The following is a 121,896-nucleotide window of genomic DNA, read 5'->3' on the forward strand; positions in this document are numbered from 1 at the left end:
TCATTCTCCGACGTGGGATGCTGTAGCTGATGGGAGTGGGCCTGTTGCTTTTTCTCAGCCAACTTGAACACCTCCTCTGTCAGCCAGGGTCTCTGGGGAGGTCTGGACCATGTACCCAAAGCAGCCATTGCAGCTGTATGAGCCACAGTCCTAAACCTCGCCCATTTCCCTTCGACGCCAGGAAGAGTGGGGGATGATGCCAACCCCAGCTACAAGCGATGATGACATTCTCACTTGCAACTTTCATCAGCTAGCTGAGGGGTTTAAATGGGGTCCTGGTTGTGCACCCACCACCGGAGTAGAAGAATGGCAGGAGCATCTTAGAGATAATAAGTCGATGGTCAGTGGGCAGATCAGCTCCATGGTTGGTCCTGGTGTCAAGGACATGGGCCGGCATCCGCTATTCCGTCACTATGTCATCCAGCAGACGATCTTGCTTGGACCCGGCATGCATTCATGATGTGGTTTGGATGCGCCGATGCCGGAACATTGTGTTGGAAATTTCAGGCCCATGGGCTGCACAACAATCTAGCAGCCTCCTGCCGTTGTTATTGAGCTGATCTGGCCCATGCCTTCCAATTACTCCAGACCAGGTGCCAGCATCATGACCAACTCGGGCATTGAAGTCACCCAAAAAGATGACTCTATCCTGAGGGGCCACTTTAGCTAGCACCTGTGACAGGTCATAGAAGGCATCTGACTCATCGGCCTTGCCTGCATCCCTCCACGGATGTTCGTCTTCAATGGGGGTATAAGTAACCACGACCACCACTCCTCACCTCTGGCGAGCCCAAAGTAGCCTGGAAGCTTACAGCTTCCCACACCTCACCGCCACGCTCCCACGCCCCTTTCATTCTATTATTCAGAAGAAGAGCCACACCCTGTTGTTTGGCAGTCTCCTGCCCCAAGTAAAGGACTGTCCATCCCCTCATGGTGGCAGGAGCCAGAGCCGGTCCACTGGACCTCCTGAATACCACAGAGATCTAGGCAGTACCAGTCCAGGACAGAGGAGTGAGCATTCAAACATTCCACGTGGCCACACGTAGTGGTTTTAGTTGTTTCTGGAGGAGCCACGAGGGTAAGGATTCAGTCTCCTGGCTCCATCAAATAGGGGTTGACCAGGAGACGTCATAGACGCCTGTCCCCCTGGGGCCTCCTGCACAAGCTTATTTATTACATTTTGTTGTCGTGTTTTAGTGGTAATTAATTGAGGGTGAGGGGTTACCAGCCCCTTGCACCCGTCCAAAGCCCCCATTTGGCCGCTATGGTAGTTACAAACACCATGAGGGGAATGGCCAATTTACGTTGGCCCTCCTCCCATGGCACTGCCCACCACAGCGTTACCGTCCGGCACCATGAGGAGGTAGGGGGTTGTTTCAACCACACACAGACAGAGACAGACAGACAGACAAACAATGACTTTTATAGGCAAGATATCCTATCGACATATATACAACAAAAACGTATGTAACGTATTTTTATTTTACCAGGTAAAGCCCACTGAGCTATATAGCTCTTTTCAAAAGCGACTTGGCCACAAATGATGGCTCAACGAATTGTTTTTACCATGTGGAAATGAATAGCAGGCATGTTGATTCTAAATGTGGAAGTAAAATCCGGAAGGCTGGGATAAAAATATATGCAAACTTCAAATATACAGAGGCGTCACGGTCAGGACTAAACCCACGACCTCCTCCATACTAAGAGAGGGAGTTAACATCTCGTCAACAGTGGCGCACAAAAACAACTATGGGCATCTACTGAAGGCAGGTAAGGATAGCGGTGGGCTGTCACCTGATTGAATATTAGACAATTGTTTAGGCGTTAAAGGCATCTTTACATTTGAACCATGACTGGACTTTTCTAATGGCAAATAAATATAATTGTTGCGATTAAGTAATATTGAAATCATCATTTGAAGCACAATAATATGTTTGCCTACTGTGTCAGCATGTTTAATCATTGGTAAACAATAGTAAATCCATAAAAGGATAAGAAGTAAACAAATAGCTAAAATTCTACTTAACAAACCTTCATCCGAACAAGAATGAAAGAGAAAAGTTTTATTTTATTAATATACATGGCCAAAACATAGACCACCTTGTTTTTCTTTTAATCGATTTTCATTTTTAAAAGTTATATTAAAGCATGGTGACAACATGGCAGCTATGTTGCCGTGATGTGAAAATCAATCAGAAACCATGCGGACCAACCATTTATTGGTAAAACAAGGCAATGGGCTTGACAAAATAAATGTAAAGATTTTGAAGATCGCGTGTGCAACATGGAAAAATCATTCATCAAACTGGGAGGAAAACTGTAAAGAAGAAAAACAACTTTGAAGATAAATTACTTAGAGGCTAACAGTGTCTGACTTGGAAAATATTGAGCAATGGAGCAGAGAAAAGTTAGAAAGAAACTATAAATCACAACAATCTGAAGCGGCCATTGCAGTGTTGTGGTCAGTTTTATTTAGCGTTCTGGAATACATCCGAGACACAACATTAAACATTATTGCATATTCTACTGCAGCCCACGAAGAACACAAAGCTCCCAGATATATTGCATACGTTCTTTTTTTTTTAACGCTCACCCCGACTACCAAGGGTGAACTTTCTTTCCCTCTATACTGCCACCAGATGAGGCTGAGGACGCAAGTAGTCTCCTTGAGTAGACACCGACTGTGTTTCTTGCTACGCAGATTTTTTAGGTTGTGCGGCAGCGCTCCTCCCATGTCCTTTCAAGTTGTACCCGGTGTTGTGTGGCACGATGTCTGACATTCCGCTCGACGTGCGGAAAGCGTCTCCACGAAGTGAATGGAACGGAGTGTGCTTCTTCGCATACTTCAGAAACCGAGTGTGCCTCCTTGCAACAAAAGGTATTTGTTCGAACATGCAAAACACGCGGTCATGAATGGACTCTAACACAGCAGTTAATTGATGTCAAATCAACAAAATTGCTGATGGTTCCAAAATGTGTATTTCAATGAGTCGCGTGATGAGTTGTCGTCTTTTCGCGTGATAGTGAGCAGCCAATCGCATGGCTGCTGTAACAGTGCAAGTTAATTGCGTCGCAAATGGGAGGGGATGTGGGAAAACATCTTACTTTGCAGCCTGCCACTTACAATCCACAGTCCACTGCAGTTAACAGCACTGCACTATCCATGTAGTGCACTATAGTTAATGTCTTTGCCCTTTATCTCAGAACATTCGTACAATTATCACGCTTCTCATAACGGCAATGAATGATTCACAAGTACAGATGTTCCACATTGTTGACAAACATGCAACATTGGTGATTTAAAAAAAAAAATGCGTATTATTCGTTGCCATGTCTAAACAAACGTGTCCATTGGCTGTGGCGTTTTTGGCTCCGGGAGACCGCAAATGCAAATTCTCTCTTCGCCTTTTCAATCCAGAATTGAGTGTCACATTGCCAAACACCCACGTAGATGTATATAGAACATATAAATGTGAAATGTGCATAGGATTACGCTCCCACAAAAATGTAATGATTATTATTGACAAATGTAACCTCATTGGCACCAGAATGATAGTTTATGGTTAAAGGATGATATACAAACAAACAAATATCTTATAATGCAGAAAGTTAACAAACTTCAAAATTACAACAAGCTGCTTTGGATACCTCACATCAACATTTTAAGTTAATCAAAACATTAAACGCTTCTTCTTCTTCGTTGACCTCTTGGGCTTCCGACTAGAACTTTCCTATAACAATACAGCCACGCCAAACGTGTTTCCTTGGTCATAAGCAATGGGGCAGCGTTCGTCGCCACTGGTGACCATGCACCAGTGGCGTAAATTCCACATTGCCATGGTAAGGGCCAGCCTCTCCTTAGGACGATCACTTAATGTAGCTTCCCTCAAACGGATTGTCGACCGTAGAGTGGCAATAGACCCTGACTGCAATTTGAACTCACAATCTTTTTACTCCGAGATGGCTGCTCCAAACACATCACCGCCCAGCTGGATAATAAATCAACTGCATAACAACAGCAGTGACAGTACAGGTGTGATTGCAATAGTCAGATCACTCGTGCGCAATTGCCTAAAATATAAACTTCATGCCAAAACAATGATGCGGTGCAGCGGCAACCATGCATAAACGTAAGAGGTAAGGCAAAGGTGCAGCCCTGCAATTGCTATTCATCCGACTGCGGGCAGAAGGGCCTCCACTAGATGGAGCTTGAGATAACCTCTAGAGAGGGTATTTGACCTACTCTTCAACCCGAGCCAGACACCCACACTTGACCCCACCATACATGACCTGCTGATGAACAAACTGTGGCAAACCCTGTCAGGTGAACAAAAGCAAGGGGATAGAAGAAACTTGTCCATTAATTCAACTTCCATGTGGGCAGGTCAAACTGGCGACCTCTGGATTTCAAGTCCAATGTGATAACCATCACACCACGCAGCATCCCTCCACAGGTGTAGGCATCTTTACATAGGATGATCATCAAACATCACTTATGGTCAACAATAACGATCCATTTATACCATCTAGATGCCCCTTATCGCACTTACTTGTGACTACCGTCCCTGCCGTAATCCCCAGTGCTGTCATGTGGGTTCCGGCAACGGCCTCCTGAAGAGATTGCACCAACACTTGACCCGCATGTGTCACGCTCCAGCAAGCCTACCGAGTAAGTGGAGCTTTGCATGATTGCCTGTGCCTCAATGTTCCAAACTGGCAGGAGAACTTCCTGCTGCTATGTAACATCGTGTCCTCTGTTCACGAGGCAATATGTTGAGAAGTGTCAATGGAGAAAAGTGCCATATTTTGCACAACAATGTAAACTTAGCAAAGCAATAATGATTCTAGGGTTTCTGAGCGATATGCATCTGATGAAAATGCTTGGAGAGGTGTTTGGATATAAAGTCTGGAAAACATGTTTTTTTACTTTACCTTTAAATATGGCTGGTGTAAAATGATCAGATGACACATTCTTCCCAATTCACAAAGACCATTCGCTGCCAATTTGTCAGGAGAAATTAGTGCGGTGCCATCACACCGACGTGTATCCATCACTGTTTTGTTCAGTGTCTGTATTTAGATAGTAAACACATCTAAATTGTATTCTGAAATGGGTCGCCATGCCCTCTCCAAACCCACAAATTATTTGTGAGGAGATTCTGCCTCCGGAATCGTTTAACGGTATTTCGTGAAAACTTTTGCGGCTCTGCCATAGCCTCAGCCTAGCCCAATCGACCTCTTCCACACAAGTGGTCCAATTCTCTCCCCCGTCGGTGCAATTGGCCGCAGGTGCATTGCAGATTAGGCATTGGGGATGTTTGAGCATAGCCAATTCTGCATTCCTGTGCGACGGAGGCAAGACTGTCATGATGGAGAACCACTGTTGACTTCTTCTTGGTTCTTTCGGTACAGTCACGTAGAAGGGAAATAATAAAATAATAAAAATAAAACATACTAAAATAATTCTCACGACGTTTCGGCCACAACGCAAGCAGCCGTCCTCAGGTGAAGACCAGGTCTGTTGGGGAGACAGCGTCTGACTTCCCAACTTTGTTTAATGCAGCACCTGGTAGAAGCCAAATGGCCAACACCCAGGATTCTAAGTCACAATCTTCATAATTTGAGTAAATTGCACACCGACTCCCAGCGAGATGAAGAGAGTACAATGTGACAAAGGCTCGGTATAATAAATTGCTAACCTGAGCGTTGCGTGAAAGTTTTCTTTTAGTGGGAATAATGGGATTTAATTGACCGCTGAAAATGCATCACACGCATTGTTCGCAGCGTTACTTAAGTGACAAACGTGCCGGCAACCATTTTCCACACTAACACAACGTGTGCGGCCCTATCGACACACGGACGTATGCATTGATTGGCAATGATGAATGGAAATGTGTGGTCAACTGAAAATGTTAAGACGTAATGTATTTTTAGCAGATTATTTAAAGCGTATAGATTTGTTTTTATGCAAGCCACTTGTTGCACGTTATCATTATATTTAAATTAGGTTTACATATTTCATATTCTTCAACTATTTTTCTTTAAGTCTGCGATTTTTCTTCACTTGCAATAATTTTGGCATCCGTTCAGAATATGGTGTGCTTTTCACAACGACCTATATTTGGAGTACATTTTCTGCACCTCGTTGTTATCGCTTGTGTTTATCACCATTTCATATGGCCCCCAACGATGTGGAATCTCCACTGCTGGTTTACAGATGTAGCTGTGCACGACCCATTTCTGTCATTGCATTCACAATCATCTCTCTGCAAAGGAGACTTCTGTATCCATGATAAAGTAAAGGAAATGCGTGAACAAAACATGTGAATCGGGTTTTAGTGGACCATATCGCAGAGATAACTGCATTTTCTCTGTCTGGGTGGTCGTGCTGCAGTGTCGCTTCGGTAATTTATTTGTAGGTCACAATTCGCAACGGTTAAATTTGTAAAGATAAGCTGTCATACTTGTTGACGCAATTTTATTATAATTTATTTTTTCAAAAATCCAAGTGATCACCTCTAAGCACGGATTTTGAAGCAAGAATAATTGGGCCAATGTGACTTCAGCTCACAAGTCATACGTACAATAACAGTGTGTATTGCGCTCTAATTGCCTAATCCAATCAAGCTGTCACAATACACTGTTATTTCACGGAGTGAAGCCTTTTGTGTATACACAGTGAATTTAATATTTCAAGTAAAACGTAAAAATCATAAGCCGTGAATTCATTATGCAGGTTTACATGGTACCGATGAAATTATTAAGCAAAGAAATATAAAAAGGGACCGAAGATTATGAATAAGGAATCTGACTTTTACTTTCATTTTAAGTCAAAGTGACTCAAGGTTAACGTATACCAAAATGGTGACACTGAAATGTCATGGATAAAATGTATTCATGCATACATTATGGACCATTGTTTAACATGACAGATTGTATTGAGGCGTGTAAAATATTTTATTTAAATTGCACAGAGCCAATGTAAAAAATTATAAATGAATGCTAAGCAGGATTATATGTTACATTTACCATTTACCTCTTTGTAGGCAGGATAATTAAACAAAAATATGAAGATGTTCACAATTTTATGCAGGATATAGCAGCCTCATAAAAGGCAATTTTGGCATTGTAATTGATCATTTTTGTTTATTCCATTAATAGTATATATAAACACACTGGAATGTATACAACAAATGAACACGTATCTACAGGATGAGCAAATCAGCTTATACAATGTAATAATTAACAACGAGACATATATGACAACACATTATTCATGCTGCCCACTGCCATGTCTTTTTGTAAATGATACAACTCTATATAAGTAAACAGCACAATGCAAAGTCTGCTGAATTCCATGTAATTTTTTTTATAGAATTAAAAAATATAAATGAAAGGATACATCCCCTCGGGAATATGCTACACAAAGCCCCATTCCTGTGCAGAGCACCACACTGATGTGTTTTCCACAGGTTTCGCTCCTGAAAAGCAGACTCTGACCCCTCGTTTTGTGGAAGGGCCACAAAGAATAATAAATGACCGATTCGTTTCTTTGCAACGAGTGAGTCTCAGGCCTCAGTGAACAGGAAAATTGACGGCTCGCGCAGCGGCGAGCAAGCGGCGAGCAGCAACTGTGAGCAGCGAGCGGCGAATTTGCTGTTGCGCTGGGATGTTTACCGCAAGCTCTCTGCGCGTCAAAACCTTCCCTCCGCTCCCTGCCCGTGCTTAACGTCTCCCCGGCCTGATCGGTTGCACAAAACCACCCGGCTGGCTTGCGCCTTTGTCTGGGCCAGAAATTGACGCTCGAACAGAGGCGCGTCGGCGATTGTTACGCGGCGCCGTCGGCAGGCAGCCGGCTTCCGCGTGGCACAATGAGACGTGGGACCGCATGCGCAGGACAGGGCATTGATCGACTGCCACAGACATATATTGCCCCGGGGACGGTTGCAGGAGCATCGGCTACATCGCACGCGTAGCGCCAAATCCGCTTCGTAGGCAATCAATTCACATTTACAGTAATTGTGAACTTTTCAAATGGCTAATTGACAGGGCTATAGAGATACAAAATGCTGGGAAATTGCAAAGTTCACGGGAACCCCCACGAGCCGTAAAATTTCCATATGAAGTTTAATAATAACACGCGCATAACTTTATTAGGCAATACTTTTAATACGATTATTAAGCAAAGGTGTTTTTAAACGCGATGATATGCAGTGCTCACGAGCATGGGAAGCTACAAAAACGCACACCCGGGTTGAATGAAGATAATGAAATAACTATAATTGTATTTTCAAGTGTTAGGTGTTGAAATGCATATATGATGTGTCCTCAAAGAAACTCACGGTCACACTTTAATTAATTACACTGACCTTTGGGTGTATACAAATTGGGCAATGGTTGGGGGCAACATTTATTTGTCAGCCTTGAATCGAGTGCTCCTAATTCAGGAGTTGAGGCACATTGGACAGGTTGATGGTGTTAATAATGAACCACACATGCTATGCCTGCCGAGGAGAACACTTTCAAGCTGAGAGCGAGGGTATCAGAAATGCAGAGGTTCGTCTGCTCTTTAACTACAGCACATTGTGCTTATGCACTTGTGTGATATATATATACTTCTAGGCAAACGCATGTCACCATGTGTATATTTCTACAATAATGTGTGTAACATTATACGTGAATGTATTTCCCCTATGATCAAATTAGCATTGGGTTATGGTTCATCCGTTTGATTTTCCAGGCAAAGTTGTGAAAATCTGTACCTATTTGGTGGAGAGCATTCTTTCCCCAGGAAGACCACTACTGCGAGGTTGTTCAAACTTTCTTTACCCTATCGGAACGATACTTTGAGGTGACCGTGGCCAAGGGTTGAACCTCATAGGGCCTGATATATGTAGCTTTCTTGGTCAGAATGACAACTATTTCCGTATAAAACAGGAATATTCCACTGTATGGGGACCTCATTTGCCAGTAAAAATATGATAATTGGTTCTTTACCCTTCTATCTGGCAACAAAAAGGTGTCAGTTTTGTTGCCAGATAGAAGGGTAAAGAACCAATTATAATATTCCACTGTTTTAGTAGATTTGCAGTTAACTCTGCATTACAACTTATTCATTTTGCCACAACAGTACTAACGCCACTATTGCAGATCCGGCCCAAAGCGGGCAGGCCAAGGTCAGAGTCAATGATGGTGGCAAGTTTATACAAATACGTCAACATTTGTTTCCATTGTTCGGAATTGCATCAATCTTGCTTTCAGCGCACAGTTTGCACAGCTCAGAGCCCCCGAGAGGGCAACGAGAGAGGATATGGCAGCCCATTCCGCACAAAACATTCAACGGCGAACATTGTGCCACCGCTGTTGCACAAATCCCCCCCCCCCCCCCCCCACCGCTTTTCAATACAAATTTTAGATCGTGTTTTTGTTGTTGCTCAAAACTTCGTGATAAGCGGCAAAATGGAAGCGAAGATGCATGTGCAGGAGATGACCTTGACGATGGGAGGCTCGGTCCCCTTCGAACTTCTGAGAGTCAAGTAGAAAGAAATGTTGGTACGATATTTAACACGGGTGGCGGTTTTTCTTAAAATGCTGGAAATTTCCTCGGACGCCCATATCCATAAATGGAGCTGAAGCAGAACCCACGATCGACAAAATCAGACCATGTTGTTACTAATTCTGTTTCCTGCTTAACATCTGTTTAATTCAAAATTGAAGTGTTTTGCGTTAGAGTGTGTAAATATATAAACGTGTCATTAAAACTTGCCACCACCCGACACGGCCAACTCGTAGGGGTTGTCACGTAAACAGAACGTGCCAATTCGTCACGAGTACAGCACACCGGTGTGTTGGAGAGCCAAGCCACAACATTTACAATCTGCTATCTCGGGTGTGGACCAATCAATTTCAAGGACAGTGCATACATCATCAGAGTTATGCTTTTTGTTTGCATTCTGACTGCAGGTATTGTGGTCAATGCAAACATGACTCCTTGTAAAAAAAAGGCGGCAGTTTTGTTGCCAGATAAAAAGGTAAAAAAAACAATTATCATTATTTACAATCTGAGTACGACGTTTCGCCAGTAATCACAACTAGCTTCAGGCGACAGCCAGATTTTTGAAGAAGTCTTAATGTTATGTTCCTTATGTAATAAACGACTCTGTCAGGCTTTCTTGGTCTCCGTTGTCATTTATTTAGGTTCTTCGTATCGCAACCCGCTGGTCCTCGGCCGGACCCGCGCCGCCTCCACCGCGCGCCCCGCGCACGCTCCGTGTGGCCCGCACTCGCTGGTGGCCGCTCCGATCTCTCTCCGTGTGCCCCGCACACGCCGCCAGCCACACCGCTCGCTCCGTGTGCCCCGCACACTCCACTAGTCACTCACTAGCCACGTGTGCCCGGCACACTCCGCTAGTCACTCACTAGCCACGTGTGCCCCGCACACTCTGCTAGCCCCTCACTAGCCACGTGTGCCCCGCACACACTCTGCTAGCCCCGTCTACCCCACGCACACCGCTGGCCGACGGTGTGCGTAGGTCTTCGACCACGTGGCAGATGGCGCCGCTCCACCGCGTGGCAGATGGCGCCATCTCCCGCACTGCCCAGCGTGGCTTCCCCTATTCTCGCTCCATTCCAACTCCCCGATCTCTTCCGGCTCTCTCCCTATATCCTTCCCATCACGTGACCCTGACTCCTCCTTCCCGTACTGCCCCCGTCTCCGCCCCCCGTTCACCTCGTCTCCCATTGGAGCCGAGGTGAGCAGTGGCTCCTCCCACACGCTCCGCCGACCAGGCTCCGCCCCCCAATGCTCCGGGCCGTGTGATTGGCGCGGAGGCCATCAACCACCCCGTTGATGCTCGCATTACACTTATAAAGAGGCGTAGATGTGGTGACCATGCTTCTGTGCTCTTGCGCCATGTCGGGGGTGGGGATTACTGAGTCAACCTACATTATGTATGTGCATTATGCGAGCAGTTGAACTTGTCCTTCCTGTCTATTGTGTGTATTTAAATGGCCCTACCAACGGTAATCCCTATTCATGTACGCTGCCCTTTTTTGGCATGCATTTAAATAATGTATTATTTGATGATTCGCTTCCACGCAGCACTAAGGCGTATGCGAACAGTTAAAGTTATGTTGATTTCTTTCAATTTCGATAGATTCTCTAATTAGTCTTGGCCATTAGTAACTAGTTTTGCACAGAACTTCAACATTATCTAAATCAATTGAGTGTCCTTGTTGGCACGCGTGTTCTGCTACTGCTGACAGTTGTTATTTGGGATAATTTAATATCTGTTCAATTGTTTATTTAACGAATACTCTTTGGTTCTTTCGGTAAAGTCACGCTTGCGTTGCGATCGAAACGTCGTGATCTATTATTTTTCTATCTACGTGACTTTACCGAAAGAACCTTAGAGTATGGATTCCTGCAGTCACGAAAGCTTCAAATCAAGATATTTAACGAATGTGAAATGCTGAACAGAATCACTCACAAGTAGATGGCAAACGGACACATAAGGAAACAACTGCACATTATTAAAGTCTTGACAATTCGTGTTAAAAAGGGTCTCACAACAAGTTAATTGATTTTTATTCCCCCAATATCTCGTTATATCACGTGACAATTGTGTAACTGACCGAACTTAGTGACGAGTGGCAAAAATACTGAACTCGACCAAACATTCAGATTGAAATCCTGCTAATGGAATGCATTCTAATGGCCCGTCAGATGCAAGGCCTACATTGCAATAGTATTACACACGCACTCAAGAACACACAGTACGTACTGTGCATGTGTGGTTTCTGTAAGTATGCACACAAGTGTCAGCCTGCGCCAAGTGGATGTCACGTCACCAACGGTGCCTGTGCCTGGCCCAAATCCACTACAAGTTAACAAAATGTGCAGCTCTTCTTTGTCAACATATTTATATACATATGCACTGACACGTAACCACACACGTACTTGTTTAAAAAGCTGTAAAAATAACAACACTTGAAAGCTGCCTCGCAAAAACTGAGCAGAAAGGTAGGCATGCCATGTAATATACTGTATGTAATAAAATAAAATTAAGGTTCAGTCCATTCGCCAACAATACATTTAAGTCGGCCACTTCACATTATCACCGCTTTCCAGATATAATGTTTGGTTACATTTCGAAGAAAAGTTTTTTGGAGAGGTACGCAAAAGATGTTTCAATGCAGAAAACACAAGTAAAAAAATACCACAATTTATACTTAATGGAAAGGAATGCCTGAGCTAAGTGCAGGCACTACCCAGAGGCACCCAACTTCACTAAATGCATCCCTCCCTGCACGATTCATAGTGGGTCTCACTCGGTGTGATGGATTGGCAAGAGTGGCAACAATTACTCTCTCTGGAGCTGCTAAGCCCCTAATGGGAGGTATTATTCAGAGAGCCACAGTGTGTTGAGATACTCTTACCACCTGCCTTCAGCATCAACTCATTAGTCATCTTACCATCGCATCACTTTCTACAATTGCATGCCTACATACTGCATGTGCCACGTTGCCATCAACCCGACTGATTACATCAGCTCAAGCTGCCAGAATTTCAGTGCCACTAAAATGTACAATTTATAGTCTCAGATGGGGATTTAAACCACGAAAAAAAATGACACCAAATTAATGTGTTAAAATTATTATGGATGCAATGTCATTTTTTTATTTGTATAATAAAAGGCAGACATGCACCACAATTTATATTTGAATACAAGTTTGGTGATTAGTGATGGTATTGTGATTTTTGCACCACACTACAATTATAGCAACATAGGGAGTTTGATTCCTGATCATGCACACACGGTCGTCTGCTCATACATAGTCTCTGAACCTGTGTTTTGGCACTCCTCTGGTACAACTTAGCCTCAAATCAGCACAGTGTGGACATCACCACTCGGGAGACAAAAGCAGTTGAACGTAATGCTAGCTCCCACCACTTCTTCTTCAGTGTTAGCCCCAAGAGGATCTTGTCTCTGCAGTCTGCAGCACAAAACAGAATGTCCGTCTATGCACTTGGTGTTTAATACATTGAATAAAGACAGTAAAAAATATAGAACACTAGCTGTACTACCCGGCTTCGCCCGGGACTTGTATCCACCACGGCCGGCCGCCTTTGTCTCCCCAGTGGCGATGTTAATACGCCACACCAGTTACTCGTTTGAGGCTGAGTCGACCTATGTGAGGTTCAAATAATCTTGATCGGTGGTGGCCATGAGCGGGAATCTAACTCGGTTCGCCGGGTTGGTAGCGCAGCGTAGCGTTAACCACTACACCCACCGCTCCTCACACACACAGACGCACACACACACAGACACACGCAGAAACACACAGACAGACACAGACAGACACAAAGACAGCACGCTAACCACTACACTACCGCTCCCCACACACCACACACGCAGACACACACACAGAACACACACACAGACAGACACACACAGACACACACACAGACAGCACGCTAACCACTACACTACCGCTCCCCACACACCACACACGCACACACACAGACACACACACAGACACACACACAGACACACACACACAGACACACACACAGACACACACACACAGACACACACACACACATAGACACAGGCAGTACGCTAAGCACTACACTACCGTTCCCCCTACACAACACACGCGCGCGCGTCCATAGGTACACATACACGCGCTTGCTGCAGACACACACATACACACACATACATAACCGCACATACACACAAACACATACACACACATGCATACACACAAACATACACATACATACAAACACACACATACATACACACAAACACATACACAATACACACACACATACATACAGACACACACATACATACACACAAACACATACAGACACATACATACACACATACATACAGACACACAGACATACACATAAACACATACACACATAGTCATGACCCGGCTTTGCCCGGGACTTGTATCCACCACGCCCGGCCGCCTTTGTCTCCCCAGTGGCGATGTTAATACGCCACACCAGTTACTCGTTTTGAGGCTGAGTCCCTCCCTCGCCACTCTCCCTCCCTCGCCACTCTGCCTCCCTCGCCACTCTGTAGAGGACGTGAAATTTGTATGAATTTACCTCAGAGTGGCGTGTTGGGTGTCGAGGCCTAGCACCGTGCAGAGCCTCCCGCCTTGCCTGATTTTCCCACCCGGCGAACGCTGGGTACGGGTGCCGGTCCCCCCCCCCCCCCCCCCGCGCTATTAAAAATGGCGTCCACCCCGCGGAGAAAAGTTGCTACTCGTTGCCAGGGGCAACCGCCGTCCAATGAAAGCGGCGAAGGCGTGGCTAGCCGTTGCCAGGGGCAACCGCCGTCCAATGAAAGTGCAGTCCACACACACACACACAGACACACAGACATGAACGATTTTATATATATAGATTTACTGTGGCTGGAAGTTGATGCTGGAACAAACCCAGGGTAATGCAGGTATACATTCGCAAGCCCTGAGCCAGTGGTAGAAATTCCACATTTCTATGACAAGGACCACAGGGTGCCCAGTGTTTACTTCCTATGATATGGTGCTCTGTATGTGTGGTGTGTGGTGCAGCGGTTAGCACACTGCGTTACAAACCCAGCGATTGATTCCTGTTCATGGTAAACGTCGGTGACAAATATCTGAACTCGCCCTGTGCCTCCCCTGTGTCAACTCGGCCTGAAATGAGTACCAGCACTGGGAAAACAAAGGCGGCCACCCTTAGTGTTGGCCCCTGACCCCTGGTGCGCTATGACAACCTTCATAAGTGCTCGCCAACTGCACTTTTCCCCAACAGTCTGTTAAAGGTCACACAGCGGATGTTGTCTTTGTAATCGCACATCAGTAATGTATATCTCCTTCGTAAATCCACTGCTAGATGAAGGCCTCACCGCGTTGGTTGTCCGACATTGCACACCATGCCCATGCTCATAGGAGCCCCTTTGACGTTAATGCACGACGCGCTTTTTTTAGTCTCGCGAAAAAGCAGTGCTAAAATATGACAGTTTCACCGCTATTTTAATCTCACCCCTCCCGTAAAAAGCCTTTGCTGCAAATGTTTAGAGCGTCTCATTACTACGCCCAGTAGAATTCTAGGGTGGACAACTGCACTATTTTGCTGCCATGAAAAAAAGGAAAGAAAATGCTCATGAATACTGTAACTGCCTGTGTCACAGTCGGTTGAACGGGTTCCAACATCACGACTAAACAGAAGTGGCATTAGAATGAAAATTTAAAGAATCAATGGTGTCTTACGGTCACAGTGGTAACTACTTGAGCCAGGGGACCTCAGTGAATACACAGAACAATGCCCAAATAGACTTGCCCTCATATGGCTAATAAACACAGCGATAAACCGTTAAATTGGATACATTTAACCATTATAGGTATTTATTGGGGTGCAGTAGCCACGCAGTGGTTAGCACACTGCACTATGAGCCCAGTGACCTGAGCTCCAGTTGTGGTTCTGGCTAACGACAATGCCTGATGATATCTGAACTGGCCATGCCACTCCTCCCCCGCCCCACCGCCCCCTTCATAAACCTGCACTAGTTTGGCGAAGTAAGATCAAACAACCGCCATGAGAGATGACATGGGATGGTAAAGCCCTCATCGAGCACTGGATTGACAAGAGACAGTAAATTGACGTTCTCAGGCATTTATTACCCAACGTCTACAACATGTTCCTTATTAACCCTTTTCCCATTCCGATGACGTACATGCAGGTCATCAGTTTTTCTTCCGATTCCGTTCCAATAACTTTCTCGGTAACGAGGCTTCCATAAGGCCATGCGAGAGGGCGTGCGGCACAGTTTGGCGCCAGTTATCATAGAGTGCGGCCGTGTCTCTACAGTTCTCTGCGGCAAGTACAACGTCTTTAAAAACAACGGCGCTATGCCTCTCGAAATAAAATTTACGATTAACAATTTGCACGTTCCGAGATCCAACGGTTAACGGGCCACCCACCCCGCAACTTGCAGATGTCTCGGAAAGGAAGAGGGTTAAACACGCATCCGTTAACCAAGAGCAGATAAGGCCAGACAAACCTTTGATCATCATATAGATACTGCTAATTATTTACTGAGAAAAGCCTCACTATACTGTCTCACGACCCTTTTTTAGGGGGATCTTGCATTGAGTAGTTTCCAGGTAGTAAGAAACTGTAGCACCTGGCGAAAACCCTTGAATACGAGAAGGAGACACTGAGCACTGCCATTTATTTTCACCACATCACGGCTCCATGCCTACAAGACCTGGAAAGCCCTGGCGGTCACCCATGAAAGTACTAACTGGGCTCAACCGTCCATACCTTCCACGTTATGAGATCGGTCATGTTTAGGGTCATTTTCGTCACAAGAAATACACACAAAATCTGGTCCATTATACCTCCAGGCTCGATAAATAAAGTACCACTTTCTGGGAAATCGATAGTGGTCGCCTATTGTAAAATACAGCCCTCATCATGGGAATTTCAGGAATGTCTCAGCTTAAAGCCTGCCAATGGAAATGAACATGCTCATTGCTTGTTTGAGCAAAGAGACACCTTTGTCTTGACTTTAGACTTTGAACAAAGGCTGCATCACAATTCATCTTGGTTTCAGGAGGCTGTTTTGGCTCAATCGGCTAATGGATCTGTCAGAGGACTGAGCCAACCCTGCTGAGATCCTTGGCTCAAGCCTCAAATGGTCTCTCCAAGTTTGATGGCATCAGCGCGATCATAATAAATGTCTACACAAAAAAAAGGCATTGAATAATTTGGGGTTTGCAGTCAATAAGGCTTAGCTCCAGCATCTTAATGTGTAAATACTTGCTGAATGTTTTTCGTAGCCTGTAATCCAGTGCTTTGGAGATAAGGTTGATGGATCACACACAGATCATTGTGAGACTCCCACCGTGAGATATCATACTTTGGCTTGTCAAGAGAATGCCCGTACAGTAAGTGCGGACTAATCTCCACCTGTTCTATCTTCATGAGGGATATAGGTGATGGTATAACAAGTAGGTTGGTGATTTGACTTATTTTGTTGGTGGGTTTCGTCTTGGTGGTTTTCTCCATACAAAAATGGCTAAATGAATGTTGTAATAATTATACTGTAATCAATTCAGCGTCATCATGCTCAAGCAAGCATCAAACGTTACTTATTCCTGTTGGTGGGTCGAGGCTGGCGGTGTACATTCTACATTGGTATGGCAAGCATCAGTCTATCCGTAAGAAAACAATGTTGACTTCCATAAAGCAATACTTATGTTGTAGATGGTGGAGGATTGATTTATTATACGACTGAACATTCCATTTTAAGAGTTGAATCTTCCAACTACTGTACCACCTGGATGAAAATAAAGCATTAAAATCGTCATAAATACAAATGCATTACCTGTGTTTCTTCGTGGCGGCTGAAAGAGTCGCCGTCTAGTTGTTGTGGCAAGACATGTGGAGCTCTATTGCCTGTAGGATAGTTTTTGTACGAGCTCTGCAAGTGTCCGAAATGGAACGCAATTAGAATATTGTGAAGGCACGCAAAATATATACAGCGTTACCAGAATATGTGCAGACACATTGTCTACACGTGCTCAGACAGGTTCATACACATTATGATGGCATACACTATTCGTCACCCATGATTTTTCCACACGGATGAAGGCCTCTCCACACCATTATCAATCATTCGTCATAGCCTTTCAATGCCACATTTCATCTCACTACTGCTCAAGCTGACTCCATCTCCGTGGTGGTCAACCCCTCAAATGCTCACCCCTCGGCTTCCATCACAAGTTTCATCCAACGGCCATCATCCCTTCTAGTGATGTGTCCTGCAAAGCGTAAATGCTTCTCTTAACAGTCATTATGCAGTCTCCCTATTTGCATGTATTCCCCGGTCCATGTTGTTCCTCTTCATGTCTCCCATTGCAACAGCACACGTGCATCTCAGCATGCTTCAATTAGGTAATGTTTCATTTTTTGTTTCTTTTATTCATCAGTGTCCATTGTTTACCCATAAGCCACAGTGAGCCACGTGCACTTCTTGAAAACTTACTCCTTATAGCACAATGATTGTTTTTTTTCATGTTCAAATAGGATTACAAAAGGTGCTTTATATTGTGATGTTGTTCAAAGTCTTCATATCAATATTCGTTCCAGATCTACGGTCTATAATTGCCCAATGTATAAATAAATTATCGATCTTCCACTGCTATACTTCTAACAATAATTTGTTATTTGTTTGGCAAGTCTACTTGACATTTGTTTGTAAATACAGGATTGATCTTCAAGCATCTTTTGAAACATTTCTTGTTAATCCGTTAAACCTTTCCTCTAGTTTATTTCCATAGCTTGCCATAATGACTGTTGTGCTCAAACCTGAGATAGTTCATGTCTGCCCCATTTATGTTCATACATTTGTTTCCCCCCATTCAAAGTTTCAGAAAACACCTTCTCATGTCGCTGTGATGAACTTCGCAACAACACGTTTGTTTTATTACTTTATTCATGCAATCTCAATGTAGCTATTCCAATTATACAAATTAACTCATTTTAAAAAATACTCTTAGTTTCAGAGAGCTTGGATGATTCACTTCGAGATTGCTTTATTTACGACCGTAAGTTATTTATACATCTGTGTTCACTGAAGGCGCTGTTCACGCCTGCGTGTCGCAGAGCTTAGACTTGAACAGCTACATCATAACACACTTTAACACTGCTCTGGCAATTATATAACATCACCGCGTGAAGCTTTACTTTTCTTATCAAAAGCTTTTCAACACAGACAGTAATATCACATTCTAATAATTATTCACAATGTGCAATTGTCAGCCTGTGATCTGTGAGTTTTTTTTATATGCTTAACTCTGCACAGTTTGCACACTGTATAAGGATACTGATACAATTCTAGATTTGAAGCTTTCGTGACTGCAATGATTCATATTCTTGGGGTTTTTTCGGTAAAGTCACGTAGGTAAAAACATTAAAAAGTAAAATAAAATAAAAATAAAAATCACGACGTTTCGGAGGCAACACAAGCTTCCGTCTTCAGGTGGTACCGTCACAGCCACGACAGCTGTATCAAGTAAATGAGAGATTGCACCTGAAGACGGAAGCTTGTGTTGCCTCCAAAACGTCGTGATTTTTATTTTATTTTACTTTTTAATGTTTTTACCTACGTGACTTTACCGAAAAAACCTAAGAATATACTGATACAAGTTAACATGAATGTACAATGCTCTGATCGGATGTTTTGAGGGCGCATAAACAATGATGACATTATCCTCAATGCTGCCAATGCCCTGTGCATTGCCCAGCGATGGAGCATTCACTGCTGGTTGCATAGGTCGGTGGTTCGAATCCGTCAGGTCGCCCTGTTAAATACTGCGGGTGTACAAACCATAGAAAAAGGGAACCATCTGCTTCGCAGTGAACAGTCAATATCCCATGATTTTATTTGAAAAGAGTAGGCCATTGCGTACCCAAATTTGAAAATGTATCCAAAAAACATTAAATTGGGATTACAACTTGAACTATCGCCCACTACTAGAATACTGCAGACGATGCACAACACAGCACCTTCATAATTGCCTTGTGATATACGAATGACACAAATACCAATTGTACTATTTGAATTGATGGATACATATCAATTAAATATAAACCCAGTCATAGTTCCTCATTATAAAAAGAGATCCGACTTGGTATTGGTGTACACGCACAATCAAATGATGAGGAACCACAAATCAGGCGTGATATGTATTTCCGCCTGAGCTGTGCTGAGCTCATATTTGAAATGCCATGCTTTGTCAACCGTGTGTGCACTGATGAAGCTGTCTGCGAGCTCATAAACAGGAGTCACGAATCACACCTCCAAGTCAAATGCAGGTTTGAATGGAACCTGAAAGATCTGATTGCTATTTTGTTAATACTAATAATAATGCAATGCCACCATGGTTGTTTGAAGGTGAATAATCAATAAATATGACATATTATATTCTCTAAAAGAGATAAATGTGCAGTCCAGCAATCGCTTGCTCATGCTACTGCTGGTGGTAAAAGGGCCTCCATTAGTGCTCATTTGGCCTACTCTTCCACGCTGGCCAGATGTGTTGGAAGAGGTGGCAGCACTCACACTTTACCCCACCTCACGTGACCTGCCGATCGACTTGGTTGTGGTTGCACCCAATTACACCACCGGGTGGAAAGAGGTGGGGGGGGTGGAATTTAGAAAAAGTGCACCACCGTTTCAACTGCTAAAACTGGCTGCTAGTGGTCAGGTAAATCTAGCGTACAACACCTATATCAATTTAACACGTAGGCTTTTGCGACCAATATCATCCATAATATAGTCAAGCTCTCAATCTGTCCCCAAGCGGTGATGTTCACCCGTCAGACCAGAAACTTATTTATAATGCTAAGTCAATCTGTGAGAGGCCCATGGGAGATGCAGACACCATTGGTCACCAAACACAGGTCACTAGAAATGTATTGCAGTGCGTGAATTCCAGCACCGCATCACTCCGACTGATCTACACTGACAAAGACAAAGATCTACACTGACAAAGACATGTAGCTTGCAACAGACTGTTGCGGCAAGTGCTGCTAGAGAGGATCAATGAAGGCCACCACTGGCACACGAGGGGGTGGGTGGCTAACACCACACCCAGCCGCCTTTGTCGTAACCCCAGTGGTGATGTTTGCACACCACAAACCAGGTACTAATTTGAGACTAAGTCGACGTAGGGGAGGACCAGGGCCGGTTCAGATAATTCATTACTGGTGTTGGCCATGGGCAGGAATGGAACTCGTGTGTCGTTTTCATAGTGCAACACACAAACCGCTACACGACCGCTCTACACTCTCGCACACAGGGGCCTGCACATGAATGCACACACACAGACTCGCAGGCTAACAGACGCATGGCCACAATTGTAAATATACATATGAGAGGACACATACTTGTAAGGTTATACACAGGCACACGCAAAGATCCATATGCACAGATGTGATCATCACAGACATGTTTTCCTTGTTAAAATAACGATGCCAAGTGTGTTCGTGGATGTTACATAAATCTTAGAACGCAGCTGAACATTTAAACGATTATACAATGACCCAATTGGATCAGACATTTTCATAATGTCATATAAATGCATATGCGTATGAGTGAATTAATACATCCTCTATATTGTGATTAAAACCATGCAGCACTTTGAAAGAAAACCCATCTTGAGTAAAAAAAAAACGCTTTGATGAAGGAACATTGCCTCGTAAAAATATACAGTGTGCGGACGTTTTCGGTAATGTTAATAATTCATGTTCTTGGTGTTTTTGTTTGTTCTTGTGCCTGTGCTGTCAATACAGTCCCTTAATTGTTTCACCTGAGCTTAGCACGTCAAAGAAAAAGTAACTTTTGAAAAAAATTCACCATTGCAATTTTTTTAAATGTATATATTTCCACTCGGTATGCCTCGTTCGTGACATATGCGAATAATGGCCAATCGCGAGAAATTACATCAGAGCTTGTTTCGGTACTGCAGCAACAATCCATAGATGGCTCTCTGATTTGTTTTCAGATTGTACCGTGTGTTGTTCGGCATTATGAGTGACATTTTGCTCCACGTGCGAAACATTGGATATCATGCCGAAGAGCATGTGGTACAACCCGAAATTGAATTAGTTCCTCAAGAAGCTCTTAGCACGTGCAGTAAACCGTCACACATAATTTGCATCAGCACGTGATGCTAACCAATAAATACACCGGAGAACCATACGATCACAACTGCACAAACATAAGCATAAGTCATCAAAAGCATGACTGGAGTGGCACCAACTTTCGTCAGCCACCTTGAGTCAGGTGGTAGCAATGTCACAATTCGTATGGCAAGGACCAGTCTCTCCTATTGGATAGCCACTAATAAGTATAACCCGTAAAAACAAAGTTTTTCACTCTAAATCCTTTATATGCGTGGCGGCTAGAGTCCTCTCGTCCTCTGGCTTGAGATGGCTGCCACCTATGGGTCAGATGATTGTCTGCAGTATTAAACAATTGGTAATTAAATATTTAATTTGTTTTCTCTAAACAGTGTAAAATTTTGGAAAAACATTTTCACGAACATTAATTGTCTCGCACAACGAGTCTGTGTGCAAAATGTCAGCTCGATTGGATCACGGGAAGTGGGTTAAAAAACGACCGAAAGGTTTGCACGGTCGTAAGCAAGCAAGCACGCAAGCGAACTTAATATAAAGGATTTAAAAATTGGTACTCATTTTTATCACATGCAGGGGGATGATATGGTATACCGATTTAATGTCTACAAATCAAGTATTGTAGCGAGATAATATGAATATTTATATCCACATATGTAGTTTTCCTAGACAAAAACAACACGAAAATATGTAAGGCTCTCATTATTCTACCAGGCCTCACCTTTCAAATTATCGTGTGTAACTTTTAACCATCTAAGGTGAAGATGTTATATTTAATTTTATCAAGAGGACCTTCAGTAAAAATACACAAGAGGAGCACTGCTAAATATATTGCTATCATTTCATTGCGTAATGTGGTTTTACAGTTGCAATACATTTGGGCAGAATGTCGGAACTTAGCCATGTCCATACCCATCAAGCAGATGGCCACATAAAAAAAAACTTACTACCACCATTCGCCACTCGCAGCCTCGCAATGGCTCATGTTCTGTGCAAAAGGACATAAGATTTTATCAGCGTTGACAGAAGAAAAAATCAGAAAAGAAAGTACTTCCTGACTGCCAGAAGCAAGCCATTTTACCAAAAAACTTCAAAATACCACCTTAAAAGCAGCCCTTCATTCCACTTTTGAGGCAGGTAATGCATAAGGCGGAGGTTTTTCCTGCAATTTGATTGAAGCCTGTCCCTGCCCTGTGGATTACCAGCAGCAGGCTTTTAACTGCCAGATGCTTCAAGCAGCAATTTCACAGTTGGAGCGTTTTTTTTTGCTTGGTCGCAGAGAGGGCGCAGGGCCACGACGGCGCAGTTCGTTAATGGGACAAAAAGCTTGGTGGATATTCAATGCAGGAGGCAAAATGACTCTGGAGACACTGTGACATGCGGAAATATGTTGTACGCATAATACAAGTACAATGTGTTGAAACAGCTTGCATACATATCCTCCAATATATAAGGAAATATAATTTTGGAAAGGGTCTCGATAAATATATAAAAGTTCTGCCTCCCCCCAAACACTGTACAGCCTTTTACCGCGCTGTTGGGACAAATGCTGTTAGCGAGCACCTATTTGGGCTCAGCGCCCTGAGAATGATTGTTTATGGGTGGTTTATAAGTTATGAACTAACCATTTTTTTTAACCAGGTGAGGCCCACTGAGCTATATAGCGACCTGGCTATCACAAATGATAGCTCAACGAAGTGGCTTATCGTGTGGAAAAGTATAGTGGCCAAATATTTTGAGCGCATGGAGAGAAAAACCGAAAGACCCGGAGAAAAATCCACACGACCACAGAGTGAACATGCAAACTCCAAATATGCAGGCGTCAGGGTCGGGATCGAACCCACGACCTCCTGCATACCAGGTGAGGTACATCGCAGCGCCCCAAAAAAAGGGGTGTTGTGACCAGCACCACACCTGACCAACTTTGTCTACCAAATGATGATGTTTGTGCACCACCTCTGATCCTCATGTAACGCTGAGGTGAGTTGAGAGGGGCCCACGACTGGTTCCGTCACTCACGCTGATTGTTAGCCATGGTCAGGAATCAAACTCAGGTTTCTGGTTTTACAGCTCTCATGCACTAACCGCTGTACCACAACTCAATACAAAATACATATATACATACACAAAGATGCCCGTGAAGCCTAAATAGACTTTTGGGGCAAGTATTGTTAGCGAGCACCTATGAAGGCCAGCACAACGCACGAGATGGTGGGTACCCAGCATCACACCCGGCCACCTTTGTCTCCCTAGTGGCCCTGTTTAGTTTAACAGATTGGAGGGGCAAGTGCTATTAGTAAGTAGCTATTTAAGAGTGATAGATACAAACAGGAGCGGGCTTGGACCTTGCCATAGGAAGGTGGACTTTCCTCCAGTGGCTCGGGAGGGCAACACAAGTGTAGTGACTGATTTGGAGACGTAACTTCTTGGAGACAAATCTTTAATTAACACCGAGCACACTTTGTACAGTTTTATATAATACTCACACCCTACACTGTGACACACTATCTCTCGCTTATACGCAACTCTACACTGGTTGCTAGCCTACAACACATCGCGAGCCGTCTGACACTGACGGCGCTGAACTAAGGCAGCCAACTACGTCTAGCAGCGCAATTATGAAGTGGAGACGATAGCGACAAAGGCACGAGATGACAGCCGCGATGGCGATGATCTTCAACAGCACTCCAAAAAACAGCCCCGAGCTCCCGCTCGGGGTTCCCTTTTATGCTCCCAGCGTGGCCTCGCTCCGCCCTGGCCATGCCCCCTTTCTGGAACCTACTAGCGGGTTCCCGATATGTCCCCTTCGTAACCTTTCCCTTAGATCCTTCTCGGGTCTATCACGTGGCCTGCTGTCAGTCAGGGCTGCTTCAAGTTGCAGATCCCCTTTCCTGCCAGCAGTGAGCACCCTGCTACTTAGTGACCAATTCTATGTCACTACACAAGTAAGCACTAACCTGTTGCTCATGTGAGCAGAGAGACCTTGATGGAACATGACGGGGTAATGTCACCAGGGCAATGCACTCCTAAACGTCCTTATTTCCCTGTTTCTGATGTTCGCACACTGCATCAGGTGCTGATGTAAGGTTTAATGCACCTAGAAGGAGGCAACATTTCACTGTGTATCACGACCTAGATTGTCATGCGATCATTGTAAGCCTATGGGTAACTTTGAAGCTTCCTAACAGTGTGGCTGGTGGAACATCATGCACTGTGTGGGCCTTGTTGTTTGTGGATAGATAGATTCGAATATTGATATGGACAGGACGTTATTTTCAATACAGCAAAGAAGGTTTTTACAGTCTTTGTGTTTTGAAATAGAGTGGTCAGAATATTACTGCGTGCTGTGGTGCACTGCATGGATACATATATATAAAAACACTTTTCACCTGGTTGTCTAGGAGCATTTTACATAAGCGACGAGCATCACATCTCATCTTCAGCTGCCACTGCGGTGGACAAGATGACTTGGCACATGGCCCTGCAATCGGGGCATGAGTCTTTCGATAGGGGGCAGATGATTGTTACGTGACATCACGATTGAGTACTTTGTACAAAAAGTAGTCTTTCTATGCGGATCTTGTCCCCTTGCATGGGAATGTGGAATTTCCAACTGCCCAAAAACTGCCTACACGAATAAGTAAAAGTTCAATGATCGTTTGAGATACCTTTGGATTTAACAATGTCATTCGTGACAATCGAAGACCCTCTGTGTTGCCTTAAAGAATAATTTATTTGGATAAGCAGTACTTAATTTCATCCAGTGGACACCTGACGTTGCCATAGCAACAATATAGTCCAGAAGGACCCATATATTCTGAGTAAAGTGGCCCTAATCACAGTACCACCTTGCAGGAGTACGTTGATGCGCTGTGATCAATACCGATCACTGCATTCCATGGCTAAGCATTGCCATCTACTGAACATGTTGTAGAACTACATTCAATTCCAAATCGGTAGATCCCCCCCCCCCCCCCCACTACATCTTTACAACACAGCCTACAAATAATCGAGAAGCCCTGTTTTTAAGCCAGCCATCGATCAATTGCCACTGCTTCGCCTCGTATAGGCAAATTAATCAACATTTACACGCATGACCACAAACACACAGTGCCCTGCCCGAAGAGCCCTCTTGCACCGGAGGCACTGTGGCGGAGGGGAATTCTCTCCGCTCCAATAGGAGCACCATCAGTGAAAAGCGAACAAAAAAAAGTCAATAACTCATATTGCACACATTAAACAATGCCTCATCAAAACAGGGTAAAACACCCATAATAACACGATATAACATGAACGCATTCATCACATGTGTATATATATAGTCCTTATATTATATTTGTTCATAGCTATTATCAATAAATATGATGGTGCAATATGTATGTATATTGTATTTTTACTGGTGAGGGGGTTGAATAGTGGTGCAGTTGTTAGCACACTGCATTATGAAGCCAGCAACCAGAGTTCAATTCCTGGCCAAGGTCAACAGTGACGACCCAGTCTGTCCCCACCGGCTTCACCAAGCCACACTGACCAGTGTGGTGAAATATGGTCAAATAAACCCCATGACTGACACGGTGTGGGAAAGCCTACATCTAGCAATGTAGTCACAAATGGTTATATATTCTTTTTTGTATGTCTGTTGAACTTATTTTGCACCGTGTATGTTTCACATGTAATGCAGGAAACGAGGTATATTAAATATTTCATTTTTATTGACAGACACAGAAATTATATATATTTTTTATCTGGGATGAATGTTTATTTCTGATAGACGTTTAACGTCGTACTCATGTTTCTTCCCGCAAGGGTTTACGGCAATAGACATCGTTCAGTGATAGTATGTTTGCCACTTTTAGAAATTCATGGTTCAAATCCAGTGACCACCAAGCTTATTTTCATATGTATTAGCATAACACAATAATGCTGTCTGCTTCACAGTGGGTGTTAGAGACCCATGTTGTCATTCGCAAGAGTAGGCCATTTTGCATTGGCATCATGGTCCAAATTTACCAATTTTTTTAAATAACCCGCAAATTTAACAATTTTAATAAATTTTTACTTAAAACTTTCGTGACTGCAGGAATTCATATTCTTTGGTTCTTTCGGTGAAGTCACGTGGATAGAAAATAATAAAATAAAAATTATAAAACATTTATAAATACCAAAAACTTACGACGTTTCGATCGCAACACAAGCGGTCGTCATCAGGCGGAGAGAAAATGGGGGGCAAGCCTCCAACTGCAACGTATCTCCGACCATGAACACCGAACCAGTGAACTCAAACACATACACCAAGCTCTCAAGGCGAATGGATGGATATTCTAGCTACATAATCCGCAAAGCCATCACCCCAACCGTGAGGAAGGAGCCATCTGAATATCCAATCAAAACCATCACCTTGCCATACATAGCATGGGTAACCAAAAGGATTTCCAAAATCATGAACAAACACAAGATTCAGGTCCGATTTAAGACAATACATAAAATTCGTGATCTGATCCCACCTGCGAAGGACAAGATTCCTGACATGCAATATCCCGGTGTCTACAAACTAAGCTGTATCTGCGGCAGCAGTTACATTGGGGAAACTAAGCGACATGTCTCGGACCGTGTTCGTGAACATAAGGCAGATTTGAAACATGGTAGGACCAATACTTCTGCCATAGCTGATCATTATTTTAATACGGCTGGCTCACACAAAATTGATTTCTCTAAAACGATGGTACTTTGCAAGCCTACTGGCTATCAACAAAGATTCGTTCATGAAGCCATCCACAAATATAGACACAGACACAGTTTCAACTGAAAAGACGGTTATAAACTCAGCAATCATTGGAAAGATGTCATCAACCACGTTGGGTCATGACTTGATTGGTATATTCTTGTCAACCTCAACCATCAGCAGTCTGGATGTGTGGAGCGAGGTGCATTGCCCCCCATCTCTACCCCCTCTTTCTCCCCCTATCTCTACCCACTATATCTCCCTATCTCTCCCCCCTCTCTCTCCCCCTATCTCTACCCCCCTTCTCTCCCCCTATCTCTCCTCCCCCTCTCTCTCTCCCCTATCTCTGCCCCCTGTCTCTGCCCCCCCACTCTCTCCCCCTGTCTCTTCCCCCCTCTCTCCACCTATCTCTGCCACTTCTCTCTCCCTGTCTCTGACCCCTCTCTCTTCTCCTATCTCTGCCTCCTCTCTCTTCACCTAGCTCTTCCCCCTTTGTCTTCTCCTGCATTAGCATTGGCTGCCCCGCCCATGCTGCTGACACACTTGGACTTTGCAGCTCGCCGCTGGCTCCACGGCCCACTTACGGCGTTGGCTCATCCATTTCAAGCCTTTATAAACAGTTGCAGTTGGAGGCTTGCCCCCCCCACCCCCCTTTCTCTCCACTTGATGACGACTGCTTTTGTTGCGATAGAAACGTCGCGAGATTTTGGTTTTTATTATTATTTTATTTTTATTGCATAGTTTCTATCTACGTGACTTTACCGAAAGAACCAAAGAATATAATTGGAATAAACATAATAATAATCTCCCCCTACGAAGAAAATTTGGCAGGACCCTCCCTAAAAGTGGTAAGACTCACGGAGACTTTCTTAGGTAAGCAAGTATTGCAATAATGATAATAAACAACAAATAACCCCAACACATGTTTTTGAGCACTCTTTCCCAGCATACATGGATTTTCTTCAGGTACTCATGTTGTATTTGTGGTTCGTAGGTGTAACTAAAAGCTTTAAAATGTATCCAGGCTCATAAAATCTATTTCAATGCGCCGTTCAACTATTATAAGCTTTCAAATACAGTAAACCCTTGTTAATTCGACACATTCGGGGGCTCTGACCTTGCCGAATTATCCAACATTCAGAATTATGTACAATGGTACTCCCCAGTGCCTCCTGCCCCAATAAAAATGTTTTCCAAGTTTGTTTTCCAAACTCTTCAAACACCAATATGCATTGACACACCTGCATCAATTATATCCAAAGCTATGGATTTGTCTTGTAGACTAAGATGTAGGTGTAGACGACATTTCTTAGAGGGTTGGCTTGCGTAGAGTGCATAAACAAGGTAAAGTCCAAAGCAACAGGTCTGCACTATCACGCTCACCACGCCCGCTGCCACCAGACCGAGTCATTGTTTCGGTCGTGGCGCGCGACGTCGCTCCACGTGTATGCCGAAATTGGACCAGTCGGTACGGCAATTCGGCTCATGGCAAATAATTCATAGGAAACGGGGGTTAGCCTCTCAAGGCAAACTGTTTATAAAGGTTTAAAATGGGCGTAGCCCAAGTGTGATAAGCATGGGAGGGGGAGCTAATGTTAATGTAAGTGATGGTAGGAGTGGGCAGCGACGGCGATGGTGGTGGGTTTCCACCAATTAAAGGGCTGCCAGGTAATCATTGCACCTCGCTTTACAAACTCAGACTGTTGACGGTGGAGGTTGCTGCTAGAGGTGATGGTAGTAGTGGGCAGTGATGGTCCTGGTGGTGGGCTTCCACCAATATATGTTTGTTTTCCTTTACGGCCAAACACAGTGGTTATTGATGAACAAGCTGAGTTCTTAGATACTCTCATACACTGCACATGTTTCCACCGTTAAGATAAAAGCATTGCTTGATTTCACATAATTGGTTAATGGATGTTACTAATTTATTCTGCATGTCATAATTTGATGCGCTGTCATGTTTATGACGCTCTCACACTTCTTCCTGCCAGTTCACCACCTATCCGACCCCGATCGCCACTCCCGAGACACACGCACACACACAAAGATCCCCCCGTAGAGCCTTAACAGACTGTTGGGGTAAGTGCTGTTAGCGAGTAGCACCTATGAAGGCTGGAGCCGCACACGATGGAGTGGGTGGCTAGCACCATGCCCGACAACCTCTCTCTCCCCAGTGGCAATGTGTTTACACACCACACCAGGTGCTCATTTGAGGCTGAATCGACCTCGGGGAGGTCCAGGACCGGTTCAGATAATATAATTGGCACTGGTGATGGCCGTGAGCGGGATTCGAACTCGGGTGGCCAGGTTTGTAGCGCAGCACACTACACTGCCACTCCCCGCCTCGCACAAACAAGGACACAACGGATACATTAAAATCCACTCAAATTAGGAAAATTAAGCAGCCATTTTAGTGGCAGTGACAGCACATTGAATTATAGATCATTTTCAATGTAAATTACATTTAATCTTTCGGCCACAACTGACGGGAGTGCTCTGGCAAAACCCTTGCCGCCTCATTTTCCTAATGAAATAGGGTTTCATCCGCTTGATGAGCTCACACGGCTGCTGCATAGCGCAAGCGTTCATCCAGAACATACGCAGGTGGTACAACCTGGGTTCAACTCCCAGCCTCGGACAACGTGCGTGGCACAACCTGTTCTGCGTCTCCCCCCGTAAGTCAACTCGGCCTTAAACGAGCAGCTGGTGCCACCTGGCCATGGTGCCACCACACTGGCCACTCCTATAACTTGGCATCTATTAATAGGTGCTCACTAACAGCACGTGCACCTTCTACAGCCAGACACGTTCTACGGCGTCTCTGTGACACACGCAATACGAACATGTTCAGCCCTTTGTCTCAACAATGCTTGGTAACAGCCTTCCCGTGCCGTGTGGGTCATGGGGGGGGGGGGTTGACCTTACTTCACCAAGCTGGTGAGTGTGGGTTGGTGAAGGCAGGGAGTATATACGCAGGAACGTAGTTCATTCGTTCCTCAGTCCGCTTGTTCCTTGTGTGGGTCGCTTGTTCTGGTGACGGTGGCGGCTAGTAATTGGGTAAAACACTGGATTGTTCTGCACTGCCCTCTGCTGCCCGTGACATAGCCCCTCAGCTCATAAATACCTGGTTATGTATTGCAGTCAACCATCCAATCGAACATCGAGGCTCAACGTCTGTGATCTGGTGAGATGGGGGACACTTCCTGAGCGATAGTGGGCACAGGACATGGGCGAGCAATATGTTAAACCGTGACGTAGGGGCAGGCCTCATCTACATTGCTGACCTGTGCCACAGTTGAAAATGTTCACACGGTGAGGGGCCGTCCATAAATGACGTCACGCGATTTTGGACGATTTTTGACCCCCCCCCCCCTCGTCACACGGCGTCACAAAAAGTCAGACCCACTTTCAAATATGACGTCACAAAGCTCTGCCCCCCCCCCCCCAAAAAAAAAACATCCAATCGCTTTAAACTATTGTCATTGTAGGATAAAACATTTATTAAAAGTCTATTTAATTAAGTAGAACGTGTTGTCTATATTTGTTTAAAGTTGCGCATTTTGGTGTGACGTCACATTTCTCACCCCCCCACCCCTCGTCACACATCGTCACAAATGTCTGACCCCCCCCCCCCCCCTAGGTGCGTAACGTCATTTATGGACGTGCCCCTGAGGACCAGAATCTTCATAAGATGACCCAGTGGGGAGACTTTCCCATCAGGCAGTGCTCAGTTTATATCAGCCTCAGAGGGCAGATGGGCCGAGTTAAGCCCACACTTATGATTAGGATCCTGCTGCTAAGATTGAACCGCATCCCAGAGCTCGCACAAGTATGCAAGCACACATTGCGTACGTGCATATAACATTACACTTTGCCACGAGCAAAGTGTGATGATTGTTCATGTTCGTGGCAAACATCACATTTTTATAATTGGAGCACACAAAGGCGTGAAAATAACTTAGGTAACATCATCACGCTATACTTACTATCCTGATGCTGTGAAACGAAATGTGTTCGTGGTAAACAAAAATCTTGCCTTTTCAAAAACCACAAGCGGTTCAAGTTTTGCTCTTCTTGCAAAGTGTTAATGAATCTCAGTGGGCTCTCACCTGGTTCAGGGAATCAAGCGGTTTATTAATGTCTGATGTGGAATGTGTGAATTAACCCTTGCATAGAAATGCACGGCAACTGTCTGTTAAATTATTAACAGAAATTATATAGTGAATCATTCTGACAGACTCAGCGGCCGTGTTTTTCCCACACAAGTGAATGAGCGCAGTGCTCATTGTCCTGTACAAAGCCCAAAGTCAGTGGTCGAAATTCCACATTCCTATAACACGGGCAAGTCTATCCACAGGACTATTGCGGACTTGATTCAAAGTGCTACTCGTTTTAATGACCCCTTGAATGTTAGTGGAATGGCAAGGGAGGGTAGCTCATTCAATATTGACGCTGTCATCCAAGCTCTCACAAACTGAAATAAAAATTACAATAAAAAATGATTTACACAAATTGTATGGGTGCTGTGCAATCCATAAAGCAAATAGAAGCACGCACACGAGGAGACGCGCTTTCACCAAAGTGAATCACAGCTTCATTAGGAGATGTTTCCAAAAAATTAGATTGGAGAAATAAATGCCACAGCATGAATGGTGACTATATTAGTCATCTCAGATTTGCTAACAACACAGTCATTATTTCCACGCAATGGAAATTAACTATGGAACAGTATTGAAGAACTTCAAAAAGGGTGCTAATTTTGGCATGAGACAAACGTGAAAAATACAAACGGCCTGTACGACAATTTCACTAAATGACTGAAGAGATCTGTTGGAGAGACACACCTGGAAATCATATCAGCGTGCACATACCTAGGGCAGTTACTGAAGGCGAACCAAGATCAAAATCATGAGAAAATATTGGAATCTGTTTTTGCAACGATTAATTAATAATGAAGTGCAACATTTCCACTGTGGTGAAACCAGAACCTTTTGAATCGGTGTATATGCCCAGCTCGACATATAGATCAGAAACATGGACACACAAATTAAATGCGTTTGGACAGGACACATCGCTCAAAAGGGGTTATAGCCAGTGATAGAGACTAAAGACAGAGTGGCGGCCAAAAGACGGAGAACACTCAAGAGGATGTCACTCACGGAGATGGAGCAATATAATCAGCTTTTGTTCAGGAGCTGGATAGAGTGCCGCATTGTGAAACCATGCGAGATGGTGATGACTTGGAAAGGCCTTCATCCAGCAGTGGCTAAATCATGGCTCGTAACAACGATTGTTATGACGTTGAAACATAACAGTGTTCAAAGCCAAAGCAATGGCCTTTTCTGCCACAGTTCCTTTTTACTCGTAGTGTTAGACCTATCAGGATAGAAAAAAAACATTAAACGAACTCTGATCCTAGAGATTACATTGCTGTTTTTAAATGCGGGATATTAAATCCCCGTGAAGTGTATTTAAAACTTTATATCCAAGCATTTTGGGAACATAACTCACCAATGTATTTAGCAGGAATGGTACTCTAATAGGTGCTATGGGTCCAAGTTCAGCATCAAATTATTAGGGTTGCTGCATTGATTTCTCAAAATGACTGATGCACATAGGGCTGAACATTACAAGTTTGAACAAGAATTTAAAGACAATATGAGCTCAAATTGAAAGATACTGGAGAAAACTGAGACTTTGTTGGTCATATTATTAAATCCGATAGAATTCCACAAACCTCACACACAACCCGTTACAATTAATGTTCTCCTTATTGCTGGAAGGCAATGGGATTGTTAATCAAAATACATTTTCAACTCCAACCTTTTAAAGGGTAAGAGATTGGCAATAGCGATGTACTCTACATCAAATAAGTGAACGTTGCTTCCCGCTCAAAGGAGCGTTGCGGTGGTGATCACTATTGTTGGCAGTCTTGAGCAAGGAACGGAAATTACACATTCGCAAAGTGAGAGTCAGTCTCTCAATAAGACAACGCCTGTTGCCTTCCCGCAAAATTGAGGTCATATTAACAACCAAGAAGGGACACAGACTGAATCGACACCTGACGGGGATTTTAATTTTCTACCTGACCAAATATAATTTTCACGTCGCCACATTTATTATCAATATACACAATGCAGTTCGTAACGTGGCACATAGCATTGAATGGAAATTATCATTATTAAATACGTATTTAGCTTGCCAATGCCTTCAAAAAGGGTTACTGCCAAATCATTAAAACGGCAATGCCCAAAAGTAAAATAACTTTACTTTTTAAAAAAATTCACGTGCAGTCAGGCAAAGCAGTGACCCAGATATTCATGGGCAGTAGCTTTTAAAGTTACACATCTCTATAAGGATTTCTTTGTGTATTTGTAGATCTCTTAAAGTCAAAAGGCATGGCTATGTGTCCTACTGTGAGCTCTGTACTAGATCAGAGGAGACACTATTTAATGTAATAAATCAGAGAGAATGGGATCTTCTGACATGAGCTTTCCTCCCAAATGCTAGTGGAAGGATCCCCATGGCCACATCAGTTAAGCAAATTCTAACTAGGAATGAAACAGAGCAGGTCTCTGTGCACAAAGTAGAGCCTCTTGAAGATGGCTTTCACAAACACAGGTGTCTCAGAAAATAAAATCAAACTTCAAGTAAGAGTCACCAGGTTCAATGGAGGGCTGAAAAAGTACTTTTGACCATTGTTCGTTGATGAAATAAAAGTGTTGAACAGATGATGATACGTGGTTTTCCTTTGGTGAGACTGGGCCCAGACAAGGGAATGTGGATCTAATACCACAGATATGGACTGCAAATACTTTCTTGCGCTGGGAGATATATTGGCTTAACTTTAACTTTGTAAGGATATTCTAATCGCCACCCACATCTTCACCTTTGAAACACAACACTGAATGCATAACTTCGAAAGCATATTTGCAGATGCCCGATATATGCTGATCCAGTGATGTAAAATCATGATAAATAAAATGAATGATGGTTAAAAACCATTTACAGTAGTTTAAACAAGGAACAGAGGACATAAAATGTATAATAGAACATATAAATAAATAAATAAACACAGGAACAACGATTCTGTTTGGATTGAGATTAAGTCATCCAGAGTTAGCCTCTGGAAAAGCTGACCACAGCAATTATCATCAACAGCCATGATCTATCCACTGCTATATGAAGGCCTCTCCATCTCTGTGATGGTTGTCCATTCAGACGTGTTCTCTCTGTTGGTTGCCACTGTCACCAGTTTTGACCATCTGCCATCCTCTCTTCTCGCCAAGATGCATCCTGCACAAGCCCGCACATGTTTTATTTTATATATAAAAGTCCAAAATTGTCTGTTTGTGGGTTTGTGTGTGGCTTTGTGTGCGTTCGCACGCTTGCGAACGATTTCGCTCTCCAACGGTGGGGTTTACATGAAATAAAAAATAGCCAGGTACCACGCCGTAAGCCCCACCGTAAGCAAGTGCTATTACTTTTTCACATCTGTCAACTTTAAATTAGTAAAATTAGCGATATTGTGGGATTTTTGTTGCGCTTAACATTTATTTATTTATTTACGACGCGTACACGGCCATACCAACACACGCGCCTTTGGTGGGGGGGACGGCCCATGCCAAGTCGCACGCCTTCGGTGGGAGGGGGACATTTTCTTTCGCGTTAAAAATGCTATAAAAATACACTTAACGCTGACGTCAATTCTTCAGTGTGTGATGTCCCCCCAACCCCGATATGTGCAGTTATTACTACTATACAGTCAGTAGATGCTACCACTATAGGCCGTAGATATTACTGCAGAGCGCCCGGGGAGATCGTGGCTGGCGGGGGGTGGGGGTCAGGGGTAGCAGCCCAGCCCCAGCCTGCCAAGGTGCCACCTCGGCCGGCTGGACGATCTAGGTGAGGCCGGAGGCTCTGCACGGGACTAGGCCTCACCACGCCACCCTGTCTATAGAGTCGGCATGTACTACTGTAGTATTAGCAGGTACCACCACAGTCGGCATGCACTTCTGTAATCATAGCAGTAACCACCACAGTCATTACGCACTGTTGTTAGATTTTTAAGAGTAGTTTTGAAAAAAAAGTTTGGCCCATGCAACGCCGGGTATATAAGCTAGTTTACAATAAAAACGTATTCTAATTTGCATTTGTTCCCTGTAGCATGTATAGTGGGTTCCAGGGAGACCGGAGACTGAGCGCTTGAGGCAATATGTTTATTCAAAATAAATGCGGGATACACGGGTCCCTAACACAGAGAGGTAGCGGCCCCTCTACCCGATGCCCAAGGAGGTATAGCCTCTGGGCTAGCGTGTCCTAATCACTGGGACTACACTCACGTTCCTCCGGCTAAGGGGACCTAGGGGGAGGCTATCTGACCCGACTCAACCAAGGTCCTCGGGTCCCGACCACTGGCCCACTCGGTCCCGGCCCTTAGAAGGACGGCAGGTCTGGGGGTTCCCAGGGTCCTAGCCTAGCTGGTCTTCTTTCTTCAGCTTGACGAAGACTGCCGGACTCGTCCTGAGGTCCGGCTTTTATACCCGTGCCCGGGTCTCTCTGCCCCTGGCCACGCCCTCCTTCTGGAACTCTCTAGGGGGCTCTGGAATATCCCCCCAACCCCTCTCTTGGGGTTGGGAGAGCCTCGTGTCCAAACGGCCCGGCTCATCCTGCCTATCCCGGGTTACCACCCCCTATGGACACATGTGTGCTACTACAGGTTAGTGTGCATAACAATGCTATATACAATGCCTGACACCGACGCTACACATGTGTTCCTTTGTCTATCTCAATAATGCACTCGTCTACGCTTATTTGACAACGTTGATGCCTACAGTAGTTGCTTATGCACGTTTCTGCATTTGTTCGGTTTATCTGTCACTATAGAAGGTGGCATGGGCCTATGTTAAACGTTCTTCAGGCGCATTGATATGTTCATTTCTATGATCAAGTTGAGTATTTCAAAGTCACTAACGGAGTAATGTTGTCTTCTACTGGCTCAGAGCCACCAATTGAGACAAGCACAGCCGAATTTCATTTCAGCGCAGTGATGCTACGTTTTTTAAACACATTGCATTGGGTAAAAAATATATAAATACAAGATCGCTTTCAATGTGAAAAATTCAAGAAATTGACCCTGATCAGGAGTGCTTTCCACAAACGTGGTTGCATGCAAAGTGAAGTAGTTTTGCCTTATGTAATGTCAAGCGCCTTGAGTGAAGGAGCTCTTATAAATATAAATTAGGTTAGATATTGCTGTGCAACATACAAATGTCCATGGAACTCACATATCTTAAATATGAAGATCCTGATGCTATTGTTTTTATCTAATGATGATGCCGATGATGAAAACGAAGCTATGGATCTGAGTTTTTCTTTGAAGAGGCATGGCCATATTATTTTGTGGGGGGTCCAAGAGGGTGTTGGTTCAACGCCATCACTTGACCAGTTTCTGACAAGGTGGGGAGGTAGGTTAGAACAAGGTGGACTTGAAAAATGTCACGTCTCAAACATAATGAATAATATATAAAAAGGAAAAAAACTATAATTTAGAATTATTTTCTTATTTTCCAATGTTTGTTAATTTGAAAAGTGTACCTTATTTAATGCATATTTTGGAATGATTTATTTTTGCTAAGACCAATTCTCAAAACATATTATAGATCCGAAACGCAATCAAATCATTGATCTTCTGTCACAGCTTTACACACGAAAAAGGCTGGAAAACAAACAAATTATGTTGTTTTTTCTTACATTTAATATCTGAAGGTGGTCTATTATTAGACCATATAATCAGAGTGATGTTTCTCATCATGGTTACATTAAATTACGGCTCATAATACTCATCCAATTTTGCCATCAACGTTTCCATTGCATTTGCTATTTTAAAGCCAGGCACAAGAAACATGGCACATTCTCTCCAGAGGAGTCGCTACCGATTGTCCCTTAATCTCTGCAGAGCAGTATGGACAGATTGCTGTGCCCCTGAACTATTTCAATCACAGCAGTCAAATGCAAAATAACTCGTCAAAGTAATCATCTACAGCACAGGTGATGCTGTGCTGTACTTATGGCTCAGTAACGATAATTATCATATTTAAATGGTCCTCGTTTTTCAAGGATATTCCCACTGAGCCTTAACACTTGTGATATTTGGCCAATTCCGAATGAAGTATACAGTATACTTATTTTGCACAAAGTATATTTATCATATGCAGTGTACATTTTTTTGTTCTGAAACTGTCCTCTGCCATAGGCATGTGGAAGTTTCAACACTGGTTCAGAACTGCCAAAAGGGAAAAGCATTCGCCTTGACTATTTGACGCAGGAGATACTTTTACTTTGGACTTGATATAAATTCAAATATGGGATTATATTTACTTTGTGTGTGATTAGAAGGTGTTTTCTCCAACAGGAAGTGTGAAAAATGTTAATTTCTACCAGTGAGGTGTTGGGCAGCGCTCAATATATGTTGTCTACTCTGTGTCAATGGTCAAAATTTCACATTTATATGGCTGGGGATTATTGTATATGATTACCACATGACATGTTGATATGGTATGCACACACTCATATATGCCAACATTTAAAAGCTTTCACACTGTACAATTAAAACATTGCAAAACAAAATGATAATTATTAAAATTACCTGAATCAACATCAGTCCAGCCTTAATTATGGACAGCAACGCATTTGACCAAAACCTGCATTGCAGATAATTACAATTATTGAATGCAGCAGATTTCAGATGACAATGAACCATGAAAACGCGTTGCTTTTTTCAATGACTCACTAATGATGCAATTTACGAATTACAAATTACAAAAAACAAACGACAATAATCAGACCTGCCGCAAGAAGTGGGGGGGGGGGGCTTCTGAGCACTGTGCCGTGCAAGCTGCTTCACTGCTGTCTGATCGTGATCAGCCAACCATTTGTACACCTATTACATAGCCGTCAACCTCTGACACTGGGAATTCTGGTCCAGTTGAAGTTATACATCAACCTGAGATATAGCAAGCCTTCCCCACGTAAGTGCTCCAAGCTTTAAATTACGAACAAGGCTTAAATCCTATTACAGAATAACCCTCCTAAACATATGTCATCTTTTGATAATAAACTACAGGCAAGTGCGTTATGCAGTTTGGCACTCAAAGATTGTGCGTGCGTGTGTGTGTTGGTCTGGGAGTATGTGGAGAGTGGACTGTATTGGACATTGTAACAACGGGGCTTTGGTTTGATTGCTGGAAATTATACAAAACATCAGTGGCAATCATTAATTGGCCTGAGCCTGGACCTCATCTAGGTTGAGTCAACCTCATGCAAACACATTGGGTGTTGTATAACATCAGCACTGTGAGACGAAGTGATGGCAACACGAACTGTGTCCCTTTGCTGGCTTTAATAGGAGCTCCCTAACAACAATCACACCAACTTTCTCTGACTTTTCACAGGATGCAGAGGAAGTGATCTGAATGCAGTTACCATAAATAATGTTGACTCGTTTGCTCCCATGACTAATATACACTCTTAATATACAAATAAAAACACAGTGCCATGGCAAGTGGCGTTAGTGGTGAGTAACTATTAAAATTGGTGCGGCACCCAAGACAAGCAGTATGACTAACACTCCTCCCAGGAATATTTTTTATCCCAAGTGCTGATGTAGATACACTGTCAACTGTGTCATTTACTTAGTACTGGTGTTAATGTTGCACCATTGCCTGAGATTAAACCGGAGTAACTCGGACCGCGGTGCAATGTACTGACCATGACACTAACGCTCCACAAACACACACGCACGGGTGCACACATGCACAAAACGGTGTGCACACACGGGGAATGTGTGTCATTTATCACACTTATCTGTACACAGAATCATGAATACTGGCACATGTATGGAATAATAGGTTTCTGGAGAAACGTGACCTTTACCTTTTGACTATTTGACCTCAGAATAAAACCCAAGTGCAGAGGTAATGGCCCATTCCGGAATGTTTTTGAAGCCCTAAACAATGGTAGGTAACGCAATTTAGCTACCGCGCAGTGGAGAGTGGTAAGAAGAGTGAAGCTAACTGCGACACCGCTAACGTGAAATTCTTGGCTTGAAAATAGCGCATAAATGCAGTGTGCATTAATGGTTGTATTATGTGTATCCAAGACATGTGACTTACAATCTGAAAGTTGTGAGTTCCAATCGCAGCAGGAGGTCGACTTAACCCATCATCCCTCCAAAGGATCATAAACTAGATACCACTTTGTGGAAAACAAAGTAGGTGTCCTAAGGAGTAATGGACCCTCACCATAAAAATAGCAAATTTCCACCAACTCAGGGTCACAATTAGAGAATACTGGAGACGCTGACCATTTCGAGAGCTGTTGATTATCTCAGGTGTTAAGTTTATGTAATAAAAACTACATATTTATCACATGCCATAGGATTCATACTCTTAGGTTTTTTCGGTAAAGTCACGTAGGTAAAAAATAAAATTAAAATTAATAAAAGTAAAATAAAAAATCACGACGTTTCGGAGGCAACACAAGCTTCCGTCTTCAGGTGGAACCGTCACAGCAATCGTGCTGGGACGTGATTTTTTATTTTACTTTTATTAATTTTAATTTTATTTTTTACCTACGTGACTTTACCAGAAAAAAACCTAAGAGTATGAATCCATGCAGTCACGAAAGCTTCAAATCTAGAATGCCATAGGATTGTTTGCAGTAGCAATGGTATTTGTTTATCATTTAACATTTCAAAACCATAAATTTGGTGCTGGATTTCATATTTACGTGCACTATAATTATGGGTGACTTATGTACTGCTAAAACATCGTGCTTGAGAATAATTTACACGCCGTTTGAAAGACTGCGTTAAAATTGACGACTTAATTCTTGGCAGGAAAATTCACACCTTTCCCGCTTTACATTGGCAACACGAGGGTGCAATATTAAACACTTGTCAAGATAAACACAGCAGCTTGGCTCTGTCAGATAAGAGCCCACCGACTTTCATAATCTCTTTTGTTCGGCAGATACGAGTATCATGTTGCATTATTATCAGTAGACGTGTCCTATCCACTGTTGGACGGATACCTTCTCGCGGTTTCACAATGCCACCACCGATGCCACTCTCGCCACAAGCACCAATATCGTCACTCCATCTCATCCGCTCGGGTATGTTTCTTTATTTAGCTGCTATTCCATCACGAGCTTCATACATTCGCCATCGGCCCTTGGAGCGATATGTGCTATCCGAGCCCACTTTACTTTCATTAGCACTCAACAGGATGTCTCTAATGTCTGTTTATTTTCTTATCCACGTGTTCCTCTGCCTGTCGGTGTAATGCGCAGCGTGCATCTCTCCACGATGCTTTGTGTAGTTATTAACCTCCGTTTCCGTTGTCTTTGTCAACGTCTGTTTCTGACACGTGTGTTATTGCAGATGATATGTACTGAAAAATATCTTTGCTCTTTAGGCAACACTGGTACATTGCTTTTCATTATAAAATTAATTTTCTCAAAAGCACTCAACTTCGCCTCCATTTCACCATTTCGATCCCAGTGCACATTGAACACATTTTCTCGAGATACTCGGTGGCGTTACCCAGTTGTGTCCCCCTCCATAAATTATTATATTTTGTTGAGCGACATTTCTGTACATGTATTTTGTGTTCCTAATATCCATCTTTAGCCCCACTTCTGGTCTTCTTTAGGAAATAATTAAATCATTCGTGGTAGTTTCTTTAATTTGCTTGGAATATTTTTGTTAACAAATATTAAATGGTTAATTTTATCTCCGTTTATGTTTATACCTTTATTTCTACATATCTATTCGCCTGACTCCTCTTCTGATTTGGAATTTGTTTATTTATTCATACACTCTCAGAGTAGCTGTTGCATCTCTATTAATGGTTTTGATAACTCACAGATTTTAAGTAAGGATTCGGTTTTTGAGAGCTTGGATTAATGCCTTCATATCAACTTAATCAAATGCCTTCTCATAATTGACACAAGCCATACGTAACGGTATTTTACATTAATTGGTCTTTGTTAATTCGAGTGGTAGTATGTGGTCAAATTCAACACAGAATGTGACCGCACATTACACATAGTCCAAGAGAGGACAAAGCTAATTATAGGTAAAAAAACAACACAATTAATATAAAAAAATCTCGTTCAGGGGCTCCTAGAATTTATACGGAATCTTAGGAACAGATTAAACTACATCAAGATGCACAATGATGGACACCACTACTTCAATAATGAAATAAATAACTTTGAAATGGAGAGTGCATTGAAAATTGGAGGCAAATTTGAAAAAAAAATCAGAAAACAAGTTGTCAGAAACTACAAAGAGCAGGTCAAAGCATTTTTTTTAAACAAAACATTATAAAATAGGAAAAAGAGACGAACATGCCACCCAAAAGATAGAATGAACATAAATGTGTCAATCACTCGGAAAATAATGATGAGAAAACAATAACAAAATAATTATTAAAAATGTAACAAGCGATGGGAGCATGAACGCAGAAAAAAATTTGATTGACGATTGATGAATTCCAAATAGTAATTCCTAGAGAATCACGATAGAGCAATACTGTATATGATAGAGGCACTATCATGAAGCTAATTAGAGGAATTATGGACAGATCTCTACAGCAATGTGATTTATAAACATGCAATTTATAAAATGAGGATGTACCAGATGTCTCATTTGAAGTCAGAACATTATATGGGTCCTGCATATCCTGTGGAAAAAAATGTTAGAGTCATCAAATTAAAAACACAAGCCTTATGCTGTGCTCATCTGTGTCACTCACAGTTGGTGGGGTGGCTTCACAGGATAACCACAAATTACTTCCCACAAATTGGTCCTGATTTTACAAATCGTGGAGGCATGATAGGCTGAGTTGATCCCAAATTGGATCAAACTCACAAGTTTACGATTCTTAGGCAAGCAGTCTAAACAGAGTGCTACCAGAATGGATGTTATGATTAAATAATATAAATTAAAATTATAATTTACAGCCCCTGGTCAATCCACTACTAGATGAGGTGCCGAGGTGGTGAGATGTTCACTGCCTCACCTGGTATTACAGAACGTCGTGGGTTGGATTCCAACCCCAACACCTGTAAATTAGAAATCTGCATGCTCTCCCTGTGGTCACGTGTATTTTTCTCTACACATTTAGAATCAACGTGTTTAGAGTATTTAACTGCTATAGATGTCCACGCGATAAGCCACTTTGTTGAGTTATCATGTGACCAGATTGCTTCCCAAAAAGAGCTGTATAGCTCAGTAGGCCTTACCTGGTAAAATAAAAAATAATTTACATGAATGATTCCCCATACTGTCAGTTATGGGAGTTGTTTTACCATCCATAACTTCTCTATGGAAGGGGATGTCCAAGACCAGTTCAGACATCACTCACCACTGATTTTAGCTGTGGTTGGGAATCAAATTCGTGTTCCTGGGTTCATGGGGCCATGTGCTAACCACTTTGCCACCACTTCATATATGCGTATATGACTGAAGATAGCATCATTTTGAAGACAGACATATTCAGTGTTGTTACAATAAACACATTTATTATGTTAATTATTTTCCATGAAAATCAGGCCCAACTTGAGGTGTTGTTATATTGAGGTTGGGATTACTGTACACATATGTTTAAATCGCACAATTTAACACGATGCTTTTATTATATGTATACACTCTCAATGATCTTAACTTGCTTCGAGAAACCGAGAAAGATTTTCTCAAGTGGGTTTGGCTTCGTGTTTATAATGCGTGTTTTTGTGATATGAATGTGCTGAGCACTTCTGGCTAATATGTTCCAGCAGTGTCCAACACTGGCACAATAACTTAAATATCTTCATGTTATCTCAGACAGAGCACAGACTGCTGCTGCTGCTCTACAAAATACAAGCACGCAGTGCACACCTATTACATACAATTTCCCACACACTTCTGCTCTGCTAGCAGGCCGCCTCGTAGTTTATCAAATACCCAACAGACTGCAGTGACACACTGAGTGGGGCTGCGTCTGCAATTCCTCACGCACGGCTTTAACCAGCGTTCGCCCCGCTATTATTAAACACCTCAGCATTGAGGCAAGGCTCGCAGTTATTGTTCACGAAATCCCCAGCTGCTGCACCTGCCGAATAAATGTGCAGATTTTCCCGCCGAGCGTTCTCAGTCGAGTGGTTGAAGGTGAAGAAGGAACGGAGCAGATTTGTCCTCGAATCACCTTGCCCTGGTTCAACTTATCACCGGCCATAATTAGTGCACGCTGATCAATGATTCATGCAGCCAGCGAGCAACTGACTCATCGCTTCCTTAATTCTACGATGGGACCCGTGGGGAGGGAGTGGCGCGCTCTCGAGTCGAAGCAAGGTGTGAAGCGAGCGTGCAAACCAACCGGTTCGCAAACGCCATTCACGGCGCCTGGCTTCCCGTGTCCACCAAATCGCCTTCACAAAGTCAGAGATCAAAGTGTGTTTCTGCTCAAGTGGATGTCGAGCAGTGCTCATCTCCATTTGTAGCCCTGAGCCAGTTGTTAGAAACCCACATTCTGTGGCAGGATCACAGTCGAGCTGATGCTAACCTTGCACAAAGGGGTTGTGCCACTCGTGCTATCAAGCCCCAAGGGATGATCAGCTGAGTTGGCCCAGGTCAGAATTTTAAACTTGCAACTCTCCAATTGTGGTTTCAGTGCACACTCCGAATGCATTTTAATACCATCGGAATATACCTCAAATGCAGAAATGCTCTTTTAGAACGTCTATATATGTTGCGTATCGTCAATGTTCAAGACAAATATGTATTATTAACCATAATAGAGTGTTGGTGCAAGCATGGTGAGTACCCATTTATTACAGCTAATTTCCCTCGTTGCATATATATTATGATATATTATTAATGCACGCACATACACATCACTAAAAGGTGGCTGCCACTGTGATGTGGAACTTGACTGACAATCAGAAGGCTGATGGGAATTTAACTCCAGTCAGAAATCGACTCAGTCAAATTCATTACGCTATGGTCAACAAAACAGGAGACCACTTTGCTGGGATTCAAACGTCATCGCCCTACGGAGAGATTGGTCCCATCATAGGAATGTAGAAATTGCACCATCATTTTCCACAAAGGCCTTACAGCCACCAATGACCACGGGTGCTGCCAACCATTTGTGGAAAGACAGAAAGCATTGTTATGACTAAAATATATTAACACACACACACACACACGTGTCATTTACACACGCACACAAACTACATGAAATATTTCACAACTACCCAAATGTGAGGCTTATCCCAATTGTGCAGTCAAGAGTCGGGTCACATGGTAAGAAGCATCCATTTTGAAGCCTCCTATGTATTTCATAGTGGCATCTTGGCCAAAAAACAATCCCTGGGGACGATAATAGCATAACACAACTGCTGCTGGTGTCTCCTCCTATGGGTTCATCACCAAGACACCAGACGGTGTACCATTTCAGCTATTTTCAAGGGTGATTTTTCCATTAACCCATCATACAATTCAAGGTCCTAAGAACATGGATAGATCTTCTTGGTTCTTACGGTAAAGTCACGTAGAAGAGAAATAATAAAATAATAAAAATAAAACATCATAAAATAATTATCACGACGTTTCGGCCACAACGCAAGCAGCCATCCTCAGGTGAAGAACAGGTCTGTCGGAAATACGCTGTCTTTTTTATTATGTTTTATTTTTATTATTTTATTATTTCCCTTCTACGTGACTTTACCGAAAGAACCAAGAAGATAAATCCCTGCAGTCACGAAAGCTTTAAATCGAAACATGGATAGACTGAATTAAGTTTATAATAGAAAAACTATTTAGATGTTTTTTCGTGATGTAATTGATGACCGGACAGAAACCAAGTCGTTACACTTGAGAACCATGTGCAGAAACTAAATTGGTTGACTACATGTGGTGCGAAAGAAGTTCAACATACATACATACATCACAGGAGGAGAAGACCCAGGTTCTCACTGGCGCTAGCTCAACACTGAGGCATGGAGATGTGTGCTTGGGTCAGTACTAAGGCATGGAGATTGGTGCTCTGAGCAGGTCAGTAAAATTACTTTAGTCTAATACTTCATCTTGATTTGAGGCTTTCGTGACTGCAGGAATTCATTCTCGAAACGTCGTGATCTATTATTTTTTTATTTTCTATCTACGTGACTTTACCGAAAGAACCAAAGAGTATGTCTAACACTTAAGTCTTGTCTTTAAGTGTGTGCACAATAATACAAGTCCACTGTAGTGAACGGCATGCGTGTGTGATTTGTTTTTTATTGTCCTAAAGTTTAGTTCCCTGTACTTTGTGTGTGCATGTGCATATTTAATGTACATACACACACACAGTCATGCATATAAATGCCTCATTTCCGTGGCCACTTGGAGCCATGCCCTGCCAGCACGGGCGCCAGCACCAAAGCGGCAGGACTCCAGTCCCCACACTCACTCTCAGCCCGTCCATCCGACCTCATCCAACACTCAAATGCATTAGATATGGGCAATGCAAATCTAAATGAATTAAATTAGTATTTTATTATTTTTCAGCACAAACACTGCTGGGTGGGTAAACTGCTTGAGCGACGTCACGGTGGGTGTGTGCCTCATTGCGGCATTGACCCCATTGCGGCATTGACACCGTGGCGTTTTCAGGCAAGCATATAGATCCATGTTCTTAGACTTTCACCCGAACCTGCCATGGCTCCAACAGTGGTGCAAGAACATGTTTCAAAACTAAAGTTCAGTTGCACATATGAGAAGTGGTGATGGAATGGAAGTACGGCTGACACCGTCCAGATTGCCGAGGACTGGGTACAGGTTTATGGACAGTACTGGGTATTGGTTGCAGCTCGACCGTTTTCTGTTCCTAGATGTCTACAAGTTGTAGGATGGGTCCCATTCACCGCTGAATCTTGGAACGCACACGCGGTTAGCGTTAATTTTATTTAGAGGAATAACGTCGTTGTTTTTAAAGACATTGTACTCACCGCAAAGAACTGTAGTGACACGACCGCACTTTATGGTAGCTGGCACCATACTGTGCTACATACCCTCCCGCATGGCCTTGCGGGGGCCTTGGTACTTCATCGGAATGGAATCGGAAGAAAGACCGATGATGTACACGTACGTCATTGGAATGGGAAAGGGTTAATGGTGCTTGCGTAACATGTTGGATGCATGAAAAGAGGCCAAGGAGCAGTGGACGGACAGAGATCCAGGGCAGAATTAGCAAGTAGAGAGTGTGGTTAGCACTGAGAGGGTGACACTTTTTAGGCCAAGGTTACACAGTTGAGCTAACTCCTCAGCAAAGGCTCTGATACATCTTCTTGGTTCTTTCGGTAAAGTCACGTAGAAGGGAAGTAATAAAATAATAAAAATAAAACATAATAAAATAAAATAATTCTCACGACGTTTCGGCTACAACGCAAGCAGCCGTCTTCAGGTGAAGAATGAGACACTACCAAGCTAGGAGCTTATATATACGCTGGGTTGGAGGTGCAAGAGCGCCTTAACAAAAAGAATGTGCATATGAAGAGGAATTTAGCATATTCATGGGAAATGCGTAGGAGGTGGGTGGGGGGGGTTTCATAGTCATATTATGCCCATGCATTATGCAGGATCAACAGCACCAAGGGGGGGTGCAGTAGCATTAACAAAGGAAAAGAATGTTAATAGTATGTAGCTGCAGTTACTAAACAACAACGTAGAAAACTAAAGTATAAACTACATAAAAAACTAAAGTATAAACTGCATAGCACCATCAGTATACTTACTATACTCTACAATAAGCTGAGTTACTGATACATAGCAAGGCAAGAGTCTCTCAACATCATAGCAGTGTACAATGTCGCAAGCGAAACAAATAAGTCGTCTACTTTGTTGTGCGGATTTTGCTTCTGCGTAATATGCTGTAATCCAACGGGTTCTGAGATTGGCTCAACTTTAAGTCGGGTGACCACTGCTGTCTTTCCAAATTGGTATTCAATGTATCGATGATGGACAGCTGGAGGGGCCGAGTTGACCTCTGGCAGGCGTTTGAACTTGCAATCTCATTTCGAGTCGACTGATCCACCCACAGTGCCACCCAGTGAGGAAGAAAAAAAAAACTCGACTTATAATATTCTCTTTAATGTCTTTAAAACGTAACGGGGCAGCCCTGTAATTGCCAATTCTGGTAGAAGGGCATCCACTAACTGTGGATGTACAGAGGGAGTGGAGAGGGGTGGGGATGCAAGACACATTCCCTGTTGTTTCAAGCGCTGCGCTGGGAGGATGAATCGTCCACCTCTGCATTGCCCCTCCAGTGCGCTCACCATTACACCGGGCAGCATCACAAACATCTTAACTGCGCCATTACCATTACTATATGCAGTGGTCGAAATGGAAGTGTATAAATCCCAGTATGAAGCGTATCCGTCTTGCGGCCGATGTTTACTGCTGCGCCCCCCCTGCTGCTGACACGTGGCGGTGTGGGAGTAGAAACCATTCTGCATAGTGCCGCTATAGCACAACGTAGTATTCCGGCACATTAGCATCACAGAATATATGTCTGCACTGTGTATACGCTGTATAAGCCTAATGGTTGTCAGGGTCATGGAAAACAAATACATCGAGCTGTTGAGTGTACCGTATTATACTCTGTATTGCATTGATAACGCACTCGTCCGTGTGTGTGCACCAAGAATTATTGTTTACGTAAATATACATGAAGCAGCAACTTCATGCAAGGTCTCGCATTAACATTGTATAGGTTTTGCAGACATCGCGAGGCAGAGATCATGACGAATATCTCGTAAAGGATTTGTGTGTTTTCTCCCCAACCCACCCCCTCCTGGTTTCGCGTGTTCCGTGCGTTGAGCATTCTGACGTAAATCCTGACCCAGGTCAACTGTATTAAATAATGATATCTCAAGCAGACCTGCTACACATCACATTTGACCATAACCCAATTTGAAATTCAAAAGTTTCCATCGAGACGTACACAGCAGCACTCGTAGATCTTATTAAAAACATACATTCCTTTCATAATCCAATAACAAATTGGTGATTTCTATTTCCTTTGCTCTTCCTACTTGTAAAAAGAAACGTCTCTCCATAATTTCGAACAAAATGTTCCAGGGCTCTTTCTGTACATCACATTGCATTCAATGTCATTATAACAGAATTGCAACATACTCTCCAATTTCAACGTCATTTGGCAACATCTTACAATCTATCATTTGGGATCTTTGTTCTTCAACATTGCAGTCGCGCTAACTAAATGTACATCACTTTCAATCCAATGAACAGCCTGACACTGAAGCGTCTTGTGAGTCATGTTTACTGCTTCATGGTTAAGGCCAGGCATGGTGTAGATCAGTGCCTAAAATTAAGTAACTTGAACATGGGCGTTGGTGCTTCATCAACAGCTGCAGCCGTAACGTGCAACCACATGAACAGCAACTCCACGATATCCGCGATAGTTACGTTCTTGAAAACATTCGCGGATGCAGAAACCTTGTTCGAATGGGAAAAATGGGTTTACGTTCCTGGTAGGTGGGGGGGTAAATGTTTAATAGCAAGGACTACAAATAATAGATTACGAGGAACAATGTGTACTTTTTAATGACTTCTAATGGATGATGATTTGACAACGATGAAGGTGGTGATGAAGGTGGTGGTGGTGATAATGGTGAGGAATCCAGCATGATGACTCATCGCAAGATGCAGGCGTTTGATAAGAACGCCGCGGGGATGTTATCATTTTATCACTCCGGTTGGAGCGCGAGCCGCAAAACTTCCTCCACCCTCCCCCCGATTTCATTCGCGGCGTTCTTTTCAACGGACCTCACAGTCGACGTCTTTATACCAAACGCGTATAATATTAGTCGTAAGAGAGTGAACATGCACAATATTCAGCTCAGAGCAGGGATATACCGTGAGACTTGAGGACGAAGCAGACAGCCGAGTGGGTTGTGCCACCCTCATCATCGGCAGACCGTTTCGGATGAAGCAATATTCTGCGCACACCTCCCCCGGGGTCGGTGATCTGGCACTATGCGCACACTCGCGGATACGGGGGGAGTCCGCCAGGTCGCCAACAGGGAATTGGTAGTGTACATTTAGTAACTCACGAATGTGCGAAACTCGCAAAGCCAGAACTCGCGCATAGCGAGGGTTTGCTATACCTGCAGGGCAATGGAATTTCGGCAGAAAACAGCAATGAGATTTTTTTTTTTACGACAAACCTGCTCCGAGTTTTAGTATTATCTCCTCTTGGTCGACGATTTTCAGCCGGTACTCTTTGGTTTCCTTCCAATCATAAATATTAGTTTTACTTGCCCAACATACCAAGCACAATCTTTAGACGCTTTGGGTAGTGATGGTATACATTAGTATTATGCCGTATTATTTAACTGTGCAAAATTATATCGTGTTCATCATCTTGGCCATGTAACCCGTTTGCATAGAGTCAGCTGCTTGATTTCAATTAAATCAAAAGTCAAAGGATATAGGTGTCCCACTTATGAGACAAAATTATATATATTTTTGTTAATATATTCATTACATTTCACTCGAGTGCACTATGATCCGCAGTTTTACATTTGAAAATATTTCGCAATCATAAATGCACCACTTCAGGATGTGTGTTTGTCAAGCGCACGTCCACAGTATTTGATTTAATTTTACTTATTCTGACCAATCAATTTATGTAAGCCCATATGCATGTGAATTCTATGGCAGTAATGTGTATTTTATGCTTTTGTGCCGAGTGTGGTGTATGCTTTAAAACATCACCATTTTGTTTAGGAATACGCTGCCAAACAGAAACTAAAACACTGCAGGTCAAAGGTGTGCGCGTGTACAATCTGGGAAAGGCATTATGGCATTATGTCTTAAGGACGCGATGTTTTTGTACACGCAAGCAATTTCTAAAAATTGACTCAAGCCAAAGAAAAGTGAAAGACAATACCGGAATAGATCCGAGCACAACCTTGACAATGAATATTTGCAAAGCGTTGACACCGAGCCAAAACATGAATATGCATATTCAACTTTGACCAATTGAAACTTTCACAAAATCTATTTGTTGATTCAAATTTGAAATCAACACAACTTAATTACTGTCCAGTTTGCAAAAACTGGATTCGGAACACGTTTATAAAAGTGCAACACATTCATGGAGACTTTGGGTCGCGCTGAGATGCATTATGATTATGCTGTCATATTTCACTGGGCTAGATGATCTCTTGTTAGTCATCTTTGTCATATAACCAGTTTACAAGCATCTTGATATTCAGAATTTATTTAGAGTATCAGCAAATATTCCACTCTATACCAACTTTCAGAGCTTCTAGCTCTTAAGAACATCATTGAGATTTGCATAAGTCACCAACTCGATTTAGATCGTCTATATTCGGTAGACATCCTACCGAATATATTTAAATTCAACTAAATACTCATTTTTAAACCAATGCGAGGCATTAAAAGAGCAAACCAACAACAATGACTTCCTGATGTCAAGATAAAAAATGCGTTTTAACCTGTTTTAAGTGATATGAGATCCGGTCCTTGGATGCTCCTTCAGCCACCGCCACTTGCAAGTGCGCTGGGGTGACACAACAAGCAGTGTAGAGAAGTCATTCATCCAACAGTGGAATGACCCTGGCTCTACATTTATATACTTCAATTATAGATAATACACCAAAGAGATAATGCATGAGCCAGTTCTTAAGCAAGCATTGGGGTTGAACTTTCCCTGGAAGAAAATTTATTTTAGGTTTCATTTGTGGATGCGTTATTAAAGAAAGAGAGAGTAATGGTTGTAATTATTAAAGGTACGCAGTTATTATCTCTTGCATGAGATATAATTATTGACAATCAGTCTGTTACTTTTATTATCCAGAGCCACTGAGAGGGAGTTAATGCATGTGCAGGCATGTTTTAATTAAGTATGAAGCCTGAGTGGTGAGTTTTTTGCTAATTTTACAAGGTTAATAATTTTGAAACAATCCTGCTCATGCATGCCTGAGATTTGGTGTTGTAAAATGTAGAGAAAGGTGCATGTGGTACAGGAGGACCGAAATTTGCTCATGCCTGATACCAGTGGAGTCAGGACCAGCGTCTGCGGAGGGCGATCCGGCAATATCAGGTTGCAGGAGTCAACGCTCATAATACGCAGTGCAGAAATGGGTGGCTAAAACGCAGCAGGTTGGTGTAGTGGGAAGCACAGGATGCATATCTAGCAGTTGTTTTAGTCAGCTCACCCATAATTAACTGGTCAACACACTTTTTCTGGCATAAGGTATTCCAACGGTTTAAAGGTAATTTTGGGGTGCTGATTCCAAATATGGCATCGGTTTTCGTCTATCACATCAGGTTTTTGAGATATCAAATATTGCATTTTCAATAAAAACTGCAGAAGAAAAATATTAAATAAATGTGGATATCTACATAAAATCATATTATAAACACACTATCCTAAAAATACAGCACCATATTTTAACACTAAAGCAGTCACCGACTCGCAACAACTTGCAATCATAAGTGACAGAGTTAATTTCGGGTAAAATCAATGAAAATGGGGTATGCCGATAGCATAAAAATGATGTTTTAGAGCAAATCTGAGATCAGATTTGGAATCAGCACCCTGAAATTAGTCTAGAACAGCTGCAAAAGTCCAGGCCAGAATTTTTTTTTGTTGACCAGTGTAATTAACTGGGTCTGTCCCATGACCTGCCACTAAGTCTTCGACCCTTCGCATAGCTTCAAACTACACCGATACTTGCACAAACAAGACTGACACCACAAACCACCGCGTGACAACGAGTGTTTGTCTACTGTATCATGTGAATACGCTGTGTATATATCCATTAATCATGTATATAATGACATGTTTATTTAAAAAGCTTAAGCAAAGCTTTCCTCCTGACAGTATACAAATAGCATTACACCAAGCATCTCCCCCCTCCACTGCTCCTCCGCCTACAAAGCAAGGGTGACACTGGAGTTTGGCAGCACATAAGAATCTCATTAATACAAAAAACGTGCACTTATAGCACGGCTGGCTACGTACGGTGCGAAAGAACTTCAACATACATTCAACGGCCTCTTCTCACAAGCTCTTGTAAAAACAAAAAATACCAGTCTGCCATTGGGTATTCATTGAAATCGCTAGGCATTCCCTGTGAATGCTCTGTTCCGTAATGTTATGGATCACCACCTGTACGGTAATCCTTCACAAGAGGATCCATTTGTTGTATGATGAGGCATGCACGCGGAGCCCCCAATAGCCGAGCGGCACGCCATATGATACGCGTGGGTCAAGGTGAGACTCTAGCTGGGAGGACGCTCTCCTACCAGAACTTACCGACCTAGCCTAGCGCGTCTTCTATTAGGGATATTATTTGCCCCGCAAGCCCCATTGAGCACCCAGACGCGTGATCATTCCGTAAATATCTGCAGGAGGGCATATCCAAAGGGGAAAAACATAAGAAGTGCATAAAATGCAGCATAATCCATCCTGGCATAGTAGATGGCAAAAGCCATGGATACAATTACAAGAAACAAGAGGCAGCTACACCTTTTCTCAGACGATCACATGGGAAAATATGCATGGACACTGCAGAAGAGCGTCAGGAAACAGTGAAGCAATGGTCTGGTCACACAGTTTTTATATTTTCCACCAAGTGCATTCTGTTTTAGTGGCACTGTGACTAAAGTGACTAGTTCACCATCAAGACAGATTGCAATCTACAATTCCAGTTAGGGGCCGACTCGGTCTGAAATATAATTGGTATTGATAAGCCACTTTGTAAAAGTTAATATTGGTCATCCGATGGCGAAATTGTCCAACCCGACAATAGTAATGTGGAATGTCCACAACTGGTGCATCATTACTTTTGGAGGCAAATGTCTCCCTGTTGCTCATTTGGACGGGGAGGGTTCTTTGACTTACTCCCAATGTGTTGCCAGCATCTTATATTACATAGTTGTCCAATCTGTATAGGGATCCACATCTCATTGGGCAACAATCCCAAAGTAAATGCTAACCCTGAAATAAATCAAGAGAATTTTTTACCACAAAATCCAGAATATGCTTTGTTTGGATGTACAAATAAGCGATCATTTCATTTTGCACGAAGATTAATCATAAACATGTACGTTGGTTTGACAAAATCAAGAGTAGAAATTAATTTTAAGGATGGCTTATTTTCCGTAGCCATTGGTGACTGAACTGAGCCTATTGGTCAATTTGAACGAAACGTTATTGATTGAAAACTGAAGTAATAAGGAGATAAATGAAGTAGTGATGACTGCTGGAAGGGGTTTGTGAATCACACAAAACAACAGAAACTTGTCTGGGATGTTCACCGGCTGCGTAACCAGGTACTTGTAGGAGGCAGCACAGCAAATACAAATTTGACCTATATTTGCGGACTTTTTCCACTCAAACGCACAGTTTCTCCCCACACGAAAAAGCACTAAAAAAAAACAGGGATAATATCCCAAAACAGGACCCTCTTGAAAGATTCTGGAGAATCTGACACATACAATAAACACATTCATGCGGAGGGAGCTGGTGGGAACGTTGGGTTGCTCGGTCAATGGTCGGGGTCAACGGCAGCGTGGTGTTTTCCGCAAATATGCCCGACTGTGAGGGCGGGCACAAGCCGGCGTGAGTAGGTTAAACGTTGAGTTTTATAAGGGCACCACGGGGTGACCAGCCCCTCCCCACCCAGCCCCTCCCTGCACGACGGACGGACACAATAATCCCCTGTGGGCTGGTGTAACCAGGAGGTTCCTACCAGTATTATAGAAATGTATTAAGAGTGTCATTTTTTGGTGACCGGGTGAATAAAGGGGTCAGATCATTCAGCTGGCACTGCTGGGATGTTGGGTTAGAATCTGCATTGACACCCGCAATTAAACTGGGATCTCAAGTGGAGCAAGTTGTGCTCTCAGCTGTTCACAAAATACATGCAATTTTTTTTTCGTATGAATTTTAGCTACATTCTAGCTCTCGAAAAAGAAAATGTAAACTGCCAAGAGACAAACGTGCCTATGCACCAGAGCATGTGTGAAAGCGCTGCCGCATGTAATAGCGTGTGGATACATCTCAGAAGTATGTATCTGATAGCTCCTTCCGTGGTCCGTTCTCTACCCAATAAACAAACAGGGTTGTCTGAAAAGAAAACTGAACTACTTTTGAATTTTACCAGGTAAGGCCCACTGAGCTATATAGCTCTTTTTCAGAAGCGACCTGGCCACAAATGGTAGCGCAACAAAAATGGCTTATCATGTAGAACGTTTATTGCAGCCAAATACTATAAACGCATGTTTCTAAAATGTGGAGAGAAAAACCCAGAGGACCCGTAAAAAAATTCACACAACCACGGGGAGAATATGCAAATTCCAAATATACAGCAGGCGTCAGGGTGTGGGTCAAACCCGTAAACTCCTGTATACCAGGCGAGGTAGTTAACATCTCGCCACCGTGGCGCCCCGTGTTGCCCTGCCAGGGATCGAATTGGACAGCTCGTCTCGTGGCAGGACGCCGATAGTACAAGTGGAAAAAAATTGGTTACTCCAAGTGTTTGATGAGGTGGCTGTTCGCATAGAACTCTAGAAAAAACACTATTTCCGTACCTTATTCAAAGTGGTGCTGTAATGCAAAATAATGCTTAATGTCACTGGTAAAGACCTGGGGGAAGGTTACACACTTGCCAAATGCCATATTGATAAAATCATTTTTCCTCTTCAGCCGATGACCTTCGAGTGTGCAGATTTCCTCTTTAACATCAGACATTAAGGATACAAACACTGCCTCGTGGCAAGATAAGATGAAATGGAAAAGAGTGCATCCTGCCAGGAAGGATCTGAGATGAGACGCGTGATAGTATCAATTTACCCACCGAGCTCTTAGTTGGTGTTACATGCCCTCCTTTGTCTCTCGGAATAATATGGCTAAGTGCGTGAGGCCGTCACGTCCCCTTCACTAATGATATTACTTTAGCCAACGTTATTTTTTCAATTCTTTTAAATGCATCGGAGGTCTGCGTCAGGCCACAACCAAAACAGTAACAGCTGTCCAATCTCGAATGTATGGCTCGTTTCGAACATTTTTTTTATCAGCAACTTTTTATAAGAATTGTGTGGTAGTTGTATCTTTTTGTTGACCGGAATGTTGTTGCACTGCAAAACGTTCTTTGTTTCATTCGCCTGGAATTCCCTATAGTACGGGGAAAGTCAGCATTTCACGTTATTATTAAGTGACCCGAAAGTGAGATGACAGACTTTCTAGGGTCCATCTCACCACAAACTCTGGCCTGAATTCATAACTACACATTGTCCTCATACAACTGGTTGTTTCACTCTGTGCCTCTTTGGCACTTGGCACTTTAAACATGACATCGATCATGTTAAGTGCAAAATTACTGCTACATGAATATAATGTATGCGTGGTTAAGACCAAGATTACATTCTTCTTCACTTCCAGGTTGTCAAGCAGGCACCATCCACAAACATTCCCCTATTTTCACTTTGCTCTGCTTACTCACACACTTATCTCCACTGCCTGTGAACTGTGTGTGTTTGGCTACATAAGCAGTGTAATATTGCATTGCTCCAAACCAGAAGAGATTGTTTGTTTTCTCACAGAATGTAGCAATGCATATGCACACCATGTAAAAAAACCCAGCAAACTCATCGACAGCCTCAATCTATATTAGATTTCACTCCCAATGTTTCTGTGTGGGTGTTGGATATTGCGCCAAAGACCAACACAGCTCTGCCCCGATCACATTCTTCTTGGATTTAGATTAGTAAAGAACTGCCATAGTAAAAAAACAATATAATTTTAATATATTTTTACTGCTTTACTTAATTCACTAAGTGAACAAAGAATCAGGATGCGTCGACGCAGAAAAATAGTACTGGGTGGTTCTACTCTACATTCACAATCCTGAGCCAGTGGTGGGCATTCCACATTCCTTAGACAGGGAACAGTCTCTCCATATCGAACCTCCGATTAGCAAGGCGCGAAAGAAAGTACAACACCTTCGATCAGTACGGTTGGCTACGTATGGTGAAAAATAAGCTCCACATACATACACACACACGAAACCATGTTGACGTCCTGGAAAATGGTACCCCTTTTATCCATCTTATATCGATGAGGATGATGTGCTGATATGCAACAGTAGCCACCTGGCCTGATCAAATGTATACGTGCTTTGCACTGCTACAGATGTGCATGCAGTGCCGGATTATCCTCGTAGCAAAAGTAGCTATATAAGCTGCGGGCCCCGCACTTTCAAGGGCCCCACGCTAAATGCTTTCAAGCTATCAATTCCGGTTCAGTGATTTCGCACTTGCTCTATTACTATAGTATTATACTGCCTTCAACTTTTATGAACGACTGGGTGTTTAAGGTTAGCGATTTGTCGTATTGTCTGGCTGTATAGCAAGTGAAAAAATACAATTACTTTACTAATGCACGTAAAAAAAATGTGTATTTTTATATTTACGTGTTTTTTTTTATTTAGGACCCCTTTATAACATATGCTCCAGACCCCCGCCAGCTTAATCCGGCACTGTGTAAATTTATGTAAATTTCTGTCCACTACAAATAAAAAGAGCACACCTTGCTGTCATTCGTGGGCGGAACAATGTCAGGTCTCCTTCGCCAGTTCTCATCTCATGGCGAAATAGATGACTTGTGAAAAGCGGTAATCAAGGTCAATTGAAGCTCTTGGCTCTCCTAATCATCTACGGCTGGCATTCGCCGAGCTGGAAGCGCATTTCAAGGGGCATGACATCACTCCTCACAGAGGCAATTAATGCATATGAAAATCACGTGATGCCTTCGTTATTTAACCAAAACCACCAGCTTATTTTCAGTGAACACGGACAACATTCATACGGCTACCCGACTCCACGTTGAATATGGGCAAAGCATGTTTAATTGTGGTCTGTCCACATTTGACAACATGTCCAAGCTCAGACTCCTTTCAAAGCACCAAATTATATTAATACCTCACAGCAGGAATTTGTTTATGAAACCCAGAAACGGAGAACTTGCCATTCTATTAAACTGCTTGCCTGGTTATAAGTATATGTATATATATAATTAATTCACGTTCAAATCGAGCCGAGTTCCACTGTGGCTAGATTGCTCGACTGACAATCATCACAATTCAGATCCTGCTCGGTGATCGACTAATCCCACCCATCTCTCCAGGGTTCATGAAATGATCTATTTTATCGGTGTCCAATAGAGAGACTGAACCCCGCCATTGCAATGTGGAAGTTCAACCACTGGCTCAATGTCAACTGAGACGACGACTCCACCCCAAGTTCGTTATTTCGTGGAGGCATTTAATTATTCTTATGAAAGGAATGGAAGTATTGTGTAATTTGTAATCACGCCTGGATAGATTAACACTTCCCCGTACGAATGTTAGTAGTACGGCATTACAAAAGAAAACAGTAATTCTGGCAGCATGCATCGACACTTATAAAAAAAAGTCTAAATAGCTTGGGGGGGAAACGTAAAGCAATCCGTTGAAGCAAGGTGTAAATCATATTCTGAGCGTTCATGTTTAGACATAATAGGGAACAACTCACAGCCACTAAACACGTAGTAGTGTATAATATTTCGGGGTACCTTCATAAACAGCACAGAGATGAACACGATACTCATCACCTTCAAGTCAGGACAGATACTTTTGGCAAATGCTCTATGCCAACTGCAAAGTTCCATGGCCAATAATCAACACTCCAAACATGGCACGAGAAAAACAAATCCAATCGTCTATGGGAATTACAGAGAAACCAATGAACCCTGATGAAAGTGCATTCTTTTTTAAACTCTGTTTCCACAGCAAACATCACTTCCTTATCGATAGGAAATTGTCTGGCGTTGTGGTGGCATTTAGATCCCTTGACACTTGTAATCGTTTCCCCTTGGTCAAGTGGATGCATGCAGAAGTCACCGGAAGCCAGGTGTGTGGTGGGTATGGATTTCTCCAGCTCTCTCCGCATTGTTTCTGCTGCGTCTGTATTGGATGTTGAAGATTACCCTCAATTAGAGGCATACAACATTAACAATATAGCGGATGTAAGAATAATACGTTACACTAGTGCGATTACATTTGGTAATTTTTCTTTAAACTGAACATTCACCAATTCCTTTTACGACGACTGATTCTGTCAGACCACATACTATTTATTTAATCGCCCTTTATAATTCCGCCTTCCTTTAAACTGGCTCCAGATAAACTAACTTGACAGTATTTTGAAAGTAATGTTTGTTCACGAATTAATAAGCAGCGACCTGCTAAGAGTGCTAATTATTTCTGAGGGGGTTGTTTTTGTTCTTAATTTATACTTAATCTGAGCAAACGCAGCGACTCATTTTCTCTGCGGTGGACACTAATTAATCTGACGACATTCCAAGAAATCTTTTAATAAGGTCACCACTTAGATGACTCATTCCTCATACTGTACGAACACATCAAGAATGCAACTCCAGCAGAGTCCAATTTGAGGACCCCAATTAATTTTCCGTCACAGTTGACATTTACTTCGGCAATGGACTTTGAAAATGTTCGCGTGCCTGCATATTTTATCCAACAATCTGATACCATCATTTGTCCATTAATGAAAAATTAATGTGTAAAAATTACCTTCTAAAGTTATTTCGAATACATTACATTCTTTACGCAAAAAAACCCCCACAATTTACATACTCGAAGGAGTCATTGTAGATCACTGCGTGTGTACACATATGTATATAAAATGTTATCGCCGATGCACATTGCTTACACGTGGCATCTGAAAAAAATGTGTTATAGTGGAATAAATGACAGTGTGACTGAGGTTTTAGCAACGAAAGGTACCTCCAAAACTGTCAGCCACACAGGGCCATGTCTATCATTCAGCTTCCAATTGGAATATTTCCCATTTAAATTCCCGTTTGGCATCAACTCAGCCTATCATCCCTATGGGCTGGATAAATGGGCACTACCTACATGGGAAGTAACAAATGGTCATCTATCTGATGAAAGATTTACCCCTGCCATGAGAATATATTCACCGCCAGCTGCCAACAATGTAAGATATGAGAATGAGACATTTTGAATGAGACTTTGGCTAAGTGGGGGGGGGGGGGGGGGTCACGTGTGAGCCTTCAACTAGTGGGGGGCGGGCAGGACACGTGTTAATATTCCTATTGACACTGGTGTGGCGCATGACCAGGAATCAAGCCCAACACAGAGTGCCAACAAACAACCACTATACCAGCACTTATACTAAAAAAGACACAGTTGCACGAATGACACATCACGAATGGTTCCTACAGAGCCCTCTATTGCGTTTTCAGGTTGTACTATGTGTTGTTCGGCACGTCTGACGTTTCGCCCGACATGCTGGGAGCTTCTTCAGGAACCGGAACTAAAGAAGCAAAGTTTTATGAAGATGCAGTTGCATTTTAGATGCATAAACAATGCCAAGAACACACAACTTTTGAAAGTCCACACTGTAATGTTCAATCCTGTGGTTAAATAACATTTAGAATACTATGTATTGTTATTTCCTTTAAATAAACAATATTTTCATTTATTTATATACCGAGTCACTGGGCAACCCGTAAAAACAATCGTAAAGCACCACTGCTTTCACGCGACACCAAAGTTGCATCCATCTCTCTGTGCACATCCAATATTTTCTCCGGCAGTCAGGGTGAGCAGATTTAGCGATTCGGCACAATCCAGTCAATAGGTCAAAAGCAGCAGGAATTTAGACACATTTAAGTGAACAACCCATCAATAAAGCCTGCCATGCATTGGCTTTCACTTTCTTTTTTTCTTTTTGAAGAGTGTGAGACGGGTGACAAGCTATCAGAGGAGTCATCTTGCTTTCGCGCAGGGGCATGACAGTGGCTTCGCGTGTTCCTTACTCAGCATCATGTCTGCCGAGGAGGTCATATTGGGGCGTACCTTTGATATTATCTAAATATCCTTGAGTCTCACACATGTGAGTGGCAAACATTTTCCTTCACTATACGTACCCGACCCAAGACCATTACAAATGGAAAATTACTTAATGGCCATTGACTGATTTTACAAAAAAACTGATGAATCTTTTTTAATGAACGATTGTTGCACACATTGGAGGAAGGGTGATGGCACAATGGTTAGTACCGTTGGGCAATTAACCCAGTGACCTGATTTTGATTCCCAGCTACAGCGAGCATCAGTAGCTAGTGGCATCTCCCCCCTCTTAGCCTCCTGGTACTGACCAGCCGAATGAAGTGTGCTCCATGCATCCATCGGCGGACTGAGAATGGCTGGAATCGTTTTTTTTTAATTCTAAACCACATTTCACCCACATTCACACTCTACGGAGTGAGCAGTTGAGTGTGACTGCCAATGAACGGGTGAGTGGCTGAGCGAGCGAGCGCTAAGAAGAGCGTGCACGAGCTCCGTGTCAATCGGTTGATTTGGTCGAGCTCGCGAGTTAGCGGTTATACAATCAGAGCGTCTCTCCGCTCAGACAATTACCCAGACGTGTGCTCACCTCTCTCGGTGGCCTTGCGCCAGAATTCCAAATGACACTTTCCAAAAGCAGGAGCGAGCCTATCCAGACAATGCCCATTGTTGACTTCCTCTAAAAAGGAGGCATTCATTCCATTGACTGCATGCAGATGATCACGAGTCAATCCCCGACGAGGATTCGAACTTGCATCGAGTGCTCGAACCAGATTCATTTCAGTTTCATTATTCATGTATGTCGATTGTTGGCTACGGCTCACATCAGTGACAAGCAATATCTGGAACAGGTCTTGGATCCAACTGCCTCCAACCCAGCACTGAGCACTCTGGTAAAGTATGGTCAAATGACGCCACAACCGACTCGGTGCTGGGAGGCCTGCATCTAACAGTCGATAGGCAAGAAGCTGTGCTGTTTGTTTCACCTGATGACGGTTGCTTGTGTTGCGATCGAAACGTCGTGATCTATACATTTTCTATCTACGTGACTTTACCGAAAGAACCAAAGAGTACATACAATAATTATATACTTTTCATTTTCTAAATAAATTAGTGGGATTTTTTTTACTGAACATGTTCACAGAGAGCTGGTAATTCGATTCTCCATGGAAACTGCATGATCTGCCAAAAGTTTAAGAGTGGTCCTGTGACATTACGCACAAGAGCAGACAATTGTGTTATATCGGATTAATTGTGTATGTGGCAGATGCTATATTGGACAGACAGGGCGTAACGTTAGTGTAAGACTTAAAGAACACCAGAGAAATATTAAACTATCACAAACACAACTGTCGGCAGTAGCAGAACATGCATGCCAACAGGGACACTCAATTGATTTTGACAACGTGGAAGTGTTATGTAAAACTAGTTACTACTGGCAAAGACTAATTAGAGAATCGATTGAAATTGAGAGAAACAGAAATAACTTTAATCGCTCAGACAGCTACAGGCTTAGTGCGGCCTGGAAGCGTATTATTAAATAAGATACATTACAATTACTTATAAGGGAAACAACCACTAACAGATTACTAATGTAGCATAATCACAATAAAACACATTCCAAATGATTACTAATCTACAACTCGCATCGTAACAATAGCCTGATTACTAATCTAGTATATAATTACAATCACTCCCCCCTTGAATCTTTGCACCTGATGAGTTAATGAGTTAATGATGACGTCATCCTGCTGCTGCTCTATATAAGAACGGGAGACACAGGAGAGCCTCACCATTCTGGCGAATTGCCCGATGATGCTGGTTGTAATTACCAGCGAAACGTCGTACTCAAATTGTGAATGTTGTTGCTTCAACACACCGGTGGGCTAAAGCAGTGAACTATTTGTCTTTGTCAACGTGACACATTTTTTACTGATTGGCCGTGTCGGGTGGTGGAGGGTTACGACACATTTATAAATAAACGCGATCTAAACCCAAAAATCGTTGATTATGAATTGTGTTATAGCCGCAATGCCAAGCAAACATTTGCAGACGCTGAAAGCAATGCCCAAGTCCCCATGGCAACACTCACAAAGAATGGGTTATCTTGCACTTGGTTAAAATTATGAATCACATTTCACAATTACGTTCTAATTAAGATCACCGTTTCGGCAAAACTTTATTTGCGTAATGCAATACTAAAATATTCTTAATGTGCAACCGAAAAATTGATCAAGTTCCAGAACTTGGCGGGGGTTTCCGATGCATTTTTTGTTTTCGGCACGCTCATAATTGAACGCGAACAACGCATGCCTGCGTTGTTTAGGCTCAGCTGCGGACACAAAAGAGCCGACCCCCTACTAACATTGGCACGAGATCACCTCTACGAGAGATTTTGCGGCGCCGCAGATAAACAAACCATCGACGGGCGCGCATTGTTTTGCCAAAGCGTTCGCAATTTGCGTCTGCACGCGGCGCGCGGAGCGTCTATTCGTCAGACACGTGGATGGTCGTTTCGTTTAACAATTCAGCTGATAATGGCGCTTCGCTTTGTCGCCCATATCGATCATGCGCCTCCCACCCGTTCCTCCAGACCCCCCCCACCCCCCCACAGAGCCTGCCCCCCACACACACCCGCCTCCCACCTCGGTGACAAATCCCGCACCGGACGGGACAAGCCAGCCAGAGAGGGAACAAGGGCGGGAGATGAGGCATGAAGGGCGTTTGCAAAGAGACAGGAAGAGGGAGGGAAAGATACATGCCCATTGACGTGTTATCAATTTCGTCTCCCAGCAGAATAACAATGAGCGCCAGTGCACCTATCTAAACGTATATATAGATTTTTTTTTTTTGCTATGCTTATTAACCGAAACAATATATTTTTGGGGAGGGTAATGTAAATGTTCCACAAAATTAAACATTTATCACGGCATTTGAATACTGTTGGAGCTCTTCCTCCCGAGTCTCCCTCTCTGTAGTAATGGGCTCTCAGCTGTCTAATTGCAAAGGTAATATTATTCCCTGGAAAGAAAATGACATTCACGAAGCAATGCAGTGTGTACCTTTACGCGGAGGTAGTCGTATTTAAATCAAAATGTGATGACTGCATAGCCATGCACAAGTGCACAAATCCATCCTTACGTACAGCTTACACACACACACAGTTGCTCATCCAATATACAATAATACGGTATAGGTCTTCAATACTGCGAAATGACGTAAAGGAGGGTAAAACATTAAACGTGATTAAAATAAAACGAGTTTTCTTTAAACCGAATAAATAAACATGACACCGATTCAGTTAACGCTTATCGCATTTGCAGGCATTAGGATAACAATGCGTGCTGTCATACACTCATGCTTTAGTGCATTATCATCAATGGTCGTCAATTCTATGAAGAATAAAAATCCATAAATTGTGTTTCCTTCAATCAAAAATTCCTATTCCATCTGATATACCATACTGACCCAGTTCAATAAAAGGTTAATCTTTTATGCTGCTCTTTAAATATAAAAGCTTATTTTTTTGCATTCCACAATGCCGATCTTTATTTAATAATTGGCGGAAGTTAGCGATTAACCTTAATGCATGGGACCATTCATCATCTTCCAGCACATTGCCTTTATCTTGGTTGACCGCATAAATATGGCAGCTTTGAAGCAAATTTGATTTACGTCAAATAAAAGAAACATTTTTCTAATCACCAATTTTCCATGGTAAATTTGATTAATGAGCATTAGGCTAGGGGTGACTTGGAAGCAGTACGTACATACAGTTCCAACTAAAGGCAATGCAGCATTCTTAATGCCCTTTCACGTCCGCGCGCGTTGGCGCGTTAGCAAAGAGTAGTGGCGCAGTGGTTCGTACACTGTGCTGTCATCCCGGCCACCTGGGTTTGATCCCCCCACCCCCACCACGCAGATCAGTCGCAACTTGAATGTGACCGTGGTCTGTGCTCCCACGAGATCAACTACAGCCCAAAATGTGCATCTGGCCGCAGTGTGTATACATCTACGTTGAGTCGACAAATGCGGGCCAAATTACCGTCTTCCGTGGCATGTTTGCCACTGACATCACTTACTCTAATAGACTACAAGGCCAAGTGAGCAATATTTGTGCAAGCACGTGTTTTCACTTACATCGACTTGTGCGTGTCTATAAATGTTAAATAACCATGATAGTTCTGCAAGTCCATTCATCAAAGGAAGGCCTAACCTAAAACTCCACTTCCATGCAACATTGCACTGAGCGTAGTGTGATGGTCAAAGGTTTAGCGCAGGAGCAATCCATACATTGCTCCCAAAGCACTGTGTGGTGCTCATCTTTACTTCGAGTCTTAACCCAGCAATGGGAATGCCACGTGACTTGTGTATCTCCCATGTAAAACCACGGTTAACTTCCAGCCGAGGCCTATAGCCTCACTGGGTGGTGCTTACTCTACCAGTCTTGGAGGAATGCTGGTGATCATGACAGTGATTATAAAAATTGTGGTGATGATGATGATGATGATAACTGAAATGATGACGATGATGGCAGCAGAGTATAACCAGGATATGAACTCACGACGTTTTGTTCATCGACCCATGGGTCTAACAACTGAGATATTTTCACCATTGTAGGATGGTAAAATTAATTACTGTATATCTATATTCAATCATATGAGCATTACACACATACTCTACTGTTTACACGTTCTCAGTATTTTTTAAGACAATAAAAAACATTTTACAATTTAACTTTACATCTTTAAAAAAGTACTCTTTAGTCAAAAAGGCACTTCTTCATAGATTTACGTGTCAGCAACATTGTAGTAACCATCTTAATTAACAGTGCAGTATTAATATACTTCATCAAATGCCACAAATACATTATTGATTAACAACTATATGTACAAAGTGAATATTGACATTAGCGTTAGCATCTAAATGTCTGCGGGGTCTGTGTGACACTTAGCAAGCGGTCGGGATTTTTTTTGCCAGCACGAAGGTTGGCTGATGTGGAATCAGAAAACAGAATGTCACCTGCAATTAGAAAACGTTGTATTCGCATCATTAAAAAGTCCACCTTCTATGTTAATACCACCCGGTATAGACTTGCAAATATCAATAGGGTATCAAATCGGAACACACTTCACACCTGCCATGGATTAAAGTCACAAGACGCGATTTAAAGGAATTTAAACAAGTGCAATGTGAAATGCACGCAGTCTTTCCGTGCCCGTGCCTCGCGTTACCAACTTTCACTTGCACATTGTTTTCGGTATTTTTATTGCAAGTGTGCTATTGGTATCGTGACATGATCTAAAAGAAAAATGTTCGATTGGTACCCTCACAGTCATTGGAGCCGTACATCATCACGTCAAGGAAAATCCCCAGGTGCCTCCGCACAACTGCAGTTCTTCTATAGGTGCTCGTTCAATCTCTGCCATGAGCAGTCAATTGCATGTCAATTGTGTGACGTTTGACGTGTAAACATAACAATGACTAAAAACATCTAACTAGATCGGTGACGATGCTGAGACCGTCAACGGGACGACACTTGGGAACGTGGTTTAACTTACTGGTGGTTCCCTTTCGAGGCCTTCACCCGCCAGTGGAGTGATCATGGCTGATGACGATGCCGACTGATTTCATAATACCGCTAGTGAGTGATGCAATGTGGTCACTGATGTCTACTTCACAGTAAATCGCACTTTGCAAATAACAATTTGCACGAATGTCCACGCCGTGGTGGGAAACAAACCGTTGACTTCATACGGACTGACGCAAGTGTGAAGAACACTTAGTCACGCAGTCTCGTTGCGTAGAAACTGTTGTGTGGGATCTATAGATGTGCTGTTAGTTTCATGCAGTGCCGCCTGCATTGGATTGAGTCCACAAACCTGTTTTTTATGCTGTTCAGCATTTCAAACGATGTGTGCCCTTCCTGAACAAAATGAGTTAAAACCAGGTTCTTATTTACAAGGAAATGTCAGAGGGTTGTTGTCGACTTAATCAGGTCGTGGTTGGTGTTAGATGTAGAATGGAGTAGTACAGGTCAACGAGAGTGACATTTAGAGGTGATGACTGAGTGGAAGACTTGAAGCCAGACAGGAGGCATCCAACTGTAGGAGCAGACTCTGGAGGGCAAATATTGATGGCAAAAGTTTCAAAATATAGCAGAGAAGGCAAGGTGTGATGGCATCACTTGCATTCGCCGTGATGACCTCTCGATATTGTGCAATTCCCGGTTCTCTCTTAACCGAGAGACGTTCCCTGGATAGGCTTTCATCTGCTGGAAATAATAGAAATAGATCAATATAGTAAAAACGCTTGTGTTTAACAAATCCATTAGCGTACAGCACAAATGCAGTCAACTGTTGCAGAGAATGATCCCTGATATTTCCAGGGTCAAAGACGACAGCTGGTTGAAAATTGACTGGATTTGCTCTTCCTGGCTAAACATTAAAATATCGACACACCAATAACGCTAGCATACCACATTTCCACAACAGCATACAGCAGCACTGTAAGCCCAGAACCATCTACATGCTCACATCAAGATGCTCCAGGATTAATTCCTGTACAGCCATGCAGGCGGCATTGATGATGCTACATGAGAGCTCCCTCTTATCAGCAGCAATTCGGAGAATAAAAATCGCTGATCCTATTATCCGCGGGGTAATCTGCAAATTTACTTCACTTATACCAGCAGCAAAAAATGCAACTAATCACGGTTATTAGGAATAGGCTGATGAATAATAGTTTTCCAAGACCCTGCAGTGCCGGTGGATAATTGGAGTCATAGTGCATAGGGTTACGGATAAGAGGAATTCTGTATATATATGCCCACTCCTCTCTCATTTGCCTTGAGTCTACAGGACTAAGCGGCATCACCATGAGTCGATAATAGCAATACCATTCAGACAGAGCAGCAGATATTTTAAAACAACAAATATACAGTACTTTGTTGTCTCATTTGAGCAGTGACCATCTTCATTGGCGGCTCTGAGTCAGTGGTAATAATTCCATTTTACTTGGCCTGATTCACATGGAATGATCCAAGGTTCCACCCCTAAAGCAATGTGCTGTAGGCCTCACTGCATGTATTACAGTGTACCATGTAAACAAATTATCCTACAAAGTGGACAGCTATTATTGGGTTTTCAAAAATGATTAATATATGCAGTGAGATCAAAACCGGCGGAGGCGAGCAGCAATGTCCCCTAATAAATATGAGTGTGCGTACGTGATTGCATGTGCAGAGAATACCGTGTTCGAGCATATACATCAATTGTACTCACTATGTTACTTAGGCCAGTCACTGCAGGTCAGGTCCATTTCCTAAGGCATTGAAGATAAAGTTGGTGGCTGCCTTTATTATGTTGTGATGGATAGCTCCCAATATCAAGGAAAAACGGGGATAGCAAGGTTGATAAAGTGGAAACTGGAATGAGCTGGTTAGTCCAGCATTCCCTGTGAGTGGCCTTCTAGGTGGAACTGTACTGGAGTAACACATTTTAAAACACTTTGGCCAAAGACCAGGATGTTGGTGGACCTCCTCCTTCTCTCGTCCATTTGAAAACTTGATGATTAATTTCAGCCTCACAATCCCTACCACCATCCCTGCGTGTAGTCACTGATTTAAACAATAGCGAGTGTCTCCCCTCCCACCCGACCATGTGCGAGTAATACACGTCCTGTATTAGAGTGCTTGTCTGCATTTGTGTTTGCTGTGATTCGTATTATATACATGAGTGGTATTTTCCATGCAAAATGCACGGATGATATGAATAATTGCGCATTTCAGACCAAAATGGAAATATCAAGAATCGCAGATAACCTCCAGATAATATGATTGATTTTGCCCATGGACATCAGTTATCCACCAACATTGTTGCGGCGAATAGGAAGGGCATTTCGATGGATGCTGGAATGCTGCAATGTTAGACGTTGAAACAATGGTGTTGAAAAGTTATCGTTCAGCGAGTCGTGGCATTGCGAGTATGCTGCTGGTAATATTCGCAGTGCGCTGATAATACACGGGGCACTTCTGGCAAGCGGCACGCGCCCGCGGTGCCTAAGGCAGCGGGGCACGGGCATTGTACAAGTGCTCGCTGTCAGCGGGCACACACACAATCACGCACGCAAGCTGGAGGCAGAGATGTGATCTGTACAGATCTGTGGATTAAGGGAGATTAAGAACTATGCACCCCCCCCCCTTGCACAATTGCTTGCTCATGCCACTGCTGGTAGAAGGGCCTCCATTGGAGGGAGCTTTAGAGAGGCCCTCTCAAGGATATGCTGGCCTACTCTTCCACGAAGCGTACAGCATGCATGATTGCGCCAACGTGCAATACGTGCAATCACACACGTCATGCAACCCCCTGCCTTGGATAATGTGTTATCATTGGAATGGACATTTCAATGGGCACTACCTGTGTATAAAGTAAGCTGGTCGATAAAAATGTGCACTAGTTCTGGATGAGGCCACTTCCAATTATGCATGTTCTCTGATCGACGACAAGATGATTCGTCTTGCCAGTGAAAATTGCGGATAATAGGATTTTCATTTTCCCACAGTTCACCATGGTCTCATGGAATAAGATCATTTTGGTGATCGACTCCTCTTCTCACGAAACATTTACAAATGCATAAGAATAGATTTTACCCTCTCTGGCAATAAAACAGTTGTGTCAAGATGTTGAAACACCAAACAGAAACCTTTTGCAAGGAATCATGTCTGCATTAACCACATATACTTGTGGCGAACATTAAAAAAACATGCTCTGATAGTATATGCATTGTCTTTGAAACTGATTGTTCCACACTAGAGACAGTTTTCGTTAGAGCTTAGTCTCAAACAGTATTAGATCAGAAGATTTCAAAAGGCGAACAGCACAAAGGCAATCCAGTATCCAGACATTGAGAGCTCGGGGTGAACAGCTCCATCATGGGACCTCCCTTGCCAGTATCAAAATATATTCACTATAAATTCGCATCCGTGTGCATCACAGTGGACGCTGAAGATCGAGTAGGCCATGTGTGCCAGCGTCATGGCCCTAATTTGAAATATTGCCCCAAATTGCTTAATTGGAATTACTAATAGCAAAATCACCCCCACCTGACAGATTAATGCCCATGCATTTGTAGGCTGGTGCTGTGTCATCGTGTGCCGCATGTTAAAGCGGGTCCCCTAGCTCGGCATTGGAATGATTGAGATGGGATGTGAGATGTACAGAATTTTGAGTAGTTGTGGCTTTTGTGTGTCCGATAAATGCAAATCAAGATCTTTATTCACATTTTTTCTTGGATAAGAAGAGCAGTGACCCAGAAGTGACAGACAATTCAATCTAAACCTGTTGTTTCCGCATTCATCCATGTCACCAGAAGTGGTCTACCAGAAGCGCTAATTTAATCCCATTTTCCATGGCTTTTTACAGATACGATGAGTCACGCAGAAATGTTGGTAAATTAACCCAGTTGTCCGTATCTCTTCATCATGGACAACTGTACAGATAACAGGAGTTGTTATCATGGATAGGCAAACAGAATTGCAATCTTTATTTTTACTGCAGGAATCCGTTGAGCTATAAATCTATTTTTCACAGTAGGGGTGGGCCAGAAAGTTAACACTCCCACCCCACCACCCTGTCATGGATAAAAGTTGATCTGCATATGCAGAATCTAGACTCTTACACATTATGTATTTAAATGCTCCTGTCGGTGATATCTACTACATGCCTACGTTAATCTCACCTAAATTGTTCACTGAATTCTGGGATTCATTATATGGTGCGAGAGCGAATTAAATGCCAGGGTAAAACCGCGCAGTAATTCTTTTGAGTGGGAGTTCTTCGTCCGTAGCCTCATTTAAGACGCTCTTTTCGTAGGGAAACACTGCCCCATGCTGACTAATTGCACCATTGCATTCATGTGTTCCCACAGATTATATCCCTAACAACTCTCCGCCTTTACCGATTACATTATCCCCTGGTTACAAATGCTATGATATATAATGACTTAAGGTTTGAGTAACTTATCGAGATATTGATTAAAACAGTACCGTACTTTGAAACGTAAACATTAATTCAACGTGGCGTGGCAAGGTGTTAGGAGAGAGAGATCAAATAACCAAATCTGCAATGTCACATCATACCATTACAGTACAGTACTATGAACGTGACCCATACTTTCAATATCACATCGCATTCTCGTCAATACTAATAATGGCATTATATTAAACTGATACACGCACAGCAGCTATTTAAAACGTATTTGTCGATTGAATACATTCTAAAGTGAGTCGGCGTTTAAACCTCAACACATGGCGGATCACTACAACTTTCCCCGCTCCTGTCTGTGCTCACAAAATAACAAATATAACTCCACAGACGAGAAAGTGCGCGTCAAACTAATGACATCATCGCGTTTTGCAATAGTGCCTGCATAGTATATGCAATTTGACGGTTTTTTGTTTCAATTAACACTTTTTTTAGCGCAAACACAGATGCACCTCGTCTAACGCAGCCATCTCTGCCAGGCAGAGTTTGTTGTCTGCCGCAATTGACGGAATTGTTATTTTTCATTTTAACTTCAAACTATGTGCCTCGTCCGCATTCGTTTTAGTTGATGTTAAAAGTGAACACGAAATCGCCATTTCTATCAGGATGTCATTGACCGTGGCAATTCTTGCCATGTGTGTATGCTTGTAATTCACTTGTATTTTCCGTGATGGTATGCATTTGCGCCAGCCAAAATATGTTCATTTCAAAAGTCCCTACTCATATTTACGACTGAGTAGGTCTCCGATGCGTGCCCGGGTGGTACCGCTTGACGTTTGGCATGATGTCAAATGTATTGAATGATGAATCTCCTGACACGTGGAGCCAAACGTCAGCCATAATAATCATTTACATGTATTTGCAAGGCAACGTACACTAATGCATCATGTCCACCAACAACTAACTCTTAAGTTCGGGAAGAGCCAGTGGTTGGAAATTCCATTTTCTATCCAAAGCAAAAACCATGCTCGACTCCCACAAAATGAAACTGCATGTACGAACACTCATGCATTGTACACTATTACATCATTTATAGACTTTAGTACATTAACTTAAACAATGCTTAAACGACCACTAACTGCATTAGGGGAAAAACGAATGTGTGTAATTCCATCCACTCATTTCGTACTTTGCAATTATTCAGTGAGTGATGAACTACCACCGATTTTTTTTGCATAATTAATAATGAGTTAGTGATGAAGGATGTGATGTTATGTTAATAGTTTATGTGCATCAGTACGAGTACACGAATTTTATTTCAGCCATAATTTTGCAATTTTTTTTTTATTGTACTTCAGAGGGTCTCCGGAGGTCTGCGGAGATGGAGTGATAACCACAATTTTTGTTCAAGAATGTGATGGCTTGTGGCATTGCAAGATTGCGAAAGATGGCGATGGCATAGAGAGGCCCTGATTTAACAGTGGATAGACAATGGCTGATGATGCAAAAAAAAAGAAACTGATCTTTTATGTCATTTATTTTGATGAGGTTATTTATTTTTCTCAGAAAGTATCACTGAGTCTCAAGACGTGTCCATGAGCCCTGAGAGGAGGAAAACAGAGTACCTATAGAAATCTTCTTGGTTCTTTCGGTAAAGTCACGTAGAAGGGAAGTAATAAAATAATAAAAATAAAACATAATAAAATAATTCTCACGACGTTTCGGCCACAATGCAAGCAGCCGTCCGCAGGTGAAGACGGCTGCTTGCGTTGTGGCCGAAACGTCGTGAGAATTATTTTATTATGTTTTATTTTTATTATTTTATTACTTCCCTTCTACGTGACTTTACCGAAAGAACCAAGAAGATGAATCCCTGCAGTCACGAAAGCTTTAAATCGATACCTATAGAAAATTCACAAGTGGGATCACTCAGATGTAAAACAAATACGGGTTGTGAGCACAATTGCTCCACTGACACCTTGCAGCCCAGAAGGCTTTGTAGTCTCACGTGATCCACTAACCCTTGCCACCAAGGCACTGGATTGCAGACACGTATCATCACATTGGATACATGCCACTCTGGGTACTCTGGTTTCCTCCCACAACTAAAACATACTCAGTGAACAAAAAGGGCAAAACACATCAAGAAAGGTTATTCTGTAAAAGTCCTACAACTCAGATAGGATTCAACTGAGTTGCATGACTTTTTCAGGAGGATGTTGCTCAAGAGGTCATGCAGTCAATTGTTTCCCTCTTCCGGACATTTCTACCATTGGACAGTTGTCACCTGACCTCCAAGGTACACTCTTGCAGCTTATCAAAAGGTCTTCCACACTCTGGGTCTCAGTAACCTGGCGTGTTCCATGCTGCCCGTGTAACCCACACATTACAACCTCCTCTTCCAGATTATATTAACAGTATTTTCCCGTCACATTATATTCTGGTACCTTCAAGTTGCTGACCTATCTTGCCATGAAATTGACAATATCCTCCAAATGGACCTATACCGAAAGACTATAAGTTTAATTTCGCTCTCTCTTTATTTGTTAAATAAATGACAACATATATAATTACAAATGTAATACAGTAGTAGGTTGTAGGCTTAAACTTTCTAACTAGGGCCCCATAGGTCAGATCATGTTGAGGCAGTACAACACTTAGTCCACGTTGTGGCCAGACAGGAGATTTGGTACAGATGCCCAGCACCGCAGGGTCATTAGTTTTAATTTAAAATGCACTGGTGCGCCATGCAGCCAGCCACATGCTCACGGCTGGTTCCCACCGTCTTTCAAAGCTGTTTACCCCAGGCAAGATATACGTCATATTTAACCGAGTTTCTTTGGGTAATTTAACATCTCATTAAAAGCCCATGCAAAAGACATTGCCAATTAACGCCCTCCTGACCTCACCATGCATAGTGAAAGGAGTCACATTAATTACACTACCAGAGTCCCATACATTTAAATATTCTTACATTTGCCCAAAGCAAGAACACTTTTTCGTGTATTATTTGTTCTTGGCACGGGCTTAGTTTACGAGAAGCATTTTTCTAATTTAGGTTAATGTCTTGGCAAATGTTTTCACGATTATGGTTGTTGACAATTTCTATAACAGTCTTACAGACGTTGATGTTTAATTATACAGGAGTAATATTGTGATATTAGTTACGTCTGTAATTCTGGCACTGGTGCACACAAAATTGCATCTGCGTAAATCAATGTGAAAATTTACCTGGCTACCATCCAGTGCTCATGGATGCCAGACCCCCATTAATCTTCAACCTCGCATGAAGGCACACAACACAAAATGCTTATCGTTAGGTAGACCAACTTGACATAATTAATGTATTTACAGAACAGACGACACAGATTATTCTCGTATTCTACTATCGTCATTGATGTCGCAAGCTATTCGTGAACAAGTTTCCACTTTCATTTACACTGATGTTCAGTCACTTATGCCCATGTTCTTCTACCAAATAATCGCGTGTGGATATAGTGCTCAACTTACAATCATACGTTAACATTTTAAATTAAAAAACATGTACAGCCCATTGTTCATACTGTGATGTAACCCTGCTTTATGACCTCCCCATGGCATGCCAGTCAAGGAGTTTGTTTGACCATACTTCACCATTCTTGTCAGAGTGAGTTTTGCAAGAGAGGGGGCCAGATGATATCAGATATTTTCACATTTTAAATTCCACAAAGAAGAGCACCATAGCATGCACATTTCAGCCGAGAGACTATTTTACTTTCACACGAACGAATCATTCTGGCAATTTACCTGCTTATGAAAGTAAGCCTATAGTTAAGGTAGACCTCTAGTTATGACCCTCCTGCAGTGTTAAAGGTAAGTTTATACGTGGAAAGTCAGTGTCCCTGTGCTTAAATTAACATCGGGGGGTTATCTTTGTTGCCAGTCCAAAGGGTGGACATTCCAAATTCCCATGGTGGGGTTTAATCTATGTGAAAGAAACCACTGTTGATTTTCCCCAAAGTGGTACCCAAATTATTGGCTCCGTAGGGACAATGATGGGCTGAACACACAACCAGGATTTTAACTTGCGAACTTCCATCTGAATAAGAACATCTGGCATCGCACCATCCAGCCAGCTGACGCTAACGCGTGTACTTTGCATTGGTTTGCATCTACTAGTGTGTCCTTCACATATATTTTATTTAAACAAGCATTTTATCAGGAACACTTTGTGATGGCAATACATGGCCTGGGGAATAACTTAATTGGATAAAAATTGTGGGGGGGGGGGGGGGGTGAGCGTCTGGCTAGCAGCGGTGAACCATGCCCCCCGACTTTCACATGTGCAGTAAAAATAGAATTGCCGATAGTAGTCAGCCAGCATATCGCTTACACTTGGCCAAGCTGCCTCTAGGTCAGGCTGTGGATCAGGGATTTTAATTAAAGTAAATGAATTGCGGCAGATTGGGGGACAAGACGTCACTTTTGGTGACAGCAAGGTTAAGCAGAGGGACAGAATGTGGCGATTAGAGTAATTTCTCTTCCAAGTCCATGAACAATCATGACTAAAAGCAAAACTGAATGCTGGCCAATTACTTATGATATTTTTATAGCATGTGTGCCTCGTGTAATTATTTGGTTGTTATTGTGCTTCTGGTGGAGGCGCTGTCATTGTAGCTGACTTGCCAAGTTGTGCAGTCAGTATATATGCCACCAAGAATTGCACTTGCATTAATTCAGTACTTGGCCTCATGCCTTGAAAGCACTCTTGAAACAAATCAACGAAAATGGGAACAAAAATTGGTGTGAACGTTTTAAAAATGTTTTGTTTAGATCATTAAACGAAAACATACAAAATAGTTTGCAATGTGCAATGCTGTTTATATATTTATTTTTTGTTCAATGAAGCTCATTTTATGGAATGCAAACAGTAAATCGGAAATTGTACAACCGCGCACAGGTCCATTAAGCACGAGGGCCCAATGATAACTATTGGAGTTGCTAAAAAATGCAGTTGCAATGTAATTGTGTTCACTGTGTGATTTGTAATTAGAAAACATGCTACATTACCTCCATGGGTTACAATGTAGGACCCAGGCAAAACATTTTGGCAAACACAGTTCAAAGTGAAAGCACTCACACACGCCGTCTGTGTTGGTTTTACTTATTCATATTATTTTCCCAGGCTAAATGGTCCAAAGTCAAAATTTGAAAAGTCTGCTACCTCAACCACTGGGAAACATTAACGTCTACTACATGGGTTATTTTTTTTGTCGTTGTGCTGGATAGCTGTATGATGTATTTTTGTAGGTTGTAGTCCATGTTATTTAGCACTTTGCCTAACATTTTACTGCGTGTGCTGAGAGCTTCTTCAGGAACTGAACTTCTGAGCTGAATTCCTAAAGAAGTCCCTAGTATATTGATCTAATTGTCAGATATCATGTTAACGAACATTTTGCACAACCTCAAAACACATTGGACAGATATTTTGGTAATCATTCATGATGTTTCATTCGTGTGTGTGTTAGTATGAAAAATGGTGGTATAAAACACATCGGAGAGCAATATTAATGTATTTGAATTAAGGTTTCTGCAACTTTGAGTACAATTCATAATCTAATGGTATTCGAGTGTGACTGCACGTTTCCCTTCACCACCAGTTGTTGCTAAAGTCGTCCACCTTCCACCCCGCTCTCAGTCAACCACTATGGCAAAACAGGGAATTAGGAGTGGAAAATGTAACAGGATTGCAAATGTTACCAGTCAGTACAGATATAATACTCACAGATTGTGACTGTGCAAACCTCTTGATGCCAAATTGGTGGCTTGTATAGCAGCAGCTAATATATAGCAGCAGCTGGCAGGAGTCAGTCTCACTGGTCCCCACTAGGCCTAAAGAAGCCCAAAGTACGTCATGCGAATCGGGAAACACTTACGAACCAGGCTGCTGCTTTCTCGACAATATGTTGCTGTAGCTGCTGCTGCGAGATGCTGCTATATGTTCCTGATAGCAACACATTAGTGTATACAAAACATTGGTTCATTTCGAAATTATCTTTACGAGAGTTATCGTGCCCACCTATTCATGGGCGGACTGAGCTGTTAAATAATGTTGTTGATGTATTTAGAGAATTGGTGGTGCAGTGGTTAGTGCACTGTGCTATTTACTGACAACTAGAGTGGGGACTGCCCATTCACAGCTAACATCGGTGGGGAAGTGGTCAAGCGACCCCATGACTTACTCAGCATTGGGAGGACTTCATCCAGCAGTAGATTAACAAGGGGTTGACAATTATCAACTGTCATTTCTTTATCCAGGCAATGTTCAGTCTGAAAACCGAGGGGATGACACTAACAAGTCTACACCAACAGGTTTAGGAACCAAGCTGCTGTGTTTCCATCTCCTGGCCACCTCACAGTCCAACAGGTTTGGGATTTTAAAAAAAAATCACATGTGATCCACTGACGATTATCTTAAAAGTAAAGTAAGTAAAAATATTGGATCACATTATATTTTCTCACCATGTTGTGTTATGAAGAGACTCAACAATTAGAGCATGAGAGCATGTGTGAATCAAACATTCAACAGATGGTTTAGAATTATAAACTACACAGAGTAAAATAATATCATCAACGTGTTGAAACCAATTGTTTTTGGTAAAAAGCACAAAGAAATACATGCTGAATATACAGAGCTGCTTGAATCGATAATATTTTAAGCTTGCTTGATTTCTGGAGAAATACTGCCACTTGCTGGATAAAGTGCTTTGTTTCACCTTACTAATCGGGGAAACATTTTGAAAATAATAAGTGCAACCCCTATTAGAAATTTTGCAGAAAATATGTATTATCAGGACTGAGCGAAGTGATTAAATGAAATTTATCACTCTTCATACCAAATACTGCCTCTAGAACAATGTACATCCCTATGCCTTTCTGTTGTGAGGATTGTGTTGAATACACTCGACTAAATTTCTCAATGTAGGTCAGAGAATGCCTCGGACCGATTCAGATATTACGCGACTGACAGCCACGACATGGAATTTCATCGAAGTCGCCGGGTTTTAGAGTGCAGTTTCCTAACGAACGTGATTCGTATACAACGCAGGTAAAAAAAAAAAACTCCCCGCTTGGTAATTCTTTTGAATCAGGGGGGTTGGGCTCGTGATTGTTGAGCCCTTTTGCCTCTAACGTAGCTCTCAAGTAAAATCTAATTTGTTGCTAACGTCAGATTTGCCAGTGGAGGGCGCCCTTGGCCACATCTTGAATGTTGAGTTTCGATTTCTTTTTTTGCTTAAAGTGTTAGAATTATCTTCTTGGTTCTTTCGGTAAAGTCACGTAGAAGGGAAATAATAAAATAATAAAATTCAAAACATTATAAAATTATTCTCACGACGTTTCGGCCACAACGCAAGCAGCCGTCCTCAGGTGAAGACTCAGGTGAAGACCAGGTCTGTCGGGGTCTTCACCTGAGGACGGCTGCTTGCGTTGTGGCCGAAACGTCGTGAGAATTATTTTATGATGTTTTATTTTTATTATTGTATTATTTCCCTTCTACGTGACTTTACCGAAAGAACCAAGAAGATAAATCCCTGCAGTCACGAAAGCTTTAAATCGTGTTAGAATTAGTTTTTTGTCACCGAAGCTGGTGTAAATCAGTACGTTCACTACTTACTTTGTACCGACTGAAACATTCTGGGAATGTGTGCGAGAAACACGTAAATTTCGTGAGATTTTATCGAATGTAGCCTTAATAGCAATGCTACCAACATGTTCACTCCTTAAAAAACAGATTAGGTACCACAATTTGAGACTGATGCTGCTAGGTATCGTATTGTATTACAGTGAAACTCTTGTTATCCACAATGATGTGGCAGATCATAGTTACCTGCGTATATTTGCATACATTACTCCTGTTATCTGCTTCAGTTATCTGGAAATGAACAAGCATAATATGAATTTGTCATCGGCACAAATGCTTAGATAATATGATTAATTGATGCCTTCCATGAGACCATTGAAGAACGACTTTTCTACAAATAGATTCAGATAATAGGAACACAAGACAAGCAGTACAGACAGTACAAATGAGATAACTGCAGTGACTTCTGTTATTCATGGCAAAACATCAATAGCAGAAAATCAAATTATCCACAGATTAATTAGTGGAAAATAGAAGTATCAGATATTTAGGTTCCAGAATAAATGTAGTGTTTAAAGTCTGGATTATGAAGATCCAAGTGGTCCAATTACATCCATAAACTACATGCCTAAATCCCCACTGAGTTATGTCTATTTCAATTCCAAGAGCCATCCTTAAGTTATGGTGGTATTTCATCAGGTTTTATTTTCATATATCATTGCTATGTATAGATGTGACATAAGTAAAAGTAATTTTCCATTAATGCGTTTCATCTCCATGGGACGTTGGAGTGGTGTTGGTCTTCTTGCAGATGCTCAAGGTTCTATTTTGCATATTTAATCTACATTATTTACCAAATCAACATCAAATCACACTCGTTCGTTTCTTTGGCATAGAAAGCATCACATATTTCATACTGGACAACTTTGAAGTGCGTTTCCCAGTCCTCTATGTACCTGCAAGAAGAATGAAACAAATTTAAATGCACAGGTCATGTACAGAATGACCACATGAGAATGCAGGCTATTCACAGGATTGCTTCATCAGGTGTTTTGTCAAAGAAATTGGCTAACAACAGTAGTTACATATCCAAAAAGAGCATGGCAATACAGGACAGGAATTTTTGCACGGGCTCATCCAGTGATAATCCCTTCACTACAGAGACCTCTCTAACTACAGAAGTAGATGGAAAAAAAAGAATAGGCTGTTCCATTTCTGACATGTATTGTGGTTAATGCAGACTGGATGCCTTGCAATAGGTGTCTTTTGGTGTTTGGACATCTGAACACCTATGTTATTGTCAGAAAGGGTAAAGCCTATTCTTTATTCACACATTATGATACTGACATTAAGGCCACCTTGATGCAGAAGCAGATCCGTGATTTTTTTTTCTTCCCGTGATAAAGTATTTCCAGGGATATAAATTTCGTAAGCACATCCACCAATAATTAATTATTGAATCATTATCAGATGGATGTTGCTGTGCAGTCGTTAGTAACTACACTGTGACCATCACGTATTGTAAGATGTGAGCTGGCCATGAGATGGCAGTACAGCAAAAGATCCGTGAATTCATAAATGAAAAAAATTGTCGAACACATTCCTGCGGAGGGAGCTGGTAGGAACGTTGGGTTGCTCGGTCAATGGCCAGGGTCAACGGCGGCGTGGTGTATTCCGCAAATATTCCCGACTGTGAGGGCGGGCACAAGCCGGCGTGAGTAGGTTAAACATTGAGTTTTATAAGGGCACCACGGGGTGACCAGCCCCTCCCCACCCAGCCCCACCCCTCCCACCCCCACCCAGCCCCACCCTCCCCACCCTGCCCCACCCTCCCCACCCAGCCCCTCCCCACCCAGCCCCTCCCCACCCTCCCCTCCCCACCCAGCCCCTCCCCACCCTCCCCTCCCCACCCAGCCCCTCCCTCCCCACCCAGCCCTTCCCTGCACGACGGACAATAATCCGCTGTGGGCTGGTGTAACCAGGAAGTTCCTACCAGTATTATTTTTTCATGAATCCATGCAGCGTTATCCAGGTATTACGGTTTCTACCCTCACACCACTTAACATGCAAATTAACATCCCAACGCAGCACCCTCTTTAAAAAAAAGTCTTGAGACTCAATATGGCTTTCCTGGGTAGTTAAATTGCATATTTTTTGTTTATATTAATTTACATCAAGGTCATCCCTCCCGAAACACAGTGCTATCATTGATTAGAATGTTTTACTCACAATCAGAGATAATAGGCTGAAAATTACACCAAGGTTAGTAGAATTTGGTTCGACTTTGGGGGAATTTAAAACAGTGGTTGAGACTTGCAGCTATAATGGAGACCCACAGCCCACCAAAGGGAGATGAGTTAATGGCCTAGTGCTGTGCCAATGCCCGGTATTCTTCACTTTTTGGAGATCGTATGACGATAGCTTGTCCAGCTTTGTTTTTTCCTGGCCACACTGTGCTTCATTTAATGTCAGTAAAGGTGCTCGTTCTGATTTGTATCAGTAACGGCAAGAAACCAGCACAATTGAAACATTGCGGTTATTTGTAATGACGGTTGTAGGCAGGAAATACAACGAAAACACGACAACGTGAGAAAGAATAATAAGAAGAACAGCAACCTTAATCGTTTCCTCATATGTCATGTGCATGAAGTTGGGAGCATCCAGTTTACACCAGCCCTGCACATGGTCAAACCGGGAGCCCATAAACACCGAGTTCCACATAAATCAACACAAATAGAACATAAAACCCGTGCTGTGTGATTACTAGTAGATGGCACAAGTCCATTTCGACGAGAAATGTGGTCTATTTGTCATGAAAAAAAAAAACAGTTTTTCAGAGACCATATCATGCAAACTGTTTTAATTTCTGAGATATAAATCATCGATTGCATTGTACGTGCACAATTGAGTAACAAAAACTGGTATGTTATAATTTAAAGTAAAAGGGGCTCTCCAGTGTTGTACAAGCTCAAATAATAACGTACAAACTCTTTCTTCAATAGCGCTGCATTACAAGGACAAAATAAACAATTGGCGACGTTTCGGGCAATCACCCTTCTTCATAGTACACGGAGCCAGAGAGATAGAGTAAATAATAGTTGCAGACTGAACTTCACACCATGGTGCACGATGAGAATCTCATTGTACAAATGTTTCCTGCTGAACAGTTATTTTTTTTATTTAAATATGGGATGAAAAAGAAGAAAGCGGAGCCAAAGGAATCCCCCCCCCCACCCCCGCATCAAATAACACCAGGGCTGGAATTCATTCCTCCCGCCACCCTCCACCATCACAACCGCAATTTGGCGGGGGGGGGGGGGGGGAACCCCCCACGGTAAGTTTTACCCACAGGTATGGATTTTACTGGGTGTTAATGGTGCTTTTATATCTCTCGTTAAGCTCGCAGTAGATGCATCGAATCACGTGTGAGAATGTTTGTTGGTAATTTATAGTCTAAATACTGTACTGTAGCGTCTATAACGGCAGCTGCATTCACCACAATGTTAAACAATCGGTTCTGAAATTGATGGAAATCGTTGCAGCTGCATGCACCGCAGAATCGATGGAATTTGGTGTTACCAGTGTGGGTGGGTGCCAGCTTCTGACCAATTAGAGTACACTACACACCCATATATACAGCACGAATTGTTTTATGAGTCTGCAGTGGACTACGCACTATTTTCTCTGCACCAACACAGGTTTGTATGTTGAACTTCTTTCGCACCGTACGCAGCCAACCGTGCTAATTGGAGGTACAATAGAGCGCACACAGATACATATAACATGGCACATATATATGCATATATAACACATATATAAATATATCACTCATGCATATACTGTATAAATAACTGCATATATAACACACATTCACATAGCACGCACGTGTACCACGCACGCATGCAACACACAGAACACAGGTACATAGACACATATCGCGCACATAGAACACACATATAGCACACACACAACACACACACAAAGAAAAACAATACGTGGCAATTCAGAGGAACTTGCTGCGCTGTACCAGCAGTGCGTATGTGCATGCTCGCTCGAGTTGCCACGACGTGGCGATATTACGCGATATCGTAGGATACGAAATCCACGATAATCACATTGTCCGTTTCGCTGAATATCTATTGCAGCGTACCTATTATTGCTCGTGTTTATTGTTATTTTATTTCCTGATAAAATATGTATTATATAGCAACTAAATACAGTTATAAAAGGGTATGCATATCTCAGGCTTATGTTGAGCGGAGAAACGTTGAGTGATATGTTTGCGCTGGCAGTACAGAAAAGCATTGCTAACAACAATTATGTGGAACAAAAAAAAGATGTTGCGATAAGCATGGGGCGTCACGGTGGCGAGATATAAACTTCCTCTCCATAGTATACAGGACGTCGTGGGTTCAATCCTGACCATGACCACTGCTGTATATTTGGAGTCTGCGTGTTCTCTCTTTCTCCCCGTGGTGGCGTTGATTTTTCTCCAGGTCCTCCAAGTTTTTTTCCTCCACATTTAGAAAACGTGCCTTTTGAGTCTTTGGCTGCTATAAATGTCCACCACATGATGATAAGACACTTCGTTTCAGCTACCATGTGTGGCCATGGTCACTTTTGAAATAGTTATATAGCTCAGTGGGCCTTACCTGATTTAAAAAAAAATGTTATCGTAAACATATTGTATCAGTTGTCTCAATTCTTACTGGCATTGTTCTTTGGCCCTGGCGTAAAGCCCAACTGGAACTCGTATGGTTTTTGTCTGTTGCGGTACAAAGCTCCTCGAAAATATTACCTGTTCCAGCAGTTCCTGGTTCGTTTTGGGTCTCGTCAGTCTCTGCGTGCGTCGAATTCGCCTCTCCGTCTATTTACGTGACAGCAGCATCAGCAGCAGCAGCTATGGCAAACGCGGCAGTGGAAAACGACCTCACTTGCTCCATCTGCCTCGACCTCTTCGACTGCCCGACCACGCTGAGCTGTGGACACTCGTTCTGCCTCCAGTGCCTGGAGAACGCGTGTAAATCGGCGGAGCTCTTCACCTGCCCACAGTGCAGAGCTCCGTACGTGCAGTTGCCCCACCTGAGCAAGAATGTGGCGCTAGCCAGCCTGGTGGAGACATTGAGTGGCCAGGCTGCAGCGGCACTGGCGAACGGTGATGATAAGGTGACGTTAACCAGCTGGTCACTACTAGGGGTGTTGCAGCGTGGCATCAAGTCCATCGCTTCATACAAACTCTCAGCATTTGCGATATATGCATCGAATCGCGTGTGTAAGCATCGATGTTTTATATATTTATGCCTCCAATCAAATCACGTAAGAATGCAACGGACCTCATTAGAACTCAGACGCTAAGCAGTGATGAGCCTGGTAAGTCGTTGGTTCGGCGACTAGCTGTGGATACCTGGCGCTGGAGATGTTTGGCTGCGAGGTGATAATAGCACCGCTGCCATGAGATATACTACTGCATGGTATTTGCATTTGAAGTTGAGTCTGTGGAATGAATCTGGCTTTTTTTCTTGCGTGGGAATATGTCCCCTCTACTGTGTGGGTAAGAAATATGAAGATCACTTCAAGGCATTTCAGAAGTACTTCTGAAATGTGCCGCCCGTGGGGGTCTCTGCAAGAGTTCCTAATAGACTCGTGACACGATGCCGGTAGCATTGTGGGAGACAAAAAAGGCAACTAGCCGAGGTTTTCAGGGGTTGTTTGCAAAATGCATCCGTTGAGCAATGTCTGATTTTGTTGTTCAAATCCACAGAGCCCGAGTGTCGTTGACTCAGGCACGATCGAATCACTCGGAAAGCATGGAAAGTGCAGGTGCTGTATACCTCATTTCCACAGGCATATTACTGGGCCAAACCAGCCCAAAGCAGTACTGGCGTGGCTGACACATAGCACTGGGGCATGCGCCTTCCGTGACCTACACTCAATAAGCGATGCGCCATGACCCCGGAGCCTGAGTGTTCAATGCACTATGCTACAAACCCGATGTTGTATTCCCTGCAATGGTTACAACAAGTGGTGGTATCAGTATCTACCCTGTCTGAACCTCCGCGAGGTCAGCCCAACCTTAAATCAGTTCCTGGTGTAGTGTAAAAAGGTGTAGTGTAAAAAAACAATAAACATTTGGGGAGATAAGATGCAGCTGTGGGTGGTGCAGGCCACCCCACCCACTCATGCGCTGTCCTGGCCTTGATAGGTGACCAGTATTTTGTGTACGGTGTGTGTATACGTGGAGTAGTGGTCAGCACACTGCAATGACCCCGAGATTCGATTTCCGGCCACCGTCAGCATCGGTGGCAAATATCTGAACTGACCCTGATCCTCCACTATGTCGACTCAGCCTTAAGCGCAGTATGTAAGCGTCAGCACTGGGGAGGGCAAGCTGGCTGGGCGTGACGCTGGCCACAGCCTCACCTTGTGCAAAATTCCGGCCTTCGCGGGTTCTCGCTTAATAAAAACAAATTCCAACAGCCTGTATGGCTGGAGCGGTATCCACGTGCTTTGTACATGTCTCTAACCGTTATGAATGCATCACGTGGGATTTGAATGAGCAGTGGACTGATTAAAGCGTCCATGAATTCATTCAGGAGGTGCGAGAAGCACGGAAAGCCCGTCCAGATGTTTTGCACTCTGGACCACTGCGCTTATCTGTACAGCCTGCACCGTGGAGGGAGAGCACAGAAGCCACAACGTCATCACGTTGGAACGGGAGCAAGAGGCGAGAAAGGTGCCTTTTTGTGTGGTTTTGGTCTCTTCACAAATTGCATTCCAATTGCGATTCCTCCGTCATGGCATGAGACGACTCTTGCAGTGCAGTGCATCACCTTGTGTTCGAGAAAGGGCCATGAATTAGTTTTTAAGGGCCATGAATTGTATTTGTTTATGCACACACCAGGGGATGTTGCACTTTCCTACATGCATTGCTACGGAGAAATGTTCATTGCACAACAGTCAGATTGATACTCTTAGGTTTTTTCTGTAAAGTCACGGAGGAAAAATGTATATAAATAATAAAATAATAATAAATGAGTTATTTCATTCATTATTATTTTTATTATTATTATTCTTTTTTACCTACGTGACTTTACCGAAAAAACCTAAGAATAAGAAAGCGTAGTGTTATCCACCTCCGGTGTGGTGAGTGATTGAGTAGGAATGTGTAAGTCGGTGTGTTGGCGTGACCTGCAGTGTTGAACACCGCATGACTGATATGAAACATACTCTTTGGTTCTTTTGGTAAAGTCACGTACTGTAGGTAAAAATTTTTAATGAAACGAATTTTTTTCACGACGTTTCGATCGCAACACAAGCGGTCGTCCTCAAGCGGAAAAACATAATCCAGCAGTGGAACTGCTGATTCAGCAGTTGTTCAAGGAGCGCTGGTTCAGCATTTCAACTGCTGGATCATTTTTTTTCTGCCTGAGGACGACTGCTTGTGTTGCGATCGAAACGTCGTGATATATTATTTTTTGTATGAATCCTTGCAGTCACGAAAGCTTCAAATCTAGAGTCAGATTGATATTTTTTATTCTCAAATCTGGAATTTTGCTAAACTAAGCGGACATTTTTCTTGTATGTAATGGATTTGTTTATGTGCAGTCATTGTGACTGGGCTGAGACCGTCAACTTGTTACATGTGGGAACTCAAATTAAATCGCAATGATCATCTGTTGGTTTCCCTTATGGTACCTAAAGTTTTTATACACAGCCAACAGAAGATGAGTTTAATGCACTCAAGGCTGCTTCATTGCCAAGGTAACAATCGGCATCATGTAGTGCATCTCACATACGCAAATTTTAACGGTGAATGACCATTCGAACATAGAAGAAATTACACCTTTAAAAACATGCATTGAAATAAAAATTCCATTTATTTACCCATAAAAGAACCACGGAGTCTCAATTTTCGTTTCACATTTTCTGGAGGGTCCCATATTGGGATGTTGAGGGGAAACTGGAATACCACACAAAAATGGTTGTTGTTCTGATATACATTTTCACGATAATGGCACAATAAAAATGTTATATGACTATTACTGTGACTGCATTTAGCATATTTATTGTATCATTGTGCCTTAATGCACTAACAGTATGAAAAAAGTAGTTTTTACAGTTCTTCAACTGCAGTTCACTCAATGCACTGCCATCCCTACCTTGTATTCATTGATGACTGCCTTAACAGGAGTCACTGAAAGAGAATATAACCTCCGTGATGAAGAAGGAGAAAGAGGCAGCATCTCAACTTTACGCGTTGAGAGAAACCTACAGGGATGTCCAGGTACCGTGTTGTAGGCTGAGCTCTTTTTGAGTGAGATGATAGCTGTGACTTCGAAAATAAAACGTACGGTAAGATATATCCCAAACGTTACTCTGCATATGGGTGTACCACAAACATTTTCCAAAACACTAACACCCTCAATACCACCACTACTCTCAAAACTACCATAATTGTTAATATTGATCAACTGTAGTTATTATCAGTAGCCACATTTGCTGCATGTGATTACATTTCCCCTTAGGGATGTGTGGTAACCTCCAATGAGTGGGCCTGAATTGATATGTAAATGATTTTTTTTATCCAAACAAACCCTAAAATTCACCATCTACCAGAGCCAGTGAATTGTATAAGGTGGCGGATGGTATCAGCTGGTCACAATCACTTTAGCCATTGATATCATGTTCAAATTTCAAGGTACGTGCTTTGCGTAGATGTAACGATTCATCCCGCACTTCCCCATACCCTTCCTACCCAAGTGAGTTAATGAAATGTTGTGATGCAGGGTCGCGATTTTATTCGATAATCTATAAATGATTAAATATTATGGTGAATGTAGTGGCCTGAAGCAGCTGCAGGGTCACACAAAACCATTAAATACAACATAAGCAACTTGAAAACACTGATTCTTATAAAACACCATACAATGCATGTATCGATAGGTTAAGAAGAAATGATAATTGATTGTTACCTCGTTAGACCCATATTGCTTAGGCATATTTTGTGAGTTGTGTAAAAAAAATAAAAAACTTGCTTTCTTACGTGCAGAGACAAATGTGGGAATGAGGCATTATTGAATGTATTACTGCGAGTTAGGACGAGTAGATTTGCTCCAATCTTACTTTTAGAACTTTCGTGACTGCAGGAATTATTATTTGGTTCTTTCGGTTAAGTCACGTCTAAAGATAAAATAATAAATTAAATTAAATAATAGAATACGACGTTTCGATTGCAACACAAGCAATCATCATCAGGTATAATGAAATAGCGACATAAAATCTAACCAGAAAAACTATAGACTGCTAATATGTCTGTCTATAGTTTTCTGGTTAGATTTTATGTCACTATTTCATTATACCTGATGATTGCTTGTGTTGCAATCGAAACGTCGTATTCTATCATTTAATTTAATTTATTATTTTATCTTTAGACGTGACTTAACCGAAAGAACCAAATAATAAAGATTTGCTCCACTTTCTTTATCCAGGAATCCACAAAAAATAACAAGGCTAAGATCTCGAGTAAGTACACGTGGCAAAGAAAACTTTTGGACGAGGAAGAAAGGGCAGCCCTTCAGCAACTGGAAGACAACGGCGCATTGCTACTCTCCAAAATTCAAAACAACATCAATTCCTTCGAGAGAGAGCTCCAAGCACTCCAACAGTCCAAACAGAAGCTGAAGGAGCTGTTGTTTGTGAAGGACCCACTCGACTTCTTGCAGGTGAAACATACAATTGTGCTTACACTTTCCAAAATAATCAAATGGATTAGGGTCATTCTGCAATTCGTGAATACAAAAATTTTGTACCAATGTGTTGTCTGTAAAATGCTTAGTGGCTGAAGTGGATTTCAATGATTCACTTACATATGAACTGCAAGTGATTGTTTTCTTCCATGCATTATTTGATGCATGTGTAGGACTCGTACTGACGTGACAGCTTCTTTGTCTTGGTTCTTTATTAACGCGTGTAGTTCACATCTCCTCCGTCGGCATCACACAATGTCCCTCCATTCTCTACAATGCACAACTCCCCATGAACATCACTCAATGTCCCTCCGTTCGCTCGCTGGCTTCGCTCACTCTCCCTCTGTTCCTCTCCTCCACCGACCTCCCTCTCTGCTCTCTCTCCAGCTCGGTCGCTCTTTGTTCTCCCTGCCGTCTCACTCCGTCGTAGCTTCTCCACAAAGGTCCGTTACTCCGCTGCTATCCTATACTGTATTCTCTTTATCCGCTGCTACCATACTCGGTCTTCTCTTTGTCCACTGCTACCGTACACTATCTCCCTCTGTCCACTGCTACCTTATACTATACTCTCTTGTCTACTGCTACCGTATACTATACTCTCTTGTCTGCTGCTCCGTCTCTCCCTCCATCTGTCTCTTGTCCCAGGCACCAACCAACTCCCGTTTCTCCCCACGCTCTTTGCCTTTATCCCCGAACCAATTTGCCCCAATCAATTAGATCATCCTCCGCTTCTCCATTCGCCCCCAGCCCCCAGCCTCACTTGGTGTTGTTATTGCAGTCATCGAGGCACCAATTCCCGACACCCATCCCTCGTCCAATCACCTGGCCTGCGTCCTCGATTACCCCCGAACACCTGCAGGCCTTCCTTAATTACCTTACCACCTTAATTGGCACAATCACAACAGTATGGCGCCCCGCTCCCTGTGTCCCCGTTTGCCCTCACTGTCCGCCGCGTGTCCGTATCACAACCCAACGCGTGACGCGTGTTTTCTCAAGTCCTTCCTACACATGTATTGTGAGCCTAAAATTCAATTTGAATGAATCGATGAATCCATGCAAATATAATATTTCTAAAGATAGGTACTGGAATGTTAATCATACAATATGATTATGTATTGTTTATTTTTACATGTACAATAATAACTAAATCTGATTGTTTGATTTTCTTAGAACTCATTCCACAATGAAATTAGGTAAGTGGCTGTATCATGGTATCGCCATTTTGTAAGTGTATATGTTATATGCAGTACTGTAATTGTAGACAGCCAGTCAGTGACATATATACATTCGAATTATGTTATGGAAGTATATAAAGCTCACATTTTGACACATTTCAATGAGAACTACAAAAATATGAGAGCGAAAATGGTTTGAGTCCTCAAGTTTTTTTCTTTCCATTTTCAACATAGACCTACAAATGTTGTGCCTGGAGGTTTTGAAAAGTGCTATATCCAAATAATGTGAATTATATTTTTAATAAACACAGTTTTTGGTGCTTTTTGAAATGGTGATGCTAGAGCCAAGAAAAATTACAAAGGTCACTACGAAATACTTAAGTTAAATAAATAACAAATATTCAGACCTTACCTCTTGCAGGGATCATACACTGCACCCACAAATTCATTCACCCATCAATACCAAGCTCTTGTGCCTTCAGTAATTCGCCAATTCCTTAGCCAAAGTACACCCTTGTACAGTATTAACCAATGCAATGCATGAATGCACAAGACGATACATGCAGAAATACACCAGCCAAAACCATAGCCCCAATAGCATTACCTTAAAATCTAACCTGCGTATTAGTCCAGACACCTACCTATGCAATTTGTCCATAAATCTGGTTGACTATCACATACACCAGAGGAGATTTTTATTCCAACTTTTACTGTAGAAAATGCCCAAACATGTACTCCATTGCCCTCTATGCAAGCTCACGTGTACGCTAACGCATGCTCCCACCCAAATGCCATTGCCAACAGACGATTCGACACAGCCTACACTTTCATACCATATAATAATGCAACCGACCAGTCCAGACAATGTCCAGTAAAAACCTCTTACATTCTACCTCGTGAAATTGTTATTGCATATGGCAACAAGCCGCACATAAAGGAAGACCAACAGAAATCACTCCCCAAACATTCCTTTATGAGATATATACTTGCACACACAAACCACACCTTTGCAAGCCTGCAGTCTACAGAGTAACCTTCAGCAACCAAGCGTAGAGAGTCCACATACCTTTGAAAAATAAGTAAATAAAACCACCTCTGTTCAGTTTTTCACAGGAAAAATCCGTTTCTGGCCTTATTGGCCTTCAAGATTAAAGTTTACAGGGTTGCACTAACAGGGCACCGTTATTTAGAAGGAGTGCCCTTATCAAAACAGCTGGTATACCAACAGTATTTTTCAGCAAGCCTGCCTACTGGTGAGAACCAAAAGGTCGAAACAAACGGTACCGTAAAACACATTATTATGCAGTGAAACAGACTGTAAAATTGACTGGTATGTTATTTTATGTTCTAGTTTTATCATCCAGCTGAAATATTTGTTTCTCATTGCACTCCTATTTCAGAATTTACATTGACCAAAAGAGTGAGACCCTTCTCCCTCCAGCACCGATGCAGCAAGACAACAGCAAGTTCCGCTCACTGGAAGACGTAATTAACAAAAGACTTAGGTCTTTCCTGACCACTGGGTGTAAGTGACGCACTAAGTTATCGACTATGTAAAATGAGATGTGGGTACTTTTCTTCATTACATAATTGTGCTTTTGGCATCATGTCATGAGACAAATACATTTTAATTTCTCATTCTGCAGCGAGCGGTACATCACCCTGTCAGAAAATGCTATTAGAGGTTAGTTTAACAGGCCTGTTCATTAACACAAGTGGCACACCTTACGTGACCTGTAAGAGTGTGCATCGCATAGAAAACAATAATCCACATTCAGTGGGTTGAAAAAATGTGAGTCTTTTTGTGCAGTCAATTGTGATCAGTCTATGGCTAACAACTCACTAGACCTGAGATCCTGGTTTCATCACAGATGGCTGCCCATGCTGTTTCAACCAGCATCTCAGTAGTGCCAGCTCACAGCTCTAACTCTTGACCTATCTGCCCAACTCCCAATGAGCATTGTTTAAGTGCAGTTGGACTAAGTGGGTATGGCCATGCAGTTGCGATAAAATTGGGCATCTGAAGCATATGATTAAGCAATGATCAGATAGACTTGTAACGATTCCACAACCATGTGTTGCGGTGAATAGTCCCGATTCAGAGTCGCGATTTGATTTAAGAATCAGTTCTTTGTTTAACACAGTGGTGCAGTGTGGCATTTCCAGTGGCTGTAGGTGTCACTTAAATGCCTTTGATGTCTTGAGTTGTAATGCAATTATACAGTACCGAGAGCAAACTACGTCTGCCAGATTAATAGACATACACAAAGTGGAAACATGCGTATGCAGGACTGGCTTCATGACACTTTTGTAGTCATCTTGCTCCCGTGTTGTAAGCGTTTTAGCCTGTGCTCGGCAAGTATGTGTGATCACTTAAACCTCCAGTGGCTGGGTAGCTCAGAGGTCGGCGTACTGAGCATGCACCACAGAGCTGAGTTCAAATCTAGGTTTCAGCCACTCATAATTAAAATGGGTTCTCCCTGGTGTGTTGAGCTGATGATGTCCGCTTGGTTACCAATAAATACACCAATAATCCATCAACTTTCATTCGGTTTTTCATTTCCCTTTGGAAATTTCAGCTCCGTGACTTAAAAAATTGATGTTATAGATATATGACGAACACTCCTTGCCAGGCTAGTTCCCTGCGTTTGAATAATGATGTCTACTAATACAATTGGGAATAAAAAGCGAACAAAAACTAATTAGCTTGCAACTATCGTTTGCAGATGGACGCGGTCCGACACTGAACTCGAGCACTGCCCACTCGCACCTCAAGCTCTCGGCTGACCTCCGCACGGCTAAGCGGGTGATAGATTCCCAACGCTATGCCGCGCACCCCAGTCGCTTCGATTGCTGGTTGCAGGTGCTGTGCTCGCAGGCGTTCTCTTCTGGGCGACACTACTGGGAGGTGGATGTTGGAGGCTCAGATTTTTTCTTCGTCGGTGTTGCGTATGAAACGATCCCTCGCAAGGGCCACTGGCAGGATAATGCACTGGGAGGCTCAAAGAGCTCTTGGGTTGTGGGGAGAAGGGGAGTGAATTACATTGCCGCGCACGGGGACATTTTCTATAAGATAGCGGTCCGCAGTCATCTGAAGAGGATCGGGGTTTACCTGGACTGGGAGTCGGGGCTGCTATCATTTTACAACACAGACACCATGGATCGACTGCACTTGTTTTCCTACAAATTTGTTCAACCACTTCTTCCCGGGTTGTATGTGGGTGCTGGGCAATTGACAATACACGGGCTGCCCTGATGGAAAGGAGTCACATCTCTCATTGTGTGGGAACATACCGGGACAAAAAAATTGTGCGGGCTGAGAAACCGTTTTTCAAACAACACACAAAAAAACGTGTAATACACCCTTGGCATTTGTACATTTTGAAAAACCCATCGGCAGTTCATTAAGAAGCACATTGTGGTCTTCCTGTCTCAGATCATCATCAAATAATAATTTGAATAAATGTAACCGACTGACCAGCAGCAGTGATGCCGAGATGCACACTGTAGACGTATTTTATCCTTATTAGTTTTTTGGAGTTTTAGTTACTGTATTTTTCTTGTCTTGGGATTAATTTCCGTGAAAGGTACTGTACAAGCAGGATTTTATTATAATTAGTGGGGAAAATGGTGTTCTATTCATTCTCTTCGGTTGATGTATGTGTATGTGCTTATGCATATGTATCCAATAAAATAAAATATCCACGTATTATGCATATGCTGTATACAAAATAACGTTTTTTCTGCTGCATAGCACTACACCATAAAGTAGTTCGACAATCATGGTGCGTGGTAAAGTGTGGCCCTTAGTGTGGAAAATAAGTCACTTTGAGGGATCTTGACAGTTCTGTGCTGTGGGTTGAGTTGTGAATGGACACTTTTTCTTATGACACGAAACTGAGAGCACCATGACAATACAATTTGGATAAAATACATTTACATACACTGAGGGAATGTTTTATTTTTTCATCACGAGAAGATGGTATTGAAATTATGTAGACTCGCATTGATGTAGTTCTTGCCTTACCTTATTCTTACATATTTTATAGAATTCTAATAACTCGTTAAAACACTCGCGTCTGCTGGTCCACTCCGCTGTGAATCAGGGTGGTGTGGGAACTATGCCGCGAGGACATTCTTGCAAAAGTGAGACGAAATGGGAACAGTGAAAGTGAGGCTGTTCCTCTTTTGTCTGTCAAAATAAAAACAAGTCTGTTAACTCTGTAAATGACGAGAAAAGCCATCCTTGAAGAAAGCAGTGCAGCCATGAAAAAATATATACATACATTTTACTCTTACATTTTACTAATATCTGCAGGTTGCTTTTTAATTTGAATTTATTTGTAGTTTTCATTTATATCTTTTTTTAAATCACACTTTTTCAATCAGTTGTATTTTTACAGGTTTCATAGGTTTTTAGATTGTTAGGCAATGCAGATATATTGATTGTGAGGAAACGGTTCGTTGCCCTATCCTCTCACTTCGAATATAAAAACAAGCAAGTACCAGCCCTTCCTGGAAAGAGGGGTCATCTTTAAAAAAAAAGCTAAATGTAAATACAATCATGTGCCTGAAGGACTTGCTGAGTTACATTACCATTAACGTGCCAATGGTTGTTCAATTTAGGCGTCAGGCCTAAACAGCACATCGTTTGACATTTGTTTCCGAGCTGAACGGCGAGTTAAGAGGGCCCAGAGGGTGGCCCAGCCATGGAGTCAACAAGGGTTCAACACAGGCAGCGAGCTGGCACGGCACCGAGAGGTACTACAATCAACAGCCCAGCACCCACCGATGCAGTCAATTGTGGTTCTGCTTTCCTATCGCACTCGCGACAGTATGTATTAGTCACCTGCTGCTCAAGTCGCCTCTGATTACAAAATCAATGGAGGACCTCGTTGCTTGCACAAACTGCAGCAATGCCCCATGGGGATCAAACAAGCCCGAGCATGCCGCGGGGGAATTGGCCAACAAGGCTACACAGCAGCTGTGGTTGTTTCCTGCCCCAGTTTTCCTAGGACCTTCCCCTTTTTGCCCTCTTGTACCGACATATCTCGGCGTCACGATTGTCCATTGTGGATCGCCATGGTACTTCCATCGATGTTGCAACACATTCCTGCGGAGGGAGCTGGTAGGAACGTTGGGTTGCTCGGTCAATGGCCAGGGTCAACGGCGGCGTGGTGTATTCCGCAAATATGCCCGACTGTGAGGGCGGGCACAAGCCGGCGTGAGTAGGTTAAACGTTGAGTTTTATAAGGGCACCACGGAGTGACCAGCCCCTCCCCACCCAGCCCTTCCCCACCCAGCCCCTCCCTGCACGACGGACGGACAGAAGAATCCCCTGTGGGCTGGTGTAACCAGAGGTTCCTACCAGAATTAACTATCTTTCAATTGAGCATCAATCTCGTAAAGATCGCCATGATTACTGTCTCCGGTCTCGCTCTCTTAAACCACATGTCACGAACGTTCACCCGGATTCAAGAACTTCAGCTTGTACGGCCATTCACTTGGAATCCGTCGTAGTCCGCCCGATATGCGTCATGATTCCGGCTTCAGCGGGCTTCATCGTTCTGCCTGTCGGCGATGCCCCAAACTCTGATCCCGTGGTGCCAACCTGTTTCACCTGCGCCCCTTGATGCCCACCCATCACAAACCTGACCCCGTGTGCTGGTGACACAACTTAAACCTCCGCGGTTAATGCACTAGTCAATGTGCGCTCCTTGAACAATAAGGCCACACTTGTTGACGACCTTATATCGATCATTCACTTGATTCCCTGTGCTTAAATGAGACGCGGCTCAATCTCATTGATTCCTCCGCACCCCTTAAAGACTCAGTCTGTCGGACTGTTTCATCTCAATCTTGATTTTAAGCTTTCGTGACTGCAGGAATCCATACTCTTTGGTTCTTTCGGTAAAGTCACGTAAGTAGAAAAGAAAAAAATAATAATATATCACGACGTTTCGATCGCAACACAAGCAGTCGTCCTCAGGCAGAAAAAAATTATCCAGCAGTTGAACTGCTGAACCAGCGCTCCTTGAACAACTGCTGAACCAGCGCTCCTTGAACAACTGCTGAATCAGCAGTTCCACTGCTGGATTATTTTTTTCCGCCTGAGGACGACCGCTTGTGTTGCGATCGAAACGTCGTGAAAAAAAATGTCGTTTTATTAAAATTTTCTACCTACAGTACGTGACTTTACCAAAAGAACCAAAGAGTATGTTTCATCTCAGTCATGCGGTGTTCAACACTGCAGGTCACGCCAACACACCGACTTACACATTCCTACTCAATCACTCACCACACCGGAGGTGGATAACACTACGCTTTCTTATTCTTAGGTTTTTTCGGTAAAGTCACGTAGGTATAAACATTAAAAAGTAAAATAAAATAAAAATCACGACGTTTCGGAGGCAACACAAGCTTCCGTCTTCAGGTGGTACCGTCACAGCCACGACAGCTGTATCAAGTAAATGAGAGATTGCAGGAGCTACCACTCCAACCATTATATAACCATTATATAAACGCAGTGGTAACTCCTGCAATCTCTCATTTACTTGATACAGCTGTCGTGGCTGTGACGGTACCACCTGAAGACGGAAGCTTGTGTTGCCTCCGAAACGTCGTGATTTTTATTTTATTTTACTTTTTAATGTTTTTACCTACGTGACTTTACCGAAAAAACCTAAGAATATGAATCCTTGCAGTCACGAAAGCTTCAAATCTAGAACTACGCTTTCTGCTTCCTCCCTCACACTCTGCTCCACTTAAGAATGATCTCCCATCGTCGTCTTTCCTAAACGCTTGTAACCTTGCTCCGTTCAATTAACGTGTCAAATTGTATCGATTACAACTTTGATCATGCTCTTAATTGTTAGCTGCTTGAGGCTTCGGGACTTTTGACCTGAAATTAGCAAGTGTCAAAAAAAAACGTAGGGGAGGTATGAATCACCAGCCCAACGGAGATTCGATGAATCTGCAGTCAAAGTCACGATTAGAATTAATGGAAGTAACTTTGATGGCTGTATGCGTGATGGTGGTGTAAACACACTTCATACAACATTTACGTACTTCATAAAACACATTCCTACACACAAGATACGATGCTTGTATCGAGGGCTTCAGAATCGATATGAATCGATGGAACACTGTTCCATGCAATGCCCCTCTCAACTTGTAAATAACTCATAATAAATAGCACTAATGTTCACTGTTATAGTTACAAGTTTTTTTTTATTCTGTGAAAATAAACATTTAAATTGTAACTTCTCCAAACTGCCAATTTAGTGTGGAGCTCCATCGGCTGCAGTAGCCGGCAGGCCTGCCTGGCACACACGAGTGATTGGTTGGTGGAGTCCTCTTCTTGGTTCTTTCGGTAAAGTCACGTAGAAGGGAAATAATAAAATAATAAAAATAAAACATAATAAATAATTCTCACGACGTTTCGGCCACAGACGATGTCTCCCCGACAGACCTGGTCTTCACCTGAGGACGGCTGCTTGCGTTGTGGCCGAAACGTCGTGAGAATTATTTTATTATGTTTTATTTTTATTGTTTTATTATTTCCCTTCTACGTGACTTTAACGAAAGAACCAAGAAGCTGAATCCCTGCAGTCACGAAAGCTTTAAATCGAAATGGTGGAGTCCTGTATAGCATGACAATGTTTAAAGCTCATGGAGGCACGGCACAGCCAATGTCAAACACTCGCAAAAAAAGAATGAGAACCGGTGGCATCTGCGTTTGTCTATTGTGCATTCTGCTGAAGCCCCGTGTATGAAGAAAGACCGTGACGCCATTCACTAATAATAATTGTACTCATTTTTTGGCACCGACAATTTTAACTTTGCTACAGTGTAAGAATTAAGCAGAGGAGTGGACTCTTCAGCTTGGGAGGGAGGCGCTTAACCCCCTCCATTATGTATGTACAGCAAGTGGTGTCACAATCTGCCCTGAGCCTCCACTAGGTCAGCTCAACCTTCAATGATTTCCGGTTGTGGGGAGATAAGAGACAGCCGTGGATGGTGCAGGCCACCTCCACCCCCACATGCGCTGTGCTGGCCTCAATCGGTGGCGACTATTTTGTGTACGGTGTGTATGTAAATATGTTGAACTGATTTCGCACCGTACACAACCACCGGGCTAATCGAAGGTGTGAATCTCCAATGCTGCAGTGCTAACTGCAGTGGTATGGTATGGCCAGGTCCATGCCTGTCCACCTTTGTCTCCGCAATACCACTCGCCACTGATGTTCTACGTACATGGATGGCAATCGAACCCAGATAACAAAGTTCTTAGCACTGCGTGTTAACCACTGAACCACCGCTCCCGACAAAACACACAGCCACACAATCCCCATTGCTGTAAGCAAGCATTAGGACCCTGCACTACACACAAAGGGGGTACAGTAATGTTAGCACTACGCCCAAATTCTTCTTTACAATGTTGTAACTGACACGCCGTACTATGTACTCCTAACAAACCGAACAGAGATACTGACCAGGTTCAATGGCACGAATTACTTGTTGTTGCGTGTGTCCACAAATTAAACCTGGGTCGTTGGAATTAATACCAGTATCACTCCATCCCTTCCCACCCCACCCATTCAATCCGCACTACCAGCAAATTGATGTTATAATCAGAAAACTCCCATGACGGACACGATTGTGGAGGATTTCATCCAGCAGTGGATTGGCAAAGGGTTGTTGAAAATTAGTATGATCCTCATTCGTCTGCGGTACGGTGTCGGCGTGGATGAGAATGGTGACCGCATTAGAAGCTGCAGTCATGGTTCGTGAAAAAAATACACGTGGCATTCATGCCAGGTTAGGTTCAAAGCTCACCTTATGTAATAAATAACTACAACCAACCCTGCCGACTGTACGACCTGGGTGACGAGCACACAGCAAGTTAAAGTTCACTTCGCGGTGTATTACAAATATCGACACTTTTTCAACAGTTGACTGCCATTAATAGCTACAGCCTAATGCTGTTAGTTTATTGGTGAATGTGTATTTGGTGGAATTTGCCTGCATAGTTGTCGGTCAAGAGGGCCTTCTCGGTGAATACAGTCATGAAGAAAGTGTTGGTTGCGGCTGCTGTGACCTTGATCACTTTGTCGGTAAGTGGCGTTTGTGTGTGGCAGAGGCTAGAGTCTAGCTCCTCGTAAGTACGGACGGAGAGTGCCATTTAGCAAAGGAATATATTATACTGTACTGTATAATCATCAGCATGCAATATACTACAGGGTGCTGTGTATGTTGGGGCAGTGGTTAGCGCACTGTGCTATGAACCTGAATCCGAATCCCGGCAACAGCCAACATCAGCAGCGAGTGACAAAGTGTTGGTTAATCCGTCACCATGACCAACAACCGTGTGGGAATGCATTTTAATCTCCCGACGACCTGGCAACGGGCTGTAAATGCTAAGCTATGTACGCGATGCCTGTGCCGTACGATTTTACGTGTTAAGTACACACGCATTTACACGCGTTAACACGCTGTGGCTTGGGCTGCGAGGTGGCGAGGAGGTGGCGGCATCGTAACACGTTTGAAATCTGTGTAGACTTTTATTTCTTTTTCTATCTACGTGACTTTATCGAAGAACCAAATAATGTGGAGACTTCAGGGTGTCTCCTCTTCATGTGCTCCCGTTTACTCCCACCTTGACAAACGCCCACGCAGTTTTCGCCACACTTACCAAATTGAAGGACCCTTCTGCAAAAGAAAGAGCCGTGAGAACCGGAGGCTTTCATTACTCTGATAAATACAGGGTGCTTCCAAAAAATTTTAATACTTCGAGAATTTTCACCAATGCCACAAGAAATGTGCCTCCGGGCTCTGGAGACCACCTGGAGAAGATTCCAGGCACGCGTTGACAATATTGGCGAACAAGTGGAGACTATTTAACTGTTTTTCAGCGATTACCATGTTACAGTGTATTATCCATTCTTTTTCCATTAAAAACGATAGTCCAATATGCGTGTTAACATTTTTTTAAAGCACCCTGTACATTATAGTACATTGTAGGGCATTGTGTGAAAAGTTCAGATATTTGAACAACTTTATAAAATGTAAGTTAAGCCATCCACACACAGGTTACTCGGTACTTATAAAGCACATACTGGTTTACAGTTTATGAGATGCTTCACCGTAGTCTACAAATACAGGGACTCCTCTACTTACATACATTAGACTTACAAACTTTCAGAGATACGAACAAACCTGTCCATATGTCCAGTTGCCTGTGTAGGGGTTATTACGGGAGAAACGGCGGACAACAAACACAGGGCTGTCGGCACTCACATACACGGGGGGTCACACCGACGTCCGCATCAGTTATTGCCCACGCCCCCAGCCCTCGGAGGCGATCCCTATAAAAGGTGGAACCCAAAGAGCTCGAGGCAGTTCGACACGAAGCTGACCAGTGAAGATCCAAGACTCGGAGATTAGGCCCTGGGACTCCCCGGTCTCGCCGTCCTTATAAGGGCCGAGCCGGGTAAGCCAGTGGCGCGGCCCAAGAGCTTCCAGACCGCTGCCCTTATCAGGGCAAGGCTGGTTAGCTGGTGCCGAGATCTGTGCTTGCCAGGGCCAGATCAGTCAGCCTCCCGTAGCCCAGTAGAGGAGGACTGGGGGACAGGACAGAGGGCTTATTACTAGGGTGGGTTTCCCATAGTACGGGTGAAGGGGCCGATACCCCTTCAACTATTGTATCTGTCCTGGAGTTAATAAACAGTGTGTCTCAACTTCCTCATCGTCTCCTCATCAACTTATTACATCTGGTGTTGGAAGTGGTCCAAGCATGGATACGAGACGGAAGACTCGTGCCCAAGACCCAGGAGAGGATGACGACGAGGGAGGGGCAGTGCAAGACATCGCCGCCGACGTACCTGCACAACTGCTGCCGGCTCCGACATCGGCGGGGTCGTCGGAGAGGGCCGGGACGTCGACTGACGAGTTGGCGTTGGCTCACTCGCGGCTGGCGGAGCTCTTGTATGCAGCGGCCGCTATGCTGGAACAAATAACTCGCCTGGGGCCGGGAGGAGCGACGCGGCGGGAAGATGGACAACGCCCGCCAGAAACTCCCGCCTTTACAACAGCGGGGCGACTCGAAAATCCCGCCACGAAGACAGTAGGGGCGGAGGGAGGAGTCCCAGCTCGTCACGCGGGAGACGGTGCCCAGCCAGCAGCCGCCACGTCATCGGCGGAGGCGGGTCGCGGTGGCGGCCTATCAGGGGTTGAAACGTCACCACCAGCTGACGCCAGCACCGACCATACAGTACGGGGACGCGCTACGGATGCTGCAAGAGACGCTGCAAGAGGATCGGAGACGGAGCCGACATTCCAGCAACGCCTGCCGGCCCTGCAGGTATTTGTTGCAAGCGACGGCGATTGGGGGGGGTTCCAGCGCCGGTTCTTGGCCCACCAAGAGATGGCAGGCTGGTCGGACAACGAGGCGCTGTGTGCTCTCCCGGCGTTATTGGACGGCGACGCCCTGGGCACCCTCACTGCTGCACCCAAGTCGGCACGCTCCACCATTCAGTCGGCGCTGCAGCTGCTGGCCACCGTTTATGGGCCGCCCTCCGATTGTCGCCAGCTCTTCTATGAACGGCAGAAGGGTGATAAGGAATCGCCACTCGCTTATCGCACGGCCCTGCTGTCATTGGCGAAAGACGCTTTCCCGCGTATGGATGAAGAGGGGATCGATGCGATGGTGGCCGAGAAAATTTTGCTGCTGGCTGACGATCTGGACTTCACCATCTTAGCGCAGGACGATGCGGATATGTCATCACTGCGGGCTGCAAGGCACATTCACGCCAATCTCATCTCCCAGCGGAGGAAGGCGAACAAAGCTGCTGCACGACACACCGTGGCGGCAACCTCTTCTGGAATGGAGGGAGCCTTCGCTGCGGATCGTTCTGCAGGATGGCGATCTGCCGAGCGACCGGCTCGGGACGTTCCAAGCCACCGAGACCAGCCCAAGTCCTCTGGAACGCTCGTCGTCTGCTATAATTGTGGCCTCCGGGGCCACGTGGCGTCCGGATGCCGGGCTCCTCGACAGCGCGGTGCGAGACCTGGAGCTGCGGACGGCCCTCCTCACAAGCCTTCGCAACATCCTCGGGCAAGTCATGGCACCCCACATGTTCGGCCTGCACACACACCCACTTTCCTATCACATGGTCCGATACACAATTCTCGGGGGTTGGGTGCTGGTGCGTCGGGTCGCGGCATGTCGGGGAGGGCGCTCCAACCGGGCCAATGGTCCGAGTTGGCTCACCGAGTTGTGGCTGCATCAGCGGGGTCGTCCGTTGTCGCGGGGCATATTGACGGGGTGGAGGTACGGCTATTGGTCGATACGGGAGCTTCGGCAACTATCATTTCAGATTTGATTTATAATATCCTGCCCGTTCAGAGTCGCCCGTTGCTCCCTGTCGATATACCGTTTTACGCTGCGAATGGGGGATCGTTGGGTATTATCGGTCAAATTCGAGCGCAAATTTCGATAGGGGACATTAAACTATCTGGCCCGGTGTTCGTCTCCTCCTCGCTGGCTATTCCGTGCCTGTTGGGGACAGACTTTTTGGCCAAATTGCCCATCAAAATTCTGATTGACCAGCAATGCATCGAGCTTCCATCGGGCCGACGTATGACGTTCCTACCTGCCACCCCTGCCTTGCGTGTTGCCTGTGCTACGGTACAGGCGCTTGTTGCTCGGACGGTGCGTGTACCCCCGGGGGCACAGATGTTGGTACCCCTGCGCTTGCGTCGACCGTTCGATAAAGGTGTCTCTGACCGGGGCGTTATTTTGGGACCATCTAGAGCCGGGGTGAGTGGGCCAGATCTGGTGACGGCCCAGACTATTGTTAAAGGGGATGGGGACCCGTTTATCGCGGTCCTCAATGTCGGGACACGGACGGCAGTGGTTTCGCAAGGTACCGTATTCGCACATGCGGTTCCGGTACCTGCGGAAACGCCGATCATTGGCCAGGTGGCCACCGATTCTCAAACGCGATTAGCCTCAGACGCTGACGAGGTTTGGCTGGATGCGTTGTGTGCTGAGTCACCTGACCTGTCTGACGCACAACGTGCTAGATTACGCGCCTTATTGCGAGAATTTTCCGACGTCTTCAGTAAACACAAATACGATATCGGATGTACCAAATTGCTACGCCACCATATTGACACCGGTGACAACGCTCCTATCCGCCAAAATCCTTTTCGGTTAAGTCCCGCCGAAAAGGATCATGTCAAATCGGCTGTAGATGACATGTTGAAATCGGACATCATTTCTCCCTCGACCAGCCCTTGGGGTGCACCCATAGTGTTGGTCAAAAAGCACGACGGGTCCCTAAGGTTCTGCGTTGATTTCCGGCGATTAAATAAGATCTCGGTGGCCGATGCTTATCCGCTTCCTCGAATGGACGAATCGCTGGATGCCCTCGCGGGATCGCGATTCTTTTCCACTTTGGATTTGCTCTCAGGATTTTGGCAACTTCCCTTGGACGACGAATCTAGGCCCAAAACAGCTTTCCGAACGCCGCACGGCCTCTTCCAATTCAATCGCTTACCCATGGGATTACACTCTGCTCCCGCGACGTTCCAGCGCCTGATGGAATTGGTCCTCGCTGGCTTGCAATGGGAGGTGTGTTTGATTTACCTGGATGACGTTATCGTATTCAGTAAGACGTTCGAGGAACACCTTGATAGGCTTCGGGCCGTCTTTCTCAAAATGCGCGCTGCTAATTTGAAATTCAAGCCACAAAAGTGCCATTTGCTGCGCGAATCTGTTAAATATTTGGGTCACATCGTCGGCCGGTCAGGTATCTCAACCGATCCCGCCAAAACGCGTTGTGTCAGCTCCTGGCCTATTCCCACCTCGGTGGGGGAGGTTAGAAGCTTCATCGGCTTTGCTTCATATTACCGCCGGTTTGTTGCGGACTTTGCTTCCATCGCTAAGCCACTACATGCCTTGACGTCAAAAGGGGTCAAATTTCATTGGGGGCCGGTGGAGAACGCCGCTTTTGTCTCTCTTCGGGATGCCCTGGTGGGGGCCCCGCCGTTAAGCTACCCCGATTTTTCCATGCCGTTCGTGCTCGACACGGACGCAAGCAATACCGGGATTGGAGGCGTGCTGTCACAAATTGTGGGTGGCGTGGAGCGCGTTGTGGCTTATGGTAGTAGAGTACTGTCCCCGGCCGAGCAGCGGTACTGCGTCACCCGCCGCGAACTGTTGGCTATCGTGTTCTTTATCCAACAGTACCGGCCATATCTGTACGGCCGGCATTTCACCGTCCGTACAGATCATGCAGCGTTGCAGTATGCCCTACGAATTAACCAGCCATCGGGGCAGTTGTCCCGATGGCTCGAGATCATGCAGGATTTCGATTTTGAGACAACTTACCGGAAGGGGATTCGCCACACCAACGCCGATGCCCTATCACGCCTGCCGATCGCCCCAGATTGCACTTGTTTCTTGGGTTCGGGCCGTTGCAAATCGGCAAGTGACGGCCGGGATCGGGTTCTTGCGGCTGCAGTTGATACTCCTTCGGACGCTGGTCCTATTTCGGAGGGTGGGAGTGATTCCCTACTTGGCTTGTCAAGTACTGAGTGGGGTCGCCTCCAAATGGAGGATGCGACCCTCCTGGCGCTACGACGTCGCACGGAAGGATCAGGTCAAGGGAAGTCGGGCGTTGACTCATGGGGGTGGTGCCAGGGCTTACTCATGCATTGGGACGGGACGATCCGCCGTCACAGGCTGGTGGTGCCTTCCACGTTGAGGGGTAGGGCTGTATGGGCTGCTCATGAACGGCTCCTGCACCTGGGTACCCTCAAAACACTTGCCATGCTCCAGCTTAATTACTTTTGGCCGGGCATGGCAAGAGACGTGGACGATCTGCTGCGGTCCTGTACCCAGTGTGCACAACGGAAGCCGCCGGCGAAGGGAGCCAGTCCACCGCTCCAGTCCATTTCGGTCACCCGGGTTAACGAGCTGGTCGCCCTTGATATTTTGGGACCGTTTCCTTCCACCCCGAGGGGTAATAAGTACCTGCTGGTTGGCGTGGAATATTTCACGCGATGGCCTATGGCTTGGCCCCTCGCCAACCAGTCCGCAGCGGCCGTTGCGGAGGCTTTTGTTCAGGGCTACGTCCTCGACAAAGGCGCTCCGGAACGGTTGTTGACCGATCAGGGAAAGAATTTCACTAGTACCCTTTTACACGAGGTATGTGGCCTTCTGGGTACAAAGAAAGTTCGTACCTCACCTTACCATCCACAAACGGATGGGATGGTGGAACGCTTGCATAGGACTCTTACGTCCATGCTATCCCACCAGGTATCTGAGTCCCAAAACGATTGGGATCTACGGATCGGGGGAGTCCTGGCGGCATACAGGATGGCTCCTCACGCGGCGACCGGGTTCTCGCCATTTTTTTTTTATGTATGGTCGCGAGGTTGACCCGCCTGTCGCGACTCAGCTGACGATTGCCGCGCCTCATGCTAAGTCGAAAATCGCCGACCATGTTAAATTTAACATCCTTCGCTTGGCGGAGGCACGGCAGGCGGCCATGCAAAACTCTGACTCTCGCCAGAAACAAAACGAGAGATTGCGGTCGCGCCGGACTCACACGCACGAATGGCACCCGGGCGACCGAGCATGGTTGCACTGCCCTCAGGTGCCATTGGCCACCTCGGCTAAGTTGTTGCGACCATGGAGGGGCCCCGTTGAAATTGTGCAGGTTGTGCGGCCTCAATGTGTGCGCATTAAGTGGGGGAAGCGTCGGTGGTTTGTGCACCCTTCACGGTTAAAGCCATTTTTTGCTCCGCACGCTTCCTCCCACGTAAATGGCCGAACATGTGGGGAGTCCTCTGACTCCGGGGGGGCGGGATCGATGCCAGCCTCTGATCCACTAATGACTGTCCCGTCTTCAGGAGCCCCAGGACTGAAGCCCTCTGGGCTGCCAGCCTCCCCCGTGGGGGGCGGCGCTGGCACGTCCGGGAAACCGGACGACCAGGCACCTGCTGATGCGACACCTGCCACTGACTCTACCAAGCCGGCCCCTTGTGACGGGCCCGCTGCACGGACTCGCGCCAAAACGCGCCGGTTGTTATGATTAGCTTTCCGCGCGTGTTCCGTTGCTGCGGAACCCGCTCATTGTATATATGTTTTTTTAATGGTTGTATGTGTGTGTAATAACGATGACCACGCTATCTGCTTGTTGCTTGCTGTCCATGTAAGTGTGTGCGTGTGTTGGGAATGGACGGAGAGTCTGCTGTGGTTGCTGAGTTTCAAAGGGAGTGTGTGCGCTGCTGCGTGGAGTTGTTATCTTGATGGTAAAGTTAATTATTAACGTGGGAGCGTCGGGTATCCTGTGCTGTACCATCTCGTGGGTCACCGTGCGCGATGGGCTTAATTGAAAAAAAAAAATTTTGGGCTGTATTATGCTGCGAGGTGCTGTGTGCGATGCGGTCGTTGCATGAGAGGGAATAACTGTGTTGTGGTTGAAAAGTTACGACGGGATTGATGGTGTGTTGGTCGCCTGCAGATTTGCTTGCTATTGTGCTTCAATGTACGCGTGTGATCGCGATATGCTGATTGCATGTGCTGTTATACCGTTCTGTATATGTGTTGCGGTTCCGGGTGGGGGGTTTTTTTTTTTTTTAGGGAACCATCGGTTGATGTTACGCTTGTTCTTGTTATTGTTACTGTTACGAGGCACACGTGTATTGACGGTGTTAATCTTTATTCTTGGGGGTTGAGGGATTGTTGCAGCCGGAACGGCTGCGAGCTGTACAGGGGGGGGTGATGTAGGGGTTATTACGGGAGAAACGGCGGACAACAAACACAGGGCTGTCGGCACTCACATACACGGGGGGTCACACCGACGTCCGCATCAGTTATTGCCCACGCCCCCAGCCCTCGGAGGCGATCCCTATAAAAGGTGGAACCCAAAGAGCTCGAGGCAGTTCGACACGAAGCTGACCAGTGAAGATCCAAGACTCGGAGATTAGGCCCTGGGACTCCCCGGTCTCGCCGTCCTTATAAGGGCCGAGCCGGGTAAGCCAGTGGCGCGGCCCAAGAGCTTCCAGACCGCTGCCCTTATCAGGGCAAGGCTGGTTAGCTGGTGCCGAGATCTGTGCTTGCCAGGGCCAGATCAGTCAGCCTCCCGTAGCCCAGTAGAGGAGGACTGGGGGACAGGACAGAGGGCTTAGTACTAGGGTGGGTTTCCCATAGTACGGGTGAAGGGGCCGATACCCCTTCAACTATTGTATCTGTCCCGGAGTTAATAAACAGTGTGTCTCAACTTCCTCATCGTCTCCTCATCAACTTATTACACCTGTTCAGACCGAGAGTTGTAAGTTCAACCGTCATAATAGATGGCGGTGGTGGCATCTACATCTACTGAACGTGAAGAACCAGTGACATCTACATCTGCAAAACGTGAAGAACCAGTGGCATCTACATCTACTGAACGTGAAGAACCAGTGGCATCTACATCTGCAAAACGTGAAGAACCAGTGGCATCTACATCTGCAGAACGTGACGAACCAGTGGAAATTACATCTACAGGAGATTATACAACTTTTAAAGCCATTCCACGTGTTGAGCTTGTTTGGAATCGACAGAAGTAAATTTATTGGACTTACGAACAAATCAACTTCCGAACAGGCCTATGGAACCTAACTCGTTCATAAGTATGCGAATATACGCGAGATTAAGAGTACGTGACTGTATGGGAAGAGGTCAGATTTGTAAAGCATCAAGAAATAAGTATAACCCGTAAAAACAAAGTTTTTCACAATAAATCCTTTATATGCGTGGCGGCTAGAGTCCTCTCGTCCTCTGGCTTGAGATGGCTGCCACCTATGGGTCAGATGATTGTCTGCAGTATTAAACAATTGGTAATTAAATATTTAATTTGTTTTCCCTAAACAGTGTAAAATTTTGGAGAAAAAAATTTCACGAACATTAATTGTCTCGCACAACGAGTCTGTGTGCAAAATGTCAGCTCGATTGGATCACGGGAAGTTGGTTAAAAAACGACCGAAAGGTTTGCACGGTCGTAAGCAAGTAAGCAAGCACGCAAGCGAACTTAATATAAAGGATTTAAAAATGAGTCACCATACGATCACCCACCCCATGTTTCTCTCGCTCTGTATTTCTATGTCTATCTGTGTATGTCTCAATGTCAGCTTTCGTATTTATGTGTCACTATGTCTCCGTGTATATTTCTGTCTCTCTGCGTACTGGTATATTTCTCTCTCTGTGTTTTTCTGTCTTTCACTGTCTCCATGTCTCTGCGTGTCTTGCTGATTCCCTCTCTGTTTCTCTGTCTCTCACTTTGTCTCCCTGTGTCAAGTGCTGTGCTTGTATGAATGCCACTGTCGTTGCTTCCTCCTTTCTCCTTCCGTGGGATCTACTTTACAAGGTGAAATGCTCACGGTAATGGACCGATAATGATGAAATGATGACAACATTGCTGCTGCTGTTGTTAGTGTTGCGTGATCTCCCACTGAGTGGTCCTGCAACTCTTCCGATGTTTGTGGTCCCCAGACTATCGCTGCTGCCCGGCTACAGAGACGTGGCCTTCACACGTCACATGCAATCGAATGTATTTTCTCAGAGCTGAAATCGAGCCAAAATAAGTGATTAACACAAAACACTTGAAAACCCAGCTTTTTATGGTTGGCTGAAACTTGGGCTTCAAACCCAGGATTTAAGACATTTAAATAGAAATTTCTCAGCGCAGGGATGTTAGATGATTCAAACTGCATCTGTCGTATGTTAAACTAAGTTGCCTCATGTCCTAGCCCAGGTGGAAGGCGACCTGCTGTTCCGGAGCCACATGCGGCTCTTTAACGATTGCTCCGTGACGTTATTCACGTGTCCTGCGGCTCTTAAAATACTGATTCGGAAAAAGTCTCTTATTGTTTTGGTTGCCGACCCCTGTCCTATCTCCTCAGCTCTACAACCTCCACATAGAACTGCTAGTTTGTTTTCTTCCTGCTGAACATACGTGGCTTTTACCTTATTTCAACCCTTAACGTTTATTTTACACGATTGTCATTTTCAAGTTTTTGTTGTTTTAAGGTGACGTGGCAGGCTGCAGCTTGTCCTCCGACACAGTACAGCACGGGCACGGGCTCCTGCTGCCAGCTGTGCAGTGCAGGTACCGTTCATGCGCGCTCTGCTCATGTGGAAACACGACATCATTTACCGCTGCTGCAACACCAGTCATTGTCAATACCCTCCCCCCCCCCACAATCTTTAGGCCAGTTACCCCCACCGCCCCGCCCCACAAACGTTTCAAGACTCTAGCTCAGGGGTCCTCAAACTACGGCCCGCGGGCCACATGCGGCCCGCCGAGGACATTTATCCGGCCCGCCGGGTGTTTTTGCCGCCGCTGCCTGTCTGTTACTTTTTTCTGCATGAGAAGGACGGTCATTGGTGGAAGAGGGAGAGGGGGCGGAGTTCCCCCCAATCAGACTGCATTGATGGGCAGTGCAGTCTGTATGTCTCTGTGTGGGCAAAGTTATTGCTGGTATATTGTTTTTGTAGCGCTGTATATATATTGGTATTTTACTAATATCAATTTTGACTCCCTAGGAAACAATGATGTCAAGAAAGAGAAAAATTTACTCGGAGTGTAGGATAGTCAAAGAACAGTGGACTTATGATTACTTTTTCATGCAGTACAAGGAAAGAGCTGTGTGTCTGATATGCCAGAATATAGTGTATGTGTTCAAAGAATAAATTTACGTCGACACTATGAAACTCAACATAAAGATAAATATGATTGTTTGGTCGGAGAAGTGAGAAAAGATAAAATATTAAAACTGAAAAATACATTAACAACTCAGCAAATACTTTTGTGAAGCAGAAGCAGCTAAATATTTCATCACTGCGAGCAAGTTTTCAAGTTGCCAAGCTAATAGCGTGCACTGGCAGACCATTCGTGGAGGGAGAATTTGTTAAAGAATTCCTTCTTTCTGTTGCCAAAGAGATGTGTCCAGAGAAGGCCGATTTATTTAGTACAGTGAGTCTTTCAGGACCTACAATTACACGGAGGATTGAAGAAATGGGAGACAATTTGCATCAGCATTTGCAAAACTCCACAAAAAAACTTTCCTATTTTTCCTTGGCACTCGACGAAAGCAATGATGTTCGTGATTCTGCACAACTTCAAATTTTTATTCGTGGGACGAATGACTATTTCGAAGTCACAGAAGAGCTTGCTGCACTGCAAAGTATCAAAGGAACAACTACAGGAGAGGATATCTATGAAAAGGTTTGCCAAACTGTGAATGGTTTGGAGCTGAACTGGGCTAAACTAGCCAGTGTGACAACTGATGGTGCTCCTAGCATGGTGGGGTCTAAGAAAGGAGTAATTGCTCGCATTAACCAAGAGATGGACAAACATAACCATTCTCATCCAATAGCCATACACTGCCTCATCCACCAACAAGCGCTGTGTAGTAAATCACTGAAGTGGGACTCTGTTATGAAAATTGTGGTATCTTGTGTTAACTTCATTAGAGCTCATGCACTAAACCACAGACAATTTCAGGAATTTCTGTCTGAGCTAAATGTTGACTATGAAGATGTTCTGTACCACACAGAAGTCCGTTGGCTGAGTCGAGGGAGAGTTTTGAAACGTTTCAATGACTTACTTCCACAGATTACAGCTTTTCTGCTTTCAAAAAACAAAGAAGTACCAGAGCTCAATGATGCAGAATGGAAATGGCACCTTGCCTTTCTGGCAGATGTAACAGAGCTACTCAACAGTTTCAATGTGCAACTTCAAGGAAAGGGGAAGCTCATCTGTGATATGCAATCACATGTCAAAGCATTTGAAGTAAAATAAGGCCTCCTCATCAAACAAGTGAAGGAGGAAAACTTCTGCCATCTCCCCACAACTCAAAATCTGTTAGCAGAAAAACCATTGGTTGCATTCCCAAACAAAACATGTGTGGATTCATTGGAAAAATTGCAAAAGGAGTTCCAATTTCGATTTAAAGAGCTTCATCTCCATGAACAGGACATACAGCTTTTCCGTAACCCATTTTCTATTGACATTGAAAATGTGAATACAATTTACCAAATGGAACTGGCTGAACTGCAGAATTGTGACTCTCTGAAAGACGCATTCAAGTCAAGCAGCCTTCATAATGTCTATGCATCTCTCCCCTCTGAGACATATCCTCATCTCAGGAACCATGCACTCAAAATGGCAACCATCTTTGGCAGCACTTATGTCTGTGAACAGACTTGTACCAGAATGAAACATTTGAAATCTCCAACCAGATCTAGACTAACGGATGCACACTTGCATCACTTGTTACGACTTGCAGTGACAAATATGGAACCGGACATTGACCATCTCATTAGCCAAAAGCAGGCCCATAGTTCCCATTGAAATACTGGCAAGTTTGTTGATTTAACTTTACTTGTTCTTCATTTTAAATATTGTATTTGTTCCCGTTTTGTTTCTTCACTTCAAAATAAGATATATGCAGTGTGCATAGGAATTTGTTCATAGTTTTTTTTAACTATAGTCCGGCCCTCCAACGGTCTGAGGGACAGTGAACTGGCCCCCTGTTTAAAAAGTTTGAGGACCCCTGCTCTAGCTCCTCTATGTAGCGTATCTGAGCTGAACGGCGAGTTAAGTGGGCCCCCAGAGGTTGGCCCAGCCACGAGCAGAGGTCGCAAACGGGTTTTGATTCCTTTTCCCGTACCCGTACCCAGCCGCACCACGGTCGCAAATGGGTACCTGTACCCGGCCGGGTACAGGTATCCGTTCCCTACCCGTACCCGTACCCTACCCAAAATGAGTGACCAACGGTTACTCACCAGTGACTCACGGCCTACCCGTACCCGTACCCGGCCGGGTACGGGTAGCCGGGTATCGGGTAGGGTGCGGGTATCAGGTACCCGGTTGCGACCTCTGGCCACGAGTCAGCAAGGTTCAACGCAGGCGGCGAGCTTGCACGGCCCCGAGTGGGTTTCGCAACAGTCCAGCACTCGGCGATGCATTCCAAACGCGGTTTCGCTCTCCTATTGCACTCGACAGTTATTTATTAGTCGCCCGCTGCTCAAGTCGCCTCGAATTACAAAATTCCAACGTTTTGGGACTCGATCTCCTCTGATAGCGTATGCAACGTGAAAGCAAAAAAAGGGGGATAGTACAAGAAATGCAGTACAAAATATGCAACAGTGCACACAGTGCAAAGAGACGAGCACATTTGCCACTGCCGCTACTGTATGTCGAACTTCTTTCGCACCGTACGTAGCCGAGCATTGTAATCGTAGGTGCGGGGAAAGGACAACAAACTAAACACAAAAAGCAGGTCAAAATAAATGAGTTTGAAATCTAAATTTGAAAGTGCATAGCTCCAGTGGCTTCCTAATATCGAAAAGAAGAGCGTTCCAGACTCCTCATAAGCGCATCTGAAAGCGCGCGATGTAGTGACCGTCTTTGTTCGATGGATAGCGTATTACTGTTATTAATATTACTGCTATTACAACTCTTAATGCTCCTACAAAGGCCGCCGATACTATTACTGCTACAGCTAGGAGATATATCTATTTTTTATCAATGGCATTTTATTTCAATATTCGCTTGTCTGGATGAACTGTTCTATGCTAGAACTTTAAATGTAAACAGAAAACTGACAAAGAAATCATTGACCTCTCTGCTACCTATGGCACTGTTTGGCATCATCATGGCCTGTTGATGAATTTGGCCAAAACCATCAAATGCCGTTCCACTGTTCACCGAATCGACGTGATGCTCAGTAACCTTACGTTCAAGGGACATTTCGTTGGTAAACACAAGAACGTGAGGACTATGAACAATAGACTCCGGAAGGCTACGTCCCAGCACCGTCACGATGTAACACATACAAGTGGTCTGCCGTGGAGGTCGTCTCGCAAGTCAAGAATAAACGCCTCATTCAAGACCCAAACGTCGCACCTCTCGGCTTTGACATTCCTCGAAGACTCTGGTGTAACCATCGACCTCATCAGAACATCAACAGGCCGATGCACGCAACTCCTTCATTAATTCAAGACAAGCCACAGTTCCTATGATCACTGTTTCGTTGCTTTTATGGCTTTATTTTGGTGAGTTCGAAAACTTTTTTGGTTTGGCCATGTTTGTTTGTTGTAGTACGGAGTTAGAATGATGACCTTAATCTAAGTTGTCTTGTGGTTGTTGTTGTTTGACTTGCATCCCACTGGGATTTTTGCACACAGCGTTGGTGTACGGTGCTTTTTCTGCAATATTTTGCTGTCTTTTCTTGGATTTTCTGTTTGCACATAGTCACATAGTCACTTTAAGATGTTTTCTTGTTCAGTTTTTGTTTTTTGTTTGTTGCGGTTGCACCCGATTCAAGAGCCGAATGGCACACAGGGCTATACCGAATAAATGAACTTGAACTTGATGTGAAGGTGGCCACGGAACCCAAACTATGGATCATATAATGAACCACTGCACGCACAATCCGACGTTTGTTGTCCTTCCCCCCGCACCTCCGATTAGCAGTTCGCTATGTGCGATGCGAAAGAAGTTCACCATACACATATACGTATCAAAAGCTTAAATATGGATACAATGTTAATTGATGAATCGATGCCTTGATTCAACCTGAAATACACAGTCATTGTTGGAGTGTTAATTGCAGTTCTGCTGTGACGCAACTGCGTCAGCAGTTCTTCTGATGTGTTTGTCTCACCTGATGACGGTTGCTTGTGTCGCGATCGAAACGTCGTGATCTATTAATTTTCTATCTACGTGACTTTACCGAAAGAACCAAAGAGTATGGATCCCTGCAGTCACGGAAGCTTCAAATCAAGATATTAATCGCTTGTTCGTATTTGTCATGTGGGGCAGGAACATTCAAGGCTGCCGACTGCACGGTTGACGGTGGAGCTCCCGTCTGCTCGTCATGTGAAGAGAACTTCTACACTGACATGGACAATCACGACGAGACGTGCAGCATCTGCAGTCTCTGCCGCACAAGTACTCGGACGCACTTGTACATTGAGTTCCCCGTGTCCTACAATCAATGGGTGCTCGCTCCTTTCCCACTCGCCATCGTGCCACGGTGATGAGATGTTAACTACCTCTCCCGGTATACAGGAGGTCGTAGGTTGGATCCCGACCCTGACGCCTGTATATTTCGAGCTTGCATGTCTCTCTCTCCCCGTAGTCGCGTGGATTTTTCTCTGGGTTCTCTGGTTGGTTTCTTCCCCTCTATATTTGGAAACATCCGTGTAGAGTATGTTTGGCTGCTATATATTTAGACGTGATAAGCGACTTCATTGGGCTATTAGTTGTGACCAGGTCGCTTCTAAAAAAGAGCTATATACCTTGGTGGGCTTACCTGGTAAAATCAAAAGATTAGTTTAAGTTTAGTTTATCTTTAATGTATAGTTGAGTTTATAGTTTAGTTTACTCATTCCCCACTGTTTGGACCTCCCTTCCCCTGGCCATCTACATCGACGACTCAATCTCTCTTCTCATATCCAGAATTGTCCTCTTCTGCTCTTCCTATGACTGACCATTTCCATCCGTCCACATATATTGATCATCGCTGTACTTGTATTTCCCAGCACCCTGCTCTACCCAACTTTCTTACTTCACCTCTGCACACAATCCTTCATCAATCCCATTGATTCTTAAACGCATTTTTTTTGGACAGGATCTTGAGTCGCATTTGCATTCTCGATAAATCCAAATCGTATCGTATTTCTATAAAACACTATGATGATAATGAAAATGATTATCACTATGATGTTAATCGATGCATAGTTACTCCCCTAGCATACGCTGAAAATAGTCAATCATTCTCAATTTATCCGTGCGTGCAGATGAGGTGGTGGAACAAGAGTGCACATCCTCGACAGACACAGTTTGCAAGTGTGCCGATGGCTATCGCGAAGTTGAGCTTGTCTGTGAGCTCGCAGGTAAGCTCAATTTTGGATAGAGTAACAATCGGCATTAAAACTCCAGGCCATCCTTACTGAGGGGTTATCGTTTGGACGTTAATTTAATCGCTTCTGAACCTTTATGAAGTGAAAAGAGGGGATCGGACTCAGATCGGATGCTGGGTGCTTTACAAAAAGAACTTTCCTTGGCCAACAGAATTGTCTCGGATTAAATAACGGTAGAGACGTGTACAAGAACCACCCAGGTGATCGCGGCCTGCTCGAACGGTGCTGCAGTGGTGCCTGGCTAACCCAGAGCCTGCTCGAACCGTGACCGGGTCTGCTGGGGCGGTGTTTTTTTTGCGATGTGATCATCAGCACGGTTGGAGTGGATGAATTCTGATGTTGGATTGGGACCGGTCGTAAAATCCTGTTGCGTCTGGTTTCACGATGAGAACCGATGGTGTTTTGGATTTCAGGTGCCCTCACACGCCTGGAAGTTGCGAAAAAGCCTGTCGTTTGCTGTCCCACCTGGTTGCTTTTTTGTTTCATTTTTTTTATTGTTTCCCCATGTCCCACGTTTCGTGGATTGTGACAGCACTGTTGTACGATGTGTACGTAAGCACTTCATAATTCACAATGCTTATCCTTCGATGTACGAGCGTAAACATCACCTGGATGCGTGGAATACAGGGACAGGAGACAGCGTTGCTTGGAGCAAAAGAAACCTGTGTCTTGTTCGGTGTTTGTGTGCACGCAGACGACGGGGATAACTACTTCATGGTGCTGGTGCTCGTGATAGTGGGCATTGCTGTGCTCGCGAGCAGTGCAGCCGCACTCTACATCTGTAGAAAGAGGAACGGGCAGTGTGTGTGCTGTAAGCGTGACCTCTTGCAACTTCAAGAACGCACCCATATAAAATACTAACATCTCTCATCCTGTAGACACGTGCCTACGATGTGGCAAGGTGGTTCATGGGTCAGAGAACTCAGCTAACCTTGCTGAGATTGTTGGTTTCAAAAAAACTATCTCAAGTTTAAGATACATTCAAATATTTTAAATTCTGGATTTTAATACAAATTTCAGCCGCCCATGGTTAAAAATGGATTCTCATGTGCATCAACTTCACTACTGATAATTCTGAGAATGAAAAATATCAGTTTGAGTGTCATGTGACCAAAATTACTCTCAGTGGCAGGGCAGGTGGAAAGGTGCGGTCCTCTATTATGTGTACCAGGTGTCACTTGCAGGGTTGAATTTGCATTTATATTGTGTTCTATCACGTGACAAAACATCTTAGAGCGTAGGATCTCAGAGGTAACTCTGCGACATCTGCTTCCGTGGGCCGTTCTCTCACAAAACCGTGACAGTTAATCATTACAAGTGTGAGCCCACGAATTGGTACAAGCCATATACGGCATACATCGGGGATATGCGTACGTTTTAACAAGCGTGCATGCGTGTGTAGGTGCATGTTGGTTCATGTGTTTGTTTCTTTAGGTAAAACACCTTCGCAACCTCCTGTAAAGAACCAAGTGGAGATTGATGATCCCGAGAGAAGAGTGTTTGTCCGAAGCTTCGACGACTCGGATTTGAACTTCACCTTGGAAGCTGACAAAGACGACGTCTCCCTCACTTTGACTGAAGACAGAGTGGTAGGCTAACTCGCATCAATAGTACCAGCACTTTACCCTTTAAACTGGTACAAAACTGACACCTTAATACAAGGCATCATGTTTGCAAAAACCGCAACACAAACAGTCAAATGCAAACAAAAAGAAACAACTCTGATAATGGTAATGATACACACTGTCCTTTAAGTTGATTGGTCCACACCCGAGACAGCTTTCCTTAGAGCCTAGTCTCCATTGGTTTTGGACCAGATGACGCCAAAAGGCGTACAACTCAAAAACAGTGCACTATTGAGAGCTCGGGGTAAGCATTTACACTATGAGACCTCCTTTACCAGTGGCAAAATATAGTAGTAGGTTTTTACCCTTTAAACTGGTACAAAACTGACACTTTTATACAAGGCATCATGTTTCCAATAACCGCAACACAAGCAGTCAACCGCAACACAAGCAGTCAAAAACTGCTTGTGTTGCGGTTATTGCAAACATGATGCCTTGTATAAAGGTGTCAGTTTTGTACCAGTTTAAAGGGTAAAAACCTACTACTATATTTTGCCACTGGTAAAGAAGGTCTCATAGAGTTACCAGCACTTGTTGACTTTGCACGAAGTGGCACTGACTATTTCAACCCCGGATGGAGGAGCATGCTGCTAAGTCTGGCCTTCAGACTTAACATCGAAGTAGCATGGTTCTGATTACTAGATGAGTGCTTTAACCACATGGCCACAGTGATTAGGGTGATAAAGATGTCATTTGTAATGATGATATAGATGACAATGGTAACGACCATGATATCTATGGTAATTAATGATATGTTTTTGATGATATTTTTAATAAACGATCTTGACATTCATACTCGTCGGTTCTTTCGATGAAGTCACGTAGTTAGAAATAAAATAAAATAAATCACGACGTTTCGGGCGCAACACAAGCGTCCATCATCAGGTGGGACAACCACAGCAAGAAACAATTGCTGAAGTGGGCGAGAGGGCTGCCGTGACAAGAGGCTATATAGGTAAGAGAGGGGGGAGGAGCAAGGGGGGAGAGAGAGGGGGGGCTGGGAGTGGGAGGCTGAGGAAGCTGGAGATATGACGGCAACAACCATATATTCATAATATAGGTTTTTGGGTCAGATCGCGTTATTTATAAATGTGTCGTAACCCTCCACCACTCGACACGGCCAAATAGTAAAAAATGTGTCACGTTTTCAAAGGACAAATTAATTAACAACCATAAAGCAGTCACATCAGCCCTCTCGCCCACTTCAGCGATTGTTTCTTGCTGTGGTTGTACCACCTGATGACGGATGCTTGTGTTGCGCCTGAAACGTCGTGATTTAATTTATTTTATTTTCTACCTACGTGACTTTACCGAAAGAATCAAAGAGTATGAATTCCTGCAGTCACGAAAGCTTCAAATCAAGATTGATCTTGACATTGATCGGTTATAATTACTGCTATGGATAATAATGACCATGGAAATGTTAAGGATGATGGTATTGTTCTACAATAATCGTATTGTTTCACCGACAGTGTCTTAATGATATTGATGACATTGACAGTGATCCTTACGACCATAATTTTATATTCACAATGACGATCGTAATAACTGTCATATATTATGAACTTGATGATTAAATTATTATCGATCCCAATGTTGACTTTGTTATTTTTAATTGAAATAATGACCATGTTATTAATAATATTTTTTACAAAGATATCGACAATTTTCTACACCTAGCGCCATTTACTCTGGGGCGTCTCAAGAGCACTTTACACGAGAGATAACATTTGAAAGGGATACTCCCCCAGTGGCAGCTGTCCCTGTGCGGCACACGTTGACTGCACCTGGCATAACTACATGTGACATTAGTCGAGCACGAGGGGGGGGGGGGGTGTTCATTGCTACGTGTAATCCAGTGATGTAATATGTGGGCAATTGAACAATACCACGCTTCACTTTGTGCACAGTCCCTGACCCCCAGCATGGGCATCTCCACGCTGCGGAGGAGCATCAGCACCCGCATCAGGGAGAAGAAGGCGGAGGAGAGCGCCATGGGCACGGTGTGGGAGGCGATGGACCGCAACATGTCCGAGCTCAGGCGGCTGATTTGCAGCGACCCCCCGTGCCTCCTCAACGAGCTGCTGAGCCGCAAGCTCATCTCGCATCAGGTGCACAGGAAGGCGGCCTCCATCAGTGACCGCACGGAGCGCTCCGAGTATCTGCTGCGGCGCTTCGTCGACGGCGGCGGGGAGGAGTGCCTGAGTTTCATGGCCGTCTTCTCGATCGCGAAGGAAAACTCGGCGCGATTCCGCGTCATGATGGCCACCTCGCGTGAGTCTCCTCCATTTATTCGTTTTTCCACGTGAAAAAAAGTGAAAGGGTTTTTGAGTTTACACAACCCATTGGCACCACAGCCTTCGAGAAGTGCATAATTTCAGCAGCACAGCTTCAATACAAGCAAACTGATGGTTATTTTCTTACAATCAATAATGAGATAAATGTGGTTCGACATCGTTGATCTCAACTAAGTGCTGCAGAAGTCATAACAGCAACTGGCAACACTGGCGGTGAAAGCCGCAACGTCAACTTCAAGTGATAACAGCAATTATCACAACAGAAGTAGCTAAATAACATCAGTCGTCTGAGTAAGCGGACCCATGTTTTTAAATTTCGATTTAAAGCTTTCGTGATGGACCCATGTCTCTTCGGTCAGGGTCAGAGGACCCACGGGCAATCTGGCGATGTCCCGAACCGCCTCCGTACAGATATCAGAAAACCTCTCCACCAGGCCCAGGAAAACGAACTTGCGTGTGCCGTGAAGTGAATACGTTGCCTCACTCGCCCGCCCAAGTGTCGTCCGTTAGAAGAGCCGTGCACAGCCAACGATTGAAGCGGCACGTGCCCACAAATGTTCTCCGATGCTCTAAGTTTGTACGATGGACGCGAAATGAATGAACAGACCCAAGGCAACTGCTGAGACTGGCTTAACACACGGGCCGCTGAGACTAACTCACTCGAGCATCTTGTTCATTGCAGGAAGGTGTTCACCTACCGTGGACGCGAATTCCGCCTCCCCGTGGCTCCGCGTGTCCCGGGACCACAAGACGGTCACCTACAGCTGGGACGCGCAGAACTTGGCAGCCCATCCTGCGCGCTTCGACGGAGTGTGCACGCAAGCGCTGTGCTCCGAGAGCTTCCCGTCGGGCCGCCACTACTGGGAGGTGGACGTCGAGTCCGCGTCGTTCTGCCGCATCGGCGTGGCCTATGTGACGATCCCGCGGCGAGGGGAGGGCCGCAACGGCCTCCTCGGCGAGAACGACGCGTCGTGGTGCGTGAGGAAGTGCAACTCCGAGTACACCGCTTTCCACGCAGGCGTGGGCTCGCCCGTGTCTGTCCAAGTTCCCATGCGGAGGGTCGTGGTTCACGTTGACTGCGAGGCGGGGATAGTGTCGTTTTTCTGTGGCGAAACGTTTGCTCTCTTGCACTCGTTTCAGCACTCCTTTACACAGCCCCTCTACCCGGGATTGTACCTGAATAAGGCCGGATCTGTGTCCATATGTGCGGTTTAACCATGGCTGTAGGTGAATGCGTACGTATGGATTGTGGAATTTGGTATGAACTTCGAGAATTTTGATCCGAGCTTTAAGAAAACAATTTTTGTGTTTCTAAGATGATTTTAATTAACGTTAACTATTATTAAAAGCAGCGGCATAGAAATGTATTATTGGAGTTTGGAGGGAAATAGGAGCACATTGAAAACAAACCTATAAGGTTCACTTCAAACGTTTACATAATTACTGATATTTGTAAGAATTTACTTTGAGTTTATAACATGGGTCCCCTTTAAAGCAGCCTCCTTCCATACCAGTACACTAACTATTAGCGGTTACACAGCTTCTGGAATCAAATCAGAAAGTATTCAGATGGAAAGTCAATCACATTTTCTTTAATATCCTCTGTGTCTTCAAAATAAGTTGCTCTCAAAGTGAGCTTTATGCGTTACATTCTTATGCATCGGCTGCTGTCACACAGCAAGAGTTTTGGATGACGATTTCCTCAGTTTAATACTACATTTTATATTCCACTACTCTGCCCATGATGATTAATTCACGTGGTGCAAAAGTCATACTCACAGGGTCTGCTTGTGTGATTGGCCCTGTTGAATCACATGACTGCAGGACCACAACATTGAGTAAAGAGTAATAATGAACAAATGTATAATTTTTATGATACCTTCAACTGCAGTAAAATCACTCCTGTAGCCTTTTAAGTGGACATAATGAAACTCCCAATTATCTGTATACATATACGTGCTTCGTTTAATCCGCATTCTCAATTTAATCCATGGAAAGCCTCATCTGCCTTTGACAATTCCCTCCTGTTCAAGATAAGAGTGACACAGTTGTGGCAGGTTAATCATATTAGCCTCACATCATGGGACCTCTTTTGCCAGTACCAAACTATGAGCATAAGTTTTCCCCTTATATCTGGCAACAAAACAGGTGTTAAGTTGTTAAAAGACCAAACTGAAATCTTTTACAAGGAATCATGTCTACATTAACACAATACTTGTGGTCAGAATGCAAACAAAAAACATACTCTGGTGTGGACCAATCAGTTTCAAGGACAATGCATATATTATCAGTGTTTTTTTCTTTGCATTTTGACCGCAAACATTGTGGTTAATACAGACATGATTCCTTGTAAACGGTTTCAGTTTGGTGTTTTAACAACTTAACACCTGTTTTGTTGCCAGATAAAAGGGGAAAACTTATTCTCATATTAGCCTTGTTTATCTGCACTTTACCGCTCGCATGAAAGAATATTTAACTGGATCCACACATGTGATTGCGTCTACTTATTGCACCCCATCATGAGATCAGATGAGTTTAACCAGAAATTTACACTCCAGTCACCCACAGATTAATTACTCATGCAAGTCGTTATCTGTGCATATTAGGAAATGTGCTTGTCAATAGTATAAATGTTAAAAAGGTAAGTTTAAAAAGTGACTGAGCAGTGCCGTACAAGAATAAATCCAATTACTCACCACTTTAGTCATTACGTTTAAATTAATTTATGAATCAATGTTCGGTTGTTTAAATATGTACTGCTCAACGTCACCTCATGGAAACACCTCACTTGTTGATTCAAATCTATTCCAATTTAAACTTAATTCAAATGTCCGCATTTCAATTAGAGGTGTGAAAATGCAACAAGTCGTCAATGAATATCAATTCTTAAGCTCACATGTGTCATAAACCCTCCTCCACCTGACACAGCCAATTAATAAAAGTATCAATTGGAATCAAACGTGCCGAATATACAATAGTCCAACAGTACTTAAGCACTCCCGGTGTGTTGGAGAATAATCTCGCAACATTGAAATGGTCGGGTCACGTTTTCGCTGGAGACTACATCCGGCATCATCACGTTGTTAACTGGACCCCAGATCTCGATCCGAGTCCTAAAGTAGATGCCGTTAGTGCATTGCCACGCTAATGCACGTGGATGTCATTTTAATAATTAGTCAATTGCTCGTCGATTGGTTATGGCTGGCATGTGAGGTTAATGTCATTCCGTGAATATATTGAGCGATTGGTTAAAATAAGACTATCCTTTATTAGGTTAAGGTGTATTGTGTTCGTAATGAAACTGGAATTTTAATGCTATTGTGATTCTAGTTAAGCATTCACGGGATTTTCTCATGAGGGTGATAGAAGAGGTTCAGTTCGGTATTTTGAATGAAGTGTTATTTTGTTATTTAATACAGCCAATTACATTTCCGTGTCATCAAGATTATTATTTATTATAATTTGTTTCCAAGCCACACTCACTTTAAAGCCATTTGCTCGGATAAATGTATTGCGTTTTTTTCTCAATCTCTATTGATTCTCTAATTAATCTTCGGCAGTAATAATTCGTTTTACTTCGGACTTTAACTTTATCGAATTAAATTGTGTTCCCTTCCTAACATGCGTATCTGCAACCGAAAATAATTGAGTGTGAGTATTTAATGTGTCTGTGTTGCTCTTTAAGTCGTGCACTAATGTTTGCGACTCGTCTGGCCAATGTAACATTTGCCGCAAGTGCACAATCTGACATGTACGGAATATCATTTATGTTATAAGGCACTGACTAAGGTGGTGACTTCTCTTTTGTTATATACAATAAAGATTTGTTTAAAACTCAAAGATATCATCGCCACCTTTTGTGCTAAATGCACCCGGACACGACGGGTCGGGGTGAGGGCCAGAAAGTGTGGGGCAGTGGCGTCGACGGGGCATGGAATTGAATCAGTTCTCATGCTCTTGACTCATGCATGAAATCACGAATCATTTGTATTCGATTAATGTTGTAATCGGT

At 43.7% G+C, this 121,896-nt stretch overlaps 2 protein-coding genes across 2 annotated transcripts; both read left to right on the forward strand.

The window, feature by feature from the left end:
- The first annotated feature begins 2,769 nt into the window (after positions 1-2,769).
- LOC133350479 (E3 ubiquitin-protein ligase TRIM62-like) lies at positions 2,770-92,691 on the forward strand. The gene is given in 10 exon segments (XM_061564819.1): positions 2,770-2,878; positions 82,939-83,222; positions 83,818-83,876; positions 84,650-84,701; positions 84,703-84,789; positions 86,245-86,340; positions 87,545-87,778; positions 88,973-88,995; positions 90,378-90,502; positions 91,704-92,691. Coding segments are annotated over 10 exon segments (1,599 nt in total). The 3' UTR covers positions 92,234-92,691.
- A 5,157-nt stretch (positions 92,692-97,848) lies between these two features.
- Positions 97,849-121,675, forward strand: LOC133350658 (tripartite motif-containing protein 16-like). Its single transcript, XM_061565260.1, has 8 exons — positions 97,849-98,093; positions 108,059-108,137; positions 112,860-112,988; positions 113,840-113,935; positions 114,657-114,773; positions 115,397-115,551; positions 117,498-117,861; positions 118,567-121,675. Exons 1-8 carry the CDS (start codon positions 98,046-98,048, stop codon positions 119,097-119,099), a joined length of 1,521 nt encoding a protein of 506 aa, XP_061421244.1. The 5' UTR covers positions 97,849-98,045; the 3' UTR covers positions 119,100-121,675.
- Positions 121,676-121,896: the final 221 nt, after the last annotated feature.

Source organism: Lethenteron reissneri, chromosome 34 (assembly GCF_015708825.2).
Source record: "Lethenteron reissneri isolate LAM-NWPU_2019-01 chromosome 34, ASM1570882v1, whole genome shotgun sequence".
In the NCBI taxonomy this organism is placed as follows: Eukaryota; Metazoa; Chordata; class Hyperoartia; order Petromyzontiformes; family Petromyzontidae; genus Lethenteron; species Lethenteron reissneri.

Bases quoted from the DNA above. Each gene is read 5' to 3' on its own strand.
- LOC133350658 (XM_061565260.1), top strand. From the start codon at position 98,046: ATGAAGAAAGTGTTGGTTGCGGCTGCTGTGACCTTGATCACTTTGTCG. The intron at 98,094-108,058 runs GTAAGTGGCGTT...TGTTGTTTTAAG, and splicing joins TGACCTTGATCACTTTGTCG to GTGACGTGGCAGGCTGCAGC. The intron at 112,989-113,839 runs GTACTCGGACGC...CCGTGCGTGCAG, and splicing joins CTGCAGTCTCTGCCGCACAA to ATGAGGTGGTGGAACAAGAG.